The sequence below is a fragment of the Aythya fuligula genome, chromosome 1, assembly GCF_009819795.1.
Source record: "Aythya fuligula isolate bAytFul2 chromosome 1, bAytFul2.pri, whole genome shotgun sequence".
NCBI classification, from domain to species: Eukaryota; Metazoa; Chordata; class Aves; order Anseriformes; family Anatidae; genus Aythya; species Aythya fuligula.
Window position 1 is genome coordinate 82510203 of NC_045559.1, and position 137177 is coordinate 82647379.

Sequence of the window (137177 nt, forward strand, 5' to 3'; positions counted from 1 at the left end):
GAGTCCCTCCAACCAGCCGAGTCCCTCATGGGAGATCAGAACCACGGTTAGAAGACCTCCATGCTCGCTTCAGAACTAAGTTCCATCTCAGTCACACCCTTACACATAGTCACACAGCTGAATCCCACCCAACCGAACGGTATACTCACAAATCCTCTTAGTTCAGGTCTTCGCATGCAGAATTATGGGTCACAAAGGGAGAGCTCTCGGTTCTTTACTTGCCTCTTATGTTCAAAATCTTGTTGGACTCTAGCGCCGCTATCAGCAAGGGCCACTAGGTGGGGTGCCTCCCTTTACCGGTCCAAGAAGATCACGTCGGGGTCACCAATTTGTTATAAATAACAATACAATTCAATCTGAATTTAGTAATATTTATAAAAGGCAAGTAAATAGCACTGGGTGCACAGGGAGTCTACACTCTACCAACATGCACACCCAACCATCGAACTTTCCAAATATATATACAACATTATTTTACATATTCACAAGAAACCCGAGTACGCCTATACATATGTATATCCTATCCCCACTTTGTATTATAATTCTCTTTGTGGCGGTCGCTGGGGGTCGTGGGGATGAAAGCTCATGGTTCCCCCCATCACCACTAGTGACCTTTTGTTCCTGGATCTTTTCCAGACTGCAGGGGCAGCTTCGACTGCCTCCCTCTTCTTCTGCACATGCTCTGCCCTCCACAAGGTTCCCGAAAGCAACAAAACCTGATTGCTTTTCCCGCGTTTCATTAACCCTTGAAACCACACTAAAAATATGATTAAACAACAAATTTTAACAGTTCGAACCAGCAAACCCCCCTGCAACTTCCATGCCTTAACAGCAGGAAAACAAGCAACCCCAGACGGCAAGGCTTCATCTTAATCACCCTTCTTTATTCCCTCTAAACTCTTTCCATTCCTGATGGCCTCATCGTTAAGAGTCTGATGTTATCACCAACCATGGGGCTTGTCGACCCTCATGGCCACACTCCCACATCTCCCCCTTCTTTATTAATACCAACCATCTTCTTTACATGAATTATTACTCCATATATCACATTCTGATCAGTCAAACATGTCTGAACTTGCTCTGCAGACATTTCTAATTAAGCAGAAAAATGTTCAGCCCGTTTGTGTATCACTTCTTAGTGATGTATATCCTGTTTGAACCCTCTCTAGATATCTCTTTCTAGAATAACACAGGTTACAAGCTTTCCTCATTCAGAATTCTGTTCAAATGTCTATTGTACTTAACTGTGGATACAAAAGAGACACTTAGGAGAATCTTATCAAGTAGAAATAGAGCACTGACAATATTAAACTAGTGGATGCTGCTTAATGTCTTTGCTAATTATTGTGCACTGTGCAAACTAAATAAAGAAGCCTTGGGCCCCTTACCAAGGTTAGTCTCTTGATAAGGGTGTGAACCTATCTTAAGAAACTGGCAGAAACTGGTCCTGCAGATGGACAAGAGCCAAGGAGCAACTGAGTCTGCGCAAAGACAAGAGGTCTACTAGCGGTGATGAGGAAGAGTCACCAACCTTCATCCCCACAACCCCCGGTGACCACCACCAGGAGACACTGCGGAAGCGCAGATGGGATGAGCTTATGGAAATGACTCCTTGAAACTAATTTTAACATGAAGTGGGGACAGGTTATGCATATGTATAGGTGCATTGTGAAACTTCATTCATATGTAACTCTTTGCTGCATATAACCATGGCAAATTGCCGCATCAGGTGTGCACGACTTTGGTGAGACTACCCCCCATGCTGCCCAGCACTCAATAAATATACCTACTTTACAATCTTACTGATTGAGGACTCCATTTTCCACAAGTCAGATAAGTAAGAATCCCTTCTATGAACGTTTTAAAATGATTGTTTATTTTGGAATCACTGTTTTTACTCTATATTTATGCTAAGCCTAGTTTAAGAGGGACTAGGGGAAACCTTATAGGGGCTTTCCAATACCTAAAGGAAACAGGAGAACTGGGGAGGGACTATTCATCAAAGAGTGTAGTGATAGTACTGGGAGTAATGGCTTTAAACTAAAAGAGGGGAGGTTTAAATTAGAGGTTAAGAGGAAATTCTTCTCTCAGAGGTGGTGAGGCACTGGAACAAGTTGCCCAGGGAAGTTGTGCATGCCCCATCTCTGGAAGTGTTTAAGAGATTTAACTATTTAGTTCCTTTCTGTACAGTTAGCTTTCTCAGAAAATTTCTCTGTGTCCAAATTATTTTGGCCTAGAGTAGATACAATTTTCAATGTACTTTGAATTGAGTTTTGGAATCCCTATAAAAGAAGATGTGTGGTGAGTAAAGCAAGGAAACCAGAAATTGTCTCCAAAGTAGTAAGAACTGTCCCATCACACATGAAGCCTGAATGATCACAGAATCATGGAATCATAGAACAGCATCAGTTGAAATGAGCATTAAAGATCATCTAGCTCCAGCTCCCCTGCCCTGCCATCCACTAGATCAGGTTGCTCAGGGCCTCATCTAACCTGATGTGGAACACCTCCAGGGAGGTGTATATTTGTTTATTGTATATTTGCATCCACACACATGAGCCTGGAAAAGGACCACAAGTGACTGACGTTTGTTATAAAACAGGACAAAGCCCAGCAGATGATAGCACTGCATGCTGTAGATCTTAGTTCTAGCAAAGAACATACGAGAACAGAATACAGTACAAGAACAGAATCCAGGAACAGAATCGCAAACAGGAGCTCAGCACTCAGATAGATAAACTTTGCAATACAAAGCTGCACAACTGCCACAATAGGACTCAGCTGACATTCAACAATGATATTGCAGAACTGCAATTCTGCAGTCTCCAGGTAAACCTGTATATGGCAAAACAGTTTCTGAAATGTGTGATCCCACATCTTCAATAAGACCTTGCATATTTCATGTGCAAACGTAATTAATTGCAAATTATCTTGAAAGTTATTCTGTCATGAAGTTTTCAGTGTGCCACTTTGGAAGTAAAGAGTAAAAATACAATCATAATCTTGAATGAACTCTGAACAGTAGATGGGTCATCCACCGGGCGCTTCTGTGGCTTGCAAAACACTGAACTACAGATTCTTCATCATTCCTTCTGTATCTCTCTGCTTCTGGTAGCTTGCATCTTCATGCCCTATTTGCCTCTTTACCCAACAAAAGGTGTCATTTGCGTTCAGTGATGTTCATGGAATTGGTAAAGAACAAAGAAGGACCTATTGGGATTCCTTGCATGCTTTTGGTGGTGATAAACCACATCACTACTCAGTACTTCAGAAGGCACATAGCTACCTGATATAGCATTTCAGTCAGCCCTCTGATAGAAGGAGAATGTACCACATGGCCCTTCTCAAGATTTTTATAAAGGTTTGGAAGAAAGGGTTTTTCCATTCTGATTGAAACACTGTGATTTCAAAATAATACATCATCTTGTATCGAGATGAAGAGTTTAAAAATACTAGGGATTTCATATTGCAGTCAACCAATCAAATCAAATTTATCAGAAATTTCCATTTGAATATATATTTGAGAGCATTAGAAGACAATAAATTGTAAGTATGATCAGTGCCTTAAGACACAATCAGTACTGTGATCCTTCAGTAAAGTTTCCAAGTTTGTGTTTGGCCATGATAAAACCATTATCAGTATGCTTACCAAGACTTTAAGTCTGGCTGAGTGTCACAAATGCAATTATACACTTCCCTCATGGAAGAGAAGCAGCAATATATTTATTTATACAATGCAATGCTCTAACTTAATCATAAATAAGACAGTGACTTAACAAGATCACCGTTAAGTGACATCACACTGAGTCATGTCTGAAACTAATGTTACTGACAAATGAAAATGGAAGAAAATAAAACCTTTCAGAAGACTTCAAAATCTTTTTCATGGATCTGACTGTGTGAACCATTCTCTTAACGCACAGAAATCTCATCATATATGGGCAATATTTATCTGTCAAACCACAAAGAAGACATAAAATAGAGCCATTGTTGCCTGCAATATCTTGTTTATTGGTAACAACACAAAATGGAATAGAAAAAAAAAAATTGCAGAGGTCATTGTGAAGCAAGAGCATTTTAAAGAAGAATATAAAGTCAGCAGTTCTGGTTATACACTACGTATGTGCTTATGCATATAGCAACAGAAGCAACATGCAACACTTTCACATTACATGGTCTAGTGCTTTGGAGTCCTAGTTAAAAGTTTTAATAGGTTAGGCACCACAAGTTCATCTCTTATCACTGAGTTTTTTTTTCGTATTACTAAATATGAAAGTTCTTGCATTAATTGGGATCATGGGGAAGGAGAACAGTGCCAGACAGGATTGAGAAATACACATCAGCAGCATAGCATAAAAGAGAGCTCTCCTGTTCAGTATTTCTATGCCACAGGGGGAAATAAAATAAATAAATAAATAAATAAATAAATAAAAAAGCAGAGAGATCTATGTTTCATCCTTCTTCCTAGGGCTACACCTACCCTTAGGACTTCAGAATTTGCTATCCATCAGTGACAATGCTTTCCTGGAAGAAGGGGACGCAGAAATGAAAGCTTGTCATTGAAATTGATTGCTTTATAACTTGTAAGGTGTTCATGCTCTCGTGCAATGTAGCGAAAACCACTTCCATCGCTATGTTCACACAACAGCCAGGCACCTCGCTGCACTTTATGAGAAGACGCCATGTCATTGTCATGACCCCTAGCCAAATTGGTAGCTTCTGTTATCACCCTGCTCTGCCCTTGATATTGGTTATGTTCATAGATAGTGATCTGTGGATTGTGTAAATTTTCAGTAATCAACATCAGGGAAGAGATCTTGTCATTCAACTCTTTACCAACAAAGCTATGCTCTCCCTCCTCAAATACCAGTAACCGGCCTGTATAGTTCAAGTGTTCATAAGCCACCTAAGGCTGTCCAATTACTTTCACTGAGGAGATACAGTCATTCCAATCTACATCTTTCAGATTGGCAACGTTTCTGGTGAGTTCTTTTGAGTACCCCTGGAAGTTGGTGTTCTCATAAATGATGATTTTCCCCATCTCAGCAGTGTTTCTGTAATTTAGATTTCTTGCTGTAGAAGTTCAATGACAGCCTGCAGAAAAGGAAAACAGAAAACAAACAACACTTGTAAGAAGCCTTTCCACAAAAGATACAATGGAGAGGAAACAAGAAGAATGGGACAATTAGGACAGTTTTAGCAAAGAATGAAAAGAATTCTCAAAGAATGAGGGCATGATGTAGAAATTTGAATTTGGAAGAAAAAATTAAGAGTAAAATGAGATATGCATCAAATGTATCAGGTCTTAGTTAGTTGTGTAACTAACTTGGAGTAAATTTAAGTGACATAAAACTTTTCAATCAATTGTTTGGTGTTATTAATTTTTAGGAAAAGTTAATAAAATAGCTAATGCTATTCTGACAGAAACTGATTAAACCTTGCTATCAAACTATTTAAATCTTGTTATTTCGCAGAGGATTGAATGGGCCATAGCATAGGAGAGAGAGAGGGAGACAGAGAAAGATAGAGGGAGAGGAAACGTCCAGATTACCACCCTGGGTTCCAGCGATGTCTCTGGTCCAGTTCCTGTTCTGTCTGCAATGGTGGTGGGTGCACACAAAGCCCTCCTGAGTCGCACTATTTATGCGCCAGACTCAGCTCCAGTTCTCACTTTCTATACTAATTACAGCTAGTCCCCACCTCCAGTTCCTGCTTTGTATGGTAATATGTGCATCCTGTGTCCCAGAGACTTCTTGAGGGGAAGGTGGAATATCAGGGGGGTGGGAGGAGAGATTGCTAATACCTTTCCTACCACAGCTGCCAGAACCTTGGATGTCAGAAGGTATCTCAGAAGGTTACCCAGGATAAGGACGTTGGCCTCAGAAAAGCACTATCCAGCCCTAGCAGGATCCTCTTTTCTGACCATATCACCCTTTTCTGCTGAGTTTTTGAGACATTCTTTTGTTTTAGCTTCTTTGTCTCTTACAACGAGTCTTTCAATTCATGACTGACACTGCATTTGAGAATTACTTTAGAAATAGGTGTGGGCTGTTTTGGCAGCATTTCACAACTCACAATACTGTATGTAAAAAACATACAATGTATGTAGTGAGGCATTCAATTAATTTCTAAATGAAAGTGAAATTTGTTGGTTGCTAGAACACTATTATATGACTTTAATGACTTTGATAATATTTAACAACTTATCTATCAGTACTACTACTGCTAGTAATAATAACATTATTATTAAATAAACTAGTTAATTTCTGACAACATACAGATTCTAGTCCCAACATTCTCTTGTTAAATATTTTATTTCACCCCTTGGAATTTCTGTAGCAATGTCTCCTTCCAAGCCCTCCCTTTACTAGGTATGGTTATCCTGTAGTGCTCTTCTCATTACCTGAGGGGTGCATCAAACTTCTGTAAATGACAGGCATCAGATCCACACATACAGGTTGTAGCTCTCATCCCAAACTAAAACATCTTCAACTTAATTTCATAGTAGCCACCCAAGAAGCCATTTAAAGTTTTCACATAAAAAAGTATGCATCTCACCTCAATGCCAGCTTATCAGATGTGGAGAGTTGTTGGCACTTCCTCCAGTCTGCTGCTTTCAGTCGCAAGATGCAACTCACCCAGATTTATAGCTCGCACAGAAGTATTGTGAAACACCCCAACAGAAGTGAGAAGTAATTGATATCACCCTCAAGGATAAGGATTCTTGTTAAACCTAGTGAACCTATTTTGTTTTTCTATTTCTACTTCCTGCTCTGGTTCAAAAGTCCTTTGATCAGCAACAACCTTGATAAAATTTAGTCTCTTGATTCTTGTTTTTCTTTACTCTCTAGAAGTCAACCAGATCACAATAATAAAAGCGCATCAAACATTTTGTGATGGATAGACTGTAGAAATTTTTTCTTGCTGCATTTTACATTTTTGCTTACTTGTGAAGTGAGTCTAATATGCAGTAGTCTTCCAAAGGGTTTCCATGTGACATATGTTGATAGCAAAAATATTACTATTTAAGATAGTAGAGGTCTTGCTAAGAAATTTGCAATAACTAAAACAGTATTATTTGATTAAAAGCTAGCAGTCTGTGATTGTTTCCAATCCACACTTCTCAGCTAAGCTCATACTGGATGTGCCACTCTTACAGGCTCCACCAAGAGCCATATCCATATTGTCACAATTGAGAACTCCTCAAGTACCTTGTTAACTGCCATCTCCCCCATGCATGAGTACATGCCTTGTTAACATGTAAGTTAACTTCTGGAATCCATCCATCCCAAGGATGTAGACCTAGCTTTGTTTGCATTAGAATGATTTTTTCTCCTTACCTCTTCCTTTTCTTTGAAATAGCATAGTCAGGTCTCTGCAGTCACCTGGCAAAGAACAGGGGTATAGGGGAAGTTGCTGTCTGAATGTGCTTTCAATACAATCATAGTTTAAAAAAAGCTTCTCTCTGACCTGTCCTACCTTGTACTTGCATTATTACTCACTTGGAGTCCCTATATTCTCTGACAATATTCAGGTGACAGAGGTGGCAGTTGAATAGCTTGCTTTAAACTCACTTTCCCCCTACCCTTCTATGTAGCCTTTTGAGAAGTCACAGGGATGCAGAGCTAGTAAAGCAGAAGGAGGCAGCTCTGGCAGAGCTCCAGTAGGAACATTTTTACTTATTTTTTGAATTGCAGTTTTACTCTGAGACATGTTTTCACATATGTTAATTGGTTAGCGTGCTGACAAGCTATGCTACTGTGGAAGGAAATAAGGAGATTGTTGCTAGTTCAAGAGCAATCCAGATCTTGCAAATATCCACAGCAGTGAAAAACAGAAGACTGTTTTTCCAGAAAATCCATCTGAGAATTTTGAAATCTAGTAATAGACTGATAAATTACAATGATGGTGTAAATATATGTATTTATATATATTTATAAAATATTAAAAAAAAAAAAAAAAAAAAAAAAAAAAAGAGAGAAAAAAAAACACACTGCAATAGTGGTAAAAGAAAATGAGTAAGTGTTTAGCTTCACTGAAAGATTTAGGATGATGTTTAAGTGACCCCTACTACCAGGTAGCATATTGCTGGAGAACATGGGAAGCTGAGGCAGGGAGAGAGTTCACCTCCACCAAAAGAAGACGGCCACTAGCCTCACCCAAACCCTCCTGCTGCATCTCTTTTGTTACTGCTTGTCTGAGCCAATGGTGTGCCAAACTCACAGAACTAAAGTAGCACAAAAATGTGGGGTTTTATTTGCTTGGTAGATTTGGTTGTTTTGTTTGTTTCTTTTTTGTTTACTTTGGTTTGGTTTTCCACATGGTTCATTCCTTTGCTATTCTGCAGAGGTTGGAAGCAGAGCAGTAGGAATGTACATTCTGGGCTTTGGAGGAAAGCAGCAAGACCTCAGTTTCTCACAGCATCTAGTTGCACAATCAGCTTTACTGTGCTTTACTGCAATTTTGCCAAATCGCACCATTTCTTGTGCTGCAATGATCTCTCCCTACTGAACTCGTTCCTGATGGAAAGTGGAAGTTCCCACTCTACTCTAGCCACCCTCTCACTCCTCTCTTGCCACTCTTATTTCATGCCAAAGAGCAGGGGTTTGAGGTAATTGTTGGGCTTCTCCATAAGTTTAACTAGCACTTCATTTTAAAAAAATAAAAAATAAATAAAACAATCCACAAACAAAAAACAGAGGTTGGAGGTGGGAAGGAATTTTCTACTGTTCCAGAAAGTTACCAGGCCCATGGAGGACCCAACTTGCCAGTCTTTCGCCAATCCTGCTCAGCACAGCCTGCATGACACTCATGAGAGGATTTCACCCCCTCTCCTCTCCACCTGTGGCTCCTTATCACCCCTGGCAGGATGACTGTATGGTTCAGGGGATTTCAGAGCAGTTGAGATGTGGTATTTCCTGCTAGGATATCTTCTATTTAAAAAACAAAAGTCACCTTCTATATTTTCTATTCTGAATGCAGCTGCACAAAAATTACTTGTAAACAGGAAAAGAACATTTGGTTAGCCTTATTCCTCTTTGAAATCAAAAAGTATTTTATATGGAAAGTATCACAGAAACAGGAAAATCTCTACCATCAGCAAATACAAATTGAGATGTGCCAATGCTTTCAGCAAGATACTCAGAAGAGGATCTGAGAATCTACTCAAAGGCTCAGACAGCAAGAAAATCATCTGAGCACCCTCTCAAGTGCCCAATTTTAATACAACTACAGTTTGAGTGGGAACCAAAAGTGATCAAGGCCACTCATGGAGTCCACATTTACAAAATTTAGATGCTGGGGGGGGTTAAGTAACAAGGGACAGTACTTAAGATTACTGAGGTACAGTAATTCACAGTAGCAGAAAGGAAGCTTGAGTTTTTAACTTTGTGAGGAGGACGTGGGCTCACTGGAAGGAGAAGTCAAAATGCCAGGAATTGGATTTGAAGAAAGCTACACTTCTTCAGTTTTCCTTTCACATTTCCATTTGTCATGGAAACATTAAGATTGACCTGAGTGGAGAATGAAAGGGTCGGTCTGTGAGTAGAAGGACCAAAAGAAATGCGTAGCAGGAGCTTTACTGTAAGTGTGGCAGGTATTGGCAGCACCTAGATCAATGTCATCAAGCACATCAACATGAAGCTTCTCAGGAAATTCAGATTAGAAGACAGAACAAGCAAGGGACAACCTAAAACAAAGGGATGGCCTCCACCAAGACTAAATAAAAGGATGATCTACAGCACCAAGTCATTGTGGGAAGATAAAGAACAGGGGTGGAGCCATAAAACAGCTACGAAAGGAGACAAAAACGGTAAATCCTAGTGACTGGCAGAGGTAGACAGAATAAAAACAATGTCACTGTCAGCTTCAAAAGCATACAGAAGATGCATCCAAAACTAAGGGGCACTAACTTAAGGAGAATCCTGGAGACATGATACCAGCATCTTTTATGCTCCATGTCATCACAAGTAGCACACACCCAAAAACCGGGACAAATTTATCTTGGTGCTTCTGCAGCTGTAGCAATAGGACCACATAAAAAGAGTCATTTCATTTTAAAACTAAATCAACCTTCCCCTCCTATGCCACTTTGCACTGAGTTTTATGTCATATGCTTTATGCTACTGTGTAGCAACATTACTTGTTCCATTCTCAGCTAGAAGGGAACCAGCCTGCCCCTGGGGCTGGGTTGGTTTCTGCTGATTTGCACTTGTTAAGTGAGTCTGAACATAAAAGCACGCCAGCATCACATCTTAATGGTGCGCTCCAAGATGAGAACTCTGCACTGGGATCTGACCTTCAGCAGCTGGAGAAAACGAAGGTCAGCTCCTCCAGCAGCAAAACAGCTTTATTTAGAAACTCCAGGTAAAAAAACTAATCCTGGAGCTCTGCAAGCCTCAAATCAACATCCTGGAAGCTCAGTTCTGTCTGAGGAAGAGGAAGGTTTTCCCAAATATCATTATGAACCTATGGCTTTTCTTGTTCTGTTGATGATCTGTTATTTCTTCAAGTCCTCCCCTTTCGGTCTCCTCATCCCTCTGAGAAGAGACATGAGGAACTGATAGTCCAGGGTACTCATCTCCAGCCCCCATCCCTCTCTTTCCTGCTCCCTGTTCAGCAGTTCCTGCTGTCTGTCCTCTTAGCAGCAGCTGAACTCCTTCCTATCTGGCTGGGCCTGCAGCCTAGCCAGCAGAGGCTGAAGGAAGAAAACTGTAGCATATGCAGCAAACGTTTTTTACACATTGACAACCTTTTTATTATTATTATTTACCCTATGATATATTTTACATTTGAAACTGCTTATCAGGGACTGCTGTATTATCCTACAAGCAATTGCTTCCATGGTAAATTAAAAAAAAAAAAAAAAAAAAACACACCACCCTGGGCTGAAAAGATGATTAAGGCATCTGGCATTTCTGTCATTAATATAAAGGAAAGCATTGTGCAAATTCCTCAGAGTAATATACACTATCAATATTTATTGACACCTCTCCCTCAGATATACCTTGTCATAAACAAGGTGTTTCACAAAGGTACAAGCCAATCCTGCTCTCCATGCATGATTATACTGATCTAAGTACACACATTAATTCATTTGATGATTTCTGCGCTCAGAGTCTGCTAGACAAAGTCCAGGGACCTGACCTGCTGTCAACCTTCACTGCACCTCAGCACTCCTCTACACACAGCCACTCATCCTCATTTCTCAGGAAATGTGCAGCTTCCCTTTCCTTTCCAAAACACTCTGCCTCGTTACTTCTCCCTCAGACAAGGCCAACTGAAGCACAACAGCCACAGATTGCTCCCAGATGTTCTCCTAGGGGTCTAGGTTGGACTGGCTCCTCCAGACTCACCTGGAGACATGAAAGGCCACCATGAGGGCTCCCACCTCACCTGACACGAGTACAGGTTGGACAGACCCTCTGTGAAATCATGTGCTGGTTACTTGAGAGCATCAAGGTTGGCCACTCTGCCCCTGAGGATTTCCCTCACCACCTCCCCCACTGCCCAGAACAGCTACACCAGGAATGCAGGGCAGGCTCAGTGGGAAACAGGCACAAGCCACTTCCTTGCAGGCTGTGAAGCGCCCCTCCTTCCTCACGCCTCAGCACTGCAGGCATGTAATTGTCCCCAGCAGTTCAACACCAGCTAATAAAATGGACCCACTGCAAGCTCTTATGTATACCATCAGACACTGGGGGGATGTACACTGACAGTTCCTCAGTTTGGATAAAACAGACAGAAGTCCCTGCCAGGGCACTACTACATCCTGGTTCTCAATCCTGCCTGCTGCTTCTATTCCAGGCCTCACCAGTACTTGGTCACTGGTCAGGTTAGCACCAAGACTTGGGTCCATGAGAGTTTAAGAGAGCGAAGAAGAACCAAGGGCCCCACTCACTGCCAGACAAGACTGAGATTAGGTATATCCAAATTCATACATTCATTATCACTGATAGGTTCATTTCTGAATGAGCATAAGCCAAAAATTTACTTAAGCCAAAAAGCAAGATGCTGAACCCACACTCTTTATTGACAAAAGTGGAGCAGCTGCTGATGTTAACATCATGCAAGAGAAGCAGGATGCCCCAACATGCAGAGGCATCAATCCAAAGAAAGACCTAAAGACCCCTTTTCTTAGACCTTATTTTACCAAACATATATAACTAGTAATTTCTAAAGTATTTTGAAGAATATAGACTAATATTATATTTGGCTCCAAAAAGCACCGCTGTCAAACTTGCATCGTAACTCTGTTACGCTGCTGTCACATTGCTGTTATTACAACGCAAAGTATTACTTCATCACTAGCACAAAACAACCCTGCCAAACCACACAAACATTCCAACATCACAGAAGAGCACTTCAATACTTCCATTTTAGTCAACAAATGCAATATAAAATTTCCACTAACTGGGTAGCCGCATGATATTGGGTTACCTGAAATGGAAGTAACTTGCCAACCAAGTTCCTGACTTATTTTTTAATACCTTTGTACAAGAGAAAAATTAAAACACTAGGTATTTTCAATCATCTGGACTCACATACATTGAAAAATCATTGGCATATTTTATACTTATCTATAAAAAAAGATCACTCACCCTTTAGCAGGCAACCTCCATCCCAGCTACTAGCATCAATATCAACAGCTGTGTTTCAGGTATTGCTGTCACTACTAATTATTTAGAGGGCATTTTACTTTTTTTTGTGCAGAATGTAATGGTAATTTCTTTATGCAATGAGCAAGTTTCAGGATGCTGATCTGGTAGAAAACATCGCAAGCAAAAAGAGTGGTTTTGCGGCCTAAGCCACGGTGCCCACCATACGGTAAGAGAAGGGAGAATGAGCGCCCAGAAGGGAGGAAAGTTCAGAACAAAAAGGACTGAAATGGCTCAGACTAGGATGAATTTATGCTGTCAGAAAAAATATAAATTTTCTTGTTAGCATGCCCGTATGTTGTTTATTATGTTGCTTGATGCAGGCAACAGGGAGCTCCTAAGTCCCCCACATTCTCTTTGCAGGGCACCAAAGCTGGCAGTGGGGCTTCTTGTGGCACTGAGGAAAATCAAAACATGTTACATATGAAATAGGTTGACACAAAAGCTTGGCAAAGGATCTCTGTGTCCATACTTACGAGCTCATAAATAAAGAAGGTCTTTGTTTCAATGACCATATTCTCCATTGTTATGAGGATAAAAACAAAATGGATTTTCAAATCTCTCATCTCCTTTACACTGTGCTTTGTGCACAAGGAAGTAAAAGTCACTGAACATAGTAGAATACCACAAAGGAAGCTAAGAGTTGGAGATTGTTTATTAAATATTATTAAATATTGTTAAACATTGTTAAACATTTACAGTGTGTTTGTGTGCTGTTTTGTTGTTGTTGTTGTTTTGTAATGATTAATAGTAAAACCTTTTATCTTTTTTACTCTCAGTATCTCAATATTGATCTTAATATATTTATCGAATTTGGCAGGAGACTGTGACAAAAATAGAGTTTCTTTTTAACAAGTGCATTTTTTTTTCTCCCAGAGAGTCATTTACAAATACATCAAGACTCATGCATTTCCTTACTTTTATTTCCTATGAGATTGGCTTCATCTTCATTGCACTGTTGGAATCTATTTTCTGGTGGATTGAGGGGTGATAAAATAATCTAACGCTAAGCTGTGGATGGCATTCAATCTCTTCACAGTGTTGGAAAAGATAAAATGGTAGAAAAACTGAATTAAGCTTCATCCACCTCCAGACCCGCTCTTCCTTCTCAGTCCTGCCAGACCTTGCTAGGAAAAGTCCGCAGGCAGATCAGGCAGATCTTGGTTAAAATAAAATAACTTAAAATTAAAAAAAAAAAAAAAAAAAAAAAAAAAAACATAATGACCAAAAATAAACAGAAGACACAAGACTGACCAATGACTGATCCTTGCTGAACTCGAACTGAGCAACATCATACAAGCCATTTCCAAGAAGAGGGAGTCCTCACCAATTAGCTGTGGAACGTGTAATCATTGCATTTTTGAGTAGCAGATACATCTGCCTGACTAAAAACGTTTTGCATATCAGCAAAAGTGTTTCTGGACCAGTCATCTCTGCTGATGAATAGAGTAGAATGGGAGAGTTCCACACATACAGCTTGAAAGTGGTCCAGACATCACCAGCAGCCCCAATTATCTAGATTTACTACTACATGTACTCTTCTGCAGCCTGAACAGGCCCAGTGCCCTCAGCCACCCCTCATACGTCTTCCCCTCCAGGCCCTTCACCATCTTCATTGCCCTCCTCTGGACACTCTCCAACAGTTTAATGGCCTTCTTGAACTGTGGTGCCCAGAACTGCACACAGTACTTGAGGTGAGGCCGCACCAGCGCAGAGCAGAGCGGGACAATCACCTCCCTCGACTGACTAGCGATGCCGTGCTTGATGCACCCCAGGGTACGGTTGGCCCTCCTGGCTGCCAGGGCACACTGCTGGCTCACATTCAGCTTGCTGTCAACCACAACCCCCAGATCCCTCTCTGTGGGGCTGCTCTCCAGCGTCGTCACCCAGTCTGTACGTATAGCCAGGGTTACTCCATCCCAGGTGCAAGACCCAGCCATGGGGGTCAGAAAGCCCTGTGGTTGATGGTAACATCAGACTCTTAACAATGAGGCCATCAGGAATGTAAAAGAGTTTAGAGGAACAAAGAAGGCTGATTCTGGAGACTCCATGCAGTCTTGGGTTTCTTGTTCTCCAGCCATTAAGGCAGGGAAGACTCTGGGTGTTTGCTGTTGTTGTTATAGGCAAAGTTGTTTGATCAATGAAAAGTTTTTTTGAAAAGAACTGCTGTGGGGTGAAGGGTATAAGAAGGGAGCCTGCCCTCAAGATAAAAAAAAAAAAAAAAGGGCAACACGATGTGATGAAGTTATGTCATCAATAACGAAGCAGAAAGAAGGAATGAAAAGGAACAGGCTAGCAGAACGGGGACCAGGACGGGAACAGGCACATTGGCCAAACCTATCTTCATGAGGCAATCAAACTCAACAAACCGCTCAGAGAAGCTCATACAGAAAGTCGCTGGAAATGAGCACACCGGAGCTGGGAAGAAGCTCAAGCTGAGAGAAGCAAACCCGTGCACACAACTGCCCCTCGCTGGTAAGCAGCTGCGCATTATGGGGAATCATACGTCCTTAGGAACAACGACTGTCCTGGTAACCTTACAGCTTATTCTCCTTCTTCACGATCAGACAGTTTATGAGCCTGAAACATGGGACCAAACTGAGGTCAAGGAGTGGCACTCTGCAACTAAAAACGACAAGGTTGCAGCAGGATTGCTCAGCACCCGGCGAGCAGTCTCTGAGGCCTTAAAGAGCCATGTGGGACCACAGTCAGAAACGTGTGGCTTGCCAGATAGTGAGGGAGCTGCGGGCTCCTTTACTGATCCGACTGCTATGCCATGGGCCCCTCTGCTGCTACAGCCATCGAAGGCTTTTGCTGTTACGCCCCCTGCTGACCTGGATGTGCCTTTTGACCCAGGCCTATTGGCCTTGGAAAGGAGATGGATATGATTTTCTTCAATCCGGGAAGTACGGGATACATAAGGCCGAAGACCGAGTTGCTTGACAACTTAAAGCAAGACGTATTGTTCAAAAGGAATAGAGAATGGAGACCTGTTGGTAATCAAGAAAAGGAATGGAAAACGGAGACTGTTAAGTCATGGAACTTAAAGGATTGTTTGTTACCTTTCCTAAGTGTACGTATGTACAGGCATACTCGGGTTTAGTATGTAAAAGCAATGTTCTATATGTTTAGAATGTTTGATGTTCGTGTGTGTGTTGGTGGACTGTAAACTCCCTGCAAAACCAGCGCTGTTTACTTGCCTTTTATACTTTTTATACCTTCTACATATAAATAAATATTAATATAATAATTTGTAATAATAAATATTACAAATTTCAGGTTGAGTTGAGACTTCATTTATAACACTGTATTCCCCCTTTGCCAGCGCTCACTAATTTGGACTGAAAAACACTACTTTTACAGCAAAGACTGGAGGAGGGACAATAGCACCCTATTGAATGGGTGCTGCATATATCCACTCACTGCATGGGGAGTAAGCTCCACAAACGATGCATTGTAAAAAGGCAAAGCAAATACAGACTGACAAAAGCCTCATGAGTCTGCTTGACAAGATACAGAAGGCAGCAAGGAAAGGGAAGAGCGTTTCTAGTTATTTCCTTCCCAGAATGTTCCCTTCACAGATAAAGGAAAAGACAATAGATTCAATAAATAATTGCTTCAGTTCAAAATGGCAGAGAACAAGATCACTTTCTGTCCCTGCATTTATTAAACGTTCAACTGGGTTTCCATAGCATGGCTGCTAACTTGGAATCCACAAACATGAAGGCTTAGGCTAATCTGATGTTCAATACCAGGAAACAAACCACAAAGCACATTTGGCTAAAAAAAGACTCTCCTGTTCACAAAAGGCTTGCATTCAGAAAAGGCATCCAGCATTTTGTTCCTCCCACAAATTTTATCATCAGGTTGTGCTCCTAAGGTTTATTGCCCTGGTCCAAGCAAAAAATACGACAGACAAGGAGCTGTCCTCGAGTCAACACTAGGTGTCACTTCTGCTTAAGAAATACAGCAGGAAAACAAACAAACAAACAAAAAAAGAGTCAAAAAACTATCTGTTCAGCATCAGATTTTCAGGAGATCACTTAACTACAACTCTTCCTAAGGTCATGGCCAGAGTTCTGAGTTCTAAGGTTCCAAATGTCTGAAATCAGGCATCTAAAGGCATCAGAAAATACCAAAGTTTTGCTACACTAGGCAAAATGGTGATGGGCAAAAGGTTCTCTCCTTATCTGCTGTGGGAGCAGTGAAACACATGCCTAGGTAAACAAGAGATACGGGGAAGCTGCCAAAGTCTGCTCTGACAAAGTGTCCTTTCGTGCTGGCCCATCTCTTTTGCTGCAGGTGGGGGCTCTGCTTTCTGTTCTTCCACAGCAACGACCTTGCCTGCCAAAAGATTTTTGAGGATCTGAGTCTGACTCAGAGAAGAAAGAGGCACGGTGTTTGTGTTCTGAGCCCTTGAAGCAAGTTGTGACATGTAGGATATTAGAAATAATACCGTAAAAGTGAAAAGATACAGAAGCACAGGGTACAGAGCTAGGGAAAGGGCTCCCCCTGGAGAGAAATGGGCTGTACAAGCGCCATCCTATTTAGAAAGAAGACACTAAAGAAGGGAGTGAAAAGATCGATAAAACTACTGGAGGTTGACCCCAAGACCAATTATTTGCCACGTCACACAGTACTAGAAGTAGGGGACCACAAGAGGTAACAGTCTTAAAACAAAGTAAAATACTTTGCATATCTAAATACGGTTCTTCTGTGCACCCACAGTGCTTTGGAGAGACCAAAACCACCAGCTGGTTTAAAACCTGAAGAGACAGAATAAATTCACCAAAGGCTGTTAAACAAACATCAGAAGTATGTAACTTCTACATCAGGTAGCCTTTAAGCACACGTTCCTGGACAATAGTATCCACTATACGTTTGCCCTTAAGCTCTTTCCATGACTCCTTCCTCAAACTACTAATCCTAGAGCCTTCATTCTTCTAGAGAAGGGTGGCTCCGGGCCCCTCCAGAACTGAAAAGACACAGCACTCACAGACAAAAGCAGGAGGAGCCTGGGATCCAAAATGAGAGCTCAGAGTGCTGTAACTCAAGAAAACCCAGAATCATAACAATGATCAGCAGCTCAAGGGAAAGTATATAATGGCAACAAATCCCCAGCAGTATGGAAGCTGACTGCAGCTAGAGGTATAAGGGATCTCATAGAACAAACTTTCATTTGCTGGTACCTCCTCAGTTGTGTATTCAGGAAGGCCAACACCAAGAGACAGGAGATTCTAGGACTTCTTGCAGCCTTAGGAACCAAATAAATAAAATACTGAGGGAAGAAATACAGAAGAAGCACAGAAAGAAGGTGAAATGACATGTATCGCACCGCCTTTCAACTATACGCCTAGTGCCCTATGAAAGACCTGCTTTGTGCCCTGTGATGCCCATGTAATTGGTAAAGAACAAGGACCCTGCTTGGATTCCTGACGTGCTTTTTGTGGTGGTAAGCCCTACCACTGCTTCATCTGCTAGAAAAAAAATACAAAAACTAAAGATGGAAATTGTAGAGCAGAGTCGTTTAAGGCCCTCAGGCACCCTGATTTAGCATTCACATTAGGCCTATTGTGAGCAGGCGATTACAGACCTCTGAAGGTTCCTCACTACCTTATCTTTCTGTTAACCTAAAATACTCAGTGCCTGCTACCCACCTCCACTGGACAGCAGGGCTTAGCAAGAGAAGATGTGGATATGGATTAAAACGCAAACTAGGTTTTGTTCCCTCCCACCCATCAAGCCACTTAGAGCCCCACTGTAAATCTGTTTTCAAGGTGGTCAGAGATGTGGTGCTGCAGAGAGCAGACAAAAGGTGTAAACCAGAACGTAGATATCATTCGGCTGCTCTTCTCAGCACAAATACTCTGTTTCCAAAGGGAATTCTTAACAGGACAAGGTTAGACATTATCTGGACAGAGGCAGCTCAACCTTTACTCAGCCCTGGGAGAAAGACAGGCTAGTATCTTGGTGAAGATCTGACCATAGCAAAAGTAGCACAGATACTGTAGAGATTATTTAAGGTGGGAAACATGGTAGGAAGTGAGAACAATTTACACAGAAAAAGAACAAATGCTGACAATGACTCTAGTTGCAGAGGCAGTAGGGGATGCAAAGAACACAAAACACAAGGCCAAGAGAGCAAAATAGAGGGAAACAGACAAGTAACGGAGGAGAAAAGCAGTAATGGCACTTGGGTGAGAAAAAGAAAAGGTAAAACAGTGAGAGTACGAACAGAGAGGATCACATGGGGAAAAAGGCAAAGTACATGAACAGCAGGTTCGTGTACTTTGCACATGGCACTGTGCTGTACAGCACAGGCACTGATTTTTTTTCCACTGACCAAAGAAGGATAGAAACTTTTTCACTGACCAGAGAATGTTAGAAATCAGTAAAAAGCAAAAGGCACAACTTTGACTATGAGAAGAGTTGGGTATGTGAGCTGGAAGCAGAGGCAGCATTTTCCTTTCTTTCAGATGGCACAAGCAGCAAATTTTTTCACATGCATTAGAGCAATTTCAATATGGTGCATGCATGTTCAGTGCCACAGTGCTGGATGAGATTCAAGGGAACCTAGGGGATCTGAAAACATACAGCCAGAACTGCTCCCTCCACACACACTCTGCTCCTCAATGTTATTGCAGAGAATATAGCACGAGAAACAAGCTTGTAGGGTAGAAGTATGAAGAAACAGGTGCCTGGTGGAGAAGGAAGGATAAGTGCTCCTGGTCTCAACTACTGCAGCGGTCAGGTTCCTCCAAGAAGTGATAAATGTAACAGCTTCCCTCATATCAGATAACAATTAAAAAGAAAAAAAGGTGCTTCACTGACCCCTAAGCCTAAGCAGGGAAATAGTGTTTTTGGTACAGTGAAGCCCTTTTGCAGGCTCACAGAACTGAAGCCTCTGGCCACAGCAAAATGAGATCCTTTTAAGCTTCATTTGCATGAGCTATCAGTAGAACAAAACCTGAGTTGAAATGCGAGACAAAAATGCAGATCTGTGTTTGGAAATCGAGTGGGCTTGTACCCTCAGAGATATACACTACCCACTTCATGCAGCTTCAACAGAGGCACAGAGAAAGATGTCATTTTGGCAATTTTAATTCTCCCCCCCCTCTATTATACAAAATATTTTACAATTAAAAACATTTTCCCCAGCAGAATCATATACAGATATTTATAATTAACAAGATTCAGTACAGACAAGATGGGGAACTTCTGCACAAAGGAAAAACAATGACAGACGATCAAGTGAAAAATTAAAACTTGACCCTTTCCTCACTATATTCTGGGAGATTACATTTAGGCTTTTATTCCTATTGCATTGCCTCAAGTCTGAGCGCTAGGATCTCTTCTTACCCCTACAGGCTAAGGGCCTCCAGCCATGTCCCTAGCACAAGTACGACACACTGCTCTCAAAAGGCCCATGAAGACAGTGAGAAATTAGCATCTGGTTGTACCATGACTTTACTATTACCCCAAAAAGGGAACAGCTGTCCTCAGCTTTTTCTCTAGCAACCCACATATACACACATGCAAGCACATACATGGGGGAAGCATACTGAAAACCCAGAATTTTTCAGCGTTTCACCAAATGGCAATCCCACCCCACCAAAGCAACCAGCCTTCAAGACACGTCCAGCAGGTAGTCTCTGCAGAATGGCTATCGTAATGTCTCAAAGCCACGCTGGTTTACTACTGCAGATGCGCTCTGGCAAGACTTGGTGTTTTCCCACTTTGATCATCTGCCTAGCAGAGCGCCAGTCAGCCTCGGATATGGTAGTGTGAACTGCTCAGAGATGCTCAGGCCACAACAGACAGGTAGGGGAAGTTCCACACTTCAGCACGAAGTCCTTCAAGAAACGGCTGCCATTGGTCTGCCCTACCAGAGCACAGGTGTGTGTGAACCCTAGTGAACGTTTTCTTTCTAGGGAAGGTCACTGCGGGGCTGGGACAAACCTGCACTCACAGGGGAGCCCATCCCAGTGTCACTGCTGGAGGCCAAATGCCTGAAGCAGTGTGGGAAGATCATGGGCATCAGCTGCCCTGTACAGGTCACTCTGCCCCAGCATGGAGAGGGCCATGCGAAGGGTGCTCCAGATGTTGTCAGACATAGCGCCTTGCTGCCCCCGCGGACCTCGGCTCTTCTGCTGCATGTGCAAAGCCTCTAAGAAGTGCTCCACAGCTTCACTGTCAACATGAGAACATACACACGCTTATTGGAGAAGATGCCACATCTCAAACTCCCCTCCCAATTTGCTTCTAAACTGCTACTTCTTCCCCTCCAAAACAGTTTCACCCTCTTCAGCAGATCTTTCCCCCACTCCAACCCCCTCCACCCGCAGCCCCGAGTTCCCTCTTGTCCCTCTTAACAGAAACTGAAGTCCAGATAGCCCCTAATCCAAGTGGATCTGCCTGACATTTTGTTCTCAGGGCAGATTTCACACAACCTCTGTTTGCCTGTGCCATGGGAAGGCTGCAGATAGCACAGCACCGCCCTAGTAACCTGCTGCGGTCTCTCTCTGACACACATACACACACTCACAGGGCACAGCAGATCTGCCCATCCTATGCTCACCGGTGGGCACCTAAGTTGATGCAGCTGATGCCCAAGTTGTATCGAGAGCGGATATATCCTGGCTGGAGCTCCAGTGCCCGCCGATATGCAGCCACAGCTTCCTCGCTCCGATTCCCATTAGCCAGGGTGGCACCAAGCTTGTTCCATAGAAGATGGTCCTAGAGAAGGGGACAGAGATAAATGGCTGAGACAAACTGGTTCTTTTTAAGCTCCGAGCCAGCCCTCCCTAACCAATGCATCTGCCTCACTCCTCCACTTCGAAAGATGTACCTCTCATATAAACAGCATCTCCACCCATAAACCTCCAGGTACCTCCAGCACCCCCACTCTGCCCTTTCTTACATTGGGGCGCACACTAAGTGCGGCACTGAAGCAATCCACAGCCTTCTCGTATTCGCCACTAAGGTTGAAAAGGACACCCAGGCCACACTGAACATCAGGATCAACAGTTGAGGGGTTGCTGCGCACAGCTGCTAAGAACAGCTCTTTCACCTCCACAAAAAGTGAGCTGCAAAAGCATGGAACAAGGACATTTGTACACGGTAGAGCAAGCTGACCTTGGGTTGCCCGCTAACATCTGCCCGGCCCAATCCCAACCCTCCAAGAAGCCTTTCAGCTGAAAGCTGAAATTGGTACACCCCCAACTCACTCAGACAGCAGAGAACCAAGCACACGCTTGGAATGCCCAAGGTTAGGCCCTGAGGCACTCTCCTCTGGCTCCTTCTCCAGCAGGTGAGCATATGCAGGTTTGTGGCGGAGCCACTCCCGCAAAGTCTCACACGCCTGCTTCTGCAAGGACTCGTTGGTGAAGCTGACTGCTAAAGCCATAAGTGCTGTGAGGTTCCCAGGCTGCAGTTCCAAGCACCTGCAGGTTACAGAAAGATAAGGGACTACAGTATTAAAGCAAAATGGGATATACTCAGATACAGGAGATAATACGATCAAGGCAGAGCACACAACGCTAGCCACATGGTCCTTGAGGCATCATGCACAAGACAAGAAGTGTGGCTCAGAACACATACTACAACACTCACTGTCTGAGAGCACTGATTGCCAAGAGCTCCTGTTCATTCTCTGCTTGGGTGGTTCCCAGATATTGCCAGGCCTGGAGGAGACAAAGATGTACTAAGACAAATTTCTTCAGGTCCAGAAAGAAAAAAAAAAAAAGCCAAAGGCACAGAGATTAAATTCACAGCATTATCCCACACATTTTCAGGGTGAGGCCAAGTATATGCAACTACACACATTACCTACAGATGCATATGGATTTCCTAGAAAGATGTACACACTTCATGGTCCATATGCTCTCAAAGCCAATAAAACTGGTGTTGTAGTGAAAACAGGTGAATCTCTATCTGGAAAGCTACCATAATGCAACTGCTTGCAATTTTAGCACTTTTAAGTCCCATAATCTCCACATTTAGCTGCTAACTGTGGTCAAACTGCAGAGGAAGAAGGGAAAAGTAGATTTCAGGTTTCTTAAGAACAAAATAGCATAGCAGCAGTGCTAATAATGAGACCCTCAAGGTATGCAGCTGCATATACTTGTGCAGAGGCCCACTTGCAAGTGATAATTTCGGGGAAGTAACCGTAAGACCTGAAAGTAGAAGCACTGTTGCTTTGTTGTTTCTTTAACCATGACACTAGAACATCAAAACAAAACTTCAGTTTCCAGGCTGCTGACATATGGAATATTTAAGGCACTAAACCTAAAGTACCTGTTCACTTTATGTTGATAATCACACCCCTTGGTCTTAAATAGGCTGCACAGTTGGCTAGGTTGTCAGCATGAAGTACTTGCTCACTGAACCTAAGTCGCATAAAACATACTGCAATGGCCTGCACAAGCCACCACAAGTAAGAGGCAATCTACTGCCTCAAATCTCTAGATTTACAACTAGATCCTACACAGAACTCACCATTCATGCCTGCATTGGGTTCTGAAGTGAGGAAAGTAGAGACTGAAAGTAAAGTTGTGATCTGGACCAAGGGAACTGAGATATTTTCCTTCACAGAAACAATTGTACAAGTCTATTTGATCACTGCACCACCTGAACTTGACTTCTGCTGTACTTTTTTTCAGAGTCACGGCAGAACAATTTAGAGCAATTTTCAATACAGCTAGCCAGGAAAAGTTCAAGACTTCTACTCCTAAGGTCTCAGCTACTTCTGAGTAGTTATATTATACTCAGCCTGCAGCCCACACAGCCTCAGAGTATCAGATTCTTAAGGAGTACTAGCAACACACCTTTAGAGCAAAACAGTTTAAAGCAAAAGCAGATCTTCAAAACATCTGCTTACTTTTCACCTACTCCCAGTACCCTAGAAGATCAGATGCCCGTATTCCCAGCAGCCAAAAGAAATCCATTCCAAGAGGACTAACAAACTCATTATTTTCCCATCATATACAAATAGTAGGACTTGAATCAGGCACACGAAGTATTCAGCATGCCTGGATCTTTGAGGTAGGCACTCCAGAAATGGTAGTACTGGATGTGCTTGATTCCTCCTCATCCTCCTGAGAATATCTATGTGCTCTACTTCTGGGGAAAGGTACACAGACTTTGATTTCTCGATCCATCCTGCAGAAGCTGAAGCGTTTCATGGAAATAAGTATTCACTGAATTAGCTGCTGGAACATTTTCTTCCGTATAAAAATCATACTCTGGTCTACAGCTTCTGTGAAGACACTCATGTCATCTCTGTCCTTTTAGGTAACATTTTCTCCTGGCAGATGGAGATCCAAACCAGAATCTGTAGTTTAATGAGCTGCTCTAAATTAGTCTTCAATACGAACATTAAAAGCAATCATCATTACTACCAGAAGCATCTCCAGTCCTGAAATGCCAAGACTTCCACAGAAGCAACTTACACAGATGAAAGCTCCTTGTCTTGGCTCTGTGTCAGTCTCATGTGATTTTACACAGCTTCAAGCCAGAAGGCTTTGTGCATCTGACTTTAGTTATAAGCCCACAGCCCTCCTTGGGATTCACTTATCTCATAGAATCATTAAGGTTGGAAAAGACCTCAAAGATCATCTGATCCAACCATCTCCCTACCACCAATGTCACCCACTAAACCATGTCCCTATGCACCACGTCCAACCTTTCCTTGAACACCCCTAGGGATGGTGACTCTACCATTTCCCTGGGCAACCTGTCCCAGTGCCTGACTGCTCTTTCTGAAATGTCTCCTAATTTCTAACCTAAACCTTCCCTGGCGCACCTTGAGGTCATTCCCTCTAGTCGTATCACTAGTTACCTGTGAGAAGAGGCTGACCCCCAGCTCCCCACACCTTCCTTTCAGGTAGTTGTAAAGAGATTATCAGCTACATACCCAGAGACAGAGAAAACCAAGATGTTTTCATGCACTCTGCACAGTTCGTAACATGGAAGTGAGCTTTTTACACACACCCTGACACCTCAGAGGGGAAGGCTCCAAGTAGCAGGACACCTAGCCAAGGCCTGTTACCTCTGGTCTCACTCACCTCCATATGATCTGGCTTCTGTTGTACTGCAGCCTCAAAGAGCAAGACAGCATTGGGGAGGTCGCCTTCTGCCAAGCGCTTCCGCCCCTCTTCAAAAGCATCAGGGTGATCTCTCATGGGATTATCTTCTTCAAACTGATAACCCTAGCAGGGAAGAGAAGCAGAGGGCTAATGCCAGGAGACAGGCTTAGGGAGAAAAGCGCTTTCTACAAGACATCACATATCTTGCTGCATCAGAAACATTCCAACTACAGAGTAGCCAGCACCTCAACCCCTCTGCTAGCTTGGAGCAGAACAGCAACTCTTCTACCCGCCCGCTCTGTCCTGAAAAATTCCTCCAAACCTGGACTACAGCAGACATGGAATAAATCGCAGCAGTGATGATATATCTGGTGTTCGTCTCATCAGATCTGTGTGGGAGTAGGTACTTGCACTCATTACAAGGAATCCCAGCACCAACTGATATTTGATGTTAGACAAGAACTAGACAGCACTTGCAAACCAGAACAAGTACAAACAGTAGGTTTAGCCCCTAGCTGACCTGGGATTAGGGTGCAAGTGACAGCGAATGATTGGTATGAGAAGGAACCCTAAGAACACAAGGTAGACAGTCTGCCAGTTTCCTCAAAGCAGTTCATCACAGTGCTAGGAAACCCTGTTCTCTGTTACCTTGTCATATGAAGAGGAGCTGAGGTCTTCATAATCAGTGAGCCAAGGGTGAGCCTCTGCATCTCTCTTGGCCATCTCCTCCCATTCTGCCTGGAGTTTGTCCCAGAAGTCCACATCTGACTGAAGGAAGGACAGGAAGTGACTAGAGTACAGCTTTTAACTGAGATCTACAGACACCCCAGAGAACACCCTCTTAAGTGTCTGTAGCCCTCCTCACAACATGCAAAGTAGAGAGGTAACCCTATCACAGGCTCTCAGATGGTACCCCAGCCCTCCTCCTCCTCCAGCTTTACCTCCACAGCAGTCTTTGCCTGCTCAAATTCCGTATCAAGAGCTGACACGTTCCCAGATCGCGTAAATTGATCCACCCAGGCATCGGATGCCCCCTGGGAGTTTGGAAACAGAAACACACCTTTCTTTTTAGGATTTGGCAAACTCAGTGCACATCCCAAACCAGCAGGAGGGTCTGTGATGACCACTCCTCCCCATCAGCAAGAACTGATGGCCTGGAAAGTAGAGATGAGTTCTTTTGGACACACCCTTCCTCCCAGGCACTACTGAAGATGAGACCGCTCACTCTGCCCAGATACCTTCCCAGCTTCTGGCTAGACTCTGCTCTGAAGAGTCCAAGAGCCCCTCCCTGGCCTCCCCCAGCCTAATCATTAGCAAAGCACTGCTGAAATTTGGACTTGCCATTCTCCCTTGCTCCCAGATTGTGCACTGTGCCAAAGACCTTTCCTCCTTCAGCGCACACATAGCTGGGGCTCCTACCTGCTGCTGCATAAACTCAGCTGCCCATTGCTCTGCCTGATCTTGGTCTCTGTGGGTCACCTTATTAGCTTCGATCGATACCCTCCCATCTCCGATCTGGCGGACAAACTTTAGGAACTGTGGCAGAGAAATGAAACAAGGGTGGAGCTGGGCAGATGCTTTGCCAATAATCCTTCTGTCCATGCCCCCCTCCTTCACCAAGAGGATTTCTCTCCTCAAATTGAGCACAGAAGGCCAGAAAAGGTGGGCAGGAGAGCACTTCAAAGTGATGTTGTAGAAAGGGACAATATCTGGAGGGAACTGGGTTCAACTTTTAGGAAACACGGAAGAAATAGAAGCACTGGACAGCAAGATGCTGTATTTATTTACTGTCTTTCCCCTTCTCAGTTCCCCACACACCCTTTATGCATACCAGGTATCTGTCAGCCCCAGTCACAGAACTCCTCACCTCAGAACTGTTGAGCTTGGGATCATCCACTTTAGAAAGAAAATCACTAGCAGTTTTCTTAAGATCATCCTCCGGTTGATACTCCTCATACCTGCAGTAGCAGTAAAAGGGAAAGAGATAATCTGGTACTGGGTAACAGTGAACTCTCTCTAACAATAGTCCACACAATGGGGCACTAAAGCGTTGAGGGACACAAACCCTCTCCACAGACTCTAGGGTTCGCTGAAGTCATTCAGCACCTTTATTCATCTGGAAAAAAATTCAAATTTACTATCAGGTTAAGTCTGCAAATGACAGTAGTGGAAATGACTGCAGTAGTAGTCTGAAAAACAGTAGTGGAATAAAATGACTACTGTGCCAGCACAATTCCGCAGCACAGTCTGGATTACTTGGCAAGCTCACATGCTATCAAACGTTAGAAGTTTTAGCACCACCAATTACAAGGTCATTCATTCAGGAAAAGAGAAAGCAGGTCATTCTCATGGAAGAGGAACAGCATCTTGGAAAAGCAGTGGCTCTGAAAAGGACTGAGGACTCATAGCAACCACGCAATTCAATGTGTTTTTTTTTCTGGTTTACAGCAGAATAGGACCAGTTCTAGGTGTTACCACTACAGAAAGTCTTGGTGAAGTCATTGAAACTGAGGGCAGTAACTCAGTTACATCCATATTTGCAGAAAGATATCAGGAAAGGCAAAAGCCAGGAGAAAAAGAGAATCCAAATATGCAAAGCCTGTTTTAGCTAAAGATCTAACCAGCTCAAACACTTGCCTTTGTTTTGCTAGCTTACTTGAAAGTATTTGACTGTGGTCCGCCATAGCATCTACACAGAGAAGATTTTTAGTAGCAATAGACTGTTCTTTAATCTACCACACAGAAACGCATGAAAATAATGCCTGGAAGGCTGAATCTAAAAATATGCTAAGGAAAAGCTAAATGCTGTTTGCCAAATAGGGAGAACAAAGTGATAGAAGTTTACAGCTAGTAGAGTCTGGCACTTCAGATCTCTAAATCTAAGAAAGTATCTACTGTAGAAAACAAGTTCTGCTTGAGTAGGAGTTATTGAACTCACTCCTGAAATCACATTAAGGAGCTCCGCACTTCACATGAGATTGAGTTAGACTACACAAGCACAGTATTTGCTGGAACTAGAATAAAGGAAAACATCTCTTAAAAGATTCAGTGTCCAAGCATCATTTTCTCCCTTCTCTGAAACCAAAGGTTGGAGAACATCAGTCTAGGTACATGACTGCAAAGCATTCAAACCATAGCAGATTTCTTATCACCTATCCAGACTTAAACCACCCAGGTGCCCAACAGCAGTAACTCGTCTTGAAAATAGAGACGCACCATTTATCTGCCAATGACTGGTCTTCTGACTCCCCAAGCCACAGTTTTTCTTCTGACTGCTCTAGGTATTCTTCTGCCCACTTGGCAGGGGACACAGACAGCGGATCTGCATAAAACACCAGTACAAGGAAAGAACAGTAAGACAGGCAGAACTTCACTAAGAATAAAGTCAGATTTTGCTCTCTCTACTTTACACCAGGTTATCTAACACATACAGGAAAGCTCTCCTCGAAGAAAGATTGCTGATGTTTGTTTCTAACTGTTTTGATCTAAAACATACAAAATAATCAAACCTTAGGTTCAGACTATCTATTAATACAAACGCTTCTGTGGTGGCAACATCAATCTTCTATTTCAATTTCACAACTTAACCAGCTGCTCCATGTGGGATATTATGTAGGTCAAGGAAATCAGCAACGCATTACAAGTCTCTGTCAAAACTACAACTTACAAAGCACTAGCTCTTCATCTGAACTCTCTCAGACCGTGGCATGTGTTGATTTATATTCCCAGGAATACAAAGAGGGATGGTCAGTGAGTGGGACTGTCTGACTCTCTACAGTGTCATCCATAGGGAACAGAATAGGATCTAGTTAAATCTTGCTCATAATTTGCAGGTGAAGCCATAGATGGTCACAGGATCATACCCAAGCCCAAGCTCTATGCACAAATACAAGATGGCTTTTCAGATAAACTACCACGTTGCTTAGAACAGACAGCTTATCCTCCGGTCCCAAAAACATTCACGTTTCACTTTTCCAGCTTGCAAAATATCCACTTTTATTCTAAAACATTCCCCTTTCCCCCCAAACTAAGAAAAAATATTTGGCCAAAGCACTCTAAACAGTTTTTACCTTAGTACCAAAGGCAAACCTAGCCTTAACAAAGTGAATTAAGAGTATATGTAAGCAAGAAGCAGTACCAGACCATCTCCACAAGTTGCATCAGTTGAATCACAATAATTTTCATAAAAGCAATTTGAATAGCCTGATTCTCTCAAGTTCTCCAAGTAACCCGAACTAGAAATAAAAGAGCCTTACACCTGAAGAAAAGCTTCCACACCACTTTATGAACAATTTAGCTAATCCATTCCAAAGCAGCTTTTTTTTTTTTTTTTTTTTTTTTGCCTCCCTGTTAAAGCCACCCCAGTAAACACTGACTGCTGGTCCCAAAGCATTATTCCAGTCTCACATTCAGTAACTCTGCATGTGACTGGACAACATCTCAACGATAATTTCCAGAGCAGCCCTTCACCTGTCACTTCAGCAATGAACTCCTGCGACCAGTCAGTCTCATTGTAATCTGAAGAGACATCACCAGCATTATCTGCTGCAGCCAAGAATTCCTGGGTCCAGTTTTCAGACAGTGCCAAGGCTGCCACACCTGGAGCTAGAAGAAAAACACAAGTGAAGATGGGAGAACTCGAAGATGTTATTTAAGTGTCCCATGCTCCTTCAGATAACCCTCATCACCTCTGATCAGGTCCTTTTCTCTTTGTTAGAATAAAGAGACTTGTAGATTCAACTTGGAAGGAATCTCTGGAGGTTGTTAAGTGTTCGCAGAGTGGGTTACCACCAAAGTTGCTCGGGACAGCGAACAGGTAGCTTCTGAACTTCTCCAAGGTTAGAGATTCCCCAGCTTCCCTAAGTACCTGCTCCAATGCTCAACTGCCCACCAAGGGAAGACATGTTTCATCATATCTAGCCAGTTATCATTGCTGCAAGTCATGCCTGTTGCCTCTCATCCTTTTGCTGTCTATTATCACAAAGATCCCAGCTATTGTTGCTGAAGACAACAACTAGATCCATCCCTTCCCCCCCAGAGACTTCTCTTCCAGGGAGCCACCCTGCTAAGAGTTTAACTGCAACACCACGATCTTTTCCAGTAACCACGTACTCCAGCTGCCCTTACCTCGCTGAGGGGCCTGTCGGAAGCTTGACTGCTCAATCTCCTGCATCTCAGCCAGCAGATCGTCCATCTTAAAGGTCTGCGGCGCGCGGGACAGTAAAGGGGCATTCTGCTCTTGCAGGAACTCTCCAACCAGCTACCAAAGACAGTGATCAGGATTAATGAACACAGCTTAAAGAGAAACAGGCAGAGCTATGGAGGATGAGAAGGGACTTAACGGAAGAATAAAAGCAGGTAAGGGGAAAAAAGGTCTAAGCGTTGAGGAGGAAAGTAGTAAGGAGATGGATGTGTTGGCCCACTCTTACCTCATCTTCAGAGGCTACTCCCAGGGGTTTGGATACCTAGAGGGAACAGTGGACAATTATCCCAACACCTTTGATCCCATACCCCTCCACGCACTCCGTGACCATCTCCCATCCTCCTCCTTTCCCCTGAGATTAGCCTCGCTGGCTGCCTGTTTATGTGGCAACTCGGGGAGCAGGAATATCCCGACCGACATTGCCCAACCTCCCCCCTCCCTGCCACAGCGAGGCCACCAGCTCCATCCCCGCATCCCCTCGACCCCCCCCCCAAAGCACCGTCCCCCCTTTGCCCCCCCAGACCCCGACACTCACGGCAGCCGCCCCGGGAGCCCCGTGTGGCCAGGCCAGGGCTCCCTGCAGCCCTTCCTGCCGCAGGGCCTTGTCCTGCGTGAAGTGCCCGGCCAGCTGCAGCAGGGGGTTGGAGCCGCCGCACTCCGCTTCCACCAGCTCCCTCATGGCCATGGCGCCGGACGGGGACCCCCCCTTCTTCCTCCTCCTCCTCCTCCTCCTCCGGGCTGCACCTGGCCCAGGGGGGCGACAGCGACAACGGGGGCGGGCGTCGGACGGGACGGGACGGGACGGGACGGGCCCGGCCGCCCCTTTCCTGCCGTCGTCCAGGCGCGCGCGCGCGCGCGCGTCCCCGCCGCCCGCCCCGCGCGCTCCCCCGGCACCGCGCCGCGCGCGCGCGCGCGCGCCCCCCCCCGGCAGCGCGCGCGCGCGCGCCCCGCCGGCGCCCTTACCTGCCGCGCAGCGCTCGCGAGGCTGGCGGGAGGGGGCGGGGCCAGCGCTTAAAGGCGCAGCGTCCCCGGCCCAGCGCCTTAAAGGGACCCGGAACTTTGTGTGTTTACACCAAGCATGCTGTCTCCCATAAAATTAATGTGCTAGAAATAAAGCGTTTTCAGACCCGAAATCCCACCTTCTTCTTTTCAAAAGGAATATTTTCTTCTGCAGCGTCCCCTCCTGCCTTCCCAAACGCAGCTCATCCATCCAAAAGCTGCTGTCTGGTGCTGGTTCGGGCACTGCTCCTTGGCACTAAGTCTTTGTGACTGCTCTCCTCGTGGCTTTGAAATGCATGTGACATCCACAGCCAGGCCTGGCTCAACAGGAGCAAATCTCCAAAGTGATAGAGCCAGAAATCCGACTCCAACACCAAATATGTTTGAGGAACTTTATTTGGGGTTATATTTTCCCTGGCCCTGTGGTCTGTTGGTTAAAATGCACTAGGTGTGCCCCTATGTACTGCTCATGTACCAGCCTAGTTCCACCTGGAAGAAATCTAATTCACACGCTGAGACTGTTCTACGACACAAATCAGAGCACAGCAAGTGAGGATGGCTGCAGGATTCACGCTGAAAGTACGCTTCAGATATCAGCTCAGACACTGATGTTGAAATGTCCTGCATCTGGCAAGCAGCTGCATGAAGATGGCAACATTTGAAAGGACTTTTACACAAGGGCTCTTGCACACAAAGCCCCAGGCTGCGCATGGTATGTAACGCTGGCACAATACATCCCACTCTTTCAGATGTCTGCCTTACGAGACCACTCTCTACTTGCCTGTAAGTCACCGTCAGCCTAGCAGCATGAGTGCACCGAGCTGACTCATCCGGAGTGAAGGATGACAAACAAGACTTACTTTCTATTATAAAATGCTAGTCCTGTGTACGTTCAATGGGGTCAAGGGTTAGCAAGAGCATTTTAAGAGAGCAAAAGGAGGAGGAGGCTTTTGGACGTAATCCTGAAGTACATTCAAGAAGAACAGACATACGGTGCTGCTCCTAGGAAAAAAAAAATAGACTGCCCAAAGACAAGGAGAAGGGGTGTGTATGTGTTGAGATATGGCATGGGCAGAAATCCAAAAGCAATCAGAGACTGGAAAGTGAAGAAGTAAAGATTCAGCAATTTTGATTTATAAACATTTGTCATCAGTGTCTCGGGGTATGTCCGTGATACTGTCTCAAAGACTGATCTGTAAAAATGTCCCCACAGCATTCCTGTCTTAGTCTGAACAGCAAAAACAGGCCCCACAGGGAATGCACCCAGGCTTATTTCTGCTACATGCAGGGACAAGACACACTAAAGAAAAATGTATCCTCTCTTTTTTTTTTTTTTTTTTTTTTCTCTTCCTCTCCCTCTCTTTCTCTTCTGGGAAGGTGGTGCCTTTTCCTTGGCTCTTGGTGGCCACCAGGCTCACTAAAGGCTCTGGAAAAGCAGCATACACCGTTGAACCGGTTCCAACCTTAAGCAATCTTTTGATCTACTGCAAATGACATAGCATCATCTACAACAGTCTGAATACAGCCTGTAAGAGGCCTTGAGAGAGCATCTTCCATGGCTCAATCACGGTTTGTCATTGCCTCAGGCTAGAGTGGATGTCCCTCCACCTGCTGAAACAGAAAAAAACCTGCAGAGTGAGACTTTCTAGCCCTTAGACAAGAAGTTGGGTAGGTCCACTTACCCCTCACAGTCTCAAAAGACTGTGATGCAACTAGAGGAATCAGAAATGACTGCTGAGGCAGAGATAATTTCTGTTTGCAGGTAGAAAACAAAGGGTTTGATCTAAAGTCAAGAGGAAGAGGAGCACAATCAATGGCCCCTTACCTGCAAAGTGTAAATGTTTTGGCAGTAAGAACTGAAATATCATGGGACCTCAAAAATTCTTGGAGAGATGAGAAAAGCAGATTGTAAAGTTCCAGAAAAGGGTATGTTGTGCTCTGCATCCCTCCGTCACTATCAGTTTGATGGTAGCCAGTACTCTACAGAAGGTGCCGGGCCTGATGGAAACCAGTGAGAAAATGGAGGTCTCTGCATACCTATTCCCTATCCTAAATTTATGAAAGTCATTATTTTTTTCCAAGTGCAGAACTTTGCACATGCTTGTAATAAATGGTGCCCTACGTTTTCAGACTCCTTCTCCCATTGATTAAGATCATTTTAATACTTATTTTGTCTTCCAAATTCTGTCTAAACATCAGGAAGTACTTCTTTACCATGCAGGTGACAAAACTCTGGCACAGGTTGCCCAGAGAAGTTGTGGAGTCTCTCTCGTTGGAGATTTTTGAAAGTCACCTCTGCATGGTCCTGGGCAACCTGCCCTAAGTGTCCCTGTTTGAGGAGGGTTGTTGGACCAGATGACCTCCAGAGATCCCTTCCAGCCCTAACCATTCTGTGTTTCTGTGATATCCAATCTTCTGTGAAAACCAATCTTAAAGTTTTCTAATCCACATCAAATTCTCCTACCACTATTTTCAATACATCTGGTTTCCCAAGTTTCCTAGCTAGCTTATAAGACTGTCGGATGAAATTGAATCAAAATCCTTAATAAATTCAAACTACTGTTACTTACTTATCCACTAGGCCTGTTACTGTACTGTGAAAGACTGGTTTGACTTTTTTTTTTTGGTGACAAATGGAAAATGTAAGTTGAAGATTTAATATGTATTTTTTCTATTACCACAGGGAAGGGCAGTAAAATAAACCCGGCTGGATTCCTTAGATTATCTTTTTTTTAATAGCCAGTATATTTGGCCTTTTCCAATCTTCTGAACCTCTTTATTCTCTACAGATCTCAAAGAAAACTGCCAGTTGGTTTGATCTTGCTTCATCCAGTTCTTCAGCCATCAAAGGATGAATTTCATCAATCATAACTGGTGTGAAAGCATTGAATTTACCTTCGCTCCTAAAAATCTATTATCTCCCTACTGCAGAATGACTTTTTACCCACTTGTCATTGGTGCTATTTATGGTATTAGTCTAGTCTCTACCACAGTGAAAACAGATGGAAAATGCATGCAATTTCTTAGTATCACTGGTAGATTTTCCTTTCCACTGAACAGAAGGCCAATCCTTTTACTGGTCTTCCCCTTACTGCCTTTGTATCGACAGGCGCTATTTATGGGCTGATACTTCTTTTCTTTTCCACCACAGACAAGCTAATGATTTCTTTTCTATTTGAAGTGCTTTTGCATGCACTTGAAGCGAATTGCCACGTTTCTTTCCATTCCTTCCAGACTAAGCTTTTTTTTTTTTTTTTTTTTTCTTTTTTTTTTTTCTTTTTTTTTTCCAAGGTTCCTCCTTGGAGGCTTGGACTCTTTATTCCCTTCTTTGAACCCTCCCCACATTTACCCATTGTGTAGCAGTGTGGTGCCTAAATTAGACAATCAGTCCTGTGTCACTCAGTACTGAGTGCTGAAGTCAGTAGTACTTTATTTTATCTGATCTACGGGTTATATTTATATATATACAAACTGATATCATGAACTGAGAGTCATGGAATCATAGGATGGTCTGGGCTGGAAGGGACCTTAAAGATCATTTAATTGGGATGGCATCTACTGGGATGCCACCCACCAGAGCAGGTTGCTCCAAGCCCCATCCAGCCTGGCCTTGCACACCCCCAGGGATGGGGCACCCACAGCTTCTCTGGGCAGCCTGCCCCAGCGCCTCACCACCCTCTGAGTGAAGAATTTCTTCCTTATCTCTGCATTTGCCACCACCCCCCCGGTCCCCAAGCTGCCGGCACCGCCCGGGCACCTCCTCCGGCGCCGGGCAGCCAATGCTGGGCGGAGGGCGGGCAGGCCGGGCCGCCACCCCGGGGTGCTTGCAGCGAAGGGTCGGGGCTGTGCCTGCAGATCAGCAGCCATGCAGCAGCAGCACAGCACCCTGCTCCACCTGGTCGCCGGAGGGTGAGTGCCCTGCGGCTCTGCCCCTTCTGCTGTGCGCTGCGGGGAGAGGGGGAGCCTCCTGGAGGAGTCACGGGAGCCTCAGCTGGGAGTGGAGGGGGAGGGAAGGATGTAGGGTGCTGGGTGAGGGGTAGGATGTGCAGCAGGGCAGCCAGCCCTTAGTGGCGGCTGGTGGCAGATTCCTGCGTGGCTTCTCTGGTTTTAAATAGCTCCGCATGGGGCTGGTGAGTCAGGGGGTTGGAGCGCGCATCCTGGCAGCGCCGCCGGATTCACAGCGTGCCCTTGAGCAAGGCCCTTCTCCCGCTGCACTTCAGCCCTCCTCACTTTAAGAACCGTTTTTCATTTCAATTGCAAAACAGTAAAGTGTTTAAAGTTGGTGATGTCCTAAAACAGAAGGTGTAACGGGTCCTCCAGACTCCTTGAGTAACTGCTGGAAGTCCCGTGTCCAGGCAAGCATCTAATCCGCTTCCCAGTTCCACCAGCCTGTTGGAGTCTGCATGACAGTAAGGCCCCTAATGCAGCCTGTACAATAAAACACGTAATTGAGTTGCACTTGATTCGTAAATTTCCAATTTTCTGCAGGTGATGCAGCTGTGCAATGTCAGTCTCTGCTTCTGTGTACTTGCCATGTCTGTTCCCCGTGTTATTTTGTATACGCTATTCTCTTTTGTTACTTTCTCCTTTGAATTAGATAGTCACAGCATCTAGAAGGCAAAGCCTTTTTCTTATACATGTCTTCATATTTCTTAGCTTTCTTCTTAACATTTTTTTCATCCTCATTTTCCACTTTGGTTCTTGAAAAATTAAGAGACTTTAGCTAGCAACAGAACATCTGCTGGTGGGAACTTTGTCAGGCTGTACCCTGTCCCCGCCAATTGAACAGTAATCTTTGGATTTCAATTAGTTAAAACCCAAGAGATAAAGAAGTTCAGGTTATTGCTGCAGTGTATAGTTAGTGATGCTGTTTCATCTAATTAAGCAGATCTCATTAATGAAGGGACAGTTGTTCATTTTATCTTTTAGGGACTATTAAATAAAACTTGAGGCACTTATTCAAAACTAGTGCAAGAACATAGCTTTTAACACAGTGTTCAGTTAAAATGGGGGACTCCTGGCCACAGGATATGAGAAGGCAAAAGCTTTTTAAGTGTCCAGAAAGCATTTAGACTGAAGAATAAAAAAGAATGTCTTGAAGGCTATTAAATGCAATGCAACACTTTTGGCTGAGGAAATTTCTGAGCTGAAAATTGCAGAGAGCTGGGAGACTATTCCGGAGAAGAATATTTCTTCTCGTACTCTTCTGTGGCCGTTGTTATTACCCTGTGTCTTAGACAGAATCCTGGTTTAGATGGAAATTTGCCTGACGTAATATTGCAGTACTTAAATGAAGATCTTCAAGTCATCAGCATTTTTGCCAAAGTAAGGACTGAGATGTGAATTACCAGTTAACCTTGTCACACCTGTGCACATTCTCATAACCTTTTCAGATCATTAGAAAATGTTAATGTTGGTTTTTTATATATATATTTCTCTGTACTAATCCTTTTTTTTCTGTCACCTCAAGCTTTGCAGTGAACTTCACAAACTTTAAAATGTGAAAGCAAGATGCAGAAGCAAGTACTCTTTTCTGGAGTTAAATTATGTGCTTTCTTCCTTTAGCCCTTTTTGGCACTGCTTTGTTCTGGGAGTACGTGTTGTACTGGTTGTCCACTGCTATTTCCATCATATTTTGCAGGAATTGCCTCTGTTGCTTTTTTCTGGAATAGTGATTTCAGGGTTTTGTCTTTGTTAAAACAATCTGTTTATGCAGGGCCTAATGACCCTTGGTGGCTGCTGAGTTCCATGTTTTTTTTCATTGTTTGCCATTAATTGCAGCTTTGCTTATTATTTGCCACTGTGACAGTCTTTGTCACCCATGGATTTTGTCATGTTAAATGTCACCTCCTGTATTTGGTGGAAAAAAAAAAAAATATTAGGTCTAGTCTAGAAGTGATTAGACTCTTGCAGGGCCACTGCTCTTTGATTTTTTACTGACAAAATGGTTTAGGGGTAGGGGGAGAAAGTGAGGCTGTTTTTTTTTATTTTTTTTTTAAGTGCATAGTAAGGCATTATAGTTAAGATTTCTTCTAGCTTTGAACAACTGATACATCTTATTTCCTTAGCTTTGTTTAGTCAGAGTTCTTGGCTCTTCAAAAAATGCTCTAGTCTTACAATGTAGCCATACTGGCTTAGGAAGAATATTTTACCTCAGACTCTTACTGCTGATTAAATGAACACCATGCAAAGGAATAACTTTTTTTTTCAGCTCTTACTGTTGTTTTTTGGATTCTTCTCTGTAGCTATACATGTCAGTAGCTTGAAGAACTTGAACTTAGGAAACTTTTCTATGTACTTGGGACACGGGTTCAAATTCATATCCTGACCATGCTCAGGTAGGGGCTTCTTGGAGAAATTAAACGTTGTAAGAACATTGCATAAAATTGTACCTCCTTATGTATCATTAAACAAATCTTTAGGGTACCAAGCAACTTCTCTAAATGTAGTCCTGTCACAGTGTTTGTCCAGCATTTAGGTGAGAAGTTGAAACTGCTTTATTTAGAGCATTTATTTAAACTTATTATTCTCCCACCACTGTACTCAGTCCTTTCCTGAGCTGGATAGTGCACTTCTGATCAAGAAAAAAACATACCTGTAAGTCTGGAGTTTCTACTGATTTGCCTGGTACAAACCATGGAAAAGAATAGAACTGTCAGAACCTTGAATGAGTATGGTTTACGTGGGAAAAATCAATGTGGCTTTTATAAATCATGACTCCTGGATCATTAAATAGGCTGTCTTGGTTTGCTTGATCATCCAGAGAACATGAGCCATGATGCTTACTGCTTCATGTTGTCTTCTGACTCCAAGTTAAGTTCTTTGGTCACGTTCTACCTAACTCCCACCACTTGCATCTGCTGGGAAAAGTTGCTCCTGATCAGCTGCTCTGCAAGTTATCACCGTTGAAGGTCTGCAGAGGGCTTGGCAAAGCAGCACGAGTGTAATGGAGTGGCATAACTAGTTGCTGGCATTGAGAAATGTGTAACTTGTCTCTAGACCAATTCATCAGCTAGATTTTAACTCGTGGAATTCATTACAATAGGTATCCAGGCCTCTTTTTTTTTTCTTTTTTTTTCCCTCTAACCTGTGGGTAGCAATAAATTAAGCCCCAGGAGTAAAGGCTATAAAAGCAATGTATTAGCTGCATAGACTGTTTCAGAATAATTCTTCAGAGCTCCAGCCATTCACTGACCTACATAGAATCATAGAATCATAGAATCATAGAATAGCCTGAGTTGGAAGGGACCCTTAAGGATCATCAAGTCCAACTCTTGACACCGCACAGGTCTACCCAAAAGTTCAGACCATGTGCCTAAGTTCACAGTCCAATCTCTTCTTAAATTCAGACAGGCTCGGTGAATCTTCATATGCAGTTCTCTTGACAAACATGATTCTTCCCTGACACTTTGTAGTTCTTTAGTTGGCTTTTCTTTCTTTGGAGCAGAGTGAGGGATTTTTTTACCCTTTGTCTCTTATGAAACAAAGCGAGTTTGGCCATAGCAGATAGGAACGCCTCTGTCTGGCTACAGCATTCGAGTCATGGCTGTTCCATACAAATTCATCTCAAAAAAGTCTTTCAGGTACTGAGCAGCCTGTAGCTCTCAGTTAAAGGATCTGAATGGGTAAAAGCTGAGAATCGAGCATATCAGTACTCTGGTTCTGATGTGTCCCTGTGTGGCAGAAAGGGGAAAAGGGGCTACGTGTCCTTTCAGTGTTACTGATTTATGGTTCATAAGTTCCAAAAATAGCTTCTGTCTGGTGAAGGTCAGGGTCTTCTTTCATTAAGCAACTTGGGCTGTGGGTGAGCGTGGCTGTTGGCAGAAAGTATAGATCCTGCTTATACGGCCTTGAAAACGTGGGGCTGAATGAATTACGTGTTGAAACACGCAGGCAGGCTGAGGGGTGGGAGAGTTTTGTGCTACCCTTGTCTGAGCCAATGCTGCTTTTACAGGGTATGAGGCACGGTGCCTGGAGATGTCAGCTGAAAGCACTGCAGGGAGACTGGGCAGCAGAACTGTTTGCTCTGGGAAATTCTGAATGCAAAGTTCAGCAACTTTGAGCTGAATCCCTATGAACTTGGGACTGTTTGTCTCAAATACTGGTTTCAGAGTTAGGCTGCCAGGAGATGTCCCAAGAGACGCCATTATTGCATTAATCAATATCAGAGCAAGAGGTCATGTGTGACGCAGGCCGGGGGACCTACCCTCCTCCTTTCCTAGAGGAGAGAGGCAGTGGAAAAGTTGGGTTGGAATTATTGCCCTGTTCCTGCACAGGGGTCATCTTTACCTATGCTGTTATGCCCTAGATGTGGTGGCACAGCAGGAGCCATCCTGACCTGTCCTCTGGAAGTGGTGAAGACACGTCTGCAGTCATCCCAACTCACTCTGCGGCCCCTGTGCCTCTCTGAGATTCAGCTGCCAGGGATGAGTGTGAGGTTGGTGAACCCCACACCACCATCCCCTGGAGTGCTCAAATTGCTCAGGTGAGTAGGGTAGGGCAGGGTGCCTGTTAGCAACAGGGAAGTGAAGGTTTGGCCATCAGGTGGAGAGATTAAAGTAGCATTTGGGTTGAAGCTCCGGAAACTGCAAGTGCAGTGATGTTTCATCAGAGCACAGGTACAGCTACTCCTCACAGCTGATCCATGATTTGAACCCTGATTCTGCAAGGCAGCTCTGGGGACTGTGTGAAGCTTCACAGCTAGTTTGATCAGACTCGGTGTGATGATGTCAATAAAAATAGGAATAAATGGCTGAAGGAGAGAAAAGTGGCATGAAAGAAAATGAGACTAGGGCAGAAAATAATAACACTGGAGGTGAGGAGCAGATGCTGCAAGAAGTACTGAAGAAAGGAAGAGGAACCAAGAGAGCCTCCAGCTTTGTTCTGCTGACTCTTCTGTTCATTTCCTTCTGTAGGACCATCCTTGAGAAGGAAGGCATACGATCACTGTTCCGAGGTCTGGGCCCAAACCTTGTTGGGGTTGCCCCTTCCCGGTAAGTACTGCTCCCTGAGGATTGCCTATTCTGAACACTTTATAAAGGACCTTCATGAAAGCTATTGCTCCACATTCTGAAAGCAGTCAGGGCCCTATGCCCACTGTGCCCCCATTGTACAAGCATTTTTGGGACCTTCTGATGATAGCTGCAGGATGACTGCTGTGCGCTGAGTGTAGGTGGTATCTGATGCCACATTAGACAAACTTGTGCTGAGAATAAAATTTGGACTGATGCCCCACAGCAGTGTTGTCCCTGCTCCTTGTAGGTGAGCTATAATATCTTTTGTATTTCTTTCCAACCAGGGCTATATATTTTGCTGCCTATTCTGGTGTTAAGGAGAAGCTCAATACTGTCCTTGTGCCAGAGTCCAAGAAAGTACACATGCTATCAGCAGCCTGCGCAGGTGAGCCTCTTCTGTCTCAAATCAGAGCCAAGGGGTCCTTCTGCGTGTGGCTGTAAACAGGTTTCATCCTTTCCCCATTGCTGCTGCATTCTGAAGCTTTGTCCTTCCACCATCTGGAGCAGTAAGCTCCTTGTGCAAAGTGTTCTCTCACTCTTCATTCTTCTTAGGATTATTTCTTAAGGTTTCTCCATTCTTATCTGGTTCTAGTCTTTTCCCCTCCAGCTGCAATCAGGAAAAGAGCTCCATTCAAGAGTGCAGGTGGGAAAGGCAGTGTGTAATGTGAACCCCTCAGAATCATGTCTCTTGATGTCTTCCAATTCTCTAACAAAATCTTCCATTCTTGCAAGTTTAGCCTATTGTTTCTTGTCACCTGTAGCAGGGTGATGTAGAAGGCAGAGTTGGTAATTACTACCAAACGAAGGCTAGAATGAGGGAGGAGGGAAATCAGCCTACCCTAAATGTCTCCTCTCCCACAGGAGCTCAAGGTCACTCTCAAATTGCAACCTACCACAGTTTTCCAAGCAAAATTCAGAGAGCTGATAGATGAGCAACTCCTCACAAACTGCCAGTGTGATCTTGGCTCTCACTGCTGTGTTTCTCTTCTGTTCTCTAGGCATTACCTCTTCCACACTCACCAACCCTATCTGGTTGGTGAAAACCAGGATGCAGCTGGAAGCCAGGTAAGGCAGGCAAACAGTACAGAGCCATTCCACGTCAAACCGTGATTGTTTTGGGGGTGGGATTGGGAAGAGGTCTGTGACAGGTAATCAGAACAAGAGTCTTTTTCAAGGGCATGCCAGAGAAGAGTCTTACAGTTATGTTCAGAAGAGCGTTTTTGGTCAGTGAAGTGACATGCTATTCTAACCCTCCCTCCTCCCTTTGCCTGTACAGGATGAAAGGGGAGCTGAGCAGTAATGCCCTCCAGTGTGCCATGCATGTGTACCACACTGAAGGCCTTCGTGGATTTTACCGTGGAATCACTGCCTCTTATGCTGGCGTGTCAGAGACCATCATACACTTTGTCATATACGAAGCACTGAAACAGCAGCTGAGAAATGGCCATCATTCCCTTTCCACACCGCTCACACTTTCACCAAACAGCCGTGACTTCTTCGGACTAATGGGAGCTGCTGCTGTCTCCAAAACATGTGCCTCGTGCATTGCATATCCGCATGGTGAGCGTGTTTGCACTCCTTGCTTTTGTTCCCCTTGATGGGAGATGCCGTGCCTGTAGGATCAATCTGCTAATACCAATTTCCTTTTTGTCTCTCCAGAGGTAATTCGGACACGGTTGCGAGAAGAAGGGTCACGGTATCATTCCTTTATACAGACTCTGCAGCTTGTAGTCCGTGAAGAGGGACCCTTGGCTTTATACCGAGGGCTCCTGGCCCACTTGATCCGACAGATCCCCAACACAGCTATCATGATGGCTACCTATGAGCTCATTGTACGTTTGGCCTCTTCCACCTTGTAAGAACACTGTAGCACCTGAATGAGCTGCTGGAGAGTTACAGGGACCTCATAGTTCTGAGACATGGTCTTTTCCCATGCTCCAAGAGGTGGTGCTTTTCATCACAGACTGGGGCTGAGTCAGGCATAGCATTCTCAGGATGTAAGACTGTTTTATACAAAGTTTTCGGCTCCAATGTGTACAATGTCACCTTCATTCTTTCTGGAGACTTGAATTCTACCAGTGCCTCAAGATTTCAAGGCACTGATTTGACAGTGCCTGCTCTTAGCTTCCTCTATGAAACAAGGACATGAAACTTACTGGAAAGGAGATAAAGGAGAAGGCATGTTTATATCTTAGCTTCAGCATCTTCATGCCATCTGGACCCATTAACAACCAAACATGGCTGTGAAGACAGGCTAGGGCTGAGACATCTGAGAGAGCTGGAGCAAGCAGAGATCTTGTGCTGAGACCTTTCATGTCCTTAGAGGGGCCGTTCAACTTTCATCTGTTGTGCTGTCCTTCAACTTTGACCACCAACAAATGTCCTGTTGCAGAACCTTCCTTTGGGTCCTGAACATGTTACTGCCATTACCCCAAGAAGCGTCAGGCAGCTGACAGCCTCTTTTCTCCCTGCTGGGTCTGAAGAGTTGGACCAAGTAGATCAGGGGAAGAAACACAACCTGCTATGAAGCACTACCCTAATATCTTATGCTACTGGCCTCATAGCCATGCCTTGACCGTATCTATTCTTTTTGCTTTCCCTCTTAAGTAACATAAGGAAGCACACCTTCCGTCAGAACTTCTGGGGCTGTTCTGTTACAAGCTGAAGTCCCTGTTGTGAAATACACTCTGTGCTGGTAGAGAAAGTGGATCATGTAAAAAGGTGGATGAAGCTGAGTATTTGGCCTGTTTCTATTGCTATATGGAAAGAGCCTTATTGTTTTTTTTCTGTAATCAAGGTTTTGCTGCATGTGTTAACGTTTGTGACAGGCTGGGATGCCTTCTGTTCCTCTGGTTTCATAGCCCCGTGTGCTGGGGAAGGCTACACTGTCTTTACAGAGAGAGTATTTTGACTCAAAAAGGTGTGGGGGGGAGGGATGCGGAGATGTCTCAATTGTTCCAACACATACACTTAAAAATACAACACATCTCCAAGATAAGGCAATAATTTGGTAAATATATGGTCTGGATGATCTCCAGTCTTACATTAACGGCTACGCAGGCTGCTTATTTCCCGGCTTATAGTGGAAAAACTGCAGAAACCCTGAACCTTTTATTTGAAATCCATTTATTTTAAAATCCACTTTGCTTCCTCATCCTTCTTATCATCATTCATTTAGTTTAGGAGTATTGACAATTTTACAAAGCGACACAAGCTGCAGTGTTCTGGTGTTTGTTTTTTTTTGTTTTAGTTTTTGATATTTTTTTTTTTGCATGAAACGAGAATAAACCTCAAACGACAACATTGGAAAAATATACAATATATATATATATCTGGGGAAGGGTTGTGAGAGAGCCCACTCTGAGCCTTGTGGCTGGCTCCTCCTTCCAATTTTCCGTTCTTTCCAAGCCCCTCCTTCCTCACCATAGTTTGAACTGTGCCACTCTCATGTGCAAGTGCCCAAGTATGTGTCTCAGGAGAGCCAAATGTGGGGTCAGTAATGTGGGGGATGTCCACAATGAGAATGGCGGAAGATGAAGGAACACGGGAGGCAGAAATGACACATGAGGGAGGAGAACATGTACAAGGTGGGGGAAGGAGGAAGTTAAAGTAAGACACCTCCTCCTTCCAGCCATATGTTTTTGGGGATCCATTGGACGGGTGTTTTAAAGCTCCTAATAGCGGTGAGAGCTGTCACTTTTGCCAATGATGTGTCGGTCGTCCACGTCATTGCTGTCTGGGGAGTCGGGTGTCTCCAAGTCAGTGCTGTCATCATCTTCCTCCATGTCCTTATTAGCTCTTCCCTCACTGTTTTCTGCTGCCCTCTCCTGGCAGCTCTGGTAGGACTGTGGAGATGAGACATGTAAGGGGAAGGATCTAGCAACCCAGGAGGCCCAAGTTTCTGTGATTGCTCCTTACCTCCATGGGGTTGACTATGATGGTAAGGGCTGAGTCGTCCCAGAACATGTCGCTATCTTTGCTGCCAGTGCTTGTGTGTCCCCCTGCAGCAGCCCCCGGGACCTCTTGCCCCATTCCCCTTCGGTGCAGGGAGTGGATGCGCAGGATGCCCAGGATCACCATGAGTGCCAGGAAGCCCACGCACACCACAATGATGATAGTGGCTGCGCTGGGGACCACTTTGGAGAAAGAAAAGGTGTGGTTACCGTCTCTCACATAAACGTTTCCAATCTGACCAATGCCTAACCTGCAGGAACTGGAGCTGTTGGACAGAGTGTGGGGTTTTGGTCTAAGCAAGCACATGTCCTGACTCTTCTGCTCCTCTGGGCGCAGGCAGTTCCTGCCTTTGGCTGCTCTATCCTTGCTCGATGTTTCCCAGGATGCCTAGGTCCAGGCATTTTCTAATGTCAGCTTGCCTGTAGACTCTGCGTAGCTTCATCTACAGAAGTTACCAGAATATGTCATATAGTGGTCATCTGTCATTGTATCTGCTCATTGGGAGGGAGAGGTTTTCACTAGAGAGAGTCTCTAAGGAGGACAGTTTTCATAGTGTGATACTGTGCAAGCAGCAGAGAAATAAGGAACCCAGAAGTGTGCTTTGCACGCAGGTCAGAATACTATAATAGCCTTCTAATTTAGTACCACAGTCAAAGCCTGGCTTCTCCACAAGAGAAAATTTGAAATTCATCTAAAAGCCTTAGACCAGCTCTCTCCTCTTTGTTCTAAGCCTGTATGTCTAGCCTTCACTCCCTAGATAACCCCGTTTCCTGGAAAACTTACCCAGGCCCTCCATGGATTTGTTTTGGGGAACTCTATATAGCAGGGACAACTTTTCCTACTGCTTCTGCTGAGATCAAGCAGAGCTGGGGAAGGACACAGCAAGGGGTGATTTGTCAGCACTCTCCCAGCACGTGCTGTCCCAGCAGTGGTTCAGTTCCAGCTGCAGGGCTGGATCAGCTTTGGGTGAGCTGCTGCAGGAAACTGCAGTAAAAGCTAGAAACAAAGGTGCTTTCCATGTTCTCTACAACAGGGGGCCAAAACCAACAAAGGGTCCTTTTAAACACTCCTAGAGCTTTTCAGAAGAGCCAATTAGAATCATATAGTCATTAAGGTTGGAAAAGATCTTCAAAATCGTGTGGTCCAACCGTCCCGTTACCACCATTATCACCCACTAGACCATGTCCCTAAGCACCAGGTACATTTCCTTAAACACCTTCAGGGACGGTGACTCCACCACCTCCCTGGGCAACCTGTTCCAATGCCTGACTGCTGCTTCTGAGAAGAAATGTCTCCTAATTTCCAGCTTAAACCTCTGCTGGCACAACTACAGGCCATTCCCTCTTGTCCTATCACTATCATATTTTCTGCATTCGTTGATCACCACCTGGTCCCATCTCTCTTTGGAGCAGTGGCAGTCTTGACTGTCATTTGTCTCCCGCTGTTGAAACTTCCTTTTGAGACTACATTACCCAGCCCCAGAGAGCACTTTTGCAAGATGCATGAATGAAATAGTACAAGCTTACAGTTGCTCTTTTTAGACAAGTAGTAGGTTTCAGACTGCTTCTGCGTCAGGAAAGCAATGCACCAGAGGAGAATTATTGCTCCAAGCTCTAAAACACAATTTGACACAGACTGCAGTCCATTTGCTAATGAAGAGTGGGACAAGACAGTAAGATGGGTAAAGGGAGTCTGCAAGCAATGCCCTGCTGTAAGTTCTAACAGGATATCACAAAATCAACATCCTGACCTAAAGGAGTAAAACCAAAAGTGTGTTACATACTAGCGTTGTTATGGGTGCTTGCCAAGCTGTGGCCAGATAGCTCTGGGGGTAAATGATGGCCTCGATGTATGAACTGCTGAGAACTCAGAATATGGTTAGGATGAGCAACTCGGTTCATGTTGTGGAGGACATTCATCTGCAGAAAGACCAGAGTGAGAGAGATTCAGCCCTGTGTTCACTGTGATAGTCTACACTGGGTGCATTCCTATCCACAGTGATCTCCCCATGCATGTACAAATGTATTTGTGCATGTATTGATCTTGTACCTCGACAGTAAACTCATTGCTGGAGTAGCGTCCATTCATCTCCGTGCAGGACAGGTGAAACTTCCTTTCATAAAGAGCAGCACCATGGTTGATGTGGTATGAGACCTGGCGTAGTATTTCCTCGTAAACTGCAATGCTCTCTACCCCTAAAACCAAGATGAAATAATTGTTGTAGGGTCAGGAAGCTCCTGCTTGAAAGTCATCTGGTCTCATAACCCTGTAGCAACTAGGAGCTATAGAGAAATCCAAGGTTAGGTTAATGGAAAGGGACTAGAACTGGAGCTGTCTGCAAATGATCTGATGAAATCCCAGCTTGCACTGCTAGAACACACTTAAGGGAAGAAAGGATCAAGGACAACCACCCTGTTAAATTCTGCACAGTACGTAAGCATTGCAGCAGTCCACAACCTCTGGGATGTGCTGTCCCCCAGTCATTTCACACAGAATACTACTGGCATCTAAGAAAACCAGACCCTAAGGGCCATGGGACTAAGTCAGGAGGAGTGATACAAGCCTGAATCAGAGCTCAGATACCATATCCTAGCACTGTGTGCTGGAGGAGTCACCTCCTAAGGGAAATAGCCTGGGACTTCAAAAGCCAGGAGTTCAGCACATGGTTATATCTCAGTCTCACAAAGTACACCAACACATTGCCCTAAATGCTTCTCCCTGTGATACCTAACAGGTAGTGAAAGAGGCATAAATAGACATTGGTGGCCAAGGAGGACATACCTGTGATAGTGAGGTAGGCAGAGGTGTTAACAAGCTCCAGGCCCCGCTGCTGCAGCGCTGCCCCATCCAGGAGCAGATACTCCCTCTCTGGGTCCAGGTCATCTCCTACCAATGAGATCTCACAGCCATCCAAGTTGTGCACAATCTCATCTGACATTCGTGTGTCTGTCACTGAGATGCAAAAGGAAAGAAAACGGCCAGAAGCCAGTCAGCCAGGAATGAAAGCAGGAATGGTACCCACTTAGACATACTCATATCCTAAGTAATGACTTCTCTTTCTCTGGCTAGCTCTTTTCTTGAGTAAAATCACTGACAGTCTAATTACTTGCTGGAAGAGTCCCCCTGGTTCTAACGACATTATTTGTGTACATGACTAATTCACTTATATTTTGGAACAACATACTATTATGGGACTAGTTCATGGTAACATATCTTGGCTGTAATGACTGTTGGCACTGGCAAACTGAAAATTACGAATTTTCACACATTGACAGACCCTGAGTGCTCTTGAAAGCTTTCCATTCTCACAACTGCTGGTAACCAAGTTTGAGATCTTATCTTATTTAAAATGGCAACCACTTTCAAAGACTAATCGCTTTCAGCAGGGGCAAGACCAACCTTCTCTAAGAAGCTCAAGCTGCTGAACAGAAAGCTATGAGCAAAAAAAATCCTATTAGCAGAAGGGATGCAACTGGAGTGAAAGGATATGTGGAGCATAGAGTGCAGAGAAGTAATCCGAGGATGATGGAGGGAATTGAGGGAAAAGATAATTTAGGGTGTGAGGAAACTGACAGGGGAATTCAAAGGAACAAATGATACAGGAATCACAAAATCGCAGAATATTCTGTGTTGGAAGGGACCCACAAGGATCATCATGTGCAACTCCTAATTCCACAGAGGGCAACCTAAGAGTTAAACCATGTATCTGCAAGCATTCGCCAAATGTTTCTTTAATGCTGACAGACTTGGGGCCGTGAGCACTTCCTTGGGGAGCCTGTTACAGTGCCTGACCACCCTCTCAGTGAAGAGCGTTTTCCTAATACCTAATCTGAACTTCCCCTGATATAGCTGTGGGAGGGGGCAAGAAATAAGGGAAACAGGAGGAGACTGAGTAAGTGCAGGAGTGGAGAAAGTAACAGGCAAGATATCCAGAGCTGGATTTAGTAAAGAGAAATGTAGGTAAAATGTAAAACGGATTAGGAATGAGCATGGGAAAGATGGAGCAGAGAGTGAGGCAAGGAACTGTTTGGATGGAAAATGTACAGGGAGGAGCAGAAAGGGATAAGAACCAATTAGCCTACATATTAACACACAGTGTGCCTTGCTTCTGTATTTATAAACTCCCTCCTGTTTTGGGTGCAACCAGGGGTTCTACTTCCTCTGCAACACTTGCAGGTTTTTCCATTTTTCCTCTGACTCTCTCCATACTCCACTCACCAGTACCATGCCAGTTCTCATCTTTCTTGGCCTCCACCTGGTGAGAAATAGAGCAGGTGATCTGGAGGTTGGGGAAAAGGGGGACCCCATCAGGAGCCTCAAAGTCTGATGCAGTATGAGCAAAGTGGGCAGTGCCACTCAGTAGGATCTGGGGGGCATCAGGCTGTAGCACCACGACATAACCTTCCACATCAGGGATGGAGACACAGGACTCTTCACTGAAACACCTGAAGGAGAGAAGCAGAAAGCATCAGCTGGCCCAGCTTTCCACCAACATTGTGAAAGAGCATTGTGAAAGAGCATGCCCATTACTGGCAGCGAAGGCAATATCTTTTTTTTTTTTTTTTTTTTTTTTTTTTTTTTTTTTTTTTTCTGGTAGTCTTCCCTGTGGCCTGCTGTGCCAGACAGAGAGGTATGGTAGTAATCACTGGCTTTCAGGTGACTTGGTCATATCGGCACACCACAGAGAAAATTAAAACCAGCCCACATGCCTGAAACACCATCAGCAAAGGCAGAAGTTCTGCTACCTCCATGGACTCTATTACCCCAGTATTAAAGTACCCAAATGGATACTTTAATAATTATTTCCAGAAAGACTCTTACCCATTTCAAGACCATCACTTAGAATTTAAATACAAGGTGAGGTTTAATTTTAGTCAGAAGAGATGTAATCCCCTTGCTGAACCTAGCCAGGGGTATTGCTTTATTCACTCACTTGACAGCAGTGGTGAGCCTGAGTGGGCGGACTCCAGGGGTAGCAAAGCGCAGTGAATTCATGTAAGCCACATGCTGGATTGCATGGTTGAAGGTTTCCACATCGTCACCCTCCAAGGTGAGCAAGGACTGAGAGGGGTTCACATGAACCTAGAAGCGGACAAGAAGAAAATACTTAGTATTCCCTGGCAAATGCCAAGAACCCAGGCTATGAGAGACACCAAGGAGAAAGGTGGGGAGCTGTCCGAGGTGGGGGAGCAGGCAAAGTCCTGGGAAGCAAGGCCAGGGAGGAGAGTGGAGGAGACCCATGCAAGTTGGGCAGATGGGCATACCTTCATCCCTTTGCCCAGACTGTCGAAGTCACTGTAATCAAGCCCCTCACGGCAGGCATACAGGCATTCAATAACCTCCCGGCTCTCCAAGCTACCAGGGCGCACAGTGAAGCCAGCCAAGTAACCATGGAAGTAGTGGTGTATCAACAGAGGATCTCCTGAGGGAAACATGGGACGTGGAGGGTGTGAGAGACATGGTGAGGAAGAGAACAAAGACAACAGAAAAGTGAGGGACACACAGTTGTCTCCCTTACGAGAGAGATAGAGAGACAGATGACTGCATGGGACACGGAAGAGCAAAGACAACAAAAGCCACAGTGTGAGGGACACAGAGATGTTAAGGGAGGTAGGAGAGAACAGAGGGGTGCACAGAACATAGAAATGAAAAAGGCAGTAAAAAGACAGACAATACTGAAGCGAGTAGATGACAATTTTTGGAATCCCAGGTAGGGAAAAGATGAACAGAAAGACCAGGGCAGTGACAGGTAGGTAGCATAGAGAAGTTTCTGCTAAACCACTGAATGCCAGATGGAAACAATTTCTTGTCCCCTTCTAACTCTGCTTCCTGTGAGGGCTTTCAAAAGAAACTGTATGTTCCACAGATAGTTAGGGATGAGGTGACATCTCCTGATGTCTCCAATGGCTATTGTGTTCTTCAGAGACCAACTTTAATGACCAGGCATGAGGACACTTTCTTCACATCAAAAGCGTACTCCATTTCTCAAAGCAGGCTGTAGTCCTACCAGCATTTTCATGCTCTAGAGGTATCAAGGACCAATCTGCCAAATAATAAGGGTTTTCTTCCCAAAATGGCAGGAGGTGGCAGGACAGGATCAAGGAGCTGTATAAGGAAGGCACCATGCAAGAAGTGATATAGTCATGCATGGTGAAGAGGGGAAGAGAATCATCTTCTTTCTTTTCCCTACCTTGTACAGTATCAGTGGAATTCTCATTTCCCTTGATTTTCTCTTTGTTTTTCTCCTCTGTAAAAGGAGAACATTCAGACAAGCAATTATACATTGGAAGAGGGTAGTTACAGGGTCAGGCATGTTTCTACACAATTACCCATATCAGCCAGTGTGAAAGAACATCTCTGGACTCACGTACCAAGCAGTGCACCCTTCAACCCTAGAGACAGCACAACACAGATGAAAGAGCACAGTGTCCCCCTCATAAAGGGATATTGAAACTGTAACTAATACAAGAGGAAAATATAGGACTTTTTTTCCTCCTTTCACAGCAATATCTATTCTAGGAATTAAGTGATTCCCATTTATGCAATGTGGTCCTTGCTGTGTTCTCAACAAGCCATGTTCTCCGCACTCTTTGAAATTCAGATGGTTTCAGAAGGGTGTCCCAAGCTGATTAGTATTTGTTGGATGCAAAAGGCCAGTAGAAAACAGAGCTGTGGAGAACCAAGACTACATTAAAAGTTTGACCTTACTATCAATTTCTGCTGGAATGAAGTCAAGGAGCAGGCATATTCCTTTAGTTTTCATAGAACAGAATCATAGAATCATTAAGGTTGGAAAGACCTACAACATCACCTAGTCCAACCGTCTCCTACCACCAATATTACCCACAAAACCATGTCCCTAAGTTTTGTTCTGCTCCAGTCTTACAGGAAAACTGAAAGACGTCAGACTTACATCTCCACAGAACTGGTTTTAATCTGGTAGTGGCTTAACTACGTTCTTAACCTGATCTTTCTTCTCCAACCCAGCTCTTGCACAGACTGCTTTGTGACTTCTCCATAAAGAAACTCAAGACACACAAATCACCATCAATACAACCAGCAGCATAAATAATGACCTCTGCTCTCTGGTGAAAAATTTTGATAGAAAGGCCAACACCTGAATGAGGTATAGATTTTCAACTCTCCCCCACATGAAAGCTGGTTAACTGTCATCACATGTTCTACTGCTGCTGTCTACAAAGCTGCCATTGGCACCTGAGTTATTATCAACACGGCCTGCTGGCTTGGTCCATAAGGAGGGAAGGAACCACACTGGCTTTGGTAACAAGGAGAAAAGATGGCTGCAATGTGGTTTGCATCATTTAGTATTGGACACCATTTTTCATCTTTTCTGGCTTTCCCTCCACTCCCTTGTTTCCCACAAGGAAACAGCACAGCTCAGGGAGTGGGCACTCACCAGTCCAGCAGGCTCCGATCATGAGTGAAGGCTCCTGCCGTGGAGGATGGATGAGGCCATTGTCATGGATGAGGGCAGGGTCATAGGAGACGCCATCCACGTAGAGTGTGACAGTAGGGAACTCAAGATTGAGGGCATAATGGTGCCATTCATCATCACAGACCTATGGCATACAGCAGCAGAAGGAATCAGCAAGGGGAAGGAGAAGAAAGAGCACAGAGAAGAGGTTAACATTTCCTCACCTGCTCAAGCTTCCAGAGGAACTTCACAGGCCTTGCACTCTCCAGCAATGGCCAGTAGAGGAATGCAATTCGGCAGCCATGCACAGCCAGAGAGTAATGTGAGTAGCCATCCTCTGCCAGGGGACAAGCAAAGGGCATTACATACAATACTTCAAAGCCAGAGCCCAGAAACACACACTAGACTGCATGATTGGCACTCAGCACTGTGTGTTCACAGTGGGCTTGACTGCTCCTAGGAAATGTGGAGGCTGAGGAAGCTATGTTCCTAAGGAGGGACCCCTTCCCAGGCCCTGCTCTGGAACACAGGGATTTCCACCTGCATGGACAATGCCTTCTAACAGCTCAGCATCACCTCCCCAGGAAAAGTGTCTCACCGCTCTGCACTGTGCTGCAGATCACCGTCTCCTCTTCCCGCCTGCCTTTGCTGGGCACTACAGCATGTTTCATCCAGACGGACAGGGTGAAGTGGTCGCTCAGCCCCTCATGGGCATGCAGCCCGTTCATCACAGGCACCTGGGCAGCCTGGCTGCCGTTGAACCAGTAGATGAGGCTGCTGTCCTGGCTGTAGTGCACTGAGAGCCGTGCAGTCCAGTTTGCCGTGGGGCTAGGCACAGGCAGCAAGTCAATCTCTCCTGAGGCGGCACCTACCAAGAAGGGAAGGAGTCAGGAGTCAGGAGGACAGGAGTCTGAGAAGCCTGGGATCTAGGGCACAGAAGAAGAGGGTGGCAGAGTGCTCATTGTAACGTCCTAGGGCACAGGGAGAGGGAGAGTGGCCTATAGGCCTTCTCCTGTCTGGAGGAGGATGATGACTTTTCCATTTGTGCCAAAGGATATATCCCATAGACTCTGCATAATGAGACAATGCACATAAACCTCCGGCTTCCCAGAAAGTACTGGGAGCCCCTTACAAACACAGGTAGGGTGCCCGCAGGATGCCTGTGCTCAATACAGCACGTGAGCTAGGTGTCCTCACAGCCCTGCTAACTACAGCAGATAGGAGTGTGTCCCAGCAGCTCTGCTGCGTGAGGCACAAAGGTATCACCGTGAATCCCTTCAGGGAAACAGGCAGGGTGCTTTGCTGCCATTGCCCTTCACTCAGGAAAGACTCGATTCACCACAGAGTTTGCGCAGTGACTTCTCGGAGTAGTTATCCCGGTCACAGCCCTTAGCCACATGGTTGGTCTGCAGCTCCACCGTGGCCTGGATGTTCCACAGGGGCTCATCGCAGGTCTCCAGGTGAATGCTGGGGAAGAGCGCGAGGCTGCCTGCACCCGGTGTGTACTCAATCCTCTTGTTCCAGCCTAATGAAGAAGAGTGACAGAGAAGAGAAGGGTTAGGTCCTGCCAAGGACCCAGGGCCAGAACGCTTGGCACACACAAATGGCATCTATGCACCAGCCCATAAACAGAGAGATTTTTGGCCCCTTCTGCACTGAAAATCAACTTTATGCAGCTGGCATCAGTGCAAGGGAAGATTTCCTGGAAGCACAGAAAGTCCAAATTCTCATCTTCTACAGCTGGTGCCAGTGTAGCATCAATCCCTGGATTTTCAGTCTCTCATCAGGCAGAGTTGACATTTAGCTGTGTTGATTTCCCCTTAATTCCATTGACTTAGCTGACCCTGTAGACAGACATCACCTCTGAAAAAGCCAAAGATCCTCAAGATGAGCAGCCTCAAATGCAATCTACATTGAATTCTATGAGGCTTATCAAATACATAGTAGTTCACAGTAATCTAAGAAATGCTTTTCCCATGTTCAATTGCCTTCCAGTAGCTTTGCAGTACCTTAGGCAGGATTTGTGGTTTGGTGCCAGAATTTAACCATGTATATATATACAAATTTATATGTGTATACACAAACATTTTCAATCAGTAGGATTGAGTAGTGCAGCATAAAGGCAAGACAAAAGTATGTCTGGAGGTTTCATACCCTGCCAGCTGGGTTTGCAGGTGGGTTTCACTTGGATTTCCACTTCAGCATCATCAGAAGCCCGCTTCTTTCCACAGTCATAGGCTGTTACTGTGAATCTGTAGAGACGATCTCCACTGTACTGCAGCTTCTCTGTGTTCTCAATGTTTCCTGGTTAGCAACACAAAGAAATCAAGGAAGAAGAAAGTCTCTTCAAACACTTTGCTTCTAGAAATCACTCTATTTTTGATCAACTACAGAAACAACCAAATGAAGGCAGAGTTCCCCCACAGTGACACTCTGCTATATGCTATAGCATCCCACAAAATGGCTGCTGAGTCTCTTCATGAGAGAGATGAGCGGTACTAGAGGAAGTGTGGTTCATGTATCACAGTTCTGCCAGCAAATGGGACTGGAAGAGGGAGAGCAGAGAAGAAAAGGGAGAGTGATGTGCTCGTGGCAGGTTCAGATACTTACCATCATTGTCAATCAGAAAGGGAATATTGGGGGTCAGGATCTCGTAGTAGCAGATCTGGCTGTACTGTGGTGAGCAGTCTCCATCAATGGCTTCCACGCGCAAGATGCGGTCATACAGCTTTCCCTCAGTCACTGCGACACGATACAACTTTTCCACAAAGACAGGAGCAAACTCATTCACATCATTTACTCGAACGTGCACTGTGGCCCTGATGCAGAGAAACATCAGTAAGAAGTTATTGCCTGATTAGGAACCATACACCACCCAAATTTCAGATTACATCACTCCCATAAAATGTACCAGTCTGACTTCCAGATGTCAAAGGCAAGGACAAGGAAAAAGACCTGGATTTCAGCCCAGCAATGTTGGTACATATGAGCTTGTACTATGGTTTCCCATCGCAGAGGAAGAGTAAAAGGACTGATAATGTCATCTGGACCTTCTGCCTGTATTCAGTAATGTAAGGCACCACTCAGACACAACTGTCAAGCAGTCCTGGTTTCTGGTGTATTTACTCGTGTGACTCAGCCAGTGCACAGGGCCATCACATTTTTGTTTGGTCATATTCACATGTCGAGTTACAGCATCACGGCTAGAAAAAAAATTAACCCGGGCTAAAGGAAGGGTCCCACAGCATTTTTCACTTGCACTTATGTGACAGATGACATTTTGTAACATGCAGTAACGACTGCATGGACTTACTTGTGTGATTTCTTGGTATTGGCTCCATCAGGTCCCTCTCCACAGTCATAGGCCTGGATGGTGAATGTGTGCTCTTTATGGGCTTCACAATCCACTGGTTCCTTGGCCCGGATCAGTCCCTCACCTGTAGCTTTGTCGAGGATCACAGCTTCAAAAGGCACCCCTGCCCCATGGATCCTGAAGCCACAGATTTCACCTGGCACCCACAGGTGGAGAGGAAGGGAAGAATAAAGAGCACTGAGGAGAGCACAACATGACCCTTTGCTTCCCACTCCCTGATTTTCTTCCTTTCTAACTTACACTCTCCTTTCTCCTTCATTATCATCTTATTGTGGTGCAGTTGCTCGTTTCCTAGGAGTTCCTCCTACCAGCTCTTACAGACAGACATCCATGATGTAGATTGCCCTCTACTGGAGACTACTCCCACAGCAAGATCTCTTGCCCAGCATCAAGGAAAGCTGGAGGCTACAAGGCTTAAGCTGGGGGTATGAGGGCTATACTGTCAAAGTACTGAGAGAGCACCTTAGTCCATCTCTCCACCCCTCAAGGAGGCAAAACAGGCCATATATTTCAGACAGACATCCAAAGCATGAAGATCCATGATGCCCCATCCTTCTAATACGGGATGTGCACAGTATCTCAGGGAATTACAGATAAGGTCACCTAAATCTGAGACCTCAGCTCACAGGGACCCCTTTTCCTCTTCCAAAGCTGAGGGGGCTTGCATGAAGAAGCTCCAGCCATGGAGCAAACACTAGGAATAAAAAACCTTGTAAAAGCATCAAAGCATTAGCTGTACTTTCAGGGATTCGTGCTTCCTGTGAGGGATGTGGAACTGCCAGCAAATTGTGCCCTACCAGCTTCCTCCAGCCCTCACAGACACAGAGCTGTGCATGTGATCTTTGGAAATAGCAGAACTGCGTCAAAAAGTAGCTGGCTCCACCCTCAGTTCCCCTCCCTAAGGGAAACAGCTCACAGGATCCTAAATCAAGCTGTGCCCAAATTGGCTCCAGACTTCACTGGGGACCTCCTCTGAAATGAGGTTTGGAGGTGATCGTTTCCTGAACAGAATCCAGCACAGGGATGAATGTGACCCTGCCTCTTTGGAGGTCTCTCCCTGCCTCCCACCCTTCCCAAAGCTCTGCCCACCTACCTGCATAGCGCAGTGGAGCATCTTTGTCCAGTGCAAACAGCGGTGGGTTGAGCAGGACTGTGTTGTCATTCTCCATGATGATGCCCTGATATTCAGCTTCAATCCAGGGTTTGTGCTTATTTGCTGAGACAAAATTTGGGGTAAGGGATGGAGCACAGGATAGTATTAGCCAAAAATGACAGGTTCAATAGAAAAAGTGCAGCATATCATCCAGTGGCAGGTAGCAACCACCCCTCCCCACCTCCTTCTCTGGAAATAAAGAAAGCTGAAGTAGGCTGAGAAGAAACAGCTATTTTTCTTCAGTTCTGTTCTACCTCACTCCTGGGAGACCTCCCCCGAAACGATGTGTTCCTTCTGGCCTTGTCATTACTCTCTTGTTAGAAGCACGTGGAGAGGCATTTGGGTGCCCAGGAAAGCTGGAGCAATTACAAAAATGAGAGCAATAGACACGAGTAGTCTGACTCTGGAGCAAGATTCCAAATGCTAAAGCCTTTGGCTCACTGAAGCCATAATTAAAGGATCCAGGAGACACCTTCCCTTGGGGTGTCCCCAGGGGATAAGTCTTGCACGCAGCCATTACCACCTATGCCTTCCACCCTCTGGACTAAGGCCAAGGATCTTGACACATATGTCCAGGTACACTTTCAGACAGTCACCCTACACGTATAATATAATCTGCTGAGTCCCTTGCTCCTTCCTTCCCCACTCCTTGGTGAGCACCATATTCCTTTGGCCCCTCCTTGCTGATCCCGTTGGCTGGAGCCCAGCCAGGCTTGGCATGGAGGCAGCCGCCAGCAGGAGGCTCTGAAAAATGTCACAGGCCCAGAAATAGCAAATTAATCTTTATCACATCAGCTCCAGGGCAGGGAAAGGGAGAAATAAAGGGGGATGGGGCAGGGGGGGGGGGGAGAGAGAGGAGAAAATATCATTATAAATTAAAAACCCCTCCCCCATGCCCACTCCCTGCCAAATGGGCCTCAGAGATTATATTACATGTCCTAGTTACAACCCCCATTCCCAGATAATCCCCCACTCTCCCACCCCCCTGGAGACCGAGATTTATTACAACCAAGCCATACTCTGAGCACAGCATGGCTGGTGGGGAGCAGGAGACCGAGCCCTTCCCCTCAAGGGCACTACTGCCAATATGTGGATTCAGTCTCTGCAGCACACGTACAGCCACGGCGTCTGTGTTGGCTCAGAAGGGACAGCATCCCCTCCCATCGATCGCTCCTGCCCATCAGGCCCAGGACGTGCTGCTGGAGCTGGGTGATGGGCCAGCAGGCAGGACTGCAGCTCAGAGCGGGTGGCCACAGCTCGGCGTGGAAGCGAAGAGTGTGGGCTGGCATTTCTCTCTCCCCATATTGATTAAGATTATAGAGCATTGCGTAGGAAACCCAGAGCAACATCCACCCTGCTCAGTATGCAGGAGGAATCCTTCCTGTGTGCGAGTGCCCACGTCTCACGCCACCCCTCCGCTGCCCCCACCAGATTCCGCTCTGTGCCAGTCCCAGCCCGTGCACCACAGCACCGAGGTGGGAGTCCAGAGCCACAAATGCCGAATGTGCCCTGTTGCTGGGGTAACAAGCTGGTGGTAGAGACAGAAACCCTTTGCTGCATCCACCTGCAACTTGGGAATCACCAATCTGATTTCTTGGTATGCGAGTTCTTGGGGATTAGAAGTGCATTCAGGGGATATTTTTAGGATACAGACTCCCACCAGTTTAAGAAAGCTCCTACAAAACCAAAATCATTTGCCAAAGGTGGGTACATATTTCAGCGTGTCAGTTCACAAAGGTGAGAGAAAATACAGAGCACAAGGGGCCTTGCCTTGCAGCTGGGTCCCTTGGATCCCGAGCAGTGCAAAAAAATGCCCCTGCCAGCATCAGTGTACACAGAGCCCTGTGCTGCACACTGTCTGTAGCTCTGTCCAGAGCACCGAAAGCACACTAAAATGTCACATTCCCTGATGACCCTTGCGTGTTTCAGATTCCCCCACCCCATCCGATTATTGTCTCGCTGACTCCCCTAGAATGAATTTCTCATGCCTGTGTCTATGGCCACAGATCTAGTAACCTACATCCTTCTCCATCACCCTACGTGTTCAAAGAACATCTGCATGCAGAACACTAGAGCTGTAGCATTTGGTTTTGGTCTTTTTTATTATTATTATTATTTTATTTGGCACATAAGATACTGCCTTATATAAGCAACCTGCACAATTAACACGTAACCGTGGAATAATTCCTATTGACAGATTCTAGATGCATGAACTAGAATCGGAAAATGGAGATAAGAGGATGTGTTTCTGAGACAAGAGGGATCTGTGGAGATGCAACACATCCCCTCTCCGCATGCTAAGGAAGGAAAGCTAAACCCACACGGCAAGAACTGAAACAAAAGCAAGGCAAGCGGGTGGACATGGGGAAAACGAGGCGAGAATGCTGAAAGGAGAGAGAATATAGGAAAAAAAAAAAAAAAAAAAAAAAACAGGTGGTAAGAGCCGGGTGGAGAAAGTAGAGGGAGGGGAATGGGATGAGGGCGCTTGGAAGGGCAAAGAAAGCCCGAGAGGCTGGGGACCCTCGGAGCCCCCCTGGCAAAACGTGAGAGATGACAGCGGGGAGCCGCACCGCAACCGCAGATGGACAGACGGACAGATGGACGGACAGATGGATGGATGGATGGATGGACGGATGGATGGATGGATGGACGGATGGGTGGGTGGGTGGGTGGATGAGTGGATGGATGGGTGGGTGGTTGGGTGGGTGGACGGATGGATGGGTGGACGGACGAGTGGATGAACGGATGGATGGACGGATGGACGGCCGGACAGACGGATGCACGGCCGGATGGCGCTGCCAGCTGCCGCTCTGCCCGCCGCGGGGGGCGGCCGGGGAGGGGTGAGGGGGGGTCTCCTCTCGGAGCTCGGCAGCCCCTGCCCCGCCGCCGCCGTCCGTGCCCGCGGCGCTCCGCTCACCTTTGTTGGCGGCGCCGCCGGGCAGCGCGGCGCAGAGGCAGAGGAGCGGCAGGAGGACGGCGGCGCGGGGCCGCGGCTCGCCCATGGCGGAGGCGGCGGCAGCGGCGGCGGCGGTGGGGGCGGCGGCGGCGGGGGTCGCTGCCCGGCCGCGGTGCTGGACGGCGGGGGCCCGGCGCGGGCTGGGCACGCCCTGAGCTGCCGGCACCCGGCCCCGCTCCGCTCCGCTCGCCCGGTGCCGCTCGGCCCCGCCCCGGCACTGCAGCGTGACGTCACGGGCGCGGCGGCGAGCACGGAGGGGGGGGGGGGGCGCGGGGCCAGGTGCGGCGGGGGCGCGCCTCTACCTCGGGGGCGCGCGGCTCGACGGGGCGCGCCCGACGCCCGCACCGGAGCCGGACACAGACACGGACACGGACACGGACACGGAGCCGCCCCGACGGGCTGCGTGTCCCCGGGAGCGGCGGGGAGGAGATGCCCCGCTGCTGTCCCCCGCCCCCCCGGGGCCGGGCGGAGGTGCGGGAAGCGGGGGCAGTCCCGGTTTTTTCCGCGCCTCCCCGAGCTGGGACTTTTAGCGCAGCGAGGGGCCCGGCGGCTCGCCCCAGCCCCGCTCTGTGCCGGTCCCCGCTCCCCGCTCCGCTCTCCGCTGCTCCTAGCCGTCGGTCCCGCCGCTCTGCCCCGGGATGCCGCCCAACCTCACCGGGTATTACCGCTTCGTCTCCCAGGAGAACATGGACAATTACCTCCGGGCACTAGGTAACCCCGTCCTCCTTCATCGCTTTTACTCCCCTCGGTCCCCAAAAACGTCAGCCCGCGGGATCTGGGAAGGGGAGGACGGGATCTGGGCAACCCCAAATCTTTGGTTGTTCCGTCTGCCCCCGTCCCTGGGAGGGGGAGAGGAGGTACCCCCAGAGCTGGGGCTCCCTGGCTAAAGAGTGAAGCAGCTCTGCGGGGGGGCCCAGGCAGCCCTCAGATCTCCCCGCCGTCTTGTCCTCCAGATATCAACGTGGTCCTGCGCAAAGTGGTTTGCCTCCTGAAGCCCGATAAGGAGATCATCCTGATTCAAAGATCGAAGCCGAAATTCCTTTAAGTGGTATATTCTTTATTGCAGCGCTGGATGCACGGGGGATCTCTCCACCTATCGTGCATACCCAAAGCGGAAAGCAGTCTTGAATTTATACAATCAATCTATCAATATTCTACAAGCACCTATACATATTCATTACCTATCCCCGCCTTCCCTCGCTTCTCATGCTAATTAGCCTTTTGGCACCTTGCGCCTGCGTAGAGCCTTCCAAGAATTGTGGGCAGGGGTCTTTGGGACGTGGGCAGGGGTCTTTGGGAGGAAGACCCCGAGTCTTCCTCACAGTGCACTTTTCACCTTTGGTCAGGAATCTGCTGAATTGGCAGGTTTCTTAATTGCAAGAGCTGGTTGTTGCTAATTCTTCCGTTTGTTGTATCTTTATAATGAATTCCAATGTCCAGTTTCGAGATTTATAGTCCTTACGTTTGTTTCTCTGTCCGTCTGCCGCTTCCTTATCATGAGTTCCAGTGTCTTGTTTCGAGATATACAGTCCATGTCTGGGGATTGTCCTTGCCTCCCCAATACCTCCCCAATACCTCCTTAATCAATCCCCCCTTTTCTTTTCCCATGCAAATTCTTTTGCATCAGATACTTTCATTATTTACAGTAACACAACAAAGCAGGCATCTAAACAACATGCACACAAATATTCCTAACACTACTAATACGATTAGAGCAATGAATACTTGTTTCAACCATTGGAAATTGGGCAACCAGGAGGTTAACTTATTCCATAGTTCACTAAAACTCCATGAAAGATCATCTTTACTGATCTCATGTAGGATCCTGGTCTGCTTCCATATTTCTTCCAGGTCGGTAGAGATCCTTCCACTCTGATCTACATACACACAACAACTTGTGTTTATTACTGTACAGACTCCCCCTTGAGTGGCCAGTAACAAGTCTAGGGTCATCCGATTTTGTAATACTACCTGTGATAAACTAGATATCTCTTCTTGTTGAGCCTTTATAGCATCCAGAATTTTGTTTTCTAACTTCTCTATAATTGCAGAAATATTAACTATTGCCTTTTCCAATTCACTCACTCCTAACCATGTGATAAACCATCACACAAAACTATGAAAAGGGGTGTGTCTCTCTACCAATGTATTGTTAATTTTTCATCTGATTCTCCGGATATGATTTCTCAGGTAACCTCGAGGCACTACATCATGTACTGTCATATTGGGGACTACCGCTCCAAGAGTGCAAGTTCCCTTCCAATTCTCAGGCAAGACCTTACGGGCTGTATCGTTGCATAGCCAATACCACCCTTTTCCTTCTGGAACTGTCCAGCTGGTTGAATTTGCCCAGCCGCTAGTCGTACTAATATCAATTGTTCAATTACAAGATGTCTGATTTCCCACATAAGTAGTATCCGTATTTATACAATGCTGTTTTCCTATACCCTTAGGCGGGTTACACCTTTGTACACATACATAATAGGATTCTAACGGCATGAAGCTACTCACTTCTAGTTCCAAAACTGCTTAATATTTTCGACCCCAAGATGTGTTTTCCCACAAATTAGTCCAAGATAAGTTTGCAGGCAATGGAATCCAGATTAACGATACACCCTTATTCCCATGCTGTGGCAGATGGGTGCATACCCAACAGTTCGTCTTATTAGTTACTTGAGAAATTGTTTGTCCAATTGGAGTGGTGGTCTATATCCTCGCCGGGACCTTCTTCACCCTTGAATTGTGGATCCAAGCTGCTTGCTTCTTAATCTTAATGGCGGTGTGTGTTTTCAGTAATACTTGGTATGGTTCCGTCCACTTTCCTTCCATTTTTCCTGCACGGGTTGTCCTGAAAAAGTCTTTATATATATATAATCCCCGAGCTTAAAGGGGTGGATTGGTTGATCCAACCCTCTAGCCCTGGTCCCTAAAACAAATTTATGTACTTTATTTAATTGTTTCTGAAGTTCAGTTATATAAGCATATAAATATTCTGATCCTAACTGCGTTAGGTCCTCTCCACTAAATAGAAATTGCTATGGCCTTCCATATAAGATTTTGAAGGGACTCAAATTCCCTTTTATTCTAGGTTTAACTCTAATTCCAAGTAATGCTAAAGGGAGGGATTGAGGCCATGACAAATTAGCTTCTTATCCAATTTTAGCTATTTATTGTTTAATTAAATGGTTCATTTTTTCTACCTGTCCACTTGCCTGTGGTCTATAAGGAGTATGCAGTTGCCAATCTATCTTTAGAATCTTACTTATCTGTCCTACCACTTGTGCACAAAAATGTGAAACTCTATCAGAAGACATTGCTACTAGAATCCCAAAGCATGGTATTATTTCATTTAACAAGACTTTAACCACTTCTCTTGCTTTGTTTGTTCGACAGGGAAAGGCTTCAGGCCTTCCTGAAAACGTGTCAGTCAGAACCAGTAATAATGATACCCCCCTTTTCTAGGGAGTTCTGAAAAATCAATTTGCCACTGTTGCCCCGAATAATTTCCTTTACCAATTATTCCAAATTTTATTCTATTCTTGGTATTGGGGTTACTGTGTAAGCAAATGCTACATTGTTGAGTCCCACTAATGTCTGACTCAGGCTCTTATGCAGTGTGCCAGCTCCCCAGTACGTTTTATTGTGTTCTGTAAGAACTATGGGCCATGTCAAACTAGAGGGTATTACTATGTGGTTATCTTTTAAATATACTCATCCATCTGGTTTCATTTTACCTTTCAAATCTTCAATTAATTTTAAGTCTTCTTTTGTATAATTTGGATATAGTTTGGATTTTACCGTCTGGTATCAAAGACAATGCCTTCACCTCAGTTATTTCAGCTGCCTGCTTAGCCTCTGCCAATCGATTTCCAATTTCAAAATCGGTGTTCCCCTTTTGGTGTCCCTGACAATGCATGATAGCTACTTTTTCTGGTTGTTTTACAGCCTCTAACAATTTTAAAATTTCTTCAGCATACTTTATGTGTTTTCACTGAGCGGTCAGCAATCCATGTTCTTTCCAAATTGCTCCATGAGCATGTACCACGCCGAATGTATATTTAGAATCTGTCCAAATATTTACCCTTTTTCCCGCTGCCAGTTCCAATGCTCTCGTGAGAGCAACTATCTCCGCCTTTTGAGCTGATGTTCCAGGGGGTAAAGGCTTAGACTCGATTACCTGCTGAGTAGTTGTTATAGCATATCCAGCTTTACGTTGTCTTTGCGTAACAAAACTGCTCCCATCCGTGAACCAAGTTTCTTCCGCATCTTCCATAGGCTCCTCCTTAAGGTCTGGTCGGCTGGAATACACAGTCTCTATAGTTTCTAAACAATCGTGAATCACAGGTTGTGCCGGAGCATCACTAAGAAAAGAGGCTAGATTCACAATATTAGTTATCACAATTTCCACGTTGTCCTGTTCTACCAATATTGCTTGATATTTCAAAATCATCAATTCTTGTTTAAGTTGTTTAAAGACTTTTTGTGCTTCTCCAGTCCAGACTAACTTTGACTGGTTAATCTTTATCAATTCACATAGAGGCTTTACCAATAGTCCATAATTATAAATCCAAAGGCGACACCAACCTGTCATTCCTAAAAAGGTTTGTAGCTCCTTTACCATTTGAGGTTCTGGAGTCCGGCAAATGACTTCCTTATGTTCAGTTCCTAGTTCTCGTTGTCCTTCCGAAATGTCAAATCCCAGATAGGTCACACTTTGTTGAGCCAGCTGGACTTTCTGTCAAGAGACTTGATATCCATTTAAACCCAGAAAATTAAGACGACTTATAGTCCATTGAATACAACTCCCTTTAGTCTCGGTAGCTATTAAGAGATCATCTACATATTGTAACAAAGCACCTTCAGTGTCCGGAGGCATCCATGTTTCGAGTTTCCTTGCTAATTGGTTTCCAAAAATAGTGGGGCTATTCTTGAATCCTTGAGGTAGTAATGTCCACGTAAGCTGCGTCTTTCTGCCTGAATCGGGATTTTCCCATTCAAAGGCAAATAGGTTTTGGCTTTCTGTGGCTAAGCCTAGGCAGAAGAAGGCATCTTTTAAATCCAGTACGGTAAACCAGATTTGACTATTCTTTAATTTAGTCAGCAAAGTATAAGGGTTTGCCACTACTGGATATATTTCCTCAGTGATTTTATTTATGGCCCTCAAATCCTGAACTAGCCTATAGCTTTTTCATCTGCCTTTTTAATTGGCAATATGGGTGCATTGTATTCTGATTCGCATTCAATCAATAATCTATACTGTAAAAATTTATTAATTATCTCTTTAATTCCTTTCCTATCTTCTATCCTCAAAGGATATTACTTAACCTTAACGGGTTTCTCTCCTGGCTTTAATTTAATAATTATTAAGGTCACATTTTTAGCTCTTCCAGGGATTTCGGTAGCCCAAACTCCTGGACATACTTGATCTGTGATCTCTAAAGGTATTTCACTTTTAGGGTCAGTTTGTATTAGTGCCAAGCTTAACACATTTATTAGTTGTTTTTTCTCCTATTCTTAATTCCATTTTCCCTTTTTCAAAGACAATTTCTGCTCCTACTTGCTCTAATAAATCCCTACCTAAGAGTGCCCATGAGGAGCTAGGCATATATAAAAATCTGTGTATGCCCCATTGTTTCCCTAACTTGTACTTCAAAGGTTCACAAAAATAAGTCTTTTCGGTTACACCTTGTCCTGGTTTCAGTTAGAACAGAGTTTAATTTTCTTCCTAGTAGCTGGTAGAATGCTATGTTTTGGCTTAGGATGAGAAGAGTGCTGATAACACCCCGATGTGTTAATTGTTAAAGAGCAGTGCTTATACCAAGCCAAGGACATCTCAGCTTCTTGCTCTGTCCTGCCAACAGGCAGGCTGGGGGTGCAGTAAGAGCTGGGAGGGGACAGACCCAGGACAGGTGACCCAAACTAGCCAAAGGGGTATTCCATACCATCTGACATCAGGCCAAACAATACATAGGGGTGGCCAGCCGGGGGGAGGGGGCCGGACCACTCGGGGCCAGGCCGGGCATCGGTCAGCGGGTGGTGAGCAACCGCACTGTGCACCACTTGTTTGTACACATTATTAGTAGTGGTACTATTATCATCATTGTATTATTATTATTATTATTATTTTGTCTTATTAAACTGTCTTTATCTCAACTCACGGGCCTCACTTTCCACCTCTCTCCCCTGTCCCAGAGAGGGAGGGGGAGGGTGAGCAAACGGCTGCGTGGTGTTTAGCTGCCGGCCGGGTTAAACCACGACACATCTTTTACCCTAACATAATAATTCTGTGAAGGCATTAATGCTTGATTTAGAACTGAATACGTTGCCCCATATCAATAAGAAATTTCACTTCCATTCCTCCCCTAGCTTCATTATAACCAGCGGAGGTACTAGGGTAGATTCCCCAGGTCCCCGTTACTCCTGTTGAAATCAGGGGTCTATTATCCTAGGAAAAGGCTAGTCAATTTGTCCTCCGAAGCCAGGTCCAAACCGTTTTGTTTTATTTATTTATTTATTTATTTATTTATTTATTTTCATTACATTTCAGAGTTGGTCCAAAAATTCCATAGGGGTTTCTTTTAGACCTTGTTGGAAGCATATTCTCAATTCCCAATTCATCCAGGTTTTAGTATTTACTTAACCGTTCATAATTTTCAGGATGATTCGGGTCTTAGTGGGGGTCGGTCAGGGGAATGCAATTGTCCACAGTTCCCTGAGCGGTCCCATCGGCAATCTGAGCTCGCACATGAACTCAGGTTGTTTTAAGAGTTAACTGGTTTTCTGTTTCTGTGACAACTCTCTCGGACCCATCATGGTCCCTTTGCCCTAAAGGGCTAACACCCGGGATTTTAAGATCTCTGCCTCGGGCAGAGGCAGAACTATTAACATTCCTACATCCTCTTTCCCTGCTCATTCAACTTCAAACACCTTTAACACTTTCAACAACCCTTTTAACACTTCCTTTATCTTTCTCCAGCCTGTACTTCTCTAATGCCATCATCAAAGGCTCAGTCAGGGGCCAACTTAATTCCGTACCTTTTCCCACCAAGATGCTGAAACATCAGTATACAACATTTCATCCTGTTCTGCTTCTCAAAAAACAACATTAACTGTAGCAAAATATTATAGTTTAAAGTTCCATTTAGGGGCCACTTTTCTCCACATTCCAGCTTATAAAGCGGCCACCACTGATTACGATATTTTATCAATGTTTTCCTGTTCACACTTCCACCGGCAGATCCTCCAATATCCTTCCAGTGACTTAAAACACATCCTAACACACTTTTCTTTAAAATTTCACTGCTTGTTTGCCCCCCCAGTTTCCAGTTTACACTTTCAGAATACACATGTTACTTACAAAAGCGTATCACAAAACGTATCACTCACAAAAATACGGGCACGCAATATCTTTCAGTAGAGATGTCACAAAACTACTATTACCAGCAATATTGCCAAAATCACAATAACAATAGTCAGAGTCAAATTCCACATGCGATAAGTCAGAAAACCAAACTGTGTAACACCGTAACGATATCTTTCTTACAACAATGCCACGAACCTACTATTACCACCAGGAAAATAGCCAAAATCGCAGTAACAATAACCAGAGTTAAATACCATACTCCATGAGTCAGAAAACCGAAATAGACAACACAATTCCAGATGGACCTTAAAGCGAGCTCCTTCCTTAAGGTCCCCAAATATACTTATGGTGCTTACCACAAAGTATATACCAAACACTGCCTCGCAGAAGATCACCTTCTGACTTACAGACAGTTCCAGATACAGATGGACCCCAAGGTCCCCAGATATACTTGTGGTACTAACCACAAAGTATATACCAAATACTGTCCTGCAGAAGTCACCTTCCGACTTACTGGACAGTCCCAGATGACCGGTCTACCAGAAAACCAAACCAGAATAAAGAATATACTCACTTACAATGATGGGGTCCTTGTCTGCCTCCGCAGTGATCCGGTGAGTCGAGGAGTCCCTCCGGGAAATCCCGGGGGTACCCTAGGGAGTCCTGTCCCCAGCGGGTCCTGCGGTCCGGCAGAGAGGTTGTCCCATCTGGGGTGCCAGATTGATTCAAAGATCGAAGCCGAAATTCCTTTAAGTGGTATATTCTTTATTGCAGCGCTGGATGCACGGGGGATCTCTCCACCTATCGTGCATACCCAAAGCGGAAAGCAGTCTTGAATTTATACAATCAATCTATCAATATTCTACAAGCACCTATACATATTCATTACCTATCCCCGCCTTCCCTCGCTTCTCATGCTAATTAGCCTTTTGGCACCTTGCGCCTGCGTAGAGCCTTCCAAGAATTGTGGGCAGGGGTCTTTGGGACGTGGGCAGGGGTCTTTGGGAGGAAGACCCCGAGTCTTCCTCACAGTGCACTTTTCACCTTTGGTCAGGAATCTGCTGAATTGGCAGGTTTCTTAATTGCAAGAGCTGGTTGTTGCTAATTCTTCCGTTTGTTGTATCTTTATAATGAATTCCAATGTCCAGTTTCGAGATTTATAGTCCTTACGTTTGTTTCTCTGTCCGTCTGCCGCTTCCTTATCATGAGTTCCAGTGTCTTGTTTCGAGATATACAGTCCATGTCTGGGGATTGTCCTTGCCTCCCCAATACCTCCCCAATACCTCCTTAATCAATCCACACGGGAGATCACATGGTCATCCGCACGATCACCTCCCTTCGGGACTACGTTATGGATTTCGACCTGGGAGTCCAGTTTGAGGAGGACCTGGGGCCCGTGGATGGACGCAAGTGCCAGGTGAGAAGCCCACGCGGGGCTGGAGGAAGGCAGACCGGGGTGTGCTAGGACCTCAGGGACTTGTCTAGGTTTTGGTTCACAAACAAGGTGAGAGCCCAGGTCAGAGCTGGCCTGCCCCGGCAGGTCCAGGAGTTACTGTTTCTATGAGTACATCACAGCAAAGGGGATGAGCACCACACAGCCAAAGGCCCAGTACTTTGGGATCCAGAGGGTACTAGTCTTTTGGGATAAAGCCCTTAAAAAGATAGAAATAGCCCATTTGTCAGTGCTCGGTTGCACATGGGAGGCAGAGGGACATCCATTCCCCACAAAGAGTCAGTCCTGAGGACTACCAGAGTGCCAAACTCCTACCATCAGTCCTAAGGAGCTACCAAAAAGACAGCAGATCCGGGACTGCGTATGAAAACATGTCTGATGGGAACAGTCGATGTCATCGCTGGAAATCTGTACTGTCAGGACCTGCTTTTGTTGGGACCGTGCCTTCCTCGTTTTGGGTTTATTTATTTTGTTTTTTTCAGACAACCGTGTCCTGGGAGGGTGATCAGCTGGTGTGCGAGCAGCTGGGAGAGAAGAGGAACCGAGGCTGGAGGCACTGGCTGGAGGGGGACCGGCTGCACCTGGTGAGGGGGCAGCGAGCGGCGGTGGGCGCACACGGTGCAGGTGCTGGGGGCCCCGAGAAAGCCTGCGCGGCCTCCTTCCAGCTCCTCTCGGGCTCCAGCAGCTGCTCCTCGGGAGCAATGACCACCTCCCATAAACATCCGCCTGCAGGGTTCAAAAGTTGACGGCCGTGCCCCTTCCCAGCCCGCGGGGTGCCCCGACGGGGGGATGGGATGGGGGGAGCAGGCAGGGCCGCAGCCTGAGCTCCGTCTCCTCCTTCCCCCCCTGCAGCGCATGACGGCCGAGGACGAAGTCTGCGTCCAGGTCTTCCAGAAAGTGAAGTGAAGAGGATGGATGCCCTTGGCTCTCGAGTGCGAACCGCCGCGGATTAAAGCAGCAAAACACGGCCGGAGCCAGCCGAGCCATGCGTGGCGACCTCCTTCCTTCTGCGGGGAGGGAAGGGACGGGACGGGACCGGGGGGGGGCCCCCGGGGCCGGCGGTCACGGCGGGGCCAGGCCCGCGGGAGGGGAGGGGGAGGCGGCGAGGGTGGGGGGAGATGGGCACGGAGGCTCCTTTCAGAATAAGAGCCGGGAGGGAGGCAGGGAGGGCTGGAAGGAGGCAGGGATGGAAGGAGGGAGGGAAGGGAAGGAGGGAGCGGGACGGGGGCCGCCCCACCGCCCAGCACCGCGGGTCCCCGGAGTGCGGCTGCGGGCACTCGGTGCTGCTGATCCCGTTCCGGCCCCTCGCAGCCCCCCTCCTTGTTCCCCTCCTGCTTCCCCCGGCCGAAGCAGTGCCCAGGCAGCCCCCGGGCCCCCTGCGGAAAGCGGCTGTGGTGCCCCGGGGCAGTGAGGATGGCTGAGGCTGCCCCTGCTGCGGCCGCCGATGGGGATCCTTGGCTCATGTTGCTTGCAGGGATCACGTTTATTCTCAGGGTACCAGGGTCCTCAAGCTATGAAAGAGAAATGGGCCATCGACCGCGAGGATTTGGGTGTGAATTCCAAGGGCTGGGGCAAGGGGACTAGTCCTGTGTTCACCATGTTCACTGCACTCGAGAAAATATATAGGGGGAGGGAGGCTCGGGCTGACCTCCAGGTGTAAGAAACCACTGCCTCTAGTCCCAGTACCCCATGCACTGCCCCCCTTGGCTCTCATCACTCCACAGCTCCTCTCTGCATCCAGAGACTGAGGGAGAGAATCAAAGGAGGTGAGGTCCCCTGAAAAGAGGGACCAGTGCCAGAGACAGAGGTGTCCTTTAGTGAGGACAACTGATGGGATGTGCAAAGACAGGAAAAAAAATCACATACCTGCACCTATAGAATTATTAAGGTTGGAAAAGAGCTTCAAGATCATCTGATCCAACCATCACCCTGCTACCAATGTCACCCAAAAGCCCTCGGGGAGTTCTTTCTGAAAGAAACTTGGGGTTTCCCCCAAACAAAAGATTGAAATGTTCACTACTCAGAAATACATAGCTACTGGCACTCAAAGAGCCATGAAGTAGGCAGGTTTTGAAAATACAGGCCCTTTTCAAGATGAGAAATAATACAGGCCCTTTTTCAAGCTCCTAAAGCATAGCCCTTGAAAATACAGACCCTTTGTCAAGCTCCTGCATTGCATACAAGGAGTCCTTCTGAGCTGATTCTGATCCTCAACACCAAGCTCACTTCACCACATCCAAACCTGATATCCTCTGGGCTGTGCAATCAACAGCTAATTTCAGGCTCTGCACCAAAAGCTGGCCAAAACAGGCAGGCCTATGGGGCATGTGTCTGGCTGCTCCAGATGGACGCGTCTCAAGCTATCCACCCTTGCTTTGTCAGCTGAACTGCTCTCCTAGTACTCCAGATGGTGTCACCAGGGTGGAGGGCAGCAAACACATGGGATATTTGACATGAAAGTGCCACCGGGAACTCCTAGTAGTGCCCCTTGGATGTAAGATTCCTGTCAAGAACACACTGAAATGATCAGCTTCCTTAAAAATGATCCTAAAACACTTCTGCCCATCTATTCTTTGCACGTGAACACCCTCTTCCCACCAGCAACCTGTTGGTAACACATCTCTCAGTAGTTTCTAGTGCTTCTCAGCTTCTTTTCAGAAATGGTGGTCTCTGAGTAAAAGCTTCCCTTCTGGTGGGACAGTAAGCCACAAGAACCTGCTCTAGTGCAGCACAGAAGTGAGGCTGCCCAAGAGTTGTTCATCAGGCAGGGGATATATTCAGAAACCAGGAAGTATCAATGTAACATCCCCTGCTTAATCTTAATTCTGATGTGTGAGGCCATGCACTATTGCAGGAGCACTAATTACATGTTTATGTGCTCTTTTCCAGATAATAACTCAAGGACATTTTGATGAACAGTTTTTTGAGTCTTCAATACACTTCCATAAATATCCTGGGGAAAAAAATCTTCATTCTTTTTAACACTATTTTCATACCCATATTCAATATGTTTTTGTAGCTGTGGATTATTCCCTATAATTTCAAAGCAAGATTGTCATTAACTTCTCTGTATCTGTAATTCTAAGGAAAAACACTAGAATGCTGTTTTACCTGTTACTCCAAAATCTGAAAGCCATGAAATTTTAAACTTCATGAAGTTGGTGGCACACAGTACAGGGCTTGGGCACTGTCCTGATAAAAGCCTGAAATGTGTTTGTAAATTGCTATCTTTTCTCATTCCCTCGTTAAATAATTAAGGCCTTATCTATCTTGTTTCTCCTAAACATGCTTCAGGCTTTTGCAGAACATGCAGCAAAGAGGCCTTGAAAAAGGACTTGTTATCAGAAGGTTTATAATTCTGTTCATTTCTATTCATACCTATTCAGCTCAAAAGTCTGAAGTTTCTTGCTTTCCCTGAAGAAGCTACCAGTTCCCATCACAAAAAGTTAAAATAAATAAATAAATAAATAAAAATAAATGAAGCACTCTTCAGCAAACCAGAAATTGTTTAAATTAAACAATTTGTTAGTACTATAATTTCTAGACTTCTTATGTCAGAAGACTTCCAAGAAGGAGTGGGAGAGGCTATAGGACGGCATCTTTAGGAGCAAACAAACTCTCAGCAGCTGCTAGGATGCAGATAAAGTCATCGCCAAAGGTCTCCGGTAATCATTTTTCCGCCCTTTTCTGTAGAAGGGAAGGATGGCATCTGCCTGGCCGGGATTTAACAGCCCCCAAAAGCCCGCTGAATGTTTCCCAGGTCGGTGCCCGCACCCGAGCTACAGCAATTCAGCAGCAGAGGGCAGCAGGCTCCGGGATAAGAGAGCCTCGTCCCGTCCAGGCTGTGTGCATTCCGACTTTTCTCTTCCCACCCTCTGCCTCTTCCCACATCTGTCGGGGCGAAGGGCTTGCAGCCGCTCGGAGCTCCGGCCCGGACAGCAGGCAGGACGGGAGAGCTGTGAGCACCCCGGAGGAGCGCATGGAGATGTGAGTGTGGCCAGCTGGGGAAGGGGGACACACGGTGACATCTTTCCGGGAGGGAGCTGGATGATCAGACTGTTCCAGGAAGGAGGTCAGAAAGGCTAAACACATGCTCACTAGCTCTCCATTAAAACTTTGCTAGCACGTACAGTTTAGGATCTTCTTGGCCAGTCTTTTCATGAGGTCTGAGCAATGAGCATGTTTTGGAGGAGCACATAGTCCTGCTCCCCAGAGAGGGAGAGGGAAGGTCTGCGGGCTGAGAAAAAAAGATGAAAGCCAATTTTTGAAGAAGGGGGGCTCAGGCATGACCGGGTAGTATTGCTCCTTAGCAAACTGAGCTTGAGACCTTCAGACCCTGACCAAGTTAACTGGGCAAAGACCCTAAGCTATCTATTAGTAATCAGAAATGACCCACTGGCCCAGAGCCAAGGGGAACCACACTTTTGCTGGTTCCAAGAAACTGAGCCCCATGACTGGTGGCAAGAAACAGCAATTGCTCAAGGAAATCAGCTACGTTTCTTCAAACTGCTTCTTGGGCTGATGAATCTCTTTGGCTTAGATCGCAGAGCCTTACTGGAATTACGTGCTGTTGTCTTCATTTCAGTGATCCTGAGCGATCCAAGCCAAAATCTGGACCTGCAGCTAGGCCTCCCATGTTTTTGCATTCTGCTAGGCAGTGTGCAAGTCACTTGCGAAGTCTCCCCCGATTTCAGATGACTGAGTTTTGTGCTATGTCATGATGTAGTTGCCATGTTTACAGGCACAGTCCTTTTCTCCTGTGGGCCATCCTCTTTTTTGGAGTGACCAGTTCCAGTCCAGTGCCAAGAAAACTTTTTGGGGAAATCCGATCCCCAAATTATCCCAAGCCATACCCCAACAATAACATCAGCAGCTGGGATATCATCGTCCCAAAAGGCTATGTGGTGAAGCTGACCTTCAGATACTTTGACCTGGAGCCATCTGAGTCCTGCTTCTATGACTATGTTAAGGTATGTGGATAGATCCCTGGGCCAGTGGGGAGATAGAAGTGGGAGTCTAGTGACACCTGCACGAAACCACTGCTCATCTGCTCATTCACAAAGCCTCCTCTCATGCTTCCCACAGAAGGAGGGAGCTAAAGGTGGTAACCGGGGAAGGAGGCAGTTGTGGCTGGGTAATATCGATGCATAGAGAAGATTCTTCTGAGGCTACAGAGATTTCCCCTTAACTCTGACAGATCAAAGCAGACAAGAAGAACTTGGGCCGATACTGTGGACAGCTTGGGTCAACCACAGGCAATCACCCGGGAAGAAAGAAGTTTATATCTCAGGGAAACAGAATGCATGTGGAGTTTCACTCTGATTTCTCCAATGAAGACAATGGCACAGTCATTCGCTACAGAGGCTTCCTTGCCTATTACCAAGCTGTGGGTGAGTAGGAGATACCTTATCATGCCTATGTGGGTCCTACTAATTTCCCTCCCTGACAGGCAAATCAAGAGAAGCCTTGAGCAAGGATATGGATCTCTGTGTCCTTTCAGTGTCCAGCAGATAGCTTTGACACTTCACCCCCCTTATCCCAGCATCTCTTATCTTTTCAGATCTGGATGAATGTGACCCTAACAATGCTGCTGAGGACAGTGAGGGGCCTCGGTGTCAGCACATTTGCCACAACTACGTGGGCGGCTACTTCTGTTCTTGCCGGCCTGGCTACCAGCTCCAAAGTGACCGCCACTCTTGCAAAGGTAAACTGAAAGCTTGAAAGATCAGATGGACTAAGGAGGGTTCCAGGGCAGGACCCCTACAGCCAGGAAGGGTGGGGATGCAATTAACAGGGCAGCAGGTGGTACAGCCCCACATTGTTAAATCTGTTTTCTTCCCCTACCCCAGTGGAGTGCAGCAGTGAGTTGTACACAGAGCCATCTGGGTACCTGAGCAGCCCTGAGTATCCCCAGCCCTATCCTGAAGACCTCCGATGTAACTACAGCATCCGCCTGGAAAAAGGCCTGTCTATCATCCTGAAGTTCCTGAAACCCTTTGAGATTGATGACCACCAGCAAGTTCATTGTCCTTACGATCAGCTCAAGGTACTGGTCATTAGCAAACCCACCTTCCAGCCCTGCTGCCAGGCCTGGGCAGGAACTGTGAGACCACCACTACTGGCACAAGAAATTTAGGATCAATACAAGAAGAATGCCCCAGAATGAGAAACTAATCTGTTCCCTTGTCCCTCCCTCAGCTCACTTAATTGCCATTGTCCTGAGATCAAGAGGCCCTAGGTCACAGGCTCCTGGGAGCCAAAAATATCACCCTTCTTCCAGTTTTATCTTCCTTTGCTTTAGTCTCAGGATTCAAAGGGCTCTGATTGCCATGACAGAGGAGAAGCAGAGCTTGTGGTAGGTCAGTCCTTTGTTCTGATCTGACAGTGCAGACATCAACAAAGATGAGTCAGACAGACAGCCCTGTCCACCACCACGGGCGCTTTGGCAAACTTAGTCTGGATTGAGAGAGGGGAACCAGAGCAAAGCTGTGTATTTTTCTGTCCCCGTGATACATGTCTTCATCACCAGATCCAAGCACAAGGGAGAGAGATCGGTGAATTCTGTGGCAAGGAGTCGCCCGGCAGCATTGAAACCAAAAGCAATGAGGTGGACATACTCTTCCTCACCGACGAGTCAGGGTTCAGCCGTGGCTGGAAGATCCACTACACCTCAGAGAGTAAGATGTTCTTCTCCAGAGACTACTACAGCCTATGTACAGCATTTGTTAACACCCACTCACCTCACCCCATTTTCTAACAGAAATACGGTGCCCGCAGCCTGTCCCACTGGATCAGTTTACTGTCATCAGAGACCTGCAGCCTGTGTATCGATATCAGGACTATTTCATCGTCACCTGCAAGACTGGCTATAACCTGATGAAGGTAAGACCCCTTCTCCACTCCCTTCAGCCATTTCCTGGCATCTCTTCAGTCTGAGCAAGTCCTTAACTTCCAGTAAAATTTTCTTTGGAGATTTCACTCCCGGCAATCTTTCGGTTTCTGTTTCCCCTTGCCTATTCAGGCTTTTTTTTTTTTTTTTTTTCCCAGTGTTTTCTCTTTTCCTAGCCCCCTTCTTTGTGCATTTACTTTCCCACAAAGAGGCAAGCCCTGGTAGATGAAAGAACAAAGATCCCAAGAAATATTTGTAAGCAAGAGTCTCTCTTTGGAAGGATATGAAATCAGACTGGAAGCAGAAAATGCTACCTGCCTCCCTACTCGTCCCAATGCCAGGACTGGGTAGCACCCCAGACCTGTCACGTTTTTAGGGTTGCTGGCTGCTTATACCTTGGGTTACTATGAATAATTTGTAGCCTGTGGCAAACACAGGATGGAGGAAAGGCAGCAAAGGGAGAGGCCAGCAACTGGAACAGTTTGCTGCAGGGAAACTCTTGGACAGCAATGGGAAGATGGACAGATAGGATAATATATCTACGTGGAGAAGGGAATATAAGGCTCTGCACAGCCAGCAATATTTTGTTTGTTTGTTTCTCTTCCATGCAGGGCAGCCAGAAACTGCTGTCCTTCACTGCTGTCTGCCAGGCTGATGGAACATGGCATCAATCCATGCCCCGCTGCGAAAGTGAGTGAGCTGGGAACTGGGGTGGTCCCCCTTGCTGTGCATTGTTCTCCCAAGTACATGGGGGTGTTCAGCCTCAGAGACACAATTTGTCTTCAGACAGAGACTCATTCTGATTGGAAGGATCTGTGAAGGTTATCTAGTCCACTATTAACTTTTGTTACACCTCCTGCTTGCAAAAACTTGAGTTTTCCCTCCCTTTCAAAAATGCATAACATAACACACACACAAAAAAAAGTCAACGCATAACATTTAAAAGCAAAAGATCCCAGTTTGGGATCCATTTTGGAAAAGCCACTCACTGCCCCCTGTACTAACTGGTCCTTTCCATCCTTCATATCATGGCCACAATCCAAGTCAAGCCTAAACCTGCAGGTATTAAGTCTGTCTTTGTTTCATCTTTTTTTTTTTTTTTTTTTTTTTTTTTTGTAGTTGTGAAATGTGACAATCCTGCAGAATTGACCAATGGGGTATTCAACTATGTTAACAAACCTGCAAACAACAACTACCAGTCAGTGATCGAGTACCAGTGCAATGAGCCATATTACCACATTGTCACCAGAGGAGGAGGTGGTGAGTCCCAATCCCACACAGATAATGAAATATGTTAATGAAAAGCCTGCTCAGATATCCAGTTAGAATTGTCCTAATCTCTGCTCCCCAGGCTTAGGGCTCTTGCTTTCCTCCTGAAAAGACTCTCCCAACCTTTCCTTGGCTCTGCAGCATAGGTTCTGAGGCTTGCTGTCTCAGCCCATTCCTACCCTGCTTCATTCCTAGAGACCTTTACATCTCTCCTCCAGGCTCTTGTTAACTTTTGTGGAAGGTCCTAGTCATGATTCTCATATTAGCCATCTATAGTCATGATTTATTTTTCTCTGGTGGATTTCATTCTTTCACTGAAGCTTGAGGTAATCAATAATATGCTGAAACTTGATCACAGAAGTCCAAATTGCTACAGATACAAATAAATAAACTCAAACTCCACTCCACTGTAATGCTGTTTACTCTCTCTGGAAAATTGTCCAACAGTAGAGACATCTAGGGACTTAATAACATACATGCAGAAAAATCTATTTTTATGTAGAATGTCAGGAAAGTTAAGGCAATATTCAAAACCATTCACTTACCTTCTTTTTGCACCTGAGACATGATTTGATGACACAAGAGCTTAGGTTACAGGAAAAGTATAAAAAGTTCATGATTTCCTCACCCTGACTGCTCTTGTAGCCTCCACACACACAAACACAAAAGAAGTAAATTTTTAACCTGATTCAGTTCCTGGATATGGTTGCCAGCACAGACTCACAAACAGTTGTGCAGCATGCCTCAGGGAGCTGCACACTGGCATTGGGGTCAGGATCAAGCAGCTGAGGGGTGCTTTAATTTGGTACTAATGTTGAATTTGATTAGTTTTGCACCCGAGTTTAACTCCTTACTATAGAGTCAGAGCTCAATCTGAACAGGAGCAAGTAAATATCAGCACTAGCACGTGTAAAATTCTGATAAAAAGTGATTGTGGTTTAGTCAATTTTCAAAGAGAGCAGCAAAGAGTTTCTTGGAAACATTTAATACAGTAAACATTGTATAAATGGCATATAAATTATTTTTAGTCACTGACACAAACTTTCTAAGAAAAGCAATAATTTTGGAGGTTGTGGAATTTGCTTTGAGAGATGACCTGCAAGTTAGCTGACCTGCAATACTGCCTCAGAAGAAGCTACTGATTGTGTACCCTAACAGATTAATATTTTTCCTGGTTCTGGAACAAAACACTCTATCCTATTCTTGCAAACAGCAGCAACCAGAGACTTGAATCTGAAATCCACGTCTCTACTTCTCTCCCTTCTTTGGGCTAGATAAGGTCAAACAGTGCTCTGTAAGCACATGAAGTTCACTCAGCTGGCTTTTTAGGCATTACGTCTCTAGAAGCGGTGCCTGAACTTTCCTGTTCTTCACTTGGAAATGAAGTGCTTTGAGATACACAGGCTCTTCCATATGGACACGTTTCAGACTACACCACAGGCAGCTTTTCCTGGGAAAGGGTGCCTCTGGGATCTTAGGGCTGAGTGGGACACCTTGAAGAGAGGAACCCCTTCATTCTTCCCACCCTGTGGTGACAGGGCTGGGCCTCATTCACTCCTGTCTCATCCTACAGGCAGGTTCACCTGCTCTCCTGAGGGAACCTGGGTGGATCAAGCCGGCCAGGGGAGGATTCCTGCCTGCTTGCCAGGTTAGTAAAAAACTATGATTTTTGACTGGTTTTTACTAATCCATACTTATCATCAATACCAAGCAGGGACAACATGCAGGAAGGAGAGTGAGGATAATGTTGTCAGTGAGGAAGGACAGGGAAATTCATCCAGGGAGGCAAAAGTAAGGTGATGTGGAACAGTGGTGGTATAGGAAGGAGAGAGACAAGCCAGGACAACGAAGGATGTCATGATCTCCTTGTCTCTCTCTACAGTGTGTGGGAAGCCAAACCATCCTGTTGCTGAAATCCAGCGGATCTTGGGCGGCAAGCAAGCAAAGAGAGGCAGTTTCCCTTGGCAGGCTCTGACTGGCATCCATGGACGTGGAGGTGGAGCACTCCTGGGCGATCGCTGGATCTTGACTGCTGCCCACACCATCTTGCCCAAAGCGTCAGGAGGAAACGACATAAGCCTAGACCAGCTAGCAGAGGAGGCTAATGTTTTCCTCGGCCACACGGACGTAGATGAGCTCCACAAGATGGGTAACCACCCTGTGCGCAGGATCTTTATCCATCCAGATTACAACCCTAAAGATGAGCACAACTTCAACGGAGACATAGCACTGCTAGAGCTGAAGCACCCGGTAACCCTGGGCCCTGACGTACTGCCCATCTGTCTCCCAGATACTACCAACACCACTTTCTACATGGATGGGCATATGGGCTACGTGAGCGGCTTTGGTGTGGAGAAAAACTTTCTTTCAAATCACTTGAAGTACGTGAACCTACCAGCTGTTTCCCGGGAGAAGTGCCAGAGCTGGCTGGATAGTAAGAGTGGACGGATGCCTATGGTTTTCTCTGAGAATATGTTCTGTGCTGGCTTCCTCACAGTCAAGCGGGATACCTGCCAGGGGGACAGTGGGAGTGTCTTCACAGTGCTAGACTCAGGAAGTGGACGCTGGGTGGCTACGGGGGTCGTTTCTTGGGGTATTGGCTGTGCCCAAGGGTATGGCTTCTACACCAAGATCCTCAACTATGTGGACTGGATCAAAGGGATAATAAGGGATGATACAATCTAAATATTCCTGTGTAGCTGAAGAATCACTGATACCGTATAGATTTCCAGACACAGCAAATCATATCCAAAGCTTTCAATGATGTCCTAAAGGCTTTTCAAACACAGAGACCATGTAACCTTCATCATGAGCACTTCTGAAAGCCAACATATTGTTTGGCAAATTCTTGGTAACACTGTTACCAAAGGGTGTGTCCCATTAGCAGTTTGTGGGTGTTCCAGTTCTTCCAAAAGCAATCTTATTGTTGGATGAAGCTTTAATATCAGAAATCTCATGACAGCAAACATGCTATTGTGTGAAGTGCTGGCAATATCATCAGACTACTGCAGTCTACATCTGTAGTCCCCATTGTGTGGGAAGTTTGTAGTGCAGCAAACCTTCTTGAAGGCTGTGGTGCTTTGTGCTGAGTACAGTGTGTATATGCCCATTGGCAACAGTAAGATTCTATGAATATTAAAATAATTGCTGGAGAAACCAGGTGTGTTATGCTTTTCTGTCTTTGGTTTTTACAGCTACTAAATATTCCCCATAACTGAGAGCAACTTATGGACTTTATCTATATAGGGATTGCTCTATCTACCGCTATCGTGTTTCCAGCTGTGCAAAGGCAAGTGGCAGTTACTCATCTCTCACAAAGCTACCATTATCTTACCCGGTCTGAAACGCTAAATGGCCCCAAGGGAGGAAAAAGTCATCTGTGTAATGCCACATTCAAAAGGCAAGGAATACAACAATCAGTCTTGTGGAGAAAAGATCCAAGGAACATTTCCTGATCAGAATTTGCCAATGGGTTTTTTATGCTATATGGAATAAAGCTCTGACTGCAGGACAGTAGCTCTAAACCGACTGACTCAGAGGGATGTGTCTACTGTTGTGGGTATTCTCTGCAGTTGTGTCTTAACTAGTTTTGCTACTGCAGAATGCCCTACCTTTTTATTCTGACAGAGGAACCCTGTGAGGTCATAGTTGCCTTCTCACTCTGTTTTCTGTGAGATCCACCTCCAGATCTTCTCCAGCGTCAGGATGTCTCATTTGATTTTAAGATAATATACTGTGGGGAGTGATCTATGATATTCACACCTTATATAAATTCACCTGTGATCTCCAGGAGTCCGTACTCTGTTGATTTTGCGATTTGTATGGGCAAAAGGGAGCAAGAGCATGTAAACATAAGGTGTCCAGTTGCACAGGAGCAAAGGATAAACCACAGTCATTGGGGTAAGAAGGGAGACTGAGGCATATACAGTTGTGGGTATTCCATATTCCAGGAACAGAATTTATGGGATGCTCTGTGAGTTCAAGTGACAAAACCATCAATATATTCAACTCTTCAGTCCATGTAAAAATTGGGAAAAAATATGAGAAGACATCTTAAGAATCTCCTGCTTTGCAATAGGCTAAGAAAATTTGGGATCTGAGGCATGGAAAATATACAATTTCCCCAAGTCTCTATAGAAACTGTGACTCTCATAGGAATAGCAATCCCAGCTAAATAGGTTTCTTTCCTGTTTCCTGCTCCTGGATCATTCAACCACACTTCTTTTTGTCTTCTCCTCTGCTCTCCTGAATTGATTTCAGCACTTTGTCTTCTTGTCCTTTTCCAAAAAGATTGGAGTTAATCAGTGGGCTAGGGAGTAATCATGCAGTGTTGCTTGCCTGAGTGGTTTTGTAGTCATAGAAGCTAAGAAAATGTCATACCTTAGACTGAAGGTCATTTTTTCAGAGCTTCTACTGGATTAAATTTTCCAGTATTGTACATTATTGGGCTATTTCTTAGGCTATTATTAGGTGCAGAACCTTTCCCTAACCCCCAGTCTGACCCTCCCCTGTCCCAGCTCCGTGCCGTCCCCTCGGGTCCTGTCGCTGTCCCCAGAGAGCAGAGCTCAGCGCCTGCCCCTCCACTTCCCTCGTGAGGGAGCTGCAGGCCGCCATGAGGCCTCCCCTCAGCCTGCTCTGCTCAGGGCTGAGCAAACCCGGGGACCTCAGCCACTATTCATATGTCTTCCCCTCTAGACTCTTCACCATCTTTGTTGCCCTCCTTTGGGCACTCTCTAATAGTTTTATGTCTTTCTTATGTTGTGGTGCCCCAAACTGCATACAGTACTTGAGGTGAGGCCGCACCAGTGCAGAGCAGAATGGAACAATCACTTGTCTCAATCAGCTAGCAACAACAATGTGCTTGATGAACCCCAGGATAATCTTGATCTTTTTGGCTGCCAGAGGACACTGTTGATTCGTGTTCAACTTGCGATCAACCAGAATCCCCAACATGGGCTAAGACTACAGCCTGAATTGTCCAGGATGGACAATTCCCTTTTGTGCTCCAAAAGATGAAAGCTGAGATGAGCCCACCTACCTAACATTTTGCTTGTTACATGTATTAAGAAATTTAAGGTGTCTGAGTTGAATGCAAGATTCTATATCAAGTATCCCAAGAGTTGCACACATCCTCCTCACTATTTCCTAGACTCATAAAAATTTAGGCTGGAAGAGGAGGTCTCCAATCCAATCCTGTGCTGACAGTAAGAACAACTTCAGAGCTTCAGGGCCTTGCCTGGGCAAGTTCTGAAGATATCCAGGGACAGAGATTCCCCAGTCTTTTGTAGCACTTGTTCCAGTTGAATGAACTTTGAATATCTTATGCTTAGCTTGATTCAGAAACCTGAAGCCCTTGATGCTGGTAATGGTTGGTTAATGAGCTGCAACCAGCTCAGAAAAACTTCTTAAAGACTCAGGTAGAGGAGTAAGGTAGCAGAAGTTACAGCTTGCCAAAAGCTGTCAGCATGTTGGTTCAACATGTGACTGGACTCTTAATTAAGTGAGTTTCAATGAGAAATAGGTCTAGACTGAGAATAAGACAATACACACATGGGAAGCAAATTTGGACATTCTTTAATGCTGTTAGATATTCTGAACAATACAGGAAATAAAGGAATCAGAAACCAGGCTTTGAACCTATCCTGGAAACCAACAATTATTCTCTCTCGTCTTCATCGTAATCTCCCTGTCAGGTAGGGCATGAGTAGTTCTTCTCCAAGCGGGAAAAAATGGGATAGAAGAAATGAGAGGAAGCAGAAGAAGGAGGCTCCTTATGCAGAATAGCATCTTCATGTTATGTTATTATGAGTGGAAGAAGTAAGAGAAATTCCTTTCCCAGTCACGATGACAGTGGGGAAAACCAATACATATTCCTGACTCCCCACTCAGCACAGACACAATGAGTTGTCCTGTTATACACAAAATTGAACAGGATTGTAGCCAGCCTTCCTACCAGAACAGGTGACGATCACATTTCGGAAGCGTGACTGCGATAAAGGGAGAAAGAGCTAATCCTGTAAAGCTTCTGTATTCTCATGCTTACTCATGGTCTCTGTAATCCAGTCCAGGTAACGTACTACCTTGGTGTAAAGACCAAAGGTGCCACATCTTGGTCCCCAGGAGATCAGCCCAGCCACATAGTACCGGCTATTATCCAGAGGATCTTGGATGGAGTAGGCTCCACCACTATCCCCCTTACAGCTGTCCTTGTCACCACCAGCACAGATCATGTTGTCAGTGAATCGGTAAGCACTGGAATCAGCAGGGCCCTCTGGCTTCACAGAACGGCACTTGTCCATGTCCACCACAGGAATCTGAGCCTTCCAAAGATAAATAGGTAGTCTTCCTCTCTCTTTCTGTCCCCAGCCAGCTATATAGCCTAGAGTCCCTTTTTGTAGCTCATATTCAGGTGATTTACCAGGAAGACAGAGGGGCGAGATGTTTGGGCCCATCTTCACGGGATCCTTCAGCTTCAGTAGTGCAATATCATTATCAAAATCGGTCCTGTAGGTGTCTTTGGACAGCTTCTTCCAGCCCGGATGGATGAACGAAGCCTCTGCAACCAGCTGCTGGGCATCCCGGTACAAAGATTCTCTACCGACATTGATTACACCAATAAACATGTCAGGCTTGTCAAATCCCTCCAGCACATGAGCTGCAGTCATCACCCATCTTTCAGAAATAAGCACACCAGCTCCTCTTGGGTGATCAAAATACACCTGCCAGGGAAAGTTGCCCTTTTCTGCACGAGTGCCTCCAAAAATCTTTGCTGTCTCTCGGACGGGATTACTGGGCACCCCACAGACTAGAAGGAAAAGGAAAAGAGAGGAACCAGATGAGAAAATTAGCAGTTACAAATAGGTTTTCTTTGGCACTACTAAAAAGCCCAGTCTCCTCCTTCCTCTGTCTTCTAAATTATTCTGATGCTGTGTAGTCTTTGTTTATATTCTGTCATAGAATTTGCAACAAACATTTACAGAGAAATTCAAGAAAATACAAGCAAAAATCCTATGAACATTCAATTGAGGCTGAAAATGGTTGTTCTCAAATTCTTGGTCTGGAAAGTCAAATATTCACACCGTTGTCAAACAGCAAGGGTTGGGTATGCCAAAGCTCACAATTTCATTGCACTCTACTTAGCATTTTTATTTTGCTGAGTTACATTCCATAGGTATAGGTAAATAATTTTAAAATATTAGAAAAAAATATTTGTTTAAGTTCTCAGAGCTATGACACTACTATTTAAAATGATTTTTTGGGGAGGGAGGGGGAACTACAGATAGTCTCAGTTTAAGTGCTCAAATTTGTTATTGAAGTTTTACCATTTTCTCTCTATATTCTTTTAGTGTGTCAAATCTTAAGCAAGGGTTCAAAGGAGATCCTATCTGTGAGTCTTGTTGGTGCAGAGGTGATCTGTGCTTTTTGAGTAAAATGTTCTATAAGGTCTTGCAGAAGGTGAGCATAAGGGCAAGAATAAGGCTGATTATTCTTACATAGCTAGGAAACTGATTGCTTTACACATCTGCTGATTTACATTGAACTCTGTGTCATATTAACAGAGATCAAAGAATTATAGCTGGTAGGTAGCTTCCAACTTAAATGAAGAAGAAGAAGGGACCTCTCAATGTCTCTAGTTTAACCCCCTGCTCATCCCTAACTGCCCTTCCCCCACCATCCTATCTGTAAACCAGGTTGCTCAGGGGGTTTGCCAAAGTGGCTTGTGAGTATCTCCAACGATGGTTATTACCAAGCCACTCTGGCCAACAGTTCTTGTGCTTTGGGGGAACATTTTACCTTAAATATGGTCAAAATTTACTTCATTGCAACTTGTGCTCATTGCCACTTATATCACCGTGTCCTTCTAAAAAAAGTCTGTCTTCACACCCTTTGTAACCCCCTTTTAGGTTGCAAACTCCCTGAGTTTCATTTTTCAATTTGTCTTTTGCACTATGCGCTGTCATAGTCCAAGTCACATTCAGCTGAGTCTTGTACTTTAAAATGCCCATGAGGTTTTGGGGGTTTGGAGTAGCAAAAACGCATCACATACAAATAGCAGTAGGGATGCCGCCTCCTCTAAGAGTGGTTGATAAACTGATAAACAGTGTCCAGAATATATAAGATTTTAAATCCTCTTTATGAGCTGGAAGTTAAGCCCCAGCTATAACTACCAGCAGTCAGGAGCAGTAGTACCCATGCACTTTCCTCCTCAATTTCCCTCATATGTACAAAGAGAGGGTGAGAAAGTACTGGACAGGGATATTGCTTAAGTATTCAGACCCACTGAGTGCTACTAAATACTGAAGGACATGTGCTCTTTTAAGCATTTAGGCCTCAAGTGAAAGCATTGTAAGTCTTTTCCTTGTAGTGCTGCATCATTAGTGCTCAATGGACAGCTGAACCCAGGGAGGGTTTGAAGAGAAGCTACAGCTCTCAGTGTAGCTTAGGAATGACTGAAGAAAGAAAGGTCTGACATTGTTGGACATCTCTTTTGACCCCTAAACCTTTTTGATACCTTCAAAACTGTCAGAGATCTAAAGCACCGAACAACTTGAGAATGTGCACACTTGAAGGAGGGAAAACAGGTGCAGGAACAAAAAATTAATGAAGTAGTAGTCTTCACATACTACATGCATATATGCACAGATTTTGATAGTACCTGCAACACATTTTGGTAGCTCGGTTCCCATTTCTTTGTTGATCCATTGTCCACTGGCTGAGCATTCATACACCACTTGGAAAACACAAGAAAAAAGAGTGCAAGAAGTATACAATTGAGATGAAGAGAGGGTAGACAGTGTTACTGTATAAGATGATGTATTAACCTTCTCAACTCCAAAGTAAGCACAGCTTGCTAAACATTGCTGAGATCTCTCTAGAAGTTGACAACCCCACCACGGTGCTTCTGCCCCTGTTTTGGAGAGACCTCCTCTAATATGCTTCTTGAGTCATTTATTTCTCCACCAGAAATGTGTGGCAAAAATCTCCATGGTTCATACACCAGGCAAATGGAGATAGGACTTGCTAGTAGGTCTAAGGTCAACAGCCCATCCATAGGCAATATGACAGTGTATTGAACATAAAGGCAACACAAAACTACTGCCTGCAACCCTGCACCAATAAGAATCTTTGTCTAGTCTTGACCTGATGGGATATAATCCTAGTCCCGTGGCAATGCCAGTACCATTTCTTAGGCCTTTCACCAAATAAATTTGTTTATGTAGCAGACACAATACTTACCTTCCCCTTCATTTTTTAGGGTATAGTAAGGTGCATTACAGTGATACCGGACAGCAGCTTTGTACAGAGGCTCATGAATTTCAGAGACATATTCAACTTGTCCATTCTCAATAGGAAGTGGTTCACCACAGTTCACAGCTGTAGAGAAGAAAAACAAATGATCAAAGACAATTGAAGGGGCACTCCACCCAACAAGCTGTATTATTCTGTAGTATGGGGAACTACTCAGCTCCTCTGGTCCCTGTATGGTCATCCATGCTTACTTCCTTTGTTCTTTCAGCATTCTTACATCCCAGTCCTTCACTGTCCTACTAGTGTGAAGACGTGTCTAGAGCCTAAACACTCCATTTCAGTCTGCTTCCCACAATACAGAGAGAGTTCACTTACGAATACAGCTGAAATGGGAGTTGCTCCATTCACCATTGTCCTGACAGCTGGAGTAAAATGTCCTGATGCTGTCTTGTTTCTAGGGAAAAGAATATGACCTATGTAAGTAACTGGCCATGAAATATACCTGAAATGGGCATGGGTACTTCAGTGAAGGGTTCTCAGAATGCTGCAGTGTCTGGAAGAAGTTTCCACTTTCTACAGGTGTGGCAAAACCTTTGAGTCCCAAAGGTGCTCAGGACACCTGATGGGAAATAGCAGCAGGAAGCTGCTGAGAGGGGCAAAGAGGGTATATGCTTTTGTGTGTAACTTACCACTACAATTTCATAGCCTTCCACACAGGTCACCTTCACACTGTCCTCGAAGGTATACCTGTCCTTCTTTGGGTCAACAACAGAGTTGGAGATGACACTTGGGGGACAGGTTATGGCTGTGAAAAGACAAGAAGAAAACAATGATTCACTGGTTCAAGATTTACTCTCCCTCCAGTTCCCAACTTCTTTCCTACCAGTGATTATTCCCCCTAGTTAACAGGCACCCTCAGTTTAGTTAATAGTTCCTCAGCTCTGACTAGCAAACCCAGCACGTGTGAGCATGTTAACATGATGTTGTACCATGAATCTGATCTGGAGCAAGGTCTCCCTAACTCAGCAGCAGAAGGAATACTTTCACAAGTGTTTACTCACGATCTGCATAGTAGCGAATTTTCCAGCCTTTATGCTGTACTGCCTGGTCTGTCTGGAAGATTATGTCAAGAATGTTGTTCCTAGTCTTGATTTCAGAAGGACCTGGGAATGTGTTGCCACAATAGGGACCAAAACGCTTCTCTCCAGAGACAAGCTGGGAAAATAACAAACAAGAATAAATGAAAAAATACCAAAAGTATTCTCAAGAACTTCAAAAGACAGAGTAGATGAAATTAAAGTTAAGCAGTCAGAGAGTCTTCTGAATATGAGGACATCGAGGGGAGACCCAGAGCATCCTGTCTTCCACCCTACACCTACCGTTAAGCTGTCACGGCAACTCCCTTCTGAGTCAGCTGGTTCCACGTCGAAGTCCTCGCTGCGTATGGTCAATGCCACAAAGTAGCCTGGCCTCAGAGCCACTCGGTAGTCGCACCGTGAGTTCTCTGGGTACTGATTGGGATAGTTTGGGCTAGCAATCTCCCCTGATAACTCAGTGAAGACATTTCCACTGCAGTTCACTAGGATTAAGGGAGGAACACAGTGAGGACTCAGAAAGGAAATGGTTCACCTATGAAGTAGACAAGTTTTCCTTCTTTCACTGCTTCTCCAGTCTACCCAGTCACCTGCATTAACCACATCTCAACACTGCATCTTTCCAAGAAATTGAACACCAGGGCAACTCCTTATCCAGTTAGCTAGGGACCTTAACTTCTAGTGGACTGAGGTACCTTGACTTCCTGTCAATCATTTGGAAGACAACTTCTTGGTGTTCTCAGTACTAGCAAACAGCTTCAGCATATCATTAATCTTGCTCAGACTTGCATAATTTCTTTTAGTATCCTCTATTTCTCCCTCCACTTTTTGTTGTTGTTTTTGTTTGTTTTTTAACCTTCCATCTGTGATTTAGGCTCTCTTCTCTCTTGTGCAGGTTCTCATCTTATACCCCTTTCAACATATCGCATTTGTGACTTTGCAATTTTTTGATTTGAGCCAACGAGCACCTTGGCCATTGTTGTATCTTCTTTGAACTACCCTGCTTTGTCAGGAATTAAAAGATTCACAGATAGCAGTATGCTAAGAAGGGTTTCCATCACAGACTTTAGAGAATGTCATTTAATAGTTTCTTGATTCTCTTGATACAATAAATAAATAAATAAATACATGGAAATGTTAATAATATGTTAATAGAAATTCACAAAGTCTACCTCCAGTTCAGATTTGCATTGGGATGTACTTTTCTTTAAAATATATCTGTCATGGCTGGTTGAAAAGGCTGATAGAGAACGTCTTCCAAGTACAATATCTCACTTGGCCTAAGCTAACTCTTGCTGTTGGCCACCGTTCATGTAGATCTCTCACCTCCACATGTTTTCATATCCTCATAGAGGAAATACTCTGGTGGGCAGGTACAGAAGTAACCTCCAATATAATTATTACAGTAATGACTGCAAGGTTCCTCCACAAAATCTGTGCACTCATCCAAGTCTGCAAGTGTGAAAAGAAAAGATGTCAGCCAATGTTAGTAAAATGGGAGCTAAGGGCAGGGGGAAAATGGGAAAGTGAAATGGGAAAGATTCTGTTTTAACCTTACCTACTGCAACATAGTAGGCTGCAAAACCAGTGAAATGCTCCTCATTGGAAAAGTCTGATTGGAAGGTCATAGTCAGGGTGTTATAAGGGACACGGAATTCCTCCACAATCAAGGAGCCAGGGACACGAGGTTTCTTTCGCCCACAAAGCACGCCTTCAACATGGCCACTAGACAGGATCTGTGAAAGAATGCAGAGAGGTCTTATCTTGTTACTGGAATATATGTAATTACCAGTGCTTGAGTCTTTCAGCTTACAAGCAGCTAACTAAAGGCTTCTAAATTGCATGCATTTGTCACAATATCCATGTAGATATCCCAGGACACAGCAATGTCACACAGATAGCGGAAGGGCCCAAGACTACTTTGTAATCCACAGATCTGGCCAAGGTTGGAAGACGGGCAGACAGCATTCAACTGAACAGAGTCCCTAGAGAACAAGTTTTGTGTCATTTGTAAGATGCTTGGGGTGTGTTCCCTATTGCTAACTTCCCAGCTCTGAAATACCTGTCTTCATTTTCCAGATACAAATTAAGTGAGAGTTCTCTGTTAACAGCCTTTCCTCAGGCCCATTTGTGTAATAATAATAATAATAATAATAATAATAATAATAATAATAATGATAATGATAATAATAATAATAATTTTATGCTTTGTTTCAAAACCCATCACTGGCAGGCTGCAGAGCATCCTAACAGGTACGTTGTTTTGTTGCAAAGGACATGTTATTGCATCTCTCAGCAGAGCCCATTCATCCTGCAGTCCCACCTTGGTCTTTCTCCAACGCCTCCTTCTGATGCTGCGCCTGATCTTATTGCCCCTTTTCACACTTAGCTATTGCAGCTGGGATGGTCTTTTTGTGTGGAAATGCTTTATGTTTTGTGCCCTGTAGAACAACATGGAGCAGGCACAGTGGAGCTCTGAGTTTTAAGAAAACTGTGGTGCATAGATTTTGACAACAGGCCACTGCACTTTGTCTGAGTACCCACTATCCATACCCAGATCTCTTGATTGTTTTTAACTTCAGTCATTCCCAATAATTATCCTCTTGCATTAAATTGTCTAGGTCCACTCACTGATTTATTCTGAATAATTTCATGGACAGAAAATCAATGGCCTTTCTACGAAAATTGGCTTTCAAACCTATGGCTCACCGACCTTGTGATATGTGCCATGCAATAGTGGATATCCTTCTCCTAAGGATATAGGAGAAACATGAGGATGGTGGTATAGACGGGACACTAAGTTGGCAGACAGTGCTCGTGTAGTTAGGAAGCAAACTCAAGTCAATTTAGGGATGGCTAGTGCACAGATATGCAGTCATTCAGGCTTCTTTGGGCTCACAGCAGGAAGGATGTATCCCTTCTTCCAGCCCGGAGCTTTGTACACAGCTTTGCTGATCTATGCTATACCTCACCTTCTTGTCTTTTTCTCACTTGATGAGAATAGGGACAGTACCTTCACAGAGTCGTACTCGCAGTTGTGCGATGGCTCAATATCCATATGTGTGAAATAAAGGTGAATGCCATATCCTGGAGGGACCTCGATTTCCCAAGATTCCTGCAGATCATTTGGATACACCTGAGGATAATTGGGTGACAAGATCTCACCATACATGGAGGCTGCATCAGCCCAGACAGGGAGACAGAAGAAGATAAGGTACCTGAGAAAAGAGGAAGATGATATTGCAGAAGTCTTCTCTGTCTGCATATGAACGCAGTCCCTAATGAAAAGGCATGTCTTTGGCTGTCTGTAGCATGCAGCACGGCTCCTGGCTTTGGAGTTTTAATGACCAGTGCTGTGACTGTGTGGGGTTTATCCTTCTCCTGTAGCCTTTCAAACAGGACTACATTATCCATCCTGCTCTCTGCTCCTCTCCAGCTGTAGAAGAACTAGTAATGCTGCAGCAATTGAACAGAAGGATCTTAAATGCTATACCATACTTCACTACCTTGTTCTGGAAGCTGCTTGGGCTACAGATACATTCAGATTTGAGAATCAGTACAATACTACAGGAAAAACACCTAATTCATAAAATTAAATTATTAATAAAACGGAGTTCCCCGTGGAGATTCAGTAACTCACCACATCTGGAAAAAGCTGATCTTCCTTTCCGAAAACTTTCAGGATTTGGACTTTGGAGTTATGGTCTGGGACAAAAAAAAAACACAACACAACAGTGTGATTGATTAACGTTGCCTGTGTTTCTGTGTGTCTGCTAGGCAGGTCAAAGGCCCTAACACCCCAGCTTATGGAGAATTCACCAATGATTTGCCTCAAAAGCGAATTTATATCACCACTCTTTCATGCATACAGCAACCCCAAGCTTCAAGGAGGGATGCTAGGCTCAGTGCTGACAACATGGGGCAGGTATCTCCAGCTTGTTAGTCACTGATCCTCACCTTCTCCCCTTATGTTCATCAGCGCTTCCAAAGATCATGTAGGTGTACAGCAAATTGACAGACAGCACCTCCCCCGCCCCCGAAGTACCCAATTCGTTCTCCCCAGCACCCCAAAAATTATACTAAGACCCTGGGCATGGGGGAAGCATGCACTGACCCTTCTAGCTGTCAGCGACACTCAGGAATATTTTCCTTTGCCGTTTCTAATGCTTGCAATATTTACCTTCTCTCCCTAGTTCGTGTCTGCTCTTCTTCTCTCTTGCCTTCTCTTTTCTCGTTTTCTTTTTTTCTTCCTGTTCACACCCTCCAAAAGGATCCAAGCCCGTGGTCTGGGTAAGAGAGCTGTAATCTGCAATAGCGCAGCACCCCCTAGCAGCACGATGTAGCTTCCAGTTTTCTGTGCCAGATGCGATGCGGGGGAAAAAAGCTTGCCGGCTTTCGGCAGAAAGGGGAATTGCCAAAACAAGTTGCACAACCTCGTTGGCTCAGGCTACGTGGGGGCGTGCACCGATTTGGTCTGTGTTACGGATTTTCGGGAAATCAGATGACTTTGGGGAAAAAAGGAGTTGAACGGAGTTTTGGTCAGCGTCCCCTCTCTCCCTCTCCCTCCTCCCCTTTGAAAGTCATGAACAAAATTCAAAGGGTGTAGCAAAAGGAAAGACCACATGAGCACAAAAAAAGTTTAATCATCCATCCCAGAGACCACTTTGAGGTAATCCACTCTGGGACTGCAACCTGGTGGTCACAGGGCTGCTGCCATTGTTCCTCATCTTATGCTTGAGACCCATTTAGGGGGAATAAAATAAATAAATACATAAATAAAGACAGTGGCCCTTCAATATTGTGCCTCTCTGAGGCTACCACCAGGAGTTAGGATGCATTGCTTGGCTATTTCTTTATTATGGCCTCACTCATATAAGAACTTTACTAAGAACACCTACCCATCTCTTTATAACGATTTACCGAGTGAACTTGATGTAGAAACAACTGTTCATCAGGTTTAGCCCTGGAGAAAGTTAGATCTACGACCTTTAAGGAAAGGAGATTCACAATTTGTGCCAGGTAGGGCCCTTAAATCAGCCAATGACCACAAACTAAGCCAAGAACAAAATACAAGCACAAGCTAAAAGACCTGTCAGTAATACTCTAAAAACCCCCTCCTCCTCACAAACCAGCTACACTGGGACAGGACTATAAACGGCCGTGTAAAACTCCATTACACATGCTACCCTTTACAGGCTGCACATCCACTCCAGAGCTTGTTTTGGCCAAGAGAAAAAAAAAATCAAGTTTCAACAGGCCATGGGTAAAGTGTTCTAGCAAAGCCCATGTGAAAGGCTCCTTTATATTGTCAAGGGAGAGAAACACCTACAGATGAATCATAACTGACTTCATTGTAGTCAGCGAAAAGGTTTTACTTGAATAACGTGCCTAATCTGTTTTCTTTGTCAAACTGAGAATAGGTAGAGAAAGAAAATAATTTGTCATCTCACCTCTGATGTCTCTTGGGATCATATCATGATGTTTCTAACTGGAGTTTTGAGAACGGGGAAAACAGTAATGAAAGACACACAACAAATATCAGGGAGACATTTTCTTCTCTGAACTGGGCAAAGACACTGCCAGTGACTCTCTGAGTCACAATGTCATTCTAAAATGGCATAGCAGAAGTAAAACAAATGAGTGCTGATATATTTTGCATGTCATTTAACCACAAGGGAATTGTATATGTTCATAAGAACATGACTCAACTGGTCTGTAGCAGTGGTAAATTGATATGTGTGTGAATATTAATAATTCTTAGAAAGCCAAACGCCTATTAAGAAGAAAAAAGATTGCTAAAGTTAGTTAAATAAAGTGGCAGCTGCACTCTGCATGGGTACATGTCTTTATAATGCCAACTATTTATGCAGAAGAGCAGTGATATTGATGTGTATTTTTAAACTGAATAAACATAAAGCATTTGTTTGCGTTTGCCTTGGTCTGTGTTGCTGTAATGATTCATAAGATGAAACAGGTAATATATTTTACAATTCACTGAAACTATGTCAGAAACTACATTAAATAATAGTTTAAAAGAAGCAAAATCATAAAACTGAGGTCAATAAATGATACTATTAAGATTGCCAATGCACTGTAATTCTGCTCTTTTAAATTCCTAGGTTATGTGACCACATACTACTTTTCCCAAAGCGCTGCTGCTTCCTTTATTGTGTAAGACAAACCTTTTCTTAAGATGACTCAGAGCTGCGTAGCTAAAACTTTCCTGCCAGATGCTCTGAAGAGTAGTAATGTTCATGTTTTCATAAAATTACCATCTCGAACAAGCTTGACTGGCTTGTACACCACCACCGTCTTTCCAGGAAGACTAGAGAAAAAAAAAAAAAAAAAAAAAAAGCCCCTGATTTCTTAAGAAAAGCCACATTTTTTCCATTTGGAATCACCGAGTCAGTACATAAAACAGAGGGAGTAAATATGAAAAGTGAACACCTAACATTAATTAGGTGAAACCCATCAGCAGGGAGCCGAGGACATGCAAGTCCCCGAGACGAGCCAGCCCCGCGAGAGGGCAGCAGAGACCGCCGGGTGCATCCCCGCCTGGGCAAAGCTGCGGGAAAGACCCGGGAGCTGTCAATGGAAACGAATTTGCAGAAGCTTCAGCAGCTACATGGCTCTATCAACAGCTGAGCTTATGTGGACTTGAGGTTTGACGCCGATGCCAACAGAGCGTCATGAAATCGCTATATATTTTCTTTTCTTTTCTTTTCTTTTCTTTTTTTTTTTGGTTATACTTACCCAAGCACAGCAGTGCCTTGGCCATTAAAAGTAATAATAACAATGAAAAGTAATGGCACTCTTCGTGATCTGAGTCTCAAAATCTGCTCTTATGCACTGCCCCGGAGTGGTTATCTAGCATTTAATCTAAACAGGTCAAATGTAGTTAGTTTCAAACAACTAAAAACAGAACTTTCCAGCGGAAACTGTTAGGCAATCTCAGCAGCAGATGCTGCTTCTGAAACCCTTCTGTGACAACAGCAAATTGCAGAAACAAGTCTAAATCTCACTATACATATAGCTAACTGAATACAAGACTATTTAAACACTAGAGTGCTTTCTATTTATTTTACAAAGAGTAGACATCTCAAATAAGTTACGCTGTGCACTAAAGGCGTGTTTCATAGGTTTGTTCCCCAAGCTACTTCAAGAACATGAAGGACCTAGACCAGAGGTTTCTCCAGCCCAGCATACGATGCCTTAACGCTCCTTTTGTCTGCAATTGCATGTCAGAGTTGTGGACAGAAAACTTCAGGAGAACACCAGTGGAGAGAGACCGCAGTCCAGAGCCATTTTTGCTGGCTGCAGATGTGGCCTCCAAAACCAGGAGGAGCATCTTGTCCTTCTGAAAGCAGGGGTTTGCATCTGCTGGGAACAAGAGTTCTGTCTGGTTGGGAGATGCAGTCTTGTGGGCAGAAAGCCAAACTCACCGTTGTAAGCCCTACTGGCAAGCCCAACAGAGTAGAAGTGGCCCAAGGAAAGGTAAGGCATGCCACAGAAACAGTGGCATATTTGGTGCCGAGTTACAGGCTGACCTCCATAGCGAGGCCATTGCAACAGAATCTGCAATAATCCTCATTATTGCAGTATGGTCTCAGGTTTTACGGAAAGGGGTGAAAAGGAGCAAGGAAAAGGAAGGAATGAGGAAAAGGGTAGGATGAGGGGAGGAGAAGAGAGAGATGGGGATTTAAGGATGGTGTGTAAAATGCTAACATCTGGTTATCTTGCCCTGGGATATTCTCCCATTTTCAGCTATATAAAGCTGAAAGACTCTCTGAGCCAGAAGTCATATTTGCATCTTACTGTTTACATGTCCTCAGTGGGTCCTTCTTACATGAATGTTCTCATCACTTTTTAACATGGACTTTTAATGACATGACAATAACAATCCCTTATTGGTCACCAGTACACTCAAGCAGGATGGAAACTTTAAGAGGTTATAACCCCAGAAGGGTTAAATCTGTAGGATAATTTAATTTTATCAAACATTGGAGGAACTTTGCTTATGGAGTGGACTCATTCAGCAGTGATGCTAGCAGGCCCTTCTCTCCAATCTGGCTCTCCATTTTCATTAAACTTCTGCAAACAGAGCAGTTTGAGATGCCCGTTCCTTGTCAAATATGACCAGGGGTGGGACAGAGTCAGTATGCACACGTAGACCTCGTTGACTTGAGAAACCGGTCCAAAAAACATACATGTCCAATTAAACAGTCAGTACATGGACTTTGCAAAAAGTTTGGCTAACAGTGACCGGTTAGGGTGAACAAATACAGTAGCCCATTTGTAAACTCAAAATTTGTAAACTCAAATAGGCTACCCAGGATTGCTTCTAAACACCTGCTGACCCTGCTGACCTGCTGCTCCACACCTTACGCTGCCTTCCAGGGACTTATGGAAGTCATGGCCAAGATCTTCCCTTCTTCACACGCTTTCTTACTGCATCGACTACTTTTCAATTCCATTTTTCTCACCTTCTGTCTGCCTCTGGGACTTGTTGAGGTGTCTTCTGTACTTCTCCAAGGCTGAAAATTTCCCAGTCTCTCTAAGCACCTGTTCCCCTGGTGAACCACTCTTCAGTCCAACCAAAATTTCCCTTGTGGTAGTTTGAAGGCATTGCATCTCACAGTTTCACTGTGGACGTCTGAAGGGAGTCTGGCTCTAAGTTCCTTATGCTTTTAAGTTCCTTATGTTTGCAAGATACCACGTCTTTCATCTCAGGCCCACGGCATTATTTTTTCTTGAGCTGTGTGAGGTTTCTGTTAAACCATTACTTCACCCTTTGCTCTCCTTATCTAGGCTAGTTTCCGCACTCCCACTAACTTCTGCTGTACCGCCCGTTGTTTGGGGCAAATTGCTTCCTTTCAATACCATTTCTTCTTCCTCTTCTGCGTCTCTACCTTTGCCACTTGAGAAAGGAAGACACGAGAGGGGGGGGAAATATATTGTTTAAAGCGATACCCTGGTGAAACAGGTGGAGCCAAATGATTATTCCCTTCCATGTGGCACTGATAAAGCAGTATCTGGGTGGCTGTGCCCATTACGGGCTCTGCTGGGAGCAAACTGGCCACCGCCCAGCGGAGGACTGGTGAAGCAGTTGGGGGGCTGGAGCACATGATATGATATGACGTGATATGATATGACGTGATATGATGTGATATGACGTGATGTGATAAGATATGACGTGATATGACGTGATATGACGGGAGCACACGACATACGATGGGTGAGGAGGCGTTCAGCCTGCCCCACAAAGCACAGGAGCACGTCGCCTGTTGCTCCCTTTCCCAGCCGGGCCTGGCGAGGAGCCAGGCTTATCCCCTGACAGGCGACAACGCGCCTGTCCCTGTCACGGTCCCTGTCACGATCCCTGTCATGGTGCCCGCTCCCCCCCCCCCCTTTCAGGACCGTTGGTCTCGCGCCGCGTGCCCGCCAGTAACCCCGCGGCCCCCTCGCCCCGCCCCCTCCCCCGCCCTGCTCTCTCCTGTCCCGTCGCAGCCAATGGGGAGCCGCGCCCCGCCCCTCCTGCCCCGCCCCCCGCGGGCCGGGCCCCGCCCCCTCACCCTCACCGCCCAATCCTCGCCCGGCGCGGGGACATCCCCGCGGCGCCTCCCCCCCGCGGGGTAACCTTTGCCTTAGTGAGCGCGGCGCCCCGCCCCTCCTCCAGGGGCCGGCCAATCGCCGCGCGCCGCGGGGGCGTGGCCGCGCGGGGCGCAGCCAATGGGCGGCGAGCGGCAGCCGGGAGCGGTGTGCGGGGGCCGCGGGGCCGCGGCTGCCGGGTTCCAGGCGCGAGCGGCCGGCGGGGCGGCCGGCGGGGCGGCAACATGGCGGCCGCGGGGTCGGGCTCGGGCTCGGGCTCCGGCCTGGCCCAGCTGGCGGAGGCCCTGGGCTCGTCGGAGCAGGCGCTGCGCCTCATCCTCTCCATCCTCATGGGTGAGGGCGGCCTGCGGGGGGCGGCGGGGCCGGCAGCGGGGGGCTGGGGGTCTTGGGGGGGTCCTGGGGCGGCGTTGGGGTTGGTGGGGAGGGCGTTAGGGCTGCTGGAACGGCCCCTCGGGGGGGGTGTGGGTGCCTCTCTGGGGGTGCCGCGGGAAGGGCTGCAGGAAAAGGGTGATTAACGGGGTAGGCAGCCAGGGGGAGGGCAGGGAGGGCTCTGCTCCGAGCCTGAAGGCTGTCCGTGAGCCTATGGGCTGTCTAAATGAAGTGTTTTGGGCTAACGAAAAGTGCACGTTCTGAAGGAAAAGTCATTCCGCTTCATAGCCGTGGTCTGGAGCACGCTCGTCTAGGCTTTAATTTAATTAACTGTGTAAATGAACTGTAACGTTCTTCACATCGACGGTAGGTACAACAGACTGAACTCAACTCAGGCTTTAGTTAAACCATCTTTTTTTTTTTTTTTTTTTAAATAAAGTAAAGGAAACGCATATAGGACATGCATCTAGGTCAGCGTGAGTTAATGTAGCAGCTCTCCACATCTGTCTCTGGCACTTTAATTACGAGCTGATTCAGTTTACTTGCCTGGCAGAAACCTAAACCAGAAAAAGCAGATGGGTTACTACCAGGCTAGCCAACCAAACAAGGGACTAGTCTAACGAGAACAGATGCAGAAAAGGTGTTGGGAAGTGTGTGTGTGTATATTCAGACACACACTGTAGACACACGTTTGTAGCAGGTGCCCTGAACGTGTTCTCAGTTTCTTCTCCCTTTTGGAAGCAGTTAGCTGGAATGTGACATCAGGGGGCTCTGTTTTCTGCTTGGTGTCCTGTGGGTAAACAAAATCTCTCACTGCTTTGAAACGAACAGCAGTAATTACCATCTTAATGGTAAGAAGAGATGCCCACTGCAGTCAGTAGATTGAGCCCAAGATTTGTGGGCATCCCTGGAAGCGTTCCATGCACAGTTGCATCAAGTCTCAGTGAGTCCTTATCATTTGCATTAAAAGTCTTGGGATCGGGAGCTGGGAGCACACTCGCATCTCTTTTTCCCTGCGTACCCAAAACGTTTACCAAACAAGAGGCTGGAGTTGCATGTTTCCCTCTCCTTTCTCCCTGCCTCAGTGTCTCATAATTGCATTCAGGAGAAGACATAACTTCAGACAGAAGGCTTACGGGCATGCAAAACAGCCTAGCCCATGGTTTTGTACTCATGCAATTCAGGTAGGCAGCCAGGCAGAGAGGACCGGCTCCAGCTTTCCCACTTAATGGGTAGGTAGTAAAGCATTACACTATTATACTCAGAGTGCCAAGCACCACTCTAGAGCAACGTGAGAGTGAGAAGAGTTCCTGAACCTGTCACGAGCCTTTCTTTTAATGCCAATTTCATTGCAGCTTAGCTTACAGCCCTTTTATTGTGACTTATGGTTTTAAGCCTCTCAGTAATGAAACTGGCACTGATGACCACTTCATAGGAGGGGTCATGCATTTGAAATGCATTTCAAGAAGCTGGAAATTGTGTTAGAACAGGCAAAGCTCTGCTTTTTCTGGACTTCCTCCATTTCAGGTGTGTTCACAGATTCAGGAAGAAAGTTATTTTTATTGCCTGCAACTAATACTTTGCAGATTTGCAAAGGACTTTGCAACTTCTTACTTTAATTTCCAGAGAATGCTGAATTATCATTGAAAAAATATTCTGCATGGACTCTCTTGATTCACAGTAAGAGTGTTCAGTTAGGTGTGATCTGAAATAGCCAAAAGATGTCATTTAAAACTGTTAAAAATCTATACCTATTGAGGAAAAAATTAAAAAAATAAATAATAAAGACAGGACAGAATGAGAAGGGGGAAGGAAGAGCAAAAGAGAACAAAAATTTGGGTAGCCCTACAGGGCAGGACACTTTCTCAGTAGGGAAATAGAGATTGTAACAGCATGGTGCTGAGTAAACTATGGGGATTTTAGTCAAAGCACCATATTTAAATCAGAGGCACCTTTTTTACATCATACACCTTTGAAACAAAGACTAAAACTAGAATGGGGTCTGTTATTTAGGCTGTACAGGATTAAAAACAAATTTCAGATTTAGAGTATAAAAACTGTATTTAAAAAAAAAAAAAAAAAAAGTACAGTCCCAAAGAATTAAAGGTGCAGGTCTGGCCGTACAACCACACAGCATCTTGCAAGCTACCTGGCACGTTCTGCTGCCTCCTATGGAGGGGGGCCAACACACTGTTTGCAATCCCGAACCAGAACTGACCTGCTGATCAACCCAGACCTGCCAAGAACAGCGCTGGGGAAAGGTTTCCTAATCTACACACATAGCAGTGACCTGCAGAAATGAAGATTTTTTTTTTTCTACAGGTGCCAGAAATTAGCAGCTTTGCTTGCAACTGGGTCTGATCTCCTCATCTTCCACCTCACCAATTTTTGACATCCTCTGCTTCCACCTGCTCTCTGCATTTTGAAGATTTTTAGGCGTGCTGAAATTTCTGTGGGTCATTTGTAATTGATATAACTTATCCCAAATCAAGTCCCCAGCTGGTCAACCAAACAAGAACCTTATTGAAGGGGAAGCAAACAGCTAGTTTCAACATGTACAAGCCAGCACCGTCCCACCATGGGTGCTAAAAGGTACTCTGTGAGACTGTACCCTTGTGCTGCCTTTTCAGTTCAGTTTCACTTTAAAGGAATCCCATTCACATAATTAGAGGTGGTTCTGCTGTGTACACACTAAACCACCACGAGTGGATGTCAAAAGTATGCTCCAGTGCTGAATTAAACTACTCATGAAAATGCACTCGTTGTTAAGCAAGATGTGTGATTTTTGCAGTATTATAGACAGAAAAAAGAGAACACCTCTGAAGTCAAAATACTAGGGAAGGCTTACATTTGGACATGCCTTTTTTCCGTGTTGTCCCCTTCATTTTCTTATAAGAGTACTAAAACTAAAAGGAAGACAATTCATCTGGTAGATTTTAATTAAGTGGAGTTAACTGATCAGCAAAGGGGAAAAAGTGGAGGGAAAAAAAAAAAAGTATCATCTAAAGTCTTGAAGATGAAATGGAGTTAGGACTTACCTTATAGAAAAAGGGAAATAAAAGGAACAGGAAAAAAAATGTTTCTGGTTTTCTTATTGGCAGCTTTATTTCTGGAAAAAAAAAGACAGGCATCTTAATCACATATTCTACAACACAACAAACTTAACGATGCTGTTCTTGCTTACAATTAGTCCTCCCTCTTGATGGTTTACTTTGTTTGCTCAATTGTATTTGTAGATAACCTGGATGTTGTGCAGCAATCCATTACTTTCCCAAATGCCTGTGGCAAAGAAACTGCCAGCTCCAGGGTTCTCTTAACCATAGATTGTCCTCTTGTTCCTTTTATTTTTAATAAAAAGAAAGCGAGGAAGAAAAGAGGAGTTTATCATCAAAGGCATGTCTTGGCTAACTTGTCACACTTGCATCAATTGCTAATTCTCTGCTATAAAAAGCCTATCTGGAGGCAAAAATCGGCTCTGTGTGCAGGCAGCTTTTCAACCTCATGTTGCACAGAAAAGGAGAACTACCTTGGACCAGAAGGTCACCTTCTGTTTTCTCCAGGAGTGTGTTCCAGCTGGTTTCCTGCCTCAGTCATCTCTGCCCAAAAAAAGCTGTGAACAATGAATTTGGCAGACTGGGAGCTGGTACTCGGGATCTCTCGAGAGCAAGGAGCAGGGATTCTGTTCCTGTTGTTTCTGAAGGGTGAAAGAAAAGCTGCGTGGCGTCCTGACTGACATATCTGACAGCAAGCTTTCCACATGGCAGCGGCAGCTTCAAAAACAGCTTTCTGGCTTTTCCTGTGCTAATTCATGCTCTTTGAAGGATGCTGTGGTGGGGAGGGAATACTGCCATTGTATCAGTGAGAATAGCTAATTATTTAGTGGCTGGTTTGGGAGTGCTCCGAAATACACAGACCGCAGTGGAGTGTCCATTGATGCTCAGTACCCACTGCCACGTGTGAGTTAAAGTTTGTAGCTGCAGCGTGGAACTGGTGCTGTTGTAAAACCGAGAAAATGATCTACGTGCAGCAAAGCTGCAAAGTCCAGAGTACCAGCAGGCTGCTGGTTATCAGAAGAATGTGGGCTGACCTGGTGACTTTTGACCTGGAACAGCACCCATGTAGCCCAAGACTGAGCTTTAAGTGTGTAGCTTTCTTAAAACCTATCTCCTGTGCATATCAGGAGCTCTCCGTTTCCAAGGGCCTGTAATTTTGTTTTTTTTTTTCTTCGAAACAACATTACTCAAACCATGATATGATTTCCTATGTGGAGTTAAAGAGAGGTAGGCGTGACAAGTGAGATAGTCTGTGTTTTGCTTGTTCTAAATAATAGGAACACTAGTTGAGGATGAGGAAAAAGTGGATAACATTTCTGGCTTTTAGAAACTGGAGGTACCTTACGGTGTTTAATTCTGTCTATAGAAATGGGTGGAGCCCCACAAAACACTTTTTTCTAATGAAAATTGAGCATTTAGCCAGGTTGCACTGATTTTAGAGAGAAAACATTTAAAACCATGTGTCAGCAAACAGCCATAAATTGTACTTTGTCTGTATTTCTGATGTGATTTTTCTCCCTCTTTGCTCAAAAGGGGAAAACGTTTTTCCACTGTAAACTTCAGTATTTTAACTTTCAATCTAAAGCAATGGTACCACTTCTTAATTATTTTCTTTTAACCACTTTCCATTGTACAAAGCTGTGGGCAGTTTTTAGTATATTTATTAGACTTCAACCAGTATCTGTCCCAGGAAGATTGAAATGAGGAAGAAGACTCTCTACCTATGTGCTTCTGAGTATGAGGCTGATAGGCAATACCTTATCTTTTTTTAATCATGCAAATTGTTGTAGTTGCTTGAATTACTCTTGCATCCCAGAGAGCCTACGTGATCAACTCTTTGATGATTACCTCTGTCCTCCTCAGCTGGCATTCAGGGATCGTGGAGGAGCGTGCCTCCGACTAGTGCTGAAGGGTGAATGCCGTGGTGGAGGGGAGTAAGGGCTGGAGCGGGACAAAAATAGCTGGTCACCCTGGGACATGGCAATAAGGGGTGAAAGAGGTGAGAAAAGAAACACGTACTAAGAGCAGGAGTCTAGAGAGGCGGGGAAATGGGGAAAAAAATACAAGAAGGGAAAAGGAAGCTCTGGGTAAGGCATGGGAAATTGGAGCTGTTTGTGCAGAAGGGAAGAGCAAGACTGAATGAGCATCCAGGAGCAAGGTTGCCAGGGTCTGTGGGCAAAGAGTTGTGGAATGTGGAGGCTGGACAGTCATTCAGCCCGATAAAGAGTCTGCAGAGTGGAAACTGGTGCAGGACACAAAAGGAGGAAGGAACAGAAACAAGGAGGAAAGGAGGACCGAAAGAGAGACGGCAAGAGGCTGAGGAAATGGGGAAAAGCAGTTTCATTTCAGGAAGAAACAGGTATACATTTGGGCTCGGTAGGGCACGCTGCCCTCTAGGATCTAGAAGGGAGCCCAAAAGTCCCAAACGCTGTAATTCCCTCCCAGTGGATTTGGGGCAGAAGGGAAGGACCATAAAACATCTCTAGTTCCCACCTGCCAGCCCATTAGCACTGACAGGCTGCAATACATACACTTGACATAGCATGACAGAGTTTCTCTTTTCCTCTTATAGTAATGACTAGTTGTGGCCTTGCCTATTGGAAAGCTTCCATCCATCAAATGCTGCTCAGCAAAGCCTGCATTTCATCACCTTTTATTATTGCTGCATATAAAGCAGGACTACCTACTGCTACTATTACCCCATTAGTTCAGGTAGCAGACAGCTGCCCATGGTTACACACTTCAGCTGGGCTAATAAGCAGTGTGGGTGCCACTATTGTGCAAAGTCACTCCTTTTATTTTTTTTGGCAGGATGGATTTTATTTTGTTGAACACAAGCTTGCAAAATAAAGCAATCCTGAGCCATGAAATGCCAGAATTAAGGTTGCTTCTGCTATTCCAATCCAGCTCCCTTATGCATACGCCTTTAAAAACAGCAATTGCATGGTTAGACTTCAGATACTCAGGAGATGGACAACACTTGCTGCATCAATACGTATGAAAACATAATGTACTTATTGTCTAATATGTGGCAATGTTTATTGCATGCTTTGTGAACCTCACCTAAACCCTTAAGATAACAGAATTTAATTTACTTATGGGATTCTGTGGGGCCCTTGTCGCCATCCTACCAGAGTGCTTCACAAATGTTTACTTCTCTCTGGAGCCACAGATGAATAATCCGTAGGCATTCCTAAACTGGGTCAGGATCTAACGTGCAGAAAATGCAAGGAAAACACCTCCTTCCACTTTGCTGTTTGCTATGAAATGCTTCTGATTTTTTCAAAGTGCTACATGCATAGTCCCAGTGGATTTTAGTTACAGCTTCGTGTGCCTAGTACTTAACAAATCAGATGCAAATCTGAAGTTGGAGAGTCAGAAAAAAAAATAGAATATAGTACTGGAAGTCACTTGGGGAACACTGGGATTAAAGTTACTCAGCTCATTGAGGGGAAGCAGGGGTTGAATTTTGCAGGACAGTGTGATGTTCTAAACTATAACATTTCCTTCCTTCTTCTTCCTTTTTCTTTTTTTTTTTTTTTCGATCTGTCTCTTTACCGTAGTCACTGTGAATTTGGAAATGAGTCAGAGTAGTCCACTGAAGTCTGATTCATGTGTTTTCAGCATTACCCATCCTCATGTATTCACTAATCCTGGAATTTCTTACGCTTCAACATCAACTGTGATATAATAATGTTCCTGTTGAAGTATTCTGTAAGAGTAAGTCATCTGGCATTTATCCCCTGAGAGGGAAATAAAGTATCAGGAATGTATACCGTGACCTTTATTGATGATGTATCTATGTAAAGTACATGTTCTTAATAACATGTTCAGCAAAATTATAATCTGGACCATTACAAACATCGCTGCTTGTCTACACAAACTTATAACTCTTCCTTCTTTTTCCCCCTTCTCCTCAGGGTATCCTTTTGCCTTGTTCCAGCGCTATTTCCTCTTCCAGAAGGAGACCTACCTCATTCATCTCTACAATGCGTTGACAGGACTCTCAATTGCGTACTTCAATTTTGGTAAGATGAGCTTGGGAAGAGAGAGCGACCTGTCCCAGGGCTGGCTGCAGTTTGGGAGGACTTGTAATGGGGAAACGTCATTCCTGCCTCATCCCTCTCACTCGCTTTCTCTCTCTCTTCACAGGGATGCAGTTCTTTCATTCCCTGCTGTGTGTTCTAATCCAGTTCCTCATCCTGAGGCTTATGGGCCGCACAATCACTGCTGTCTTCACCACGTTCCTCTTTCAGATGGTAAAATTTCCTTTCTTGCTGCATCAGTTTGTAGAGAAGAGCCTGCTGTTCAGTTTTGGGCTTCCCAGTAGTGAATGTGGGCGGAAAAATGGGGACAGATCAAAAACAGCTGGAGGAATTAGTTTAAGTAACACAAACAATGGTTTCTTTCAGACATACCTTATGGCTGGATATTACTTCACAGCCACAGAGCATTACGACATCAAGTGGACAATGCCACACTGTGTCTTGACTCTCAAATTGATCGGTGAGTTGGTACCTCCGTCCTATCTTTTAGACTGTGCAAGCCATGGCTCAGGTAAAAGAGGGCTGCTTGCTCAGGTCTTCAAATGGTTGTTTCTCACCTCCAGGTCTGGCCATCGATTACTATGATGGAGGAAAAGACCTGGTGAGTAAAACACCATTTCTCCTTCACTCCTTCCTTCTTCTTTGCTGTTCCAATGGTGTAGAGGTCAGAAAATCAGGTTTAAAGGTTATTAGTTATTAAGCTGCATCCATTGTTTGGTAAAAGCCATAGCTGAGAGGGAGAGCATCTGTGAGTATCTGAGGGCACTGAATTCCAGAGTGGAAAGAGACAATTTGGAACAGAGGGAGTAGTGATTACAGATGGACAAAAATTGCTTCAGCACTGAATTGTGTCAGAATATTATTCTGCCCCCTTCCAAATTCCCCACCATCGCCTCCTTCCATATCCCTTGCTTTAGATCCCTGATCCCTAGTGCTCTGTCTTGTGGGTAGTATTCCTTTAACTTGCAGAGCATCAGCAGTAGATTTCAGTTTCCATCTTCCTTTCGTCTAGTCATATCACATCCTTGTGGATGGTTACTCTTTACCATGTGTTAGGACCCTATTACTAGGGCAGATGAAACGGTGAGAGAAGTCACACAGCACAAGGTGTGGGAAAGGACAGAACACTTGCTACAGTTTCTCAGTGCTACTTCAAGTATTTGTGCTCCCCACCTTCTGTTTGGAGCCTGACCCAGTGTTCAGCATCCATGCAGTCACTGCATCTGAAAATCTCCTAAGCTGAAGTTTCAAATAGTTAATGGCAATGAATTCTTGCATCAAGAGGTAGGAACTGTAGGACAGTAAGGTCTTGGTACGTGACATTTCAGTAAGGGACTAGAAAAGGGGTTTTACAGTGTTTTTACTATGTCTGCTGTGCAGGTGGGGATGCATGTTAATAGATCTTTCCCTTGTTTTGAGCTTTTAGGGGAATAAAGATGTGTGCAACTGGTCTCAACTATTGGATCTTGGTAATTAGAGGGGGCTGAGAGTAGAGAGGGGTGGGGAGGGGAATGAACAATGAAGTACAAAGCCATATACATGGGAAATAAGAATTTAGGCTGAGAACGTAACATCCAGAGGTAGTATGAGATCCCCTAGGATGATGTTAATGCCACTCACTTTGGTGCAGGAGTTCCTGACCCCTGAGCAGCGGCGATTTGCTGTCCGGGGAGTTCCTACCTTGTTGGAAGTCTCAGGATTCTCCTATTTCTATGGTGCCTTCATGGTGGGACCTCAGTTCTCCATGACAGACTATCAGAAACTGGCAAGGGGTGAGATGACTGACGTTCAAGGCCAGAGACCCAATAGGTAATGAGAGCCACTTAGTCCCTCGCTTTCCTAAGATCCCAGAACGCTGAATCCCCCATGCGCTCCCTGCAGCAGAGTGCCTTCTTATCTGGACTGAAGTACTGTGACCAAAACTGATTTATAAGAGAATGCAGTCGTTCAAAAGTTGCTCATAAACTCTGCATAATGTCCTAGCGTTGTTCCAGCATGTATGTCAACAACCATTTGACATGTTTAGTACAGACTCAGTCCTGACCTGGCAATATTAGCATCCCATCTTTCAGATGGAGGCACCTGCTGCAGTGGAATACGGTGACTCCCTATCACTATCTCCCCAAGCTCCTCATCTCCACTTCTGTTGTTCAAATTATGAGTTTGAAGGTCTCTTTCCAGGGCTTTTCTTTGACCTTCATATTTTTCTTTCTCAGTTTTGTACCTGCTCTCAAGCGCCTCAGTTTGGGTCTCTTCTTTCTAGTGACCTATACTTTGTCAAGCCCGTACATCTCTGATGAATACCTCATCTCAGATGATTACATGGTATGTATATATTTGACAGTTCTGGCATGTGGAAGATTCTACTTCTTGCGAGGGCACTAGATGTACAAAAGTAGAGGAAGGATTTTTTTTTTTAGGTTTGCTTCAATTTAAAAAGGAGATAAGCCAGCAGCTAGTGCTATGCCTTCCCACAACTGATTTGGCTTTGCTGCCTGTCCTATAAATTCAATTTGATGCAGAACAGGAGTGTGTCATGATGAACTGAACCAAATGAAAACTTTTACAAATAGAAAATTCATCTTAGATGTTACAGTTGTTTTTGGAATCATAACATACATATTTTGTCACTTTTTAATAACCATCTGTTTAACAATTACATGCAAAGAACTCTGGCAGAGTAACTTGCAAGGCATTTTAAAAATTGAAGGTGGAGATTCATCTTGTAGACTTGGTAATGCGAGCTACCCTCGAGCACAGATCAGCTTTAAACGAACAACTAGATTTGTTTTTCTCAACAGTGTTATTTTGCAGCAGCACATTCTGCAGATTGACATATTTGAATTAGAAACTTACCAAAATCTTTGAGGTTCTTTGAAAACTAACAAGCAATTCCTGCCTGCAGATTATCTGTTTTCTATGTCAGTGTGAATAAATGAGGGTATCAATGCCAGCAATGATTATGCTAATCCCGGAGTATTCCTGAAGTATTTATTTCAGTACAGCCAAATACTATCAAAGAAAATAAAATCGTATATGAATCCACACAATCCAGTAGCCTGGCAGTCCAGTCATTATAGTAGTCTCAACATATAGATCAGGTTAAAATGAAAAACAGTGTTGAGATCTCATCTACCCTGTCTCATTATAGCCGGTAAACTCACTTACTTTGTTTCACTCTTATCCCTGCAGGAGAAGCCTTTCTGGTTCCGTTGTGGCTACATATTGATCTGGGGAAAAATTATACTCTACAAATATGTAACCTGCTGGCTTGTTACGGTGAGTCAAGTCTTTCCAGAAATAAGACAAACGAACAGATGCAGTGTCTTTGCAGCCTACATGGTGTGGTCTTGGAATGGAAGTAGTCCAAATATCTAGAGATGAGTGCAGATCACAGAATGGTTTTGGTTGGAAGGGACATTTAAATATCTAGTTCCAAAGCCCCTGCAATGCACGGGGACATCTTTCACTAGATCAAGTTGCTCACATCAGTGTAGTTGCTGTAAGTTAGCAACTTACAGCAGGCATCAGGCTTTTAATCCATTTTCTCCATCTGCAGTGGCACTCTCCACTGAGCACAGAGTCAGAACTTCCCCCCCCCCCCCAAAAAAAAATATTTTTTCCTCATCTTTCTTCTGTGTCTTTTTTTGTAGGAGGGTGTCTGCATCCTTGTGGGCCTGGGGTACAATGGCAAGGACCAGAACGGAAAGCCTATGTGGGATGCCTGTGCCAACATGAAGGTCTGGCTGTATGAGACAACACCTTTGTTCACAGGGACCATTGCTTCTTTCAACATCAACACCAACGCTTGGGTGGCCCGGTGAGCAGGAGAAACTTGTGTCAGTCACGTCTGTGTCCAGAGAACCAAGGTCCTAGGCTGAGAAGGGAGTGCTAGATGCTGTTTTTCAGTTCTTACACTATGCCTTCCACATTTTGCTACTGGCTGCTGTCCTGTTTGAAACAGGCTACTGTGTTGGATCGATTTTTTTGATCCAATCTAAAAGGGCAGTTCCTTAACACAGGCAAGAAGTTGAAGATGGTAGAAGCAGGAGGGCAGAGTGTAGAATGGAACTACAGGGAGACCACAGGGATATATGCAAAGGTGTATGGGCCCCTGGGCCTTGCATCTCTGACACGGTGAGGGAAGGGCAGACAATAAACCAGCAGCACTCTCTTGTTTGTTTCTTCTCTGCTCTAGCTACATCTTCAAGCGTCTGAAGTTCCTGGGGAACAAACTGCTGTCACAGGCACTGGCCCTGTTCTTCCTGGCCATTTGGCATGGGCTGCACTCTGGCTACCTGGTGTGCTTCCAAATGGAGCTGCTCATAGTCATCGTCGAAAGACAGGTGCGCTTTGTCAGACCTACCAGAAGGGGGTCACCTGCGTTAGCCTTTTCCCTCGAGTCTGGAAACTACCCCACTGAAGGCTTTAATGTCTGCTCACTTTGGAATTGGTGTTCACAAGCAGTACTGTTCTGCTCTTGAGGGATCAGTAGGTCGCTGGCTTCTGTACGGGCAAGTTGTAAGTCTCCTGTCAGCTTCTACGGTAAAAGTGGAGAACTTGGCATATGAGTAGAGGGCAACGGCAGTGCTTGGCAGCTGGGAAGGTTGGAAGACAAGCACACGAGCCAAATACCTCCAGTAGATCTCCCGCTAGTGAGAGAACGATATTCTATATTTAAATCCTTTTCATAGAATATCCAAGTTGGAAGGGACCCGCAAGGATCATGGAGTCTAACTCCGGGGTCCCCAAACGACCACCCAATAAAATCATGGGTCCGAGAGCACTGTGCAAATGCTCCTTGAGCTCCGTCAGGCTCAGTACCGTGACTGCTTCCCCAGGGAGCCTGTTCCAGTGCCCAGTCACCCTCTCTGAAGAACCTTTTCTTGATATCCAGGCTTTTTTCTGATTAAAGCTTGAAGCAGGTTACTACTTAATTACTTTTTTAGACTGACTGTTCACTAAGATTAATTTAACACAGCTAGGTGGATGCTTTGGCTGCAGAGCACACATACACCCATAGGACATCCAACCGAGAAAAAGCTTTCTTTTTTTCTCCTTTTAAATTAGGTCATCAACCTCGTTCGGGACAGCCCTCCCTTAAGCACTTTGGCCTCCATCACTGCCTTGCAGCCTATTTTCTACGTGCTACAACAGGCTAACCACTGGATGTTTATGGGTTACTCTCTGGTGCCATTTTGCCTTTTTACGTGGGACAAATGGATGAAGGTATTTACTAGCCATAAACAGACAATCCACGCAACCAACCCGTTTTCCTTGCTTTTCTTATTCTGCTTGCTGATTCTCAACCGTGCCTCTCTCTTTACAGGTGTACAGGTCTATTTATTTCCTTGGCCACGTGTTGTTCTTCACCTTATTATTGGTGTTGCCTTATATTCGCAAGTTAATTGTGCCACGAAAAGAAAAGCTAAAAAAAGCAGAGTAACAGCCAAAAGGTAAGGCTATCCTATGTTTAGGGACATGTGGTAGGAATCCCACACTTAGACTAGGAGGTGAAGTGGTGCAGCAGTGTTACAGCCCCAGGTGAAAGGGGAATGTAAGAACAAATGAAACAACTCTAATAGCTTTTTCTCTTTCAGATTGTACCACCTGTGCATTTGTAGGAGTTAATTTAACACTCCAGAAGCAAAGCATCACCTGCCAAGTTTGCTGTGTTGAAGTATAACTTTTTTCAACGCGAGGAGGGGGAAAGAGAAAGCACAGGGTCAGAGACCCAAAAGGAGGGGATTGGAGTCGGTCTCGTTCCAGAACCTCCACCTTCTGTATGTTGCCTTATCTCTCTGCCGCCCTCCAGTGGACACTCTTGTCTCCCTGCTGATTTCAGATGATTGTAAGACACTCAGCGCAGGCACTATATTGGAATGGAGCCACCTTCTGACTTTTCTACGTTTGTCATCCAAGATAAAAGTTGCTCCTGTTCTTTTTTTTTTTTCAAATCCGCTTCAGCTCCTTTCCTCTTGGGTACATCAGTGCGGGAGTTAAAAACTGTCATGTGCTGCAGAGCAAGAGCTGCAGGTCCATCAGGAATTTGGGCTGGGCCCCTGCTGTAGGCAAATCCAGCCTATTTATGAAACATGAAGTACAGTACACAAACACTCTTATCAAAAGTTACCTTTAATAGGGAGGAAAAAGGGTTGCTAGGGCAGTCAATTTAAAGTCACGTTGTTCCAGAAGCTGCAAGGACAAAATTGAAGCCTTTTCCCTTCCCGGACTCCGAAGTTGCACCAGGCCCACACAGAAGTAAAAAAGCCTCTCCAAAATCTGGAGTCACTGTAGAGTAGTCCACCATGACAGCAGACGAGGCAGAAGCTCATACCACTCCCCAGACTTCCTCAAAGGCAGTAGTAATTTTAGCACATGTCAAGGCAGCAGAGAGAGGATAGTTGCTGATAGAAATCATTTTTTCTGTATAGTCAACATTGACCTGGGAGAAAACAGGAAAGTACATATTTATCTGCATATCAAACCATATCTTATCACTTAGTCCCATCTACTTCCATTGCTCAGAGAGGCACACCATTACTCCTACATGCCTGTGCTTCATCCAAGACTTGACATAGCCACAGCAAAGCACAGCAGGACAACTACTTGCCCTCACTATTTCCCCTCTCTCCAGAGGTAGGAAGGTCACAAGTGTTAAAAGACAATTTCTTGCCAGGCTTACGAAAAGGGGCTGGGTGAGGGAAAAATGCCCAAACAGAAGATAAGGTAGGAAAAACGCTCAGAGTAACACTGGAATCTATTGTAGCAAAGATTTTTCCAACCCCAGGTAAAGAATACATGTACGTACCGAACCATGGGCAAAAGCTCCCACAACAATAGTTACTGGCTCCGCTGCAGGAACCAGTTCACGCAGGTCTGTCACCTTTGGAACTGAAAAAGAGGTGCCTATCTTCATACAGCCCACAGGGAGATGGTCATTGATGGGATTTTTAATCACCTCGAGAAGACAGAAAAGTTCATGAGTGCAGGGTAAGTTACGTGACAGGGACTCTAAGTTCACTGTATAAACAATGCACTTACAGCACGTGCATTACTAGCTGCAAAGAAGGAACACTGCACCATTACCTATAACCAGTCAAGGAGTGTTTACCTTCAACAGCTTCTGAGGCCCATCAGCTGCTCGGACACTGAGCTTATGCAGCAACTGAACTGACGAGAGAAGAACATTAGTTAAGCAACCTGTTCTCTGGCTGGAACAATCCTATACTCTACCTAGTGATGACAGCTAGAGAAGTAGTTCCCCGCATCTTCTGAAGTAGCCCGATCCAAATTTTATTTTTATAAGATCCAAAAACACTGATCAGGGAGTTATTTTGCCAGTAAGTGCCATGCAGACAACTCCCAACTGTGTTAAAGAACGCGTATTTGAAATACGCATCTAGAAACTCACACAAAAAAGTGTTTTTCTTCCTCTTCTCTCACTTTTCTATTTTTCATGTTGCTTTTTTTTTTTTTTTTTTTTTACTCTTCACATTGTTTTTTCCATTCCTATCACCTTCCTGTGTTATTTCATGATGGCTAGAAAGCCTGAATCACTTACCCATTAGACCACAGAACCGATCAAAAGTTCTTGGGATCCTGGTCTGCGGGTTGACCTCGATCAAGACATTCTTCTGCGTATGGATGTAAACCTGCAGAAGACCGGCCCGATTCAGGGGGCTATCCATGAGCATCAGGAGACTCTGAAAAACAATTATATATATATATATATCACAGAATCACAGAATTTCTAGGTTGGAAGAGACCTCAAGATCATCGAGTCCAACCTCTGACCTAACGCTAGCAGTCCCCACTAAACCATATCCCTAAGCTCTACATCTAAACGTCTTTTGAAGACTTCCAGGGATGGTGACTCCACCACTTCCCTGGGCAGCCTGTTCCAATGTCTAACAAAACATACATATATAAAAAGGGTAGTAGTTGAATTAGAGAAAGGGGAAGAAAGGAAGATTGGAAAAGTTAAGGTTTAGAACATGTGAATGTAGAAGTAATGCTGAGGCAAGGAATACCATACTTAACTATAGAAATTGCTACTGTAAGAAGATAAATCTAGACACAAACTTAGAGGAGTTATTAGACATTAGCACAGTGAGCAAGGCCAAATTCACCCCCACAAGCCCCCAGACCGCCCCCCAGCCTCCAGGGGCCGTCTCCCCCGACCACCCGCTGCACACAGCAGACCCCAGCCCCTCTCCCCCTCGGTACCTGGTGGGTGATGTCGGGCCGCACCCCCGCGGGGTCCCGGCCGCTCCTCAGCAGCATGGCCTTGTGCTTGTCGCAGTTGAGCAGCTCGAACGTCTTCCCCACCTGCGGGGAGGGGGGCAAAGCTCACACGGACACGCACCGGGCACCGCCGGCGCGGCGGGACGAGGCACGGCGCCCGCCCTCACCTTCACGGTCTCCAGGCTCGCCCCCTCCAGCACCACCAGCAGCCGCCGCTGCCCCGCCGCCCGCTTGGCCGCCGGCGGAGCCTCCTCGGCCGCCTCCCCTCGTGGCCCGCCGGCCGCCGCCATTTTGCGTCCCCGCCCCGCTCGCCCGCAGTCCCCGCCCCGGGGCTGCCGCCGCCAAGATGGCGGCCGGTTCCGGAGGCGGCCCCGGGCGGGAGGAGGGGAGCGGGGCGGCCCCTTCCGCTGTCCTTCCCGGCGCGGCCATGGCGCAGAACCTGAAGGACCTGGCGGGGCGGCTGCCGGCCGGGCCGCGCGGTGTCGGCACCGCCCTCAAGCTGCTGCTGGGCGCGGGCGCCCTGGCGTATGGCGTCCGCGAGTCCGTCTTCATCGGTGAGTGCGTGCCCGCCCGCTCCTCGGCCCCGCGCTGCCCGCCTGCCTCACTGACTGACCGAGTGACTCCTTCTCCCCGCAGTGGAAGGCGGGCAGCGGGCCATCTTCTTCAACCGCATCGGCGGCGTGCAGCAGGACACCATCCTGGCCGAGGGGCTGCACTTCAGGTAGGGCACGGCACCCTTCTTCCCCCTCCCCGCCCCCCCGGGACGCCCCGCACCGCACCGCGCCGGGCACGGCTCCGCCTGACGGGGCGCCCCTCGCCCCCTCAGGATCCCCTGGTTCCAGTACCCCATCATCTACGACATCCGAGCCCGGCCGCGCAAGATTTCCTCCCCCACCGGCTCCAAAGGTGAGAATGGCCCCACAGGGCGCACCACGAGGCCCTGGTGGCACCCATGTGCTGCAGGCTGGCACGCCAGCCCCGCTCACGTCTTTATCCATCTCCTCCTCAGACCTGCAGATGGTGAACATCTCCCTGCGCGTCCTCACCCGCCCCAACGCCGCGGAGCTGCCCAGCATGTACCAGCGCCTGGGCCTGGACTACGAGGAGCGAGTCCTGCCCTCCATCGTCAACGAGGTGCTCAAGAGCGTGGTCGCCAAGTTCAACGCCTCGCAGCTCATCACGCAGAGAGCTCAGGTGACTCTCCCCGAGCAGGCTTCTGCCCGCCTTGCAAAGGGGTATTTAAACCCTGCATGCTGGCAATGTTATAGCAGGATAAGGATAAATACATAAGTTTTGTAGTAAATGCATCCAAAACGGAAAGAACACAAAAACACTTACTGATTACAGTTCAATTCTGGTACAAACACTGAGGCTGTACCACCAGCCTCAGCAAAGAAAATCACATTCATGATATATAGCGTCTATATAGAAATATTCATGATATATAGCACTATATAACATAACACTGGGGGAGAAAGAGTTGACTTACATTGTGGAACGTGTGTGACAGTAAAATTGGCTTTAAGAAAAATTACCTGGTCCTTCATGAGTATCAGAAGAGCTACAGAGCAAATCAAACGCTTTGAAAGGATCTGAAGAGAGAAATGGATGAACAGTTAAAAGAGTTGTAAACATTAAGTGATAAATGCTACAGAAAAGCGAAAAATATTTCTGTTTAGAAAAACATGGAGGGCTATCTGGGGGAGACGGTGTTCAAAACTATAGAAATAATTAATTTCTAAAAGCCCATACCTGAAAGTTTATGTTCTGATAATTTGATTGCCAGAGATTCTGAGAATATCTGTCACCTATTCCAGATGAGGGAGAGAGAAATTGCTGATCTTCTTTTAAAAGGCTTTAGAAGAGATCCTACTTGAGACTGCTAAAGAGGATGAGTTGGCAGAAAGATGAAACAAAGCACCTCTTAACTTGTTTCAGATCCACAACAAAAAAAAAAGCAAAGAATAGATGAGTGTCTGGATTTTCTTGTGAGAATTCATCCTTAATTTCAGGGGTTTGTCCTCTGCCATGTGGTCTGCATTGAGGAAATTATTTAATTTTTTATGTCTTGTATAAGGAGAATTAGTGGAAAGGGACAATATAATAAGAAAAAAAACTGGTTGCAAATGATTTAGATATTGTGAAGTAAAGCAGAGAATAGGTATCTCTGAAAGTTCAGAACAAACTAAATCGAATTTCATTCTTTTCGTATTTCCAGCATTACTGTAAAGGGATATGTACGGAAGTAGTTGATAATCAGAAGAAAATGAAGTGACTTTACATGGTTACATGCTTGCAGTTCACTCAGTAAAGGGTTCTGTCATCATTTTAGAATTCTGCTTAGAAATAGCTGCAATAAAAATAAAAGCAAATACTAGACGGGTCAAAGGTGTGATACCATAGCAGTAACTTTTATTTAAATCATTATTTCGTGCAGGATTTATCAGCCTATCTGAAAATCTAAGGAGATAGTCAAATTCCAAACAAATTCAAGATGGAGAAGGAAATACTTATTGCCAGATCATGGATGAGAACATGGAACTACACAGCATAGGATGTGAAAACAAAAGAAAAAAAAACACTTTCAAGGTTTTTTTTCCCCAATATTAATTGTATAGTGTGGTTAAATGATAATTACAAATAAGCTGTGATTTGGCTTTGTAAGCATTATAGCTGTGAATGTGCAGAGTTATTGAGAGGTGACAGATTCACAGAACAGGCATTAATGTCCATGTTTCAAGCTTTGTTTTAGGGAATGTCTCTCAGGTGCGGTGTGAATGAACTGCGAAGAGCAGTTGTGCTTCAGTTTTATAGTGCACAGGAAGGGAGAAGCAGCCTGCGTGTGGTACTCTTTTTGCTATACTTGTGTTTCAGGTGTCTCTGCTCATTAGGCGAGAACTGACGGAGAGAGCCAAGGATTTCAGCCTCATCCTTGATGATGTGGCTATCACAGAGCTGAGTTTCAGTCGTGAATACACAGCGGCTGTGGAAGCTAAGCAAGTGGGTGAGTTCAATTTACCCCTGGAAAGAGTAGTTTGCTTTTGCCTTTGTATTGAGTTTTTAAACAAGGTAGCGAATTTGAGTTAGTATGTCACTGCTCTTGCATTGATACAGCTACAGCATTGCAAATCTCAGCTTGCTTAGTAATGGAGCCAACTAGGTTATTTCACAAGTATTATCAAAAAACCTTGGGCTGTAGCTCGTGGAATAGATCATTGGTGGGACTGTGTTCCCAGAGCTGTAGGATTCCTTTTCAGGGTGTGACTACCCTTTACTCTATGGGGATTATGTTTAGAGGGCCTGGTTGCTGTTGGTTTTACTTTTTTTTTTTTTTAAAAAAAGGGTGTGTGCATGTATATATCCCTAGAATGGGATCAGTTCTTTTGGAAGCATGAGCTCCCTAGGCCTCAGATACAGAACCCTCGTGGAGAGTTCAGGAGATGGGATCTGCTTTGAATGCTTTTGTCTGTTCCCTCTGTAGCCCAGCAGGAGGCACAGCGTGCACAGTTCCTGGTGGAGAAGGCGAAGCAGGAGCAGAAGCAGAAGATTGTTCAGGCTGAAGGGGAAGCTACAGCTGCTAAGATGATATCCTGCTCTGGGGTATTTTGTGGGATGTCTTGTGAGCTTGGCAATCCTGAGAATCTGTTGCATTGGGTTCATGTTTAGCAGACTGATGAGATGATAGCCTCAAATAGGTTGCTATTTGTTTTCTGTTGCTTGTTTTTCTCCTTGCAGTTGGTTGGAATGGTATTTGTCTGAGGTTACAGCTCAGAGCAGAGTAGACCCTGAGCCTTCACTCCCTGTTGTTAAGGTTTAACTTCTTTTGGCTGCATGTGGCCATAACCCTATTGTTCTTGATTTAGGAATGCAACAAAGTCCCTACCCAAGAGGCTCAAGTTACTGGAATAGCAACTGCAGTTTTTTCCTCTAAGATACTTGTTGATACAGCATAGGAGGAATTTACTGAATGCAGGGGGCTTCTCTTAGCGGGTTTTTCCTTAACTTTTGCTCTCCTGTACCTCGGTGAAGCTCTGAGCAGGAATCCCGGCTACATCAAGCTACGTAAGATACGAGCTGCTCAAAACATTTCAAAGACGGTAAGTGGTGGGGCACAGAATATCCATCTTCCTATTGCAGTCATTCTGCTGTGCTCCCTGTGCAGTGGCCTCATGGGCGAATTTAAGGTGAATGTGACCTGCCCTGTACTGATCTTTATTTCTGCCAAGCTCTTTTCTGTTCAGATAGAGCTAAAGACTTAGTTAGCAGTGATCAGCACTCATATATGGTGATAGGAGTTTGTGTTTTCCATATGACAAGGCCAAATCCAAATCAGATCCCATCACATGCACCCAGCTGCAGCCACCAAATGCTCCTGGTTTCCTGCACACTGAGAAAAGGGGACAGATAAGCATGGGATCAAAAGTCTGTCTGATAAGGAAACAGAATATGAGCACTTCCTTTAAAATGTCTGACAGTATAAGGAAAGGAAGTCAGGAGATGCAGTTGATACAACAGAAGGCAGGGATGCCATCAAAGGGACCTGGACATTTTGAGCATTGGGCCCATGTGAACCTAATGAGAACCTCTTCTCTGCGGAAGAGAAAGCTCCGGGGGGACCTCACTGAGAGCTTTCAGTACTTAAAGAGGACTTACAGAAAAGATGGAGAGCAACTCTTTGCTCAGTCAGATAATGATAAGACAAGGGGGAATGGTTCTAAACCAAAAGAGGGAAGGTTTAGATTAGAGGTTAGGAGGAAATTCTTCTCTCAGGGGGTGGTGAGGCACTGGAACAGCTTGCCCAGAGAGGCTGTGGATGCCCCATCCCTGGAGATGTTCAAGACCAGGTTGGACGAGGCCCTGAGCAACCTGATCTAGTGGGTGGCATCACTGCCCATGGCAGGGGGGTTGGAACCAGATGGTATTTGGGGTCCCTCCCAACCCAAGCCATTCTATAACATTATATTGTTGGTTTTGGGAACTAAGATCTTAAGTGCATACAAACAAGACTGCTGTGTGTAGAGGGAGTGAGAGATTCTTTTTTAATGCTATTTTTCCTTATGTATTTATACTCCTTTATACCACCTCTATTTTTCAGATTGCTGGTTCACAAAACCGCGTGTATCTCACAGCAGATAACTTGGTACTGAACCTGCAGGATGAGGGCTTTACCAGGTAAAGGGGACAGTTGTTGTGGGTGGATTTACCTGCACCTTACCTGTGAAGCTGCTCTTCCATCTGGAGCTCTCTCAGGATCTTTCCTCTGAGAGGAGCCTGATGCTAGAGGACAGACAAGGAGGCTGCAATCCTGCTTACTGCAGAAGTTAATTTTTTTCCACTCTAATTGATTTACTCTTCTTTTGTTTTTTCTTTCCTTGCCCCCTTGACCCTTACTGCATCTCCTGGCACAGAGGAAGGTAAGACACTGAACTTTGTCTTAATCCTTTTGCTAGTACTTGGAACAAGAGTGTTGATGTTTGCCTGGGTGTTGCTTGGGCCTTTCCATCTGTCAGGAGTTTATTCTATCTCTGTCTCGGTTCCCGTTTGTGATGTGAAGCTTGAAGCCTTTCCTTGCAGGGGCCACACAAACATCTACATCAAGTAGGAGATGCTCAGTAATCGGAGCTGTTTGTGTGGGGAAGGCAGGAGTAATATCCTGAGGAGTGTCCTCTGGTCTATCTTCCACGTACAGGGCAGTCTGCATTTACGGCAAAGAAGACTCAACAAAAGTAGTTAGATGTTTGTAGGAATTTGTGTTGATCTGGGGCAATGGTCTCTTGGAAAATGCTCTTGTTCTCTAAAAGCTTTCCAGTGCATGCTAGAAAAACTCATTCCCTGCTTTCAGAGCTGGACAGGGTTTGGTGGCTTTGGTCTAATCTGTCTGTGTTTACTGGGTAATGGAGTGCCAGCTGAGTTTATAGGATGTAGCTAAAAAGCTTAGAATGAAGAAAGGAAATCAGAGCTGTCTTCTTTTTTACTTCCCTGGGGCATCTCTGATCTTCCTTGCCCCTGTTTGGCCAGATTCTGTCTTATGTGTTCCAGCAGACCTAAGGGGATTTTGGAAAAAAAATGACTTTAAAGTTGTCCTTTTGGACAACTTGTTTGGGTGAGGCACCCCGTAGCCCCAAATCTGTAGTAAGGGTCTGACTTTGCACTTCCTGGACTGACTCACTTCTGTCTTCCTTTCAGTGACAGTCTCCTACTCAAACAAGGGAAGAAATGAAAGAACTGAAGCCTCCTAGAACCGTCGGTGCTGACCAGGAGAAGATAAGATACGAGTGAGGAGCTTTGAACTTCCTGCACTGGCATTGTTTGCCCTCACTTTGAAATTGTTAAACCAGTAACTAGATTTAGTTCCCATGCCCCAGCTCCATCTGTGGTGATCCAGTTGTGGGACTGGGCTCTACCACAAGGTACCTGTAATCCCTTCTTCACCTCGCTAGTTAAATCTGGGGAGGGGGCAGAGGGGGGTTACTGGTACTAACCCATGCAGATATAGTAATTCACCTCTAATTGTCATTAATCTGCGGATTTCTGTAGGGTAAAATTAGACCAGTTTTTTACTTTTTTTTTTGGCCAAGTGAGGGTGTTCTGCCATCAGCGTGAGACCTTCTTCTAGTAATATTGGTTTCTATTTCACTGTCAGTCCCACGACTGAATTCAGGATAATGTCATTCATTGGGTGCCTGTCACTGCTGGAATATCTGTCACTGTGTGCTCAGTGATTTTCTCAAACATTTATAAAAATTAAAAGCCTCAAAATTTATACTGTGTGCAAGTGTGCTTAGTTCCTGAAAAAGAGGTTATTTTCCATTAGGGGAAAATGGAGTAGAGCTCTTTGGTTGCAGGCACCTTACCAGCTCTTAGGCAGGTACATCACCTTGCAGGTTCACTGGCTGTTTCCACTGAATTACAAGCTACGTGGGCTAGAGCTCAAGGTATGTCTCATTTCTTCTCTTTTCTCCCCATTCACCCATCTGGTTTTGTGCTCCACATTGAGAGGAAAGAATGTGGTCCTAGGATCCCTGCACCAAAGCAGGGGAAAATTACAGCTAGGTTTCTCAAGTGCTCACTGTGGTCTGGTGTCAGGTGAGAGTGATAGATTATTCAGTTCCCTAAATGCCATTGACTTCATACACAGGGCCTAGATGTGTCTCAGACCAGAAGAAATTCTCCCACATTTCCAGGCATTCTGAGTCCTAGGTCACTTCGTGAATTTCATCTCAGACTTTCCTCTAAGTAGGGACTGAGCTCTTCCACTTATCAGCTCTAACCAGATTCTAGTCCAGGCCACCTCAACAGTCTTTGAGTATCAAATGCTCACAGATCAAGCAGTGCTTGTAAATAAAAGGTTCCCCAGCATGTCTGTTACCTAGTCCAGCTGCCACAAAAAAGTTCGGGTCTGACTTTTTGCAGATAAAGCCATAGCTTTATCCAAACTCAGCATTCTCCCACATTTTCTAGGTACAGCTTATGGACTGGGGCCTAGTTCTAACTGGCATGACTAAAAGCCGTGCTGAGGTTCATTGCCACCACCACAGGCAGGCTACAGTACTTGGGAACACTCACCAGCATTCAGATTCATACGAAATGGTGGAGGGAAGGGGCCTCAGGAGGACTTTAGTCCAGGTTCCTGCTGGAAACGTGCCAGCAGATCGTGTGGGCTGTGACTTTGTCCAGGCAGTACTGAAAAGCAGCAAGAACAGCGTTCCCGCGCTGAGCTTCTGTTGGAATGGTGCCTGACGAGGAGATGGGTGTTCAACCCGAGCCTCCCAAGCTGCAATTTGGAACCACTGCCTCTGGCTCTACTGTGTGCCACTATCTGCATGAGGCTCCTCCGTTTAGTTGAAAATGAGAGCAGCTTACTCCTCAGCCTCCTCTTTACCGGACTAAACAAGCCAGCTCCCTTAACCCCTTGTAGGTAACTGGCTATCATCTGTGAAAACACGGTGTGGCCATGCTCTGGTCTGCCTTCTCTGCAAAGATTCTTGCAACTACACAACTTTTCCAAATACCAAAACATAGCTGTGACAAAGTCAGGCACAGACTTTTGCACCTGACTTCCAGTGATGAGACTTGACGGCTATAAACACTCCAGTCTCGCAGTAAGACGCCACCATAAAGTTGCCAGAACTGATGAAAACTAAGCTAGAGCTGTTGTAAGGCTGCAGGACTGTAAATGAAAGCAGGAGAACAGCTATACCCCAATTCTAGAGAAAATTTCCAGGTCAGCATTCAAACAAATACATTTTTATTTACAAACACAAGTGAAAACATGGCCATCACATCAAATTCTGGCATATTTACAGGATCAAATAGAAGAGGGGCTGGGGGGTAGAGGGTCAGGATAAAAAGAATAGGCAGTTACCTGTTGAATTACAGGCAGGCTAAGCTGAAATGATGTATTTTAAAACAGGAGCCCTTGGGGAACGCTAAACAGGCTAAACTCTTTAACTCACGGGCAGGTAGAGATGTAGCTTCTGTAAAGCTCTTCTGTAACTCCTCAAGAAGAAGAGCTGCTGAAGCAGGGGGTGAGTTTAGGTGCCAGTGTGCACACAAGAAGGGAAAGAAGGGTGTGATTTATTTTTTTTTTTTCCTGTTAATGAATGATGAAGCACAATGAGCGAGTTCACAGGCCTGTGTGGGCGAGGGACGGTGAGGTCAGCTGAGCTGTGAAGCAGCCTGGTTCAGAGCACTGGAAGATGGCATGGAAGAAATGGGGAAGGCCTAGTTCCAGTCCGTGAGGTGGGAATGTGAGACAGGCCAGCCTGGATCCAAGCTCCGGTTCTGCACTCCGTGTTCAAAACCTGCTGATTGATGCTTATTTTTTCTTCAGTGAGCCTTTCAGCTTCTTGTCTGAGGAGAGCTGTTTCCGTACTTTCTCCTCCTTTTTGCCCAAGTTCTCATAAACTGTTGACTCCTCTTTCTGCCTGCTAGACCAGGAAAAAAAGGGAAAAAGTGAGCAGAAGGGAAAAGCCACTGAACCAGCAGGGAGAGCACTGCCAGAGGGTCAGCACTTACTTGGAGGCTTTTCTTGAGGCCTTGGCATGCGCGTTCTTCATTGCAGGCGGGTAGGCAATGTTCCCATACTCAGACTCAGTTTGCTTGCTTTTCTGAGACTACAGGAGAGAAAATGCAAGCTGAGAAGAGTACAGGCTGGGAAAAGTGTGCGAGGTACCATAGGAGAATTCTGGCTGTTAAACCATGCATCATGCTAGGCTCTCAGTGGATTTTGGTGTTGACTGAAGTCCTCAGGCTCAGTGTTTTCTGCCCACCCCTAGCCCAAAGGTGAACGCACCTGTGTTCTCTTATAGGAGTGAACTGTGGGGCAATGAATTTCTGGAGACACTGACATGCCTCATTGTGATGTGTTTTGGCTCACAGGATAGGAGGGTCTGCTTTCTTACCTGCATAACCTCCAGCTTTTTCTTGGTTGTCTCTATGAACTGGCAGATGGCCATGTAGATGAACTTGTACTGGGCCTCTGTCTGCACCATCCCTGAGCGCTGGGACCTCACCATCTGGATGGTCTTCTGGATGTCAATGTCACAGTCCAGCCCTAGCAAGGGGCACCAGAAAAGCTTTGCACATGTTTGCTGACATCCCCCTCTCCCAGTTCTGCACCAGCAGCAGTCACAGTGGAGCTCAGTCAAGAAGCTTTCAACTCCCTTACCCCTCTCTATGGACCTCCCACCCCTCCTTCCAAGTAGCTTTCAAGGCACTTTTCAAGGCACTTTTTCAAGATACTTTCAGTATCTTCCAAGGCACTCTGAGGTCCTCTTACCCTTGGTGGAGATTGCTTCCACTATCATATCGATGACGATGATCGTCCCCGTGCGGCCAATCCCAGCGCTGTAAGGAGAGAACAAGCAGAGATCAGAGCTGCCTGTACATCAATACCTACATGCCCCCCAGCTGAGCACAGGCTGAAACAAAACGCAGCTGTTTCTGAGGCAGCTGTTTCACGCAGCACTCATAGCAGCGGTTTGTTGGTGCCATGAAAGAGTCAAGGATTCAACAGGCAGCAGGGTTTGGTTTGAGGACATCGAAGAGGAGAAAGGGTTGGCATGTGCTTCGCTCACATGTCCTAGGGAACGGCTGGTGCAGCAGGACAGAGACTTTACCCCTCAGACCCTAGGGTCTGTACCAACCTGCAGTGCACCAGAATGGGCCCAGCAGCTGGGATGCTCTCCTGCTTCTGGTTTATTTGGTCGAGGAAGCTCAGCACTCCTCCTGGCTCACTGGGGACACCGTGGTCAGGCCAGCTCAGGTACTGGTAGTGCCAGATCTCACGCACAGCATCACCCTGATAACAGAAATACCCCACTGGTAAAACTGCAACCCAGACCCAACCCTGACCTCTGTCCCAAAGAGAGCTAGGTTTTAAGCCAAAGTTTTGTGCACCCCTTGGTGATTCCACCAGTGCCCCAGCCCAAAACAGAGGGGAACAACAACCCTGGACTGATGCAAGAGCAGCACCACCACAGCACCCAGCAGGCTCCACGGCAGCCCCCAGCCAGGCACACTCACATTGTTCTTCGGGCACACGCAGAGGTGGCGGAGTTTGTATTCCAGTGCGTCGTGCTCCCCAATGTTCTCCACGAGGTAGGGACCGTATTCTTTTGTGCTGCCCATCTCCGGCCAGTAGGGCACGCATTTATTCTGCACAGAGAGACAGGAGGGTGAAGGCAGGCAAAATGCAGGAAAGAGAAAAAAAACAGCCATGGTTGAAGGGGAAAAGGGGGCAGCTCCAACACCTGCAAACAGCGACTTACCCGCCCTTTTTCTACTTCCCGCGTGGTCATCACAATAATGCGAGTGTTCTCCTGCCACACCATCTGCCAGAAGTCATTGACTGTGGCATCCAGGCAGCCCTGGCTCGCAATGTAGGTCTTGGTGCACTCGTCTGGGCTGATCAGATTGTTCTGGGTGTGGACAGGGGAAGGTCAGGAGGGCTGCAGGAGTTGGCAGGCCTCCCCCCCCCCACCTTGGGTGTACTGCCAGCTTTCAAAAGCCTCACCTTGACGTAGTTGGCGTTGATATAGTCAGATCCGGGGATGTTTGGGTCCCTTCCTTGGAGGATGACTCTAGAATGATCAACTAGGGGTGCAGCAAAGGAATAAACAGAGTTATGAGGTATTTGGTGCCCGGTGACATGAAGCTCCTTCGCTGCCCCATGCCATCTCACCCACATTACCCAATGCACACAGTATGGGTCTATTTTCATACCCATTTCATATATTTACATATTTTCAACTCCTTCTCTGAAGTCAGACCAGTTTTAACATGTGTTCCCGTTTCTCTCCCCCCATGACAGACCATAATCTATAATCCAGTCTGCTGTAAACTTCCTTTCTTCCTTCCTTCAAGGTCATGAAAATGCTGTGACCTCTTATCAGCTCTTAAATCCTCAAATTAAGGGCCTCATAATCCACTCTGGAAGACAGGGCAGGCCGAGACAGGGCCAGAAGTGATTTGGACACCTCTCCAGTCTCTGTCTACTTGCCTTTTTTATTTTATTTTATTTTTTAAAACAGCAAAGGAGCAGGACTCACAGGGCAAGATGTTCTTGTATCGGTTCTTGCTCTTGTTTTCAGGTCTCTGTCCCTCATGACGGTCAAACAGCTGCTTGGCTTCCTGTTTTTGCAGGCTCTGAAAAACAGGAGAAAGTTATGGTAAAGCCACAACATATGACAGGGAAGGTGGACACTCAAAGGAAGGGTGGCAATTCTTAGGACACATGGGTATGCTTGTGGGGGAGCAGAGAAGTGAAAAGGAAACCTAGACTCGAGAAGTCCAAGGTTCGTGTCCTTACTGTCTTGGTGACTAGTTCTATCCATGAACAACTACATTTCTATCTCACTGGGTTAAATCACTTAAAGATGACACTTATACCCCACCCACACCCCACCCCCGAGGAAATAGACTTCTCTCAGAGATAAATCAGCATGGATTTGCAAGACTTCCTGAGAAGTCTGTGTCCAGAAAGAAATCAGGGATGGAGAATGAGGTGGTGCACAGGAACTCCCCCCCAAATTTCCCCAAAGTAATTTCCCCAGCAGTTTCTTACATCAAATTCCTCCCAGAATCCAGCCTTGGATGTTTCTTCAGATACACTCTTCTTGTTCAGTTCGTGCACTCTGTTCTCGATGTCAGCAGCGTTCACCCTTGTAGCATAGTAGGGCTGGGGACAGGAAAACACAATGGGTTGGCATGAGAGAGATGCTGCTGGAGTTCAGAGTCTCCTTTGTGTGCTATGGAGGAGAGGGACACAGAGCAGAAACAAACAGCAAGGGGGTCCCTCCAAAGGATCCCTGAGAAACAGAGGAGATGGGATTTACCTGCTTCAGGTACACAAAGGTGCCAGACACTTCCTCAATTCCAGTCCTCTTGAAGTGCTCCACCAGATCGGCCAGGCTGTCAAACTTCTCAGCACCTCCAACTGTGTAACGCCCATTCTAAACGGAGGAAGGACATGTTACATCCCACAGCATCCCTACAGGCAGAGCTGGTAATGCTCAGGAGAAAGGGAAGGCTGAGGTGCAGAGTCACAGGCACCACTTTGTGGCACTCCCACCCGCTCACCTCACACATGATTTTGACGTGGGTGACTTTGAGACGGGCCCCGGAGGCGCTGCTTGCCCCAGCTGAAGGAGCATCAGAGCCAGGTTTCAGTTGGTCGGTCAGGACGGACAAGACAAAGTCCCCGGGTTTGCTGAGGCTCTCCCGCACCAGGAAGGTCCAAGGTGTGGCTTTGACCTGGAGAAGTGACTCAGCGGCCGCGCCTGACAGATGCCCATGGTACCATCTAGAAAAATAAAAACAGGAAAAGGTCAGGAGAGAGGTGGAGATGCAAGTGGATGCCCTCGAGCATCCACTCGCTGAAGAGTACATACAGGGCAGCAAGCTGTGGAAGGAGAAGCTGTGGGGGGAAGAGAAGGTTTGAAGCAAGAGAGGAGAGGGGGAGAAATGGAGGAAGGATGAACGGAGGGAAACCAAGGGAAGAGCCTTACAAAAAGTAATGCTTACTGGCTTTGAGATCAGCTCAGGGAGGGCACTTGTGGGTTTTAGCACCTCTCAGTATTATTGGGACTCCAACCTTACTGCTGCTGAGTGCTTTGGAAACTCAAGCACTGAGGGAACAAAACTGACGCGGTCAGTCAGAAACTCTCCCATGGAATTTAGCAGCACACAGAGGGCTGCGGTGAGATCAGACCCATTAAAGAACCAACCTAGGGAAGGATACTTTCCTTGGACCTCTAGCAGCATCCCCCCTTTCTGAACCTCTTCAGTCAGAGGATAATTCCCATTCCCTGAACACGTCACACCGCAGCAACCAGCCTAGCCATGGGGATGAATGCCAGGAGCCACCTGGAGCCCACATTCTGCTTCTGGTGCCTTCACTACTCTTGATCCACGTGCACAGTCCTGCAGACTGAGGCGTTCTCTGCCCTGCTGCAGGATGGCTCAGGGTGCAGAGGGACACGAGCATGGTGCAAAGGGCACAGCTACTGCCAAGCCCCTTCGCACGTGTGCAGGTCTCAGGGAGGTGCGTGCCTGCCTGGTGGGATCTGGCAGCACCCCGGGGTGGAGGAGCACTGCTCCCACTGCCCCCACTTGCTGCTCTGCTGGGTCTGGACCTGTCTCAGCCCTGGTGCTCCTGTCCAAAGGCCGTGCTCACCACAGCTCCGTCCTGCTTCCACAAAGCTCCCCTGGCAGCTGCAGCCACAGCCATTTGGGCCATCTCCCCGGTGAGCAGCATTTCAAAAGCAGGTAGCTCTTGCATCAGACCGACTTGCAACGCTTCTTCCTGCCGCTGCTCACTTCAGGTACTGCAGCAAGCACCAGGCACACTCCTTACATCGCTGCACACGCTGCAGCCAAGGCCAGGCAGGTGCTTAGATGCGCCATGGTAGCAGGTTTGCTGCTGTGGTATGATGAATTTGGAATTGTTACAGCTCCTCTGCTGCCTATTCCCAAGAAGTAAAATCTAGCTCAGGAGGCCATGCCACGGTCACAGAAACAGCTGGGCGTTCACTCACCCATCCTCTGCACTCCAGCCAGAGCAACCCACTCCTCTACGCAACCTCTAGGAATCATTTTGAGAGCAAGATGTGGCAGGCAATTACTGTGTCTCAGCTAGTGCTGGCCAGCTTCAGTTTCTCTTCATCTTCACCTCGTGCACTGCAAGCAATAGCTGCTGACTTCCACAGCATGGCAACCCCTCGTTTCTCACCCTCTTCCCAAAGAAGCGAGCAGCCACCACCTGCCAGTGCTGAGATGTCCCCTGGGGAAGGTTTGGTTCCCCTCCTGCCCAGGAAAGAGGTCTCTGGGACCCCCCCTCCCCACGTAGGAAGGAGTCAGTGGGTCCTGTCCCCCCTTCCTCCCCCCCCCAGCAGAGCCCAGCTCTTCAGAGCCACGTGATGGAAAATCACTTGGGGAGAGAGTGAGAGGAGCTTTCGTAAGAGCCTTGAGGGGGGGGAGAAGTTTCCAACCGCAGGGGAGGAAGAGAGGAAACTGCAGGGCCACGGCGCAACGGCCTCGAGTGGAGAGGACAGCCGGGACACAGACACTGCCCGCTCTGCACCACTGCCCCTGAGCACACCTGGGTGTCCCCAGGCACGTCCCGAGCAGCGTGGCTGTGCCCTGCTCCCCAGGTGCACCGGGGGGACCTGCCTGCCCCCACCCCTGAGCCTGCCCCCGCCCCAGGGCACAGCACGACTGCTCCCCGGAGCTGCGTCAGGCAGGCTGAAAGCACAGCACTGAGGGCAAAAACCACCTGATTTGATTTAACTTGGTGTCAGAGACGTATGCAAAGCAGGGCAGGAAGGAGGCTGAGCGGGCCAGGAATAGCAGGTGAGCGTGGCCCCGCTCAGCCTCACGAGCCAGCCAGGCCTGGGATGAGCAAGGAGGTTTGGGGCTGCCCCACGCCATGCCACCCTGCCTACCGCTGTGGATGCAACTTACACCACAAGCGTTGCTTTTGATGAACGCTGCCTAAATAGCAAAGGCACCAAAAAAACAAAAGTGTAAATAGAGCCCTGCGAGGTCGGCTGTGGTGGGATGAGGCATGTCCAGCTGCTGGTGGGGATGCGGTCCCTGGGGAAGCACAGGGAGCCAGGAGACACTTTTTGCAGGCTGCCCTGTGGGGACGTGGGCAGGGCAGAGAGAAGGCCATGGAGCATGGAGGAGGTCTCATCACAGCCATACCAGCAGCTTTGCTTTTCACCATACCTCTCTGTAGTGGGGTCAGAGCAGTTGAGCGGGTATCGCAGGTCGATGATGGTTCCATCCTTGTCCTGCAGCGAGCCCTGTTGCTGTGTGTAGTACTCCACCAGCTCTGACAAGGTGGCAAACTTCTCCCCTCCATACAGGTCGTAGAAATCCCCGGTATTCTGGATGCGGATGTGGGTTACCTGGTCACCAACCCTGTGGAATGATGCACAGAGAAGTCCAGTGAGGCAGCTGGATAAGAGGCATGAAATTTGAAGGCTCTGCCTGCATCATCTCCTGCCACGGAACCATAGCAAATCGTCCCAGTGGAAGGAGATGGTTGGGAAAAGAAGCTCCTGAGGCAACTTAAGCGAGGGTCCAGAAGGTACTGGGGAAGCTCAGATCCTTTTACGGCATGGAGAGAAGTCAAAGGAGTAAGGAGATGATGAAGGAGAGACCCCAGGGCTCATGAGGACCTCTACGTATTGTACATAAGCAAACCTGGAAAGACAGAAGTTGGGCTCCAAGTTACCTACCGAACTGAAAGGGAAAAATCCCCCTGATTTTTCCGGCTGGGTCTGGCTAGGAAGCTCCCATGGACACCTCGTCCCTTCAGTAAGGCTTCGGCTTCCAGCCCACTCAGGTCACGGTGAAACCACCTAGCAAGGGAGATGAAAACAGAACCAAGTAAACGAGAAATCGCAGGCACTCTTGTGGAGACATACAGTGAAGAATGGTCCCCAGTCAGCATCCCTAGAGATACCTCTGCAGGTGACAACCAGCAGCAGCACGAAGGGTTCCTTCGTGCCCGTTACCCCCCACAGCCTGTGAAAGGTTTCCACCGAGATCCAGCTACCAAGGTGATCCCCTCCAAGCTGCCCTACTTCGCTGGTTCCCCTCCCCACGCACACGTTTCTCAGACCCTCTTACCTCACCATTGTGGAGGGAAGAAGAAGAGGAGGAGGCCAAGCAGCTACCACCAAAGCGACTCAGAAAACACAGAGGACAAATCTCTTTGCCCTGGTGAGAAAAGGGAAGTTGGAGGTCCGCGACGGAGCGCCCGACGCCAAGCTCTGTCTGCGCCCCTCGGGAGCTGGCCATGCATCACTCCTGCTGTCCACTCCTAGTCCATTCGGCCCCTCTCCATCAACCTGCTCCTCACTGCGTGCCTGGATCCCGTGGCCCTCTGCGCACCGCTGCAGGGCACGGGCAGGAGCAGCCCAGCACAGCTGGGCACGCGCAGCTCCAGGAACAGGAAGCGCTCTGAGCCATCAGCTCCCCAGCCCCAAGCTGCTTTGCACACACTTCTGCTTCTCCTTTTGCGTCTTTCCTCCCCAGCCCCCCTGTTATTCTTGGGTCCTTGCTTTTTTTTTGCTTTTTGCTTTTTTTTTTTTTTTTTTGCTTTTTTTTTTTTTTTTTCCACATCGGTTTTGACTCTACCAGTGTTTCTAAGGTTCCAGTCATGGCCACAAAATTCGGTTCTGCAAGCCCTCTCTCTGTTCCCCATCTTTTCCAAGAGGTTAGTAAGGAACATGAGTGTTTCTTACCCCCGAATCCTCACGGTGGTGCCAGGGGGACCACGGCTGCCTAAGGTCAGCCACGCATCTGCAAGGCTGAAGCAGGCAGCACACGCACGCAGCAGCGAAGCACCCTACAAGTTATGACCGCACAGACACGCAGCTTGGTTCTGCTGGGCCACCCTCAGCTACGTAGCCAAAACCTCTGTGACCCTGTTCACTGATGAACCCCCTTGGCAGATAAATATCCCATGTGCTCTGCACAGCCACGGAGGGAAGCTGTGCAAACCCGGGCCTGCAGACTGTGAGAGGCCCAGGCTAGCACCCTAAGCACAGCACGAGCATCCTGAAAACAGCCTGCCTGGAGGATGCAGCCGTGAGAGAAGCATGGGTAGCTCCAAAAGGCTTGGGGGCAGGGGTTGAAGCTGCCCAGGAAAGCAGGCAGAGAGCAGGATGATCAGCTCTGGCCTGTGGTGGGCCCACACAGCATCAAGAGAGCTTAGCCTAGGAGCTTCGAGATCCCAGTACAGCGTACCAAGGCCAAAGCTGTAAATCTGTACACCCAGAGAGAAAGAAAGAAAACTAACCATTTCCAGTTAACTAGCCGCTTCCAGCTACAGCCTGTGACTACACTTTTCCATAGCACTGATTTTAAAGCCTGCAGTTCTTACGAACAGATGGGAGCAATGCAGTGACCACAGAGGATGATCCAGGCGGCAAAGGAGCCTGACTCTTCCTTGGAACCATCTCAGCTGCCCTGTGTGGTGGCTAAGACACGTGGGGTGGGCAGCAAGAGCAGCAAGAGACTCGCTCATTTCAACTCTTTGCAGCTGCAGACTTCCCTACACACCACCAGACTGGGAAACCCTGCAAACAGCTGAACTGTCTGCTAGTAGTGGCCAAGACATACAGAAACCAGCAGCAAAGGGAAGTGCAGGGGACTCGATCTGAGAAACTAACTTCATTGCTAGAAAGACTGCCCAGGCAGCTACAGCGCCTTCCTTCAAAATGCTTCCAGTTTCGCACAGATGACAAGCTGGGATGTGGTGAGCTGCAGGAATCCAGCTGTATTGACTTAAAACCGATACTAAAAAAAAAAAAAAAAAAAAAAAAAGAGAGAAAGACTTTAAAGGCACAGAAACCTGCAACTCAAAGAAACCAATTTTACGCAAAGAACGGACTACACCTAAATCGGAACCGCTGACATAGAAAACTGGCCCAGAAAACAAATATTGTTTAGTGATTAGACAGAAACTTCTGGGCAAAAGTCCCCAAAGGGAATTCCTGCTATATTAGATATAATCTGATTGGATATTATTATTATTATATATTGGATAATATATACCCCAGTCTGTACATATACCAGGGTTGTCCTGTCCCAGGTGCAGAATCCAACACTTGATGTTGTTTAATCTCATATTGTTGTTGATAGCCCAGCCCTCTAACTTGTCCAGATCTCTCTGCCTCTCTACCCTCAAGGGAGCTGACAGCTCCTCCTAATTTAGTGTCACCTGAAAACCTGCTTTGTATTCATTCAAACCTTCCGTCCAGATCATTTATAAGACCATTGAAGAGAACTGGTTCCAAAATGGAGCCCTGGGGAACCCCACTACCAACTGGCTACCCACCTAATGAAACCCTATTAATTATAACCCTATTAATATATAACTGTATTATGTATTTTTCTATCTGTATTCTGGACATTTTGTCCAGAAGTATACTGTGAGGGATGGTATCAAAGGCGTTTGCTGAAATCCAAAAAGATTACACCTACTGGCTTCCCTTGGCCAACCAGACCAAAGACACCAAGGTAACTAATTAAAAACTACCAAGGAGAAGTTCCAGCTGGTAAGGTAGGGAAATATCACAGCAGAGAAACAATTGCTTGGTATCTTCCAGGTTGCCCTCTGGAATGGTCAGAGCATGCAACAGACTCCATAATGTAATTAACAGGTCAAGAGGTTTGAGCAAAGAGGCTGCTCTTGTGATGTTTGGCTTTTAGTCCAACACAGATGGTAGAACCTCATCATGTAAATTCTTTGTGGAGCAAAGCCACAGCTAGTAAACGCACAAGTTTAGAAGGAAGGATAATCAAAGGGGCTAATTAAGAGGTACATACATCTGGACTGCTGTAAAAAGGACACCAAAAACAGGCACAATCCAGCACGGGGCCATTAAGGCAGTGAGGAGCTCAGTGGCTGAGAGCAAGGTTTGTTCAACCTAGAGAAAAGATGGCTAATAAAGGGATTTAAATAGCAGTCTAAGAATATCTAAAAGGAGAGTGGAGGTTTTAGAGATGATGGAGCCAAATTCTGCTCTGTGGGACACAGCAAGAGGAAAAGAGGCAAGAGGCTTAACTTGCATAAAGGGAAGTTCTGATCAGGTATCAGGAAAAAAAGCACATACACAAGGGGTGGTTCAGCAATTGCCACGCGTGTCCAGAGAGGCTGAAGAATCTCCACTCCCTAAGATGTGCAAGACTAACCTGAAAAAGGCTCAGAGCAACCTGATATAACTAACATTTGAGACAGCTCTGCTGTGAGCAAGGGCTTGGACTAGGCCATCTAGAGGTCGAAATGGCTGTCAAAGGAAGAGTAGAAGGAGAGGTTACGCACAGAGATCAGCACCATCATCGTTGTCATCGTCATCCCACCCTCGCATGCTCCCTAAGCCTCTATGTGCAGCTACCGTAGTCAACTGTCAAGTCCATAAGAAACTGAGCAATGAGTTCCACTGCTAAGCCTCAGGACCAACATCTCCTTTGGCTTGCTTATAACCTGTTTCCTGCCCAGTTTTATTAACACACGGTTGTTGTAAAGAATAATAAATCAATGACCAACTCCTAATTCATACTCACCCCACCCAAGCTGCTCATTATTTTATAGACCTCTAACTTCTGTATCCTTGCTCAGCTGTTCCCCAAGCTGAACAATCCAACCCTGTTTAGATGGCCTCCATACACAGCTATCCTGTGCTTCTGATCATTTCTGTCATCCCTCTTTGAGATGTTTCCAACTCTGTTGTATTGTTTTGGAGATGAGGGCAAAAGGTGACCCAAAACTGCACAGTGTTCAAAATACTGCTGAGACATAAGCATACAAAGACACAACGATGATTTCTGCCATCATTCACCACAACCATGCATAAAGCAAACATTTGCATGGACTTGATGGTGACGGTCTTGCTCCAGGGAGGTTACAAGTAGTTCACAGATGTTTTACATATAAATTTTGAGCTATTTTTCTCCACGAGAGCAAACCATGCCTGAGAAATTTGGTGGCCTTCTACAATGGGGTTATGGCATTGGTGGATAAAGGAAGAGCAACTGATGTTGAAAGTTGTAGAGAGCAAGGATAGTCACGATCAAAGAGTTGTGGTCAATGTCTCAATGACCACGTGGAGACCAGTGATGAGTGGCATTTCCCAGGGGCTGGTATTGAGACCAGTGCTGCTTAATGTCTTTGTCCATGTTGGCAACATGGACACAAAAAAAGTGGGATTGAGTGCACCCTCAACAAATTTGCCAATGACACCATGCTGAGTGGTGGCAGTCAACATGCTGGAGGGTTATTTTTTTCACCTCACTATTCAAGCTCTATTTGGTCATTTGGAAATATGCTGAACAGCACATGGTTCAGCTCAGACCCTTACATGTCACCATTGATAACTTCCCTTTGCTGTAAAAACCAAACATTTATTCCCACCTTCCGTTTCCTATTTTCTATAAATTATTCACTCAAGAAAAGTGTCAGCTTCTCTCTTATACCATAGCTTCAGCTTTGTTTAGACTGACATGAGAAAATCTTGTCAAATTCTGTTTTGGAAAGGCTGTCCTCCCTTGTCCGCAAGCTTGCTAAGTTCCTCAAAACATCTAGTTCTGCAAGACAGGATTTGCCTTCACAAAAGCAGATGTTGATTCCTTCTTTGATATCTTACTCATTGCTTTCTCTGTTACCTCTTGCCCAGATATTGACTTAATTGGTCTGCTCCACTCTCACGTTTGGGGGAATGGCATCTGTGACAGTTGTTAGTGTTAGTGCCAAGTAAAGGCCAGCTGGTGCTGGTCAGTGGGCATACAGACTATCACCCTGTAACCTGCCCAAGCCCTGTGCTCTGCCAGGCCATGGGGCCACAGGACAAACAGATTCTACCCATGGACTAATGAGAATCCCCTTTCCTTACACCACGCCACTACAGCCCCCAGGGCAGAGCACCCATTTATACTGATGGCAAAGTTTTTCCTGTCCTGCTGTTCCATAAAGACTGTAGCAAAACAAAAGTCACCAGGATTAAAAAAGCCAGCCACCTCACCTCTCTCTGTACAAAACCATTGTGAGGTTCTGCAGCTTCAGGGTTCGCAGAATAACTGCAGTGAACTGGGCATCACAGACTGCTCTTTCTTTATCAAAGCAAGGATGAGCAACAGTAACAGCAATCTAAAACACTAAAGCTCCAGTCCTCCAGCTCTTTTTTTACAGTATTTTTTCCCTTCTGTGCTCGATTCCTGCTGCCAGCAGTTTAGTTTTTCCCACCAGCTCTGTTTCCTTGCTCTAAGTAGCACACGCAGCACTCACCCACAGGATGGCATCAGGCCCGTGACTCGCAGGTCCCCACTGACGGGGAATTAACAGCAGCTGGTGGAGGAAGAACCACAGCCCTTAGCCAGGGCGTCCTACTGAAAAAAAAAAAAAAAAAAAAAAAAAAAAAGAAGAAAAAAAGCAAGACTGGAAGTAGCAGGGGGTGACCTCACACCCTCACAACATGGCTGGATGCTCAGAGCAGCTCATTCCAGGGCTGGGGCAGGAGCAGCTGGCAGTGCCCTGGGTGTGCGGTGCATCCTGTGACTCACCTGTGTCTGGCCCGCACAGGCTCAGCCCTGAGCCCTGCCTGTTTCTGGGCAGGCTGAGGGAGGTGGTAGCTCCAGGCTAGGTGAAACGCAGGCCTTGGGCGGAGGGCTTAATTTTCACCATTTGCAAAACGCTTCCTGGGCTGTAGTTAATAAATAATTAGAGGGGTGGGGGAAGGCCAAAACCAAACTGGGGGGGGGAGGTAGGTAGTGACGGAAGGGCCTGACTGCTCTTCCTGCCTCCTATCCGCTAGGTTCACGCCCTCGCTGGCTACATTCCTACATGGTTTGTAACCAAAAGGCACAGAGTGCAAAACCCAACGCCGCTCTCACACCTGGCTCCCGGGCTTCTTCACCACCAGCCCTTCCCAAAGGCTGCAGCACGCCCAGGGGAAACAGGCACACAAGCCAGGTGGCTACAAATGCTCAGATGCATCCGGTGCCCCTTCATCTGGGAGGTGGAAAGGCAGAAAACTTCACAGGGGAGAGAACCTGCCCCTCTGCCTTTCCCTCTCTTCAGTCCCAGAAAGTGCAGCACACGGTTATACATGTACAGTATTCGCGTTGTTCTGATCCCTCCCTGCTGCCAGTCCTTGCAACATCCTGCTGCTATTTTTATCTTTAGGTCTAACACCTTTGATCACACAATCAGGCGGAAAAGAGCAATACAGCCACAGAAGCTTCTGGTAGGAGCACGTGAGAGTTAGCGGTACTGACCTGTTGGTGACAGCGGTCTGGCTGCAACCGCGCGCTGAGCAGCACCACGTTGTGCTCGGGACCACGTTACCTGGCATGTTTCAAGGAGCACTTTTATAAACGCTTGCTCTTGCTGGGAGATTTTGGCAAATCAGAGGGCTGGGCTATCAACAACCCTATGAAATTTAGCAACAGCAAGTGCTGGATACTGCACCTGGGATGAGGCAACAGTGGCTGTACACACAGAGTGGGGGAGGAGAGCCCGGAGATCAGCCCCACGGAAAGGGATCTGGGGTTTTGGCAACAAGTTGAGCATGAATCAAGTGTGCCCCGGCAGCCAAAAGGGCCAACAGCACCCCGGGGTACATCAGGCATGGCTTTGCTGGCTGGCTGAGGAAAGGGATTGTGCGGCTCTGCTCTGTGCTGGTGCAGCCCCACCATGAGTGCTGTGCTCAGCTTTGGGTGCCACAAGAGAGGAAGGACGTGAAACTATCAGTGTCCAAAGGTGGGCTGTGGAGACAGGAACATGTCTGGAGGGGAGGCTGTATGAGTTAGGGCTAAGGTCACTTGGCTTATTCTGCCTGGAGCAGGCTGAGGGGAGGCCTCCTGGTGGCCAGCAGCTCCCTCAGGAGGGGAGCGGAGGGGCAGGCGCTGAGCTCTGCTCTCTGGGGACAGCGACAGGACCCGAGGGGACGGCACGGAGCTGGGACAGGGGAGGGTCAGGCTGGGGGTTAGGGAAAGGGTCTGCACCCAGAGGGCGGTCGGGCACTGGGACAGGCTGCCCAGGGCAGTGGTGATAGCAGCAAGCTGGTTGATCTTCAACAAGTGTTTGGACAACACCCCTAGGCACATGGTTTGAGTTTTGTGTGGCCCTCTGTGGAGCCAGGAGTTGCGCTCAATGACCCTTGTGGGTCCCTTTGAACTCAGGATGTTCTGATTCCAGATGAGGCTCAGCATCTCTCAAATGACATTTAAAAAATTCAGTCACTGAGATACCGAGCCTTGTGCTTTCATACTAAGGTTTGCAGTAGCAGCTGCATTCCTGCGTAACTTGGTGCACAGCAGCCCCTTGTAACAGTAGCTCAGGTTTCATCAGATGAAACTCCAGAAGGAGCGAGCATCACTCTACCTGCCCCTGCGTCAGGGAGCGGGATCTGTACCCGAGGATCAGCTCACGTCCATTCATAAACCACTAAAGGCATTTTCAAGACGTTTTTTATTCACAAACAGACAAACAACCATGCACAACGAAGCCGATTCCGTTCAGATCAACACCTCCCTCGTCCAACCTCTCCGTGCCGCGGAGCTGGCGGGCCAGCAGCCCCCAGCCACGTGAAGACATCCCCGCTCGGAGCACCGCAGACCACCGGGGCCGGCGGAGCTCCAGGTTTCACGAGGCGGCCACTCCACCGGTGCCGGCGCCGTGCGGCGGCAGGGTCATGGGCGGCAGGAACATGGCCTTGAGCTTGCCGGACATGCTGGCGATCTCCGGGTCCTGCGACTCGTAGGACTTGATCAGCCGGGCGAACTTGAGGACCCCTGCAAAGGGAGCAGGCTGGGCAGCGGGCACAGGGCAGGGCTGAGCCCGGGCGGGGAGCCCGGCCCCGCACCCACCTTCGCCGTCGCTGCTGAAGCCGTAGGTTTTGATCACGTCCTGCTGGATCTGCGTGGCCACGGGCAGCAGGAACTGCAGCATCTTGCCCATGTCGTTGCAGGCGTTGTCCCGCGCCTCCTCCATGCGCTGCGCGTTCTCGGGCGCCCCGAAGGCCTTCAGCACCTCGCCCAGCACCACTGCGGGCACACGGGGCGGGCTCAGCACCAGCACCAGCCCCGCCGCATGGCCCGCGGCACCCCGCACTCCCCCTCACCCTTCGCCTGCTCGGCGCTCAGCATCGCGGCCGGGCCCTGCGCGGACGCCGCCATCTTGCCCCTTCCTTCCCCCCTCTGCCGCACGCTGCTGCGCATGCGCAGCCCCGCCCTATCATTACACCGCCAGGGGCGGCTTCCCGCGCGCGGGAAACCTGCTGGACAAATACTAAAAGAGCTGAAATCACTGTGAAGGGGTCCGCCCGCGCCGCGCCCATACCGGGCCCACCCGCCGCCAGGTCACGGTGAGGAAAGACATTCCCGTGGGGTGTCCCTCAGGAGGCTCCCCGTGCTCCCCCCCGTGCCTGGCACCGCTCGATCCCCGCCGCAGCGGCCGCAGCTCGGCGAAACGGGGCCCCGCAGCGCCGCACCGGCCGTATGCAAATCGCGCTCTCCCGATTGGCGCAGCGGCGGCGGGTGTGTCGAGGCGAGCGCCGCGATTGGCTGGAGCGGGGAGCGGGGCGTGGCTTCTCGCAGACCCGCCCCCGGCGGCGGTGGGCGGAGCCTGGCGGCGGCGCGGTCCCACGGGGGGGGGGGGCGAGTGGGGAGGGGAGTGGGCGAGGGGATGGGGGAGGGGGGGGGCGCTGCTGGCCCCCGGCAGCGATAAATGAACACAACGCAGGCTGCTTCCCGAAGGGTTTTTTTTTTGCTTTTTTGGTTTTTTTTGCTCATTTGTTTGCTTTTTTAAGAGCTTTATATATATATTTTTTATATATAAATTATTAGAATGTGGTTATTGGGGAGGGGGAGGTATCAGGAGTGTGCAGGGTGGGGGGGTGGTGGTGGTGGTGGTGGTGGTGGTGCGGGCGCGTTTGCAGAGCTGTGCTGCTGCCGGGTGGTTTTCTCCTTCCGTTTAATGGATAAGTAAATATATATATATATATATATATAGGGGGCCGCTCGGGTTATACAACCGTGAGGTGGGACACGCACGCGGGGCGGGGGGGGATAACAGGGATTGGGGAGGAGGGGGGGGTCACAAGTTGCTACATAAAACTGCCACGTCTATAACAGGATGTGCATGACTTAAAGTACACCGAGGAGAAAGGGGGCGAGGGGCAAGGGGGTCGCCGTGGCCCTGGGGTGCGAGCTGGCGGCCCCCCATCGGCGCTCCCGGTGGGGCTGGAAGGTCCATGGGGGGGTGGCTGCTCGGGGAGGCCGGCGGTGCTTCGCACCTCGTGGCCCCACGCGTCCCCTCGAGGCGCCGCCACCTCGCAGGCAAGTCTGGGGGGTGCTTTGCACCCAGCTGGCCGGGACCAGCGCCTTGGCACCAGGCAAGAGAAGCCGGTTTTGGAGAGGGTCCGGTAACGCCGTGGTTGCATCTGAAGGGATGTGGGAGATGTGGAAGCCAGGCTGGGAAAGTTCCGCTTTGTTTCTCTGTCTCACGAAGCAGTATCTTACATGTAAAGTGTGTGTTTGGGGGGGGGAGGAGGCGTCTTGAAAAAAGGCTCTGCTGGGTTTTGCATCGTGAACGTGAGGTCCTGCAATGCGCTGCGCTTTTTGCTTGACGTAACTTCCCTCAAAACACAGGATGGAGCTGCTGCAATCTCGAATTCACACCAGTCCTTGTCT

The 137177-nt window shown here is 46.2% G+C and overlaps 12 protein-coding genes and 1 non-coding gene across 19 annotated transcripts in view; 5 read left to right on the plus strand and 8 right to left on the minus strand.

Annotated features, from left to right (window-relative positions):
• Positions 1-19741: 19741 nt before the first annotated feature.
• On the minus strand, positions 19742-30738 carry PEX5 (peroxisomal biogenesis factor 5). 4 transcript variants are annotated; one of them, XM_032181848.1, is made up of 16 exons: positions 30481-30738; positions 30172-30207; positions 29870-30002; positions 29213-29347; positions 27959-28064; positions 26610-26700; positions 26162-26278; positions 25684-25776; positions 25391-25510; positions 24722-24865; positions 22269-22339; positions 21884-22099; positions 21577-21742; positions 21235-21392; positions 20626-20846; positions 19742-20538 (listed from the first exon to the last, which is right to left on the minus strand). In XM_032181848.1, exons 1-15 carry the CDS (start codon positions 30628-30630, stop codon positions 20645-20647), a joined length of 1938 nt encoding a protein of 645 aa, XP_032037739.1. In that variant the 5' UTR covers positions 30631-30738; the 3' UTR covers positions 19742-20538; positions 20626-20644. The 4 variants fall into 4 exon arrangements, with proteins under 4 accessions (XP_032037739.1, XP_032037729.1, XP_032037720.1 ...); XM_032181838.1 differs by having other exon boundaries at positions 20616-20846; XM_032181829.1 differs by having other exon boundaries at positions 19742-20846.
• Positions 30739-34723: 3985 nt separating this feature from the next.
• Positions 34724-43074, plus strand: LOC116490867 (solute carrier family 25 member 36-like). The gene is given in 8 exon segments (XM_032190503.1): positions 34724-34805; positions 34808-34853; positions 39253-39429; positions 39860-39937; positions 40243-40343; positions 40957-41023; positions 41235-41518; positions 41618-43074. Coding segments are annotated over 8 exon segments (1035 nt in total). The 3' UTR covers positions 41818-43074.
• A 118-nt stretch (positions 43075-43192) lies between these two features.
• On the minus strand, positions 43193-58923 carry CLSTN3 (calsyntenin 3; the record flags this gene model as incomplete). Its single annotated transcript, XM_032190627.1, has 18 exons — positions 43193-43803; positions 43877-44094; positions 45696-45831; positions 45962-46107; positions 46694-46864; positions 48131-48357; positions 48846-48994; positions 49177-49334; positions 50103-50159; positions 51330-51492; positions 51572-51684; positions 51946-52215; positions 52687-52872; positions 53502-53651; positions 53958-54166; positions 54661-54856; positions 55814-55936; positions 58791-58923. Coding segments are annotated over 18 exons (2976 nt in total), but the record flags the coding sequence as incomplete, so codon positions are not given.
• Positions 58924-59428: 505 nt separating this feature from the next.
• On the plus strand, positions 59429-68627 carry RBP5 (retinol binding protein 5). The gene is made up of 5 exons (XM_032207908.1): positions 59429-59540; positions 59783-59838; positions 67487-67609; positions 68128-68229; positions 68498-68627. The coding sequence occupies exons 1-5, from the start codon at positions 59468-59470 to the stop codon at positions 68549-68551; spliced, it is 408 nt and encodes a 135-aa protein (XP_032063799.1). The 5' UTR covers positions 59429-59467; the 3' UTR covers positions 68552-68627.
• Positions 68628-71574: 2947 nt separating this feature from the next.
• C1R (complement C1r) lies at positions 71575-78753 on the plus strand. The gene is made up of 11 exons (XM_032207907.1): positions 71575-71632; positions 72387-72615; positions 72843-73035; positions 73206-73349; positions 73495-73691; positions 74175-74322; positions 74406-74527; positions 75146-75224; positions 75654-75794; positions 77377-77451; positions 77686-78753. The coding sequence occupies exons 1-11, from the start codon at positions 71625-71627 to the stop codon at positions 78486-78488; spliced, it is 2139 nt and encodes a 712-aa protein (XP_032063798.1). The 5' UTR covers positions 71575-71624; the 3' UTR covers positions 78489-78753.
• Positions 78754-81361: 2608 nt separating this feature from the next.
• C1S (complement C1s) lies at positions 81362-90416 on the minus strand. The gene is made up of 12 exons (XM_032199655.1): positions 90327-90416; positions 89787-89851; positions 89160-89364; positions 87705-87882; positions 87473-87598; positions 86432-86631; positions 86114-86267; positions 85742-85857; positions 85428-85506; positions 85041-85178; positions 84460-84534; positions 81362-82608 (listed from the first exon to the last, which is right to left on the minus strand). The coding sequence occupies exons 2-12, from the start codon at positions 89789-89791 to the stop codon at positions 81812-81814; spliced, it is 2073 nt and encodes a 690-aa protein (XP_032055546.1). The 5' UTR covers positions 89792-89851; positions 90327-90416; the 3' UTR covers positions 81362-81811.
• Positions 90417-95979: 5563 nt separating this feature from the next.
• LPCAT3 (lysophosphatidylcholine acyltransferase 3) lies at positions 95980-109175 on the plus strand. Its single transcript, XM_032207117.1, has 13 exons — positions 95980-96088; positions 103098-103205; positions 103330-103436; positions 103590-103683; positions 103787-103824; positions 104854-105032; positions 105440-105548; positions 106416-106502; positions 106877-107043; positions 107422-107569; positions 108294-108452; positions 108553-108679; positions 108824-109175. The coding sequence occupies exons 1-12, from the start codon at positions 95980-95982 to the stop codon at positions 108667-108669; spliced, it is 1422 nt and encodes a 473-aa protein (XP_032063008.1). The 3' UTR covers positions 108670-108679; positions 108824-109175.
• Positions 109176-109340: 165 nt separating this feature from the next.
• EMG1 (EMG1 N1-specific pseudouridine methyltransferase) lies at positions 109341-111770 on the minus strand. Its single transcript, XM_032207129.1, has 6 exons — positions 111638-111770; positions 111453-111554; positions 110788-110929; positions 110338-110396; positions 110035-110184; positions 109341-109668 (listed from the first exon to the last, which is right to left on the minus strand). Exons 1-6 carry the CDS (start codon positions 111758-111760, stop codon positions 109555-109557), a joined length of 690 nt encoding a protein of 229 aa, XP_032063020.1. The 5' UTR covers positions 111761-111770; the 3' UTR covers positions 109341-109554.
• Positions 111771-111864: 94 nt separating this feature from the next.
• PHB2 (prohibitin 2) lies at positions 111865-118233 on the plus strand. Its single transcript, XM_032206667.1, has 10 exons — positions 111865-112024; positions 112107-112191; positions 112297-112376; positions 112480-112664; positions 114345-114474; positions 114952-115055; positions 115490-115567; positions 116566-116642; positions 116879-116884; positions 117657-118233. Exons 1-10 carry the CDS (start codon positions 111898-111900, stop codon positions 117688-117690), a joined length of 906 nt encoding a protein of 301 aa, XP_032062558.1. The 5' UTR covers positions 111865-111897; the 3' UTR covers positions 117691-118233.
• Positions 118234-119769: 1536 nt separating this feature from the next.
• Positions 119770-127685, minus strand: PTPN6 (protein tyrosine phosphatase non-receptor type 6). 2 transcript variants are annotated; one of them, XM_032197676.1, is made up of 15 exons: positions 127611-127685; positions 127217-127339; positions 126702-126896; positions 124053-124275; positions 123809-123925; positions 123538-123651; positions 123023-123119; positions 122488-122567; positions 122243-122392; positions 121998-122129; positions 121619-121773; positions 121252-121319; positions 120875-121026; positions 120489-120586; positions 119770-120397 (listed from the first exon to the last, which is right to left on the minus strand). In XM_032197676.1, the coding sequence occupies exons 1-15, from the start codon at positions 127616-127618 to the stop codon at positions 120289-120291; spliced, it is 1821 nt and encodes a 606-aa protein (XP_032053567.1). In that variant the 5' UTR covers positions 127619-127685; the 3' UTR covers positions 119770-120288. The 2 variants fall into 2 exon arrangements, with proteins under 2 accessions (XP_032053567.1, XP_032053559.1); XM_032197668.1 differs by having other exon boundaries at positions 119770-120400.
• Positions 127686-134936: 7251 nt separating this feature from the next.
• On the minus strand, positions 134937-135914 carry C1H12orf57 (chromosome 1 C12orf57 homolog). Of its 2 annotated transcripts, none has more exons than XM_032203244.1 (3): positions 135826-135914; positions 135354-135530; positions 134937-135278 (listed from the first exon to the last, which is right to left on the minus strand). In XM_032203244.1, the coding sequence occupies exons 2-3, from the start codon at positions 135475-135477 to the stop codon at positions 135130-135132; spliced, it is 273 nt and encodes a 90-aa protein (XP_032059135.1). In that variant the 5' UTR covers positions 135478-135530; positions 135826-135914; the 3' UTR covers positions 134937-135129. The 2 variants fall into 2 exon arrangements, with proteins under 2 accessions (XP_032059135.1, XP_032059127.1); XM_032203236.1 differs by lacking the exon at positions 135826-135914 and adding an exon at positions 135608-135769.
• Positions 135737-135795, minus strand: LOC116485222. Its single transcript, XR_004252823.1, has one exon. It is a non-coding gene; the product is annotated as a U7 small nuclear RNA (small nuclear RNA).
• Positions 135915-136385: 471 nt separating the features above from the next.
• Positions 136386-137177, minus strand: part of ATN1 (atrophin 1) — a 22521-nt gene continuing 21729 nt past the window's right edge. For both annotated transcript variants that reach the window (XM_032203215.1, XM_032203223.1), the window contains exon 10: positions 136386-137177. This exon is cut by the window's right edge and continues 323 nt beyond it. The gene's annotated coding sequence lies outside the window, so the exon portion shown is untranslated.

Excerpts from the sequence above, each read along its gene's own strand:
- C1H12orf57 (XM_032203236.1), bottom strand. The coding sequence starts at position 135,704 with ATGCGCAGCAGCGTGCGGCAGAGGGGGGAAGGAAGGGGCAAGATGGCG. Across the intron at positions 135,531-135,607 it reads GAGCGCCGAGCAGGCGAAGG|TGGTGCTGGGCGAGGTGCTG; the intron begins GTGAGGGGGAGT and ends GTGTGCCCGCAG. Across the intron at positions 135,279-135,353 it reads CTTCAGCAGCGACGGCGAAG|GGGTCCTCAAGTTCGCCCGG; the intron begins GTGGGTGCGGGG and ends CTCCCTTTGCAG.
- PHB2 (XM_032206667.1), top strand. The coding sequence starts at position 111,898 with ATGGCGCAGAACCTGAAGGACCTGGCGGGGCGGCTGCCGGCCGGGCCG. Across the intron at positions 112,377-112,479 it reads CTCCCCCACCGGCTCCAAAG|ACCTGCAGATGGTGAACATC; the intron begins GTGAGAATGGCC and ends TCTCCTCCTCAG. Across the intron at positions 112,665-114,344 it reads TCATCACGCAGAGAGCTCAG|GTGTCTCTGCTCATTAGGCG; the intron begins GTGACTCTCCCC and ends CTTGTGTTTCAG.
- C1S (XM_032199655.1), bottom strand. Across the intron at positions 87,883-89,159 it reads GCGAGTACGACTCTGTGAAG|ATCCTGTCTAGTGGCCATGT; the intron begins GTACTGTCCCTA and ends ATTCTTTCACAG. Across the intron at positions 85,507-85,741 it reads AAGGCTATGAAATTGTAGTG|AAACAAGACAGCATCAGGAC; the intron begins GTAAGTTACACA and ends TCTTTTCCCTAG.
- RBP5 (XM_032207908.1), top strand. The coding sequence starts at position 59,468 with ATGCCGCCCAACCTCACCGGGTATTACCGCTTCGTCTCCCAGGAGAAC. Across the intron at positions 59,541-59,782 it reads CAATTACCTCCGGGCACTAG|ATATCAACGTGGTCCTGCGC; the intron begins GTAACCCCGTCC and ends CTTGTCCTCCAG. Across the intron at positions 68,230-68,497 it reads AGGGGGACCGGCTGCACCTG|CGCATGACGGCCGAGGACGA; the intron begins GTGAGGGGGCAG and ends CCCCCCCTGCAG.
- PEX5 (XM_032181848.1), bottom strand. The coding sequence starts at position 30,630 with ATGGCCATGAGGGAGCTGGTGGAAGCGGAGTGCGGCGGCTCCAACCCC. Across the intron at positions 29,348-29,869 it reads CCGACAGGCCCCTCAGCGAG|CTCCAGGTGTGGCAGCCTTG; the intron begins GTAAGGGCAGCT and ends TTTTTCTTCTAG. Across the intron at positions 21,393-21,576 it reads CACTTAGTGTGCGCCCCAAT|GACCATCTTCTATGGAACAA; the intron begins GTAAGAAAGGGC and ends CCCCTTCTCTAG.
- C1R (XM_032207907.1), top strand. Across the intron at positions 72,616-72,842 it reads GCTTCTATGACTATGTTAAG|ATCAAAGCAGACAAGAAGAA; the intron begins GTATGTGGATAG and ends TAACTCTGACAG. Across the intron at positions 77,452-77,685 it reads GATTCCTGCCTGCTTGCCAG|TGTGTGGGAAGCCAAACCAT; the intron begins GTTAGTAAAAAA and ends CTCTCTCTACAG.
- PTPN6 (XM_032197668.1), bottom strand. Across the intron at positions 121,774-121,997 it reads GCGTGTGCCCGAAGAACAAT|GGTGATGCTGTGCGTGAGAT; the intron begins GTGAGTGTGCCT and ends TTCTGTTATCAG. Across the intron at positions 120,587-120,874 it reads AAAAGCTGGAGGTTATGCAG|TCTCAGAAAAGCAAGCAAAC; the intron begins GTAAGAAAGCAG and ends TCTCTCCTGTAG.
- LPCAT3 (XM_032207117.1), top strand. The coding sequence starts at position 95,980 with ATGGCGGCCGCGGGGTCGGGCTCGGGCTCGGGCTCCGGCCTGGCCCAG. Across the intron at positions 103,684-103,786 it reads CTTGACTCTCAAATTGATCG|GTCTGGCCATCGATTACTAT; the intron begins GTGAGTTGGTAC and ends TCTCACCTCCAG. Across the intron at positions 106,503-106,876 it reads TAACCTGCTGGCTTGTTACG|GAGGGTGTCTGCATCCTTGT; the intron begins GTGAGTCAAGTC and ends CTTTTTTTGTAG.
- EMG1 (XM_032207129.1), bottom strand. The coding sequence starts at position 111,760 with ATGGCGGCGGCCGGCGGGCCACGAGGGGAGGCGGCCGAGGAGGCTCCG. Across the intron at positions 110,930-111,452 it reads GGCCCGACATCACCCACCAG|AGTCTCCTGATGCTCATGGA; the intron begins GTACCGAGGGGG and ends ATTGTTTTTCAG. Across the intron at positions 109,669-110,034 it reads GAGCTTTTGCCCATGGTTCG|GTCAATGTTGACTATACAGA; the intron begins GTACGTACATGT and ends GTTTTCTCCCAG.